The sequence below is a fragment of the Ciconia boyciana genome, chromosome 1 (genome assembly GCF_034638445.1).
Source record: "Ciconia boyciana chromosome 1, ASM3463844v1, whole genome shotgun sequence".
NCBI lineage: Eukaryota > Metazoa > Chordata > Aves > Ciconiiformes > Ciconiidae > Ciconia > Ciconia boyciana.
In genome coordinates, this window is record NC_132934.1 from 116593836 (window position 1) to 116696040 (window position 102205).

At 41.6% G+C, this 102205-nt stretch overlaps 2 protein-coding genes and 1 long non-coding RNA gene across 7 annotated transcripts; 2 read left to right on the forward strand and 1 right to left on the reverse strand.

Moving 5' to 3' along the window:
- The first annotated feature begins 20299 nt into the window (after positions 1-20299).
- On the forward strand, positions 20300-25913 carry SOD1 (superoxide dismutase 1). Its single transcript, XM_072845229.1, has 5 exons — positions 20300-20458; positions 21399-21492; positions 21997-22066; positions 24269-24383; positions 25325-25913. The coding sequence occupies exons 1-5, from the start codon at positions 20384-20386 to the stop codon at positions 25433-25435; spliced, it is 465 nt and encodes a 154-aa protein (XP_072701330.1). The 5' UTR covers positions 20300-20383; the 3' UTR covers positions 25436-25913.
- A 2438-nt stretch (positions 25914-28351) lies between these two features.
- On the reverse strand, positions 28352-76156 carry SCAF4 (SR-related CTD associated factor 4). 4 transcript variants are annotated; one of them, XM_072845198.1, is made up of 21 exons: positions 75901-76156; positions 64242-64325; positions 63581-63625; positions 62513-62674; positions 60057-60192; positions 57449-57588; positions 56722-56898; positions 56254-56351; positions 55676-55723; positions 54408-54516; positions 53888-54055; positions 52324-52409; positions 50681-50871; positions 48710-48810; positions 47538-47651; positions 46661-46817; positions 45010-45164; positions 38811-38973; positions 38593-38676; positions 38303-38491; positions 28352-30337 (listed from the first exon to the last, which is right to left on the reverse strand). In XM_072845198.1, exons 1-21 carry the CDS (start codon positions 75928-75930, stop codon positions 29496-29498), a joined length of 3279 nt encoding a protein of 1092 aa, XP_072701299.1. In that variant the 5' UTR covers positions 75931-76156; the 3' UTR covers positions 28352-29495. The 4 variants fall into 4 exon arrangements, with proteins under 4 accessions (XP_072701299.1, XP_072701288.1, XP_072701318.1 ...); XM_072845187.1 differs by having other exon boundaries at positions 56254-56354; positions 75901-76155; XM_072845217.1 differs by lacking the exon at positions 55676-55723 and having other exon boundaries at positions 75901-76155.
- Positions 76157-76314: 158 nt separating this feature from the next.
- LOC140643460 (uncharacterized) lies at positions 76315-83533 on the forward strand. 2 transcript variants are annotated; one of them, XR_012039584.1, is made up of 3 exons: positions 76315-76418; positions 76674-81648; positions 81680-82944. It is a non-coding gene; the product is annotated as an uncharacterized lncRNA (long non-coding RNA). The 2 variants fall into 2 exon arrangements; XR_012039585.1 differs by adding an exon at positions 83289-83533 and having other exon boundaries at positions 76319-81648; positions 81680-82076.
- Positions 83534-102205: the final 18672 nt, after the last annotated feature.

Here is a 102205-nt window from a genome sequence, read left to right on the forward strand (position 1 = left end):
TGGCATCAGTGGGACTGTAAATCACAGGAAAGTGAAGTTGGAAGGGACCTCTGGGAGCCTCTAGACCAATCTCCTGCTCAAAGTGAGGCTAGTTTCAGTCAGGGAGGTTGTGCCTGGACTTGCCTCATCAAGGTTTGAATGTCTTTGAGGTTTCACAGCTTCTGGGCAGCCTGTGCTCCTTGCACACCATGAGCTCCAGCCCCTAGCTCTGTGTTCTTCCACCGGACACACTCCAGTCTGCCAGTCTCCCTCTGGTGTGGGAGCAAAACTGCTCACGGTGCTCCAGACTTGGCTTTCATACGTGTCCTCAGCTGTCAACATGCTTTGAGACAAGCACAAGGCAATAAATCAGGCAATCGTTTGGCAGGTCCTGTTGCACCCTGTCTCCTCCATTTCTCAGCCTATGGCTCCTGCAGAGCACCACATAGCCCCCCAGGCTCCTCTCACACCCAGTATCTACTCTGTCCTACAGGTCCTCTGCCGTACATGGAGAAGAATGGTAGAGCTAAGGCTGAAGAAAGGCCGGGACATTTTCTAGCAGCTTGTAAAGCAAAACGGTAGCAAGACCCATCTGGCAGTGTCTGGCAATCTGAGGCCAGAGAGGTGCTGTCGCCTCCTGCCACCGCAGCTCACGGCACTGGCACGCTCCTGCTTAAACACCGCTGCAATTCTCAGCAGCTGCCCCAGAACAGGGGGAAACCGAAAGGGTCGAGGGTATGGACCTGTAGGTGACACCTACCATCAGACCCGACTGGGGAACATTGCTGTTGCTGCGGAAAGCTCCAGGTGTCTGAGGGAAAAAAGGGGTCGGAGGCTGCAAGCCCTGCAGGCACTGCTTTCCCCTGCCGCGGGGCAGGCTTGGGCGCACACCCAAGAGCAGGGCAGGAGAACCGTCCCCCCCTCCCCAGTGCTGCCGCCCCCTCCCCGGCTGCCTGTCGGGCAGAGCTGACTGCGCAACTGGGGCTTATGCCAGCTAATATAGGCATATTTTTAAGTAATCCCACTTCATTAGCTACTTTTCCAGGGCCTCAGCATACAGTGAGTGAAATCCATTAGTCACCTGACAGTTCTAGTCATCCTGCATGTCAAGTCCTATCTCTTCATTTATATATCCAGACTGTTATGGCAAGCTGGCGTGCTAGTTGTACCCCTCCACCCACTCAGTGCTAATTTAAGAGTTGTTATTTCTGGCTCACAGTGATTGTGTGCATAAAAACTTCAGTTTCCTCCAAAAAATTTTAAAAGGAAGCAGAACGCGGGACTGAGCAGAAAACTCCCCTTGCTAAACACCATTTGCCCAACATCAGCAAGCCTTGTTTTCAGGTAATTTAGCAGAAGTAAAGCATCTTCCTGTGAAGATTCTGTCTATGAATGACTGAGTTGCAAAAAAACATAGTCGTTTTGAGACAACTGGTAGATGGGGCATACAGGAGCAGCTCACTCAGAAAAAACAACTTGGCAATTCACAATGAACAGAGTATGACTTATTGCAAGGATGGTAATTCCGTGACTGAAAACAGGAAATAGCATTTGCTTATCGAAAAATTTGTGTGAATGAGGAAAACTCAAAAGCAAAGTTCTGTCTCTACTCCAGACGTTCCCTGTCCATTTGTAAAATTAATTATGTGTAAATAAAGCATTTTTCTCTTTGTAATTCATGTGACGATATTTCTCCTCCACACAAAAGAATGCTCTTATTCCTGAGCAGTGCACTCATGTACCTGAGACAGGAATGGCAGAAGACATTTCAAGTTGAAAAATTGAAAAAGGGGTTAAAAAAATATCAGCGAAATTGTTCTTTAAAAAATAGTTGTAGACTGTTACCAGTACATCCTTTCAAGGACGTGCTGTTGCATGCGTGTAGGCTGACATTTTACGTCCCACACACAGTTAGCAGAAGGATTGCTTACCATCAAAGTCCTAACCAGGCCATCAAAGTCAGACTGAATTTGGACCTGTTCTGTACCAGTGAACTTCATGCCTTCTACTTATTTTCCCACTTGTTTTGCCCATAGCTTAAAAAAGACATTCACCACAACCCAGAAGTTGTTGCCTTCTGTTTTCTTTGAAAACAGGAACAACAATATAATAATGGAGGTTTCTTTCTGGCTTTTAAGTAAAAGTAACTCAGGTTGGTTCCGAGACCCTGAACGCCATACATAGAAAGTAACTGCCCCTGCTTATTATCCCTTTTAGCAGGGACAGTCTGCTTCCCTGAGTGCAAAATATGTATTATACATTATAGTCCCTTGAAGAAGCTCTCCCAGGCCTTTGCATGCTTCAAAAATTACAATAATGCCTTCCCTGTTTTTTTCAGCCAGTATTTGTGTGAATAATTTTCAGGCTGCAGCAAGGCTAATAGTAGAATCGCATCCCCGCACATCTAGGATTATGTAAAAGAGGAAAGGCATTTGATGAATTATTGCCCACCTTAGCCTCTCTTTTGAAAAATGCTGTTATCTGTGTTCACTGCCAGTTGCGAGTGAAGTGATATGTAAAATCACAGAGTACTTTGGATAATGGCAAAGTCTGAGCTTTCCCGGGGTATGATTGCTCATGTCATAAGGACAGGTACAATAGCACTTGCAAGGCAATAGCCCTTGCTTCCAATCCCCGTTTTGTTGTCGGGTTATGGTATTAAAGGGTCTCTTTCAATGTCATTGCTAATTTATGGATAAAGAATGCATTACTGGAAAGCCTATATGAAGAGAAAAAAAAAAGACCATCATTGAAAATATTTGTCTCTTGTTGGATTAGCTTAACCCACGCATGTAAACCTAAGCAAAATCTGTGTTATTGCATTAGCCTTTTACCACTGGAAACCTGGCCTCAGCCCTGATGTAGGTCACAGACAGAAAATCATTCACTGCCCTTAACTAAATCCCAAAGGGGACATTTGCCCTTGCGACCACCTCACTAAAACCCCAGCAGGCTGTGATCCCAGCCCTGCGTGGCTGGCTTTTGCCTTTGTGAAAGGAACCGCAAGGAGCGAACGAAGGTCGGCAGAGGAGCGGACAAGGGTGGCACACTTTGTGGCAGCGTTTTCCTCTTCTACTCTTCTGTCTGCAAACACAGTAACACAGAGATGTGGGATAAACCAGCAAGAGACTTGTGTGTTGAGTGCATGAGTGGCAATTTCATAGGGAGCACCAGTGCTGTCTGAAACATCAGGGATGCACTTTAAGAGGATAGAAATAACCAAAATTCTGAAAGCTAGGTGCAAGGGGAGTGCCTACATGAAAGATATCCTTTATAAATGGCAAAGCAAGAAACAGCCTACCAGACAGACAGCGGCCTTTGCCGTCAGGAGACGTAGGCTGGGACCACGGATTTCTGGGGCACCTCTAGGCAGGTTAACCACTCTCACTTCTTCTCTTGGGATGCAGGTTGATACTACATCTAAGCCACCCTTACCAGCAAATGACAGTTCAAAGGGGCAGTGTTGCTCCCTCACTGCTTGCCCTGCACAATCTGACCCTGTGGTGAGCAAGCTCAGTCACCCAAAAACTGACTCTCCAAAACCAAGACATGAGCTTTCTTGGTATAGCCCCCTGAGCAGGTGGGCGGGCGCTGGTACTAGCATAAAGGAAAGGAGAACCTTCCCTTAGCAGATAATTATTATACTGGTTTAGCTAGAATATAAAGCGTACAGCAAGTAGTGCCATGAGCAGTGGTGTCGGTGCAGTAAAAGGGGATGGCGGAGGTAGGACTGGGTGGGGAAAGTAGAGAGGAGCCAGAAGACACTTGAGGTGCTATTGCCATTTAGAAAAGCATAGCCTAAGCCTGCAAATCAGGTGTTTGCAGGGACAGGCAGTTTGGTTTGGTGTTGGGTGGTTGTTGGTTTTTTTCACTAGATCCATGGACACTATCGAGAAACAGCGGCTTTCAGGCACACAATCCCTTCCTCATTTCTGCAGCAGAAGCAGCAATCTTCATGTTCAGAACAGATTGAGATGAGTTGTTCTGGGTTTAATTGAATTATGTTAATCAGCTGGACAATTTGAGAACAAGTTTAGTCAGTCCTTGTGAAGTGCTTACAAGGAGAGGTGGTAGGAGAGGTAGGTAATACTGTTTGTGGGATACTGAGGTGCTAGTAGGAGGGGAGCATCTATAATATATCTTAAAAGTTAGTATCTTCTTTATAGCTGAGATGTGTTTTTAGCCAGTAGGTTTGTTAATTCCAGATTCACCTTTTGAAGGTGTCTTGTATGTTCCTCTGAGTGTCTGTTTTATGCAAAATGCCCCCACACACGCCTTTTCAATTTGGGGCATCTTTCTCTGTGGGCTGTTTGTAGGAGTTAATTCTGGGGACTAGTGGTTACCTAGTCCCCCATGTCATTTCTTCAAGGGCAGCGGTGCACTGAGTGGTGCGGACATCCTTCTGGTGCATGCTGCACCCCTGACTGCTTTGGTGGTTGGAGAGGTGCGATGGCAAGTTTTGCAGCCGGTGCTGTGCAGTAATTCCCCTTACGGGAAGGCCTAGGGAAGAGCTCGGCTGAGTAATTCAGGAGAGGCACTGCCGTTCTGCAGCGATGATGTCTAAGAAATACCTGGATGAGCAATGAGAATGGATTTTAAGAAGTCATTTTTATCTCGAAAATGGCATTACTCAGCTTGTAAGTATGTGGGCCCCTACAGACGTAGCCTTCAGTGCTTCTGATGGCTTGCTCTGTAGCATCATCTAGTGGTAGCAGCATGGAAAAATTACCCCTCCAGCACCTCTCATTTCTGTATCCTCCATTACTGTAGTACCTCATAACCTCCCTGCCTCTTTTTCTTCTCCCCACCACTCCTTCTTCTCCTCTAGGTAAGTTAGTCCTCCTACAGTGACTGGAGTCAGAGGAAGAACTCGAGGAGTACTTGGTTCAGGTGACTCTGAAAGACTGCTGGTCCCACAACTGGGATTGTGTGAAACTTGCGCCTTGGTAGAGGGTCAGCAAGGGCCAACATATCGTTGAACCCCTTTGGAGAGTTGCGTAGGATTTATACAGCCCACAAGTTTCACGCAGTCCTCAGTGGAGGCCGTACACCGTGCTATCACTATCTGGAGAGCAGATACAGTGCATGTAAAACTTAAATGAACGTTGGCTCGTGTTACAGGGCTGACTTTCCCCTTTCAGCCTGAGCAGTGGATGAATCTCACCCTTGCTCCCCGGCACAAGGAGAGGGGCAGTTGCTGCAGGCCTGCTGCTCCCATGCCAGCTGAGCATGGTGAGGTGCAAGCAAGCAGCAACCAACCATGCAGAGCTGGGATGGTGCCCATCAGCGCCTTAGTTGGGCACAAACCCCTGTGGGAGAACGGGCACAGCTTTGCTCTCCCCTGGACCACGGAGGACGGGGACTGAGATGCAACCCAGGGGGCTGTGTTGCCATCAGATGGCTTTCTTGCAGTAGGTGAGCACCACCACATTTGTGTTCATCTGGTGAACCTGGACACTGATAACCGTGGGGACGTGGTGGTCCTGGCTTCGGCACAGGCCATTATAAGCTTGCCCTGTTACCTGCTCAGGTGGCTTGCTGTGCTGGCATCTGGGCTGCTGCACACCTGGCCTTGTTACCTTCCCTGGGTGGACTCGGGAGACGCTGGGCATGCCTCAGCCCCGGCTGCGTGGAGAGATGATTTCAACCTGTGTGTTCCCCAGCCCGTGTGCCGCACCAGCAGGGCACTCGCCTGCGGAGAGTGTTCGGCACAGCTCTTTGTTAACTTGTTTCCCTGATTTCTAAAGCTGACTCTGAGCAGCATGGAGATCTGCAGGAACAAACTCTCAGAGCAAGTCTTATGGACGTAGCTTTGTAGTCCATTGGCCTTGCCTGCCAGCCCTGGCTCCTGAAAGGGCTACCTGAGGAAACATGCTTGTAGCCAGCAGAATGGCAGGGGAAAGGGGCAGGCAGCCCCACTGCTCGAGGATGAGCAGGCTGCAGCAAGCTTCACCCAAACCTCCAAGCCTTCTGTCCCAGTGATGTCAAATCAACTTGCCTTTTTGAGGCAAACTTACAGCCCAAGCATATTTATGGAGAATTAATCATACTTTACCCCATAATGTGTCAGGACTGTGAGACGTAGAGAAGCACAAAGCTGCTTATGAAAGGACGCAGAGGAGAGTATCCCTGCCCCTCCTGTCTAAATCATTAGCCTGGAGCTTTTCTTCCTCAAATATTAATGTTTTCCTGATTACCTGCTCCTTATTAAAAGGTGATTGTGCCTGTGGACTCTGAATAATTCATTTAAAATATTAAAGCCAGAGAGAAGTGAACTTTTACTTAACAGTGGGTTAGAGCATGGCCTGCCCATGCCATCCCTGCCGCAGGGGAGGAAAGCAATGGGAAGCATTCCCTGCATCCTAGTCCTTTGGAGATGGCAGTACGGAGAGCAAAAACAGTGGTCAGAGTTGCTACAGACCATCTTCTCCCACATGCGTGTAGATGTGGAGTGGGGAAGGCAGGCAGGAATTGGGGGGGAAGGGGGGGGGGGGCAGCTCAATAAGCTTTCCTTCAATTTATCTGTATTTTTAAGCCACACTTAGCATCGTTGCTTCTGTAGGTAGCCACTGATGGGGTCACTGCCTTTCCTCAAAATAAACAAATTAAGCAGACAGTGCAAACCTGAGTCATTTTTACTCCTGCTATCTGTGATGCCACAAGCATCCCTGCTGTAATACCTCTTTTTTTTTCATGGCACTTCCCAAGGACAACCAAGAACATGGATTCACCTACTGCAATTTAAGACACAGCTTAACAAGTGGTTGGGCAGATCAGATACCACATGCTTTGAGCAGTTAGCCCAGCCATTCACACCTACAGTCCCTTTGGAAGGACGTGGTCTTGAAAGGGACGTGAGATATGGTTAAGATGCGCTGGAAGGTGAAGGATGAGGCGACAGAAGAGACAACTCCTTGCATATGTGTCTCACCTAAATTGGTGACTCTTGGCCATTGTGGAAAAGCACCAGCTTGGTTCTCTATTGCTAATTCAGCTTTGAACATGTGCTGGCAGGAGGAGAGAAGAGATTATGATTTATAGGGGCTTGGAAGAGGACTGCTGCTCTGACGCTGGGGCAGAGGCTTTGACTCGTGTCATGTCTCAGTGGCAGGAGAGCCCACCACAACTGCTGCATGGGTGGCTCTAGCCCTGGAAGGGAGGAACGTCCCAAAGTCTTCACTGTCACCTTGGGCTATGCTTGTACTGCTGGATGGAAGAAGAGCAAGGACCGATTCCTAGCTTAGCAGCTAGGCAGCACATCCCCTGTGCACGGCTATGGGCTAGCCTGCTCTGTTGTCAGATTTACCTTGGAGGGGCTGATTGAAATGATCTAAAACATTGCCCTAATAATTACTCGGTGCAGATAATCAGAAATCCAGTGCTTGAACTTACTCCCCAATCCTCCTGTACTCAGCAAGTGTAGACACACGTTCTATCTTCTTCAGGAGCTAGGGACAAAAGTGCTACCCTGCAAGGACTCTCACAAGCCAGAATATGTGCTGTAAGACGTGGGGGAAAAGGCAGAAAGCAGGTGAAACCAGAGTCTGAGTTAGCTTCTCTGGAGATGTGTCCTCCAGGATGATGTGAAGGGGAGGACAGTTTTAAACAACCCCTTGACTTTCATGAATTCTGGCTTTTTTTTGAGTTTTCTGCTTGGACTCTAAAGCTCTGAGATGCTTTGATGTAGGCAATTTGCCGGTGCAGTCTTGGCCAGCTCAGTAGTCCAGAACTGGCTGGGCTGAGAGCATACCCATCCACCCTGCCCTAGCCTGCCGTGATGGATGTTAGAGCCCACCTCAGAGGGGACCCGAGGGTGTTAGGTGTTGCTGAACGCTTGTGCCGATTAATTTGTGTTTATTAGTTACATTATTTCTATTTACACAAGTGCTTTTGCTGTCCTCCCACAACTCAGCCCTGCCAGGCTAATGCAGGTAGTAAGTCACTCTACCCTCTCATTCTAGCAAATGGTTTCTCCATGATGGGCGCTTGTTTTCCTCCTACACGGACAAACTACAGTCTGTGTCTGTGCTCAAAGTGGAGGGAGCAAAATGGCTCTCTGCCAAGCATACTACATATGGCCAGCCATAAGCACTGCTCTCGCAGGGTTTGGCTGAGCAAGGGGAGAAGGGGAGGCAAAAACCTTGGAGGCTCCTCGCAGAATTCAGCCCCTGCAATGTCAAGTGGGCACTGGCGCTGCCCCTGAGCCCTTTCGTTACTAAATCTCATTATGGGATTAGTTCGTCTGTGTCCTTGGCATTTTGCTCTCATTTTTGAAGCAGGGTGAATTGTTTAGTGGTCTGTGTAATCGGGAAACGGTATGTTGGAGGAGCCAGGTGTTGCCTACAGTGATATTCCCATCTCGTGCATGCAAGAGGGCTTTTGTTACGTGGGGCTCTTATGTTCCCCGGCTTCTCTCTATCATGGAGAAGTCCTACATCTTGCCAAAGGGCGAGAGATTGCATCCTGCCATTTTTACTGAAGCCGTTGACATGACATGATTATTGCAATATTAGAAAACTCACTAAGTATCTCTGTGGCATTCACTTTGAAATCCTTTTTCCCCAGACAGACCATGTGAACATGACAGACTGGTTCCATGTTCTGCAACAGACGGGTTTTTTTCCCCCACAAGCAAGTCCTTTATGCCCCTTGTTTTTATTACAGTCTGGTGTAAGATGCCATATAAAGATCTCCTCTGTGTCCCCAGAGGGATTAGAGCAATCATTTGTACGAACGTGAAGACTTTCTGATCTCTTTTCAGACTAGTTGTTTTCAACCCTTGTGAGACAGATTCTCTCTTCCAGAAAACTAACAGCTATCCTCCCTAGGCATTGTGGGATAAGGAAGGAGATTTTTTTTTTCCACAGTTTATATTGCCACACAGCCAAAGATTCATCAAGGTTTCCAAATTACAAACCTAATTTAAAAAGGGCAAATTTATTTTTGTTGAGCTGATAAGCCTACATCATCACTTCTTTCCTTTGCTTCCTCAGACCCCTCACCCACAAATCTTAACGTTATCAAGCATATCCAGCAGACAATTAGGTCTTAGCCAAGTCCTGCTTTTGCCGGATGGTATGAAGCTGGAATCTGTATAAAATGGGATTAGACATGAAGCATGTTGGCTGGGTAAAGGAATATACTGAGAGGAGGGCAATAAGGAGCCTACCACAACAGTTCTTGTTTAATGGAGCAAGGACCGTCTTCTCAAAATGTTCCTTTTAGGTCTTATTTTAATTGAAATGGACTGATCTATGCACCAACAGGGAATTAAGCACCACTTATAAAACCTTGCCTGGCTCAGCTGGGCTTCGGTTTCTCACGGTCCCTAGATCTGAATGCCTGGCAGATAGGTGCAGGGGTTCCCCGCAGAGGACTTTCTCTGAAGAGCTAAATACTTCCCAGGGCCTGACACCAGCAGCTTGCACAGTGCTGGTTCTACTGAGCAGGGCCCACCTGAACCCAACACTGCTAAAAATCAAGTGCCCAAAACTGGGGTGAGATGGGTTGCAGAAAGTCAGTGGCCATTTCAGAAAAGCTGGCGGTTGGTCTGCTGCTTTATGAGGCACAGCTGGAATTTCTTCTCTCGCCTCTGGATTTCTTAAAGAAGGATGAAGATGGCAATATTTACATGAGAGAGGGCAGGGGCAGTCGTGTGTATGTATAAAATAACCAACGTGCCTGGTTATCTATCTTCTTCTTCTAGCTACTACAAATTTTCCAGTATTTTAGCAAATGAAGAGTAGAAGTGCTGTGGGAGGTAGACTCTGTCAAACGAAACCTGGACCACTAATGCCATCCAGTGGCTGGCACACACTAACACACTTGCCATGGCTAATAAACCCTGAACTGACTGGAACAAACATTAACTCTAAACTCTTCCCCCCACGCTGTTTACAATCATTCACACAGCATTTTTTTACACTTGGTCCCATCAGAGCCCAGGTTTATACTGAAAAAATATAAGAAACCACACATATGTTGTATCTAGCTTGTTTTAAGCATATTTTTCCTTTCCCACCTCCATTTTCTTTAGAAAATATCATCTAGAGCTTAGTCTCTGTGAAGTAATCCCCATAAATGTTGTACATGCTGCTGAGTTTGTACCTGATCTTTCTTCATGCACCTGATGCGATAAGCTGTCCTGCCCTTTTACAGTGAGTACCTTCAGCCAAGAGCCACAGGGGAAATGTATTAAAGTGAATTTGGGGTACAGAACAAAATTGACTTCGTTTTATTTGTGTCTGCGACAGTGTATTATACAGTCACACACTGTTGCCCCTACGTAGTTCATGTAGCCCCTATAAAACAGCGAGGTGCAACACTAACGCTCAGTGTTGGCTGACAGGAGGCAAGGAGAAAGCCATAGTTGCAATGGCTTGTACTAGAGAGATTAGCGCAGCACCTACTGCTACATCCTCCAAAAACCCAATTAGCTAACCACCACCGCAGTCAAATCACAGTCACCTGCATCCTGCTCTGATCTGCTCCTCTCCCACATCTGCTGAGATAGAGCAGGCAGAGCCGCAGGATCGCAAAACCTGGCCAGGACGTGTTTGTGCATCCGCTCAAGCATTTGTGCGGGGGACTTGCAGCGGGCTCCTAGCAGAGCCCTAGAGGACACCATCCCCTGGATTTCAAAGCGAGGGAAGAGAGCAGAAGTGGTCCAGAGTAGGGAATTCTCCTTCTGCTTTCAGACAGAAAACATTTCATCTTTTTTTCATGCCCCACAGGGGTTAGGCGGAATTTGCTGTGCAGACATTGCTGAGATGACAGCAATGAGAAAACTCTTTAAAGAAGCAGGGTGATGGCTTAAAAGAGAGAGGAGCTGAGGGTCCCACAGTCAACCCAAAGCCGCGATGGTACCTGGGGAGATAAGGGGCATGACTCACTGACCAGCACAGAGGTGATCCTTCTGTGATGGGAGCTCTTGTGGGCTGAGGCCATGCTCTACACATGGACCTGAACAGGTAGGCTAAAGGCTCCCCTGCTAGCCCCAGGTGTACAGCAGGTCCTGGGCATCCAAATAATGTCTTCTGTGCTGGCAACAAGCCATGTCAGAGGTACCACCCGCAGACCCTGCGCTACTCAGAGCCAGGCACAACTGGGATATACGACCTGAAAACTCTGCATGGGTGCTGTCTCCACCACAGAGATCAGTCGTAACCAAGATCACGACAGGGATGTTGATCAGGAACATGAGGGCATTGTGCACATAGGTGATGCAGCTGACGTGGCTGTGCATGAACTGCCTCTGCTGCAAGTTGCCACAGCCTAGTGGCACAAACCCACCATGGTGGCAGTGATTGCTCCTCCCGCAGATGGCAGAGTGAAGACAAGTGTCCTTGCAGTGATCCAGGAATAGCTGCTGCGATTGCTGTTTCTCCAGAACACAGTCATGATGCTCAGGATGTCATGAAAAGCCAACAGCTCCAGGGGAAACTAGGCAGCAGATGGCTTTGCGCACCTCCTGATGGCAGTCACTTCAAGGTACTCGCCAGCTCTGAGCTGCAGTAACCCCGGTCAGTGGGTGCCAGGCACTGCCAGAAGGCAGGGCTGCCAGAGGGCAATGCCTATCCATTGCTGAAATGAGAGAGGGGCCCAGAAAGAATTAAATTTGCACATCCAGACCTAGTGCCGTCTAAGTGGCCTTCCACGTCCTGAAGTGAATGGGCTGCTGTTGATCATTACACCTCTGCAGGACAGCATGTTCCTACATGGAGCGCCTCTGGTGCATGCCCAGATCCCAACGCCATGGCCAGCACTTACCAGTGGCAGCTGAGACTCGCTGTAAAAAAGGCATGAGAATTACTTTGTGGAAGCTGGCTGGCCCGGTTCTTCACCAGAGGGGTGCCAACTGAGGCTGCAATGAATGTTCATGGTGAGGCTTTGGGTCTGGAGAGGTGCCTGGCACTCCATGGTGGGGGCTGCGTTGCACCCACCCATACCAAGTAGCTCCTTCAGTCTGCCCTGAGCAAAGGTTGCTGTTGTCCCTCAGACCTCCTGGCATAATTGCATGTGGAGCTGCTCCTTAACCATGTTAATGTCAGAGTGATCCCGCCTGGAAAATCCCTGCTATTAAAAGTGTGCAAATTAGCCTGGATCATAGTGACAGGACCGGATTGGGGAATAACTACACATGAAGTCAGGAAGCGGTGCTGCTTTCTGGCAGCTGGGTGCCGTAACCTCGTCTTCCTCCACAGTTGCAGACGGACCGGCATAGCCGAGCAGTTCACAGGCATGTGATGTGGTGGGCTGCCTGCCAGGGACTGTTAGGAGGTTTAAATTACTCTGTTTCTGGAAGGGTACAGGGACGGTCCTGCCGGGCCCATGTGCCCATTTGGAGTCCCCGGCGCTGACAAGCTGGGGAGCGTGCCAACAGGGCTGGACGTGGTTCAATGCAGACACAGGTTTTGGTGGATGCTGCAGCCTGTTCCAGAACAGCGACAAAGCTTGGCCCTGGCAGAGGCCTACAGGCAGGCTTTTAGAAGTCTCTCGACACTCACAAGTGAATGTGGAAGGGGACTTTTTCTTCTGTCCACCGAAACGAACAGTCACAGGACCCGAGTTCTGACTGCTAACTTGCATATCTGCTCTGGCCACATTTTATGAAGGCATTCCAGATCACACAAACCCAGAGGGATGATGGTTCCCGGCATGCACATTGGGTGCAAAGTCTGCAGGCTTTCTTCTGTTGTGCACTTCATCCTTTTGGCAAGGCTGGAGATGTCTGCTGACCTACAGAAAAAATTTCCTAACAGATGCCGAGTGGTCACATAAATATTAATTACGCAGTACTGTGGAAATTGTATTACAATACCTGGCTAATGCATTCCGACTTATTAATTGCTTATATTAAAACAGCACCCAGAAGCCTCATTTCACTGACAGCTGTACAAACCCAAGCTGAGTTCTGCTTCTTGCTCATGAAAGAACTCGGCCGCTCCCCAACCACCCAGTGTCCACAGAGAAGAAATCACGTGTTTAAAAATCCAAATAAAAACACATCTTTGTTATTCTGGAGACCTGCCTAGATGTATTCTGTTTGGCAGTCTTGATTTCCCACTGCAGAAATGGGATAGTTCACTCTGTTGTATCATTTAGGTATTTTCTAGTTGCATATTAATTAACATTTTCACTGTGGTTTTGTACTGAATCAAACATTGCATCTCCAGGATGACCCAGCAGAGCTGAGTTAAGTGAAAAAAAAAAAAAATACAAACCACCTCATCCTTTGGTGTACTGACACCTGCTGTACTACTAAAATGTAGTAAAATGTGGTAAATATTGAAGAGATACTGCAGAACAGTTTGTGTCAGGGAGTGCTGAAATGTATATCCAAATGAAACAGCATGGGAAGTTACCTCTGGCATATGCTTATGTGGGTTGGGATTTGCAAAGCAACTTATATATCAAGTGACATTAAGAGTTTAGTTACAACTATAAAGACTTTTACAAATAAAATCCTAGCTAAAAATCTAAGAATAAGTTTTTCTTTTTCTACACTGTGAATGAAATCCTTAGTAGGTCATTATATGTAACATATATGTAATGTATGAAAAGGTACAGGCTTTCTATTGGTTTTTATCCTAGTTGATAATTTAAATATATTTTCCTAATATCTATTTATACACACACAGAGGCACAATGTTTTAGTTACATCCATTTAGGTGCCTAGACCCTTTCAGTGGACAAACTAACGTTCCTGAATGCATAAGCATTTTGACAGTCTCTAATTTAAAAAAACTTCTTTTAGATGACCTTTCTGGACAATGTTCTGTCTGTGACCAGTTTCAAAGGTAATGTTTTCACTTTTTCATGACAAATACTTTAACCACTAGTAACCTGAAGCGTGCTTTGCTCTGTAGTCCTGGTTCTGCTCCCCCACAGAAGCAGCCTTGCCAGCCACCACCAAGTACCTGCAAATGCGTGCATGCCCGTTTTCCTCCTGACAGTGCAAATGCCCGATAAGCGCTGGCTGCGATGCCGCAGCTCAAGCACCTCCTGCTCTGCTGCTCCTGGGCTTGGCGTGGGGCCAGCCGAGAGCCTGGCATCACACCAGGGAGCTCTGCTGGCGCAGCCTCAAGAGATGCCTGTTTGCCAGAAACAGGGTGAAGGACTCTGCCAGAAACAGGACTTTGGTCTGCCCTACGTTGGCCACGCCAATGACCCTGTGCTCCCGTGACAGCAGAAACCCAAACCCTCTGGGCCCGATTTTTGCGCCGGTGAATCCAGCTGTAGCACACAACCGTGGGGTTTGCCCACAGCCTTCTGCCCCACTCCCCCAGAAGCGGCAGGAGGTGGGGGCTGTGGGGCCGGAGGAGAGGTGCCTGTCACCTCAGTGGGGTGCACACCGGGGCAGCCATTTCCTGTGGCTGCTGGTTGCTGTGCTGCTAGGGTTTCTCTCATAAGCTACCTCTGCTGTTTCAGGGAGACGGAGGCAAACAATATCATAGCCTTATTGATATCATTAAAAAATTGTCAGCTTTTTAGTGCAGAGTTGGCAGCTGCTAGGAACCCGGTCTGAAACCCCTGTGGCAGCGGGCACTGCCAGGAGCACCCCCTCCTGCAACTGCTGCTGCCCCGCGCAGGCACCTACCGCCCAGTTCCTTCAGAGGATGCCCGTATAGGGGTGCATGGGCAAGAGGGGACGCTGAGCATCAGTTTTGCACTGCTTTCACAGACCACCTGCTGCTGGCTTTCATACGTGGTTCAGCAGGGGATCTATACGATCCATTTAATTCACTAGAAATACACGCTGGAATAACATGCAGAGGCTTTGGTACTGCATGAAATATGTAAAGTCCAGCCCTTGGTGAATGTTAACAAGAAAAAAAAAAAAAAAAATCAGTGGACAGACCTTGAACAGCACCAGTGCCCTAGAAGGGTTGTAGTAACTTGCGGCTGCAAGCCCCATGCTGGGTACAAAGGTCTTCATCAACATTTACACAACCTCTCCTTTGAGTCTCATGTTTCAAGTTTACTCACCTTGTCAAGCAATGGAGGATGAGGGACTTGGAGCAGACAGATTAGCTCAGTTCAGCTGCTAAAAGTGAATAATGTATGTTCATTAAAAGCTACATAAATGTATGTTCCATGTAAAGGCTTTCCAGCTGACACTATGTTAATTACATGAACACTTCGGTTATCAGCACCACTACCCCTTAATTGGAACAGCAGGCTTTCCACTAGGGAGCCACCATCACAAAGTTTCTAGTGAAAGAATGCTTAGTAATTTCCACAGCACTTTTCATCTTCAAAATGCTATACAAACATAAACTTAGTTAATTACCTCTCCCAGCATCCCTAAAAGGTAGGGAAGTGTCGTTACCCATGTGTAATCAAATGACACACAATGTCTTGCCCAGGACAACACAAAGGGTCAGGGTTCAATGTGGTTCCTCAGCGTACGTACCTAGTGCTCTTTCAGATGCTGTAGAGTGCCTTCAGGGACGCACAGGGGGCTGTCAGGTAGGGAACAGCAGCTCCAGGACCCCTTCTGTAGCAGCTAGAGGCCAGAGGAGATAGCCTGGCGTATCTCAGATGGTGCTAGACACCGATGTGTAGACAGCTGAGTCCGGTGACAGAGCAAGCATTAGGCAGTAGGAGATTCCAGCATCTAGACTGTAGGATCCCAAAGGAAAAACACAAATCAACCCACGAGCCTCTCGCAGACCATTCATAATACAGAATAATAATCTACATGTGGTGCAGCACTCTCCTTACTGAGCAAGCCTGAACAAACACAGGTACATTGTGTTGTCTGTGCATTAGGTGACTCGCAGATGCAGCAAGTCTTCTACGGTGCTGCAGCACAAGGTCACACTAACATTGGAAATGCAGCTTCTGCCTTTCCACAGAGAAGATCTAGATGACAAGACCAGGCAATCCGTCCATTACAGCACTGGGAAGCCACTGCTAATCACCTTCATGTAACAGGGGTTATTCAGCCGCTGAGCTGGAAAAATGGGTTAAGAATAGCCAAAGATCTGCTCCGGGAGCAGGAGGGACTGCTCTGATCCAGCCCCGCTGGGATTCCCAGTCGCTAGAGCACAAGGTTGCAGAGAAGAGAGAGTTGTCCACTTTCCTGCATGCTGGGATGAGCACGTGCTGGGATGATGTGCTGGTTTTGGCTGGGGTAGAGTTCATTTTCTTCATAGTAGCTAGTACAGGGCTATGTTTTGGATTTGTGCTGAAAACAGTGTTGATAATACAGGGATGTTTTAGTTGTTGCTAAGCAGTGCTTATACTAAATCAATGACTTTTTAGCTTCCCATGCTCTGCCAGGTGCACAAGAAGTTGGGAGGGGACACAGCCGGGACAGCTGACCCCAGCTGCCCAAAGGGCTATTCCATACCATATGGCGTCATGCTCAGCATATAAAGCTGGGGAAGAAGAAGGAAGGGGGGATGTTCGGAGCGATGGTGTGTGTCTTCCCAAGTAACTGCTACGCATGATGGAGCCCTGCTTTCCTGGAGATGGCTGAACACCTGCCTGCCCATGGGAAGCAGTGAATGAATTCCTTGTTTTGCTTTGCTTGTGTGTGCGGCTTTTGCTTTCCCTATTAAACTGTTGTTATCTCAACCCACAGGTTTTGTCACTCTTACCCTTCCGATTCTCTCCCCCATCCCACAGGGGGAAGTGAGTGAGCGGCTGGGTGGGGCTCAGTTGCCGGCTGGGCTTAAACCACGATAGATGAGTGCACCTGTACTTATCTCACCAGCAGTGCCCACTCCAGAGACACACATCCAAGGACACAATCCAAGGCCCTTACGAACAACCATTACTCAAAATTCATGCTGTTCCTGTGTACTTTTCTTAATGTGAGAGAACAACATGAAAAATTACATTAATGCAGATTTGTGCACAGTGACCTTGATGAGCGAGCACCTATGCACACAAGCTCAGGTGATCTGGAGTGATATTTACCACTGCAAGTTTATTTTTACCCCGTGTTTTTCCAGAAGAGTCATCACAAGTAGAAAGTACTTTATAGATGCACAAGGTGCCAGAGGTATGGTTGCCATGGGAACCACAACTTTCAAAACTCCTTCTCATTTTTTAATCCCTATAAAATCTTGATCAGAAAGCATGTTAATGTGCTGCATGGGCTTTATGCTTGATATATGCCATGTTTTTACAGTACATAAGGGTTTGGGATTTTTTATTTTACTTTTGTATATTGTGCTTAGAAGTTGATTAGCTTCCGTCCATGTAGATTAGACTTCTGTTAATCTACATCACACCGTAATTATGTCATTTGCCCTTTAAGTTGGCAAATTAGGAAATAACCAAGACTATCTTGAATCCTCATTCTTCAGAGATCCCTGCATGTCTACCTTTACGTGGTGAGAGCAACCCTTTTGATCAACATGAAAAACTGCTTCACTCCCCTGCTACAACAAATACACTTTGCAGGTAACTGCAGAATGGGGCGAACAGACAAAGCTGTGTGTCCATCCAGCCCTAAGTCTGTCCCTCCCGTATTCGTTTCAACCCTCTGGGCTCCAGATCAGCCCACTTCATCACCAGTTTACCTAGAAAGACGCAGCCAGGCCCAAGCCCTAGGCTTCTTCCAAGCTGGGATGGCAGAATCAGGGTATGGGGCAAAGGGGGATGTCAAACAAGAGGTGCCAGAGTTGTAAGAGATGCCACTCTTTCTCATGCCTGCCAGATCCTGTCTTACTGTAGCTCCTACTACCAAAGTTTGTAATCCCATCTTGCACTTTTTCATCTTTCCTCTCTGCTTTAACTCTGATACTCCAAATAACAAAATAAGGTATTTTTACCAAACTCCCTGCTCACCTTCTTTGGGGTGGATTTTTTCACCTACTGGTGAGATTTAAGAAAATAAATGGGTTAAAAGGAAGTATGTGGGAGAAAACAAAACAAAAACCTTTCCCTGGCTTCTTGTATAAGACTTATGTGAAGGAGTAAACGAATATGTACCTGTAAACTAATACTTTCGTATTTCTATTGTATTTGTGAAAGAAAATAATAATAGAAAACACTCTAAAGGGTGAGGCCATGACCTATATAAGATTACTGATCTCTTTTTGCATGTGCCATACAAACTCTTGTATATGAGTCCTTGAAATTCACATGTCCTTTAGCCTCCTACTGCTGATCTCTTCGCCATGCTGTCTCTTAGCATGTCAGCTTTGTTAGCTGCATTCTGCCAAACTTGGGCATCGGGCACCTCAGGGTACCTTCACAGGTAACCTGACATTGATGCCTAATGCGATAAATGTCTGAAAACATTACTTCAAACTATTTGACTTGACCTGGCCTGAGGCCTGACACATCTGGCTCTTATACTCCCGTTTGTCCTACGTTCATGTAGAGGCATGAAGAAGGGCAGATCTTGAAAACTTACCTCCAGGAAGGAAGGAATAAACTTGTCTGATAAAAACATAGGCAGATTTGGAGATAGGCCTAAAAATAAGATAAAGCACTATAGCACAGCACTCAAGATGCCCCTCTCTATGAAAGGGCACTGACAAACAAGGATAGTGATAAAGGAAGCCAAAGATGACTGAAAGTAAAATGAGTCACTACTATCCCTCCAAGTTTACAAACCATTTTAGATCAAACAAGATTCGCCTCGAGGGCACTGGAATATTTCCTCTTGATCTAGCAAGCATTCAGGGTGCTGCAAGTTGTGCCATGAGCACAGACCTGTTTGCTCACAAGGAGTTTACAGAGTCGCTTCTCTCCAGGCACGTAAGGAACAAAACTCTAGGGAGTTTAACTCACAGTGCCAAGATACCTCCTAGATAGGAAGCTGCCCAGCTCTCTTGCTTTCTCAGCTTCTTTCCAGGATTAAACTACAAATCTTTAACTGTCTCAGACAAATACTCTCCATGTGTGTGTTTTTTTCCCCTGCTGCTTCTTTCTCAAGCAGAGAAATACACCATTCGATCAAACAAATCCCTGTTTGTTTCAGTCATGTCACCTAAGCCATGAGTCGGGTGTCATGGCTGAGTCTGATGTGTGAAACTAACCTTGTATGTCCTTGCCTGACCATATGGCATTCTCAACCAGGTGACTTAAAAACACCTGGGCTTTAAGGCATTTATAGCTCAGTCATATACAAGGATTACTTAGATTCCCAGGTATTGTAAAATCATTCTGTGCTTCTGATTTAACTTCTCCATCAATAATGCAGCAGAAAAAACAAGCAACGTGGGTTTGCCAAAATAATTCACTACATGCAATCTTTCATTCTTAAAATGCTCGAAGGTTGCAGATGTTTGAACAAAAGTGCAGAGCTGTATACTCCCCAAGTCTGGTGTTAAACCTCCCTTGGAGTCTACGGTTTGTCAGTGTTATCAGCATGGAGAGAATCCATTTTGTCATCTCTCCTCTACACACTCCTCAGACAAGGAGTGGTCTGTGGTCCATGGCTTCACCAAGACGCTCTCCATTTTAAGCAGAGCTCTGAGCTGCGTCCTACATACCCAGCCTGTTACTGTGGACAGCCTATGTGCAAAGGTGTCTGTAAGAGAGGTCAGCAGCTGAGCAACACCAGCTTCAGACTGGAACTTCGATGGTTTCTGTACAAAACACATTCTGGACAGGACAACTATTTTGAAATGCAAAGCTGTTCAGGGGCAACTTCAAAATGGCATTCCGTTTTAGACAGGAGTTCATGATGCAACACACCTTAGTCACAGTAATACTGGAAAATAGCCTCCAGGGGAGGAAAAAAGATGCAGAGATACTACAAGAAAAATGTTTGCAGAAAGGGAAAACAACACTGTTTGCCGTTTCTCCACATGTCGCTATTTCAGGGCATGCCTACAGAGAGAGATTTTCTATGTCTGGATGAAACCATAGCATTAGAAGACCGAAAAACTGAAGCCTGAAGCTTTAAAGCGAGACGGCTTAAAGCCCACGGCCTCCTCAGGGCCCGAGTACCACCACGATGTGAAACAACGCAGGAGCAAATTCCCTCGGGCTCTCGAGAGAAAACGCGGCGTCTGACCCCTTCTCCCCCGCTGCCTAGCTTGCCCAGGCCCGGGCACCACTTCACCACCGGCCGAGGAGGCCCCGGTCTCCCCCTGCCCTCACGGGGGCAATCCCGCCCGCAACGCCACCGCCACCGGCCCCTGCGGCGCCACCGCCACCGTTACACAACGCCCGCCCCCGCCGGGGGGCAGCTCACCCGCCCATTGGCTCAGAAACGCGTGCCGCTGATTGGCGCGCATCCCCGCGCTGCCGCGACCCTTCCCCCTCGATTGGCCGAACCCCGCATAATAATTGCGCGAGGAGACCGGCGAGCGCACCGCGATTGGCCGTGGCGCTGACGGACCGCCCTATATAAGGGCCGCGGGAGGGGCGGACCCCTAGTGCTGGCTGCCGGGGGCTGTGTGGCCTGCTGCTCTCCGGCTGCCGCGGGAACATGGCGACGCTGAAGGCCGTGTGCGTGATGAAGGGGGACGGCCCCGTCCAGGGCGTCATCCAGTTCCAGCAGCAGGCAAGGGCCGGCGGCGGGCGCGACCCCGTCGCCCTGCACCTCCCCCGGGGGCTCGCCCGGCCGCGGTGCTGAGTCATTGTGCGGGGCGGGCGGCGCGGCTCTCCCTTGCCCTGCTCCCCGGCGGGAGCTGCGCTGGGCGGCCTCGGGCCGGGCCGCGGCTCCGTCGGCTGCTGTGCGCCCGCGGCCCCGCGCCGCTGCGGCGGCGGGAGGGACCGGGGCTGTTGCTCTCGCCCCCCTGGGTGCCCCGGCTCCGGCGGCGAGCGGCTGCCGCGGGCCTGGGTCCGCCCGTGGCGGTGGGCGCCGTGTGGGGCCCCGCGTGCCCTGGGGCAGCGCGGAGAGGGGCCGGGAGAGCACTCGTGGGGCCGGCAGCGAGCGGCTGCCTTCCGCCTGCTCGGGGTGCGCGGCTGAGCTCGATGCTGGGGCTGGCCCTAGTCTTCTGCGCAGCTTGTTTACTGCTGTCGGAGCAGGGCCGAACGGAGCTGTAACTGCCGAATGGCCAGAGCCCTTTTAACATTATTTCTACTCGGTATACCAAGTAATACCAAGTAACTCGGTATTACCGAGTAGTTTATACTCGGTAAAGAAGTTGGGACTGCATATGGGCAATGCTCTGTCAGTAGAGGAGGAATGGCTGTGGGGTGACTTGTGCTTCCAGATGTGATCCGTCTCAAAAGCAAACAATCAGATAAAAGGCATTCCATTTGCTTGTTGATACATAATAGGAAGAGTACATTTTAGGTGGCTAAATAAATGCAGCTGTTCTGGGAAATGCTGTATTGCTGTATAGAATTGGTTAGTGTAGGAGGGTAATCATTCATGTCTTGGTAGCTGAACTCATAGTGGAGTCTCCAGTGCTTTCTGCTGACTAGGAAGCTTCTCATGACACAAGGCCATTTAATGCTGTAGTCATTTTGGTGACAATAAATTCTTTTCATTAAAGGGTAATGGACCAGTGAAAGTTACTGGAAGAATCAGTGGCTTGACTGATGGAGATCATGGCTTCCATGTCCATGAATTTGGAGACAATACAAATGGTAAGATGTCTATCCAAGCTTTTGAGTTACAGCTGTAATATGATTGCTCAGCTTTAAAGAGCTTCTTCTAGTATTGCAGCAGCAACTAATATAGGTGTACTTAGGTCTCATGACTGCAAATCTGTCTTAAGAAATGCTGACATTTCCTAAGGAATTGCTTCCCATTTAATACTTTGAATGTGTTTAGGCTTGTGTTCAAGATCTGATGTTTCAAGCATGAACCTAAATACTTTGATAACCTAGTGTTAAGAAATCAGAAAGCTTTGAAGTGAGTCTGGAGTGTTCTAGAATGAGTAATCTTATTTTATTGAACTTGTAAGTCTGTAGTAGGTTACTTACGTCCAAAGGATTAGTAGAACATCTTACAGGAGAGTAGCTATTTCATCATAATTGACTTCACTTTCTCTGGCTATAGGAGGACTACCTTGGTGTGTACTTTATAAGCAACTGAGTTAAACTGGCTACTGCAAAAAAATCTACTTTGATGGCTGCATTCTGTTTCAGGGTGTACCAGTGCAGGTTCTCACTTCAATCCTGAAGGCAAGCAGCATGGTGGACCAAATGATGCAGAAAGGTGAGTTTAATGTGCCTGCCCTCTTACTGGGTAGCTACTCCATGCAGTGGTCATCTAAGTGCTACCTTGTGCTTGAGAGGCCACTTAATGACCAATGCTAGGACAGTACCAGAAGAAAACTGGTAATTCCTGCAGGACTTCTAGGGTCAGTTAACAAAGGCTCTGATAACTGTACAGCATTTTTAGACACCTTGGCTCCAAGAGTATGGGTAGAATGTAGCCTTTGGGACATATTCTTGGATTTATCATAGCCTGGGGAGAAGAGGAAATAAAGGCTCTTACTGAGTGGAGGTTCCTCAGGGTATGAGTGAAGGGGAGTTTGTGTGTTAAAGCCTTATTTGGTAAGTGGTGATTTCCTTCTGGTTTGGGGCCAGCTCTTGACAACAGGGGCCCTAAACTGACAATTGTTGAACTGTATGCAGGCTTGTCATGTGGCAGGTCAGGATCATCAATGGAAGGTACTGAGGCTTCAAGGGAGACTGCAAGATGAATACAAAGCTGGGTGTGCCTGGGCATGGTGGCTTTTTACTGGGTTTGCTGGGCTGTTCTTATCCTGTTAGCTTAGGTACCATACTACCTAGAGTATGTAGTCCTTGGGGGTTGTGCGTGCTGTGTGTAAGTACAGGGTCTGATGCATATGCTGAAAATCTCTGTACCTCAGTGGGAGCTCAGACCTAATTCTTCCCCTGGAAGCAGTTTTCATAGTCCAGTTCCCTTCAGGGAATCCTTGCATGCTTGAGACCTGATGTCTGAGCCCATTGGGTTCAGAGACTGGGAGGGGGCTGCACAAGACCTGAAGCAAGTGTAAAAGAGGCTGGTCTTGCACAGGTAGGGTCTGGACCAGCATTGTGACCAACCTGGCATTGTGATTAGCTTTTGAATGTTCATGTCTTTAACTGCACCTTCTGTGACTGATAAATTCATACCTGAGTGATCAGTTGCATGCCAGACCAAGCAAGCTGGCTGCTAGCCAGCTGTCTGGATGACAGAGCAGCATGAAATGGTGTGCTCATGGGCTTCACAGGCAGCCTGCTGCTTCAGAGGTAAAGGTCAAAATTGTGTGAACACTGTGGCTTCTGCTGGTGCTGCTTTGTCAAATCCTGCTTCTAGTGGAACCTGCTCAGGCAGCTGTAGGCTGGGGAATTCCTTAGGAGGGTATAAGAACTTGATCATGCTTCTCTCAGTGTAGAGTTGAAACAATTGAACTGAAGCTTCCTGGAAGCTTCAATCAAGCAAATTCCTAAAGGGAGAACTGTCCTTGACCTGTTTTTATAGGACTTGGTTAAAAATATGAAATTGGTGCTATGCTGTCTAAGAAGCTGGTAGTCAGCATTCAGCTAGCTGAGCTGGTCACCCTGCATGGATGGAGAGTTTTAGAAACAAGTTGGTATTCAAGGTTCTGAATCTGGATAGAAGAGTCTTGTGGAACATCATCAACTTGTCTCTTGAGTGAATGTTTTGTTTGGGGCAGATGCGTAGGAAACAATACACTGGAATGTCCAAAAGTTCAGAGAACTGAACTGCTTGAGGCTTAATTCTTAAGGGAAGTCCTGGTAGAGATTAGTTCTGATAAAAACTGTGTGGCAGGTTATAATGTCAAGTGTATGGGAAAGTGCCAAGCAAACTTGAATAGCCATCCCTGATACTGATTAGAACTTAGCTAGCACTTAATGCATCTCCTTTGACCTGACACTTGACAAACTGCTTTTACTAATCCTATTTAAACCTAAAGCCTGCAGCTGCTTGTGGAATAGCTGATTTGTGATAGACATTAAAAGCTCTTAAGAATAGTGGCAGTGTTTACGCCAAACCTTGTATGTGCAGGAAATGTTTTCACCTGATTTGAGAGACTCTTTGAGCAGAGAGATGCCATCAGCATGGAGGAATTCTCGGCTATGAGCTGTGCACTGTTGGCTTGGCTTTTTAAGGAGTGATGGCACTTCTTCCCCAAAGTTGATTAACCTTCCAGTTTAAGTTCTACCTAGGACTGAATTTTAATCATCCCTTGAACTAAAGGAGTTAAAATAGTGGAAGTGTTCAAGATTGACTGGTGGTGGTAAATGAGGACATATGTGCTCTTTAAGATAAGATGGTGGGGTACTTGAGCGTAGTAACTATGGGTATTGTATTGTCCAGGCCATCACTTAGAAGAGCTTTCAGTTTAACCAAGTTTTCTGTGAGTCTCTCTGCATCTTTGCGTAGGCATGTGGGAGACCTTGGCAATGTGACTGCGAAAGGAGGAGTGGCAGAAGTGGAAATAGAAGATCCCATCATTTCTCTTAGTGGACCACATAGCATCATTGGACGTACCATGGTGGTAAGTGTCTTGGTGTCTACCTGGATGCTTTAAGGAACTCTAGAGCAATCTTGCCAGTGAGTGGAGACATTTTGATGCTGGAGGCCAGTCCCTGGTGTTTGTTATAGAACTTGCAGCACAAGATTTCCAACATGGGCAGTTCTTTGAAGCCTTGCCTGAAAGTCCTCTGTGTATTAGTATGGCACTCTACTGCCATGAGATTGTAATTTTCTGCCTGCCTTCTGAAGATGTTCCTCTCATTTAACTTTGCCTCTTCCAGCTGTGAGTGACTAAAGCAGCCTGATTTGAGGAAGGAACTGGCAGTCTGGCACAAATGCTGTCACTGAAGGCCTGGCAATGGGTGCTTCAGGGCAGTGTTCACTACTGCTGGTCTGGCAGCTGCTGTGTAACTTGTGCCATGGCCTCCTTGGGAAGGAGGGAGGCAGAGGCTGAGTGGACTTGGCCACCCATGGGCACTGTCAGTCTTGTTTCCCTTGGGACTCCGATGTGTGCTGAGACCACTGTAATCCTGCATGAAACAGGCTCAGACTGATGGCCAAGGAGCAGGGAGATGTGTAGTGCAGCACTTGGATGGCATGGCCAAGGCACTGCACCCACAGTGTGGCCGTCAGCCTTGTGTTGTAAGGGTGACCTTGAATGTCAAGTCCAACCTTGTTCTTGGACTAGTAATAACTTTTTGAAATGTGGTGGTTTGGTGACTTCCAGTTCAAACAGATTCAGCTGAAGGCAACTCAGCTTTTTAGACAAGTCTAGTCTTAAGTTTTTAGCATGAATATCAATTTGATGTTCAGCATTACGCAGCTGGAATAGGTTCTCTGTGTAACATGCCCTGCTGGTAGTTGGCAATACTGCTTGTCACTGCTGCTACTAATGTGAGTAGTGAAAAATTTTGATTAGTTATGCAATAACATGAATTAAGGTATCTTCAATTCTCTTTTTAGGTCCATGAAAAATGCGATGACCTGGGTAGAGGGGGAGATAATGAGAGCAAATTAACTGGAAATGCTGGCCCTCGTTTAGCTTGTGGTGTGATTGGAATAGCAAAGAGCTAAGTATTGTACCTGATATGCTTAAGATGACAGTGATAAATGGGCTGTATTTCATTGCAAATGCTGTACTTGCCCTTCCTTGTGCAAGCAAAAGATTTATCACTTAATCTCATTACTACTCTGCATTCTGAGTATCACTTACTGGTGAAGACTGACTTAATTTTGTATGATGTATATTGCAATTAAAGTGACCCTGATGGAATGTCTCTGTAGTCTTCTGCTAAAACATCTGCTGTAACCATTAAGTATAATCTTCACTAACTGGAACTTCTGTTCTGTGTAATGGAAGGTGTGTAGTAGTGATCACATCCTGAACACCAAAACTTCTAGCATACTGTGTGATGTGGAGGATTAGCCTTCTGAGCTCTAGCGAGACTACTCACCAAAGAGCAGTAGGCACTGTATGTATTGGGGCTTCCTCCTGGCAGAGTTGCAGCATTTGTAGGTTTCAAACTTGTGTAATAAACTTGCTGGGCAAATACACCTTGGTCTTGCTGTCTATAAAAAAAAAAACCTACAACAAACCCCTACCTCCTGATATGCAAACATGAAAAGGAGGCCTGGACTTCATAATATCACTAGTTAATTTGCTAGGCACCAACAGCATCCAAGTTGCTTCCGGCCAGTAACCCTGGAACAGCTAAGACCTGAGATCAGTCAGCATGCAAGTAACAAGAAACATTGTCATATGTTTTCCTGTGACAGAATCCCATGTTCTGGGGCAATAACCTGATGCCCTCTGCATGTTACAGCCAGGGGTTTTGGGTACCTAAGGACAACTGCTGCTTTGCAGAAAGACCTTGTAAAATGTAATGGTGTGTGACACTTGTGGCACTCACATGTGACTGCAGAGTGTGTGTGTGCATGTGGTGGGGAGGCTGTAAGCATGTAGATGGTCTTGCTCCAGCAAGTGTCCTTGTGCCTCATCTGGCCCTCTGGCTGTGTGGGTTGGGTTGTTGTGGGCAGGTGTGCAGTGAAAGCCTGGATGTGTTGGTGCAGACAACTCCTTTCTTCAAGCTATGCAGGAGTGTCTAGTGTGGAATAGGTCTTTCCTTAAAAAAGGATATATGTAGCCAGAAGTTCCATCTTTAATTTCATAAAGCTTTTCAGCAGTGTAATCACTGTATACTAGTGCCAGCTTTTGTTATTTTCATGTATGTACATCTTAAACACAGATTTCCAAGTCTTTTAATAGAGAAAATTATTAATTTTAATGAAGACTTGTATCAACATTCCTTTATCGTGTACATAAGAGATATTCATGGAAGTAGCTGGTTGTAGTTCTAGACACCCAGATGCCAGTGTAGCATGTTACAAACAGAATGGCTTTTGGTAGTATAGCAGGAATACTGTAAAAACACTTTAAACTTACATTTATTGCAGGTGGCAAACAATTGTGTGCCCCACCTGTACCTCTTCCTGTGGATTAGTCTATGCTCTGATTCAGCTGCTGTAGCAGAATTAAGACAGTGACTGCACCTTTCAGCTCCCTCCTTAAGCATCAGGGGACACACAACACTGAACACCCACAAATACCACCATGGCCTCTGTGTTTCAGGAGCTGGGAGGGTGATTATGTGGTCTCCCCTTTCCCTAAGGGGGAAAACCGGCGAGTACTTGCCAACTGTAGGTCGAGCTCTTGTGGAATGAGAGCTCTGGCAGCTCTCTTGCTTGTCTCCTCTCCCAGCCATGCTCAGTGCTGAACCTTGCTGCTCTGAAAGCCTTGTATACACACATCTTGACTTTCAAACCTGTTTTCTCTTGTAGGGTTAAATGTCTGATGGCATGCTAGGCTAGAGGTCGGTGCTGTATTGAAGGATTAGAAGTAATGCTCGGTTTAAGCCCAAATCATTGTTAGCTGGCAGGCATAGGTTCAATAACCAAGGTGTTAATTGCTAAGACTGTATTGTCCTTACCAGTCATGGATGCTTATGCTGAGCTAATTAATCTTCCATTACAAATTTATGGCTTGGCTTCTTTTAAAGCCAGGAATTTGGTAGTCCTACAAGGGTAGGATACAGTTACTCTGGTGATGCCGTAAAGATGGTGCATCTCCAGTAGGTTTATTATACACTTACTGCTTCAGAAGGCAGTAAGAAACTGTTCTGCAAAGGACGTCCAAAGTTCAAAGTTTTCGTAGGCTCTTCCCAATTTCCTAAAAAGGGAAATGGAGAGCATGCGAGGCAGCATTTGTGTGAACAGATAAGCCTTCCGCCTCTTTCATTCTTGTCTTCAAATCTTTTAATAAAGCATATTCATTAAAAAAAATCCTACCCCCTTACAGAATTATGGCAGTTTTTACTAAGAGAAGTCTTAAATGTAAGACATAAATGCCTGGCTTTGTATGAAAAAAGTTAGTTCTGCTGGCCCAGCATGAAACAAACATTAAGGACACAGGTTTTAACACATGGAAGCTGAATTCACTGCGAGTATGTAAACAGGTTTTTTCTCTCTTTATTCTGCTATTGCAAGAACAAAAATATATGTCCTCTCCCCAGTCCATAACTCCACATTTGCTTTCCCACCCCCCTCCCTCCCCCAGAAAAAAATCCCTCTGCCGCAGAGCAGCCATGAAAAAGTACTCATGTAAGAAAGCAGCTGCCCTTCGCTTAGGGAAAAAACCCCAACTTTAAAAGTAGAACACACCTATATCAAGGAGAGGAAAAAAAATGAAATATGCACAGGATTCATACAATTTTTCCACTACGCTTCTAGAGTTAAACAAGCTTCAACTGAAGGCCTGGTGCCATCCAAGCTGTCGATGAGCGAGCGTGTTTCAGGGCAGAACTGCCAGGGCTCTGACTCCGCTCAGTACAGCGCAGCCGTCTTTCAAAACTGTTTGCGCCTGAAGGGCTGACCACTGAGAACTAGTATTTGCCCTCTTAAAATTACTTAAGTGGTATGGAGAGAAGATGGGAAAACTTACACAAATGCAAGAAAATGCACTCTGTCCATCAGGCTGAAAGGTACGACACTAGGTGGGTAAAAATTTTAAACCTACCTCTTGCAGGATTACAGGAGGTAGACATCGTTAACACTGACAACAGTAGCAGCCCAGACTTGCGTGAATGAAGAGGCAGCATTTTAAAATCCTCGAGCACCCTCCCGCCTCCCTTCCTTCTCCCAGCCCCATTTAAAAAAAATAGGTTAGCATTTTATATTGTGTTTTGGTGTCTTTGATTTCTCTTTCACCCCACTTTCCAAAAAGCATCAATGAATAACAAGTACAAAAGATGCTGAACTGGTGTGCTTCCCAGCCCACCACACACAGTAATTTTATAACATCACAAGCAGAGCAGACTTAAGTATGTCTGAAGGTGTCCACTTTTTAAAAAGAGGCTAATTAGGGCAACATTTACCACAAAACCAGTTGGAGGAGGAAAAAAAAAAGAAAAAAAAAATGGATTGCATTGCAAACACTAAACAGTTAACTCTTCAATTAGCATTTTAAAACCACTAACTTTTACCTAGTATGGTCAAGTAATCATTAAAATGCAGCAATCTAAAAATCAAGATGACTATTACAAATAGAAATTCGCTTCTGTGAATAGCTACACAAACAGATGTATTTCTTTTAACAAATATAAACAAAACAGTCTAATTTAGACTCCAGTACAGCATTAACAGTTCAAACTTTAAGATGTTGAACACTCCTTTGCCACTTCAGTGCAGTGTAGGAAGAATAGCACACGTTAAAGTTTGTTACGAAAATAGAGTTTATTAAAAACACATCCCTATTGTTTTGAGGAGCTTTCACCGTTACCTTTTCTTAAATTAAAAAAAAAATAGAAAGCACTTCTACTTCTGATTTGTAAACTTTTTAAAGTCAAAACTTTAAAAAAGTTACAGCAAAAATGGGTAATATTTTAATTATATCTTCAGTATTTCATGTTATGTTGTGGCTATTTTAAATAGAAGGGAAGCAATCAAATTGCTTACAATTCCCCACCAACTACTGAGGGGCTGTGATATAAGCAAAGCAAATATAATACAGCAGACTGTACAACTCTAAAGCTCTACACTCCAACAAATGTCACTGTTGTCTTTCGACAACTTCCAGTCTCTAGCGAGGAGCCTCTGCCACTGAGCCCATATCCTTTTCCGCTTGTTCCACAGATGAGGTAGCCTCGGATGTTAACTCTTCAACAGGTTTTACACCTGTAGGTTCAGACTCTCCCGCAGCAAGTTCTGAAACAATGTCTGCGTCTTCCATTTTGCCGCTATGAGATTCATGGTTTTTGTCGCCATCTGCCCTGTCTGTCATCTCCGGTTTTTCCTTTCCTCGGTTTTCTTCCTTGTCTCTGCGAGACTCCCTGTCTCTCGAATCTCTCTCTCTGTCTCGATGGCCACTGGACCGCCTGTTTCTGTCCTCCAAGTCTCTGTGTCTATCACGCTCAGGGCTTCTTCGTCCCCAGTCTCGCCTGTCACGATTACCAAGTCGCTCGTGATCTCTGTCATCGTTGCGGTTACCGTAGCGCTCACGGTCATTTTCTACCCGATTTCCAAAAGACCTCCTTCCAAACCTTTCCTGGTCTCTGTTAGGTGTGAATGTCTGCCTGTCATTCCTAAACTGCCTCCCATCTCTGTTATCCTCGGGTCCGCCTGGCCCTCCGCTTCCCGGCATCCCCCCAGGTCTGACAAAGTGACCCGGTGGTGGGAAGGGGGTTTTCATTCCGTGGGGGGGAGGCATCCCAAAGCCCCCTGGCCCCGGCGGGGGCCCTCTGTGCATCATGTGGGGAGGCATGTGTCGCGGTGGCATCAAGGGAAACCGCTGCAGAGGCGGCGGTGGCATTCCTGGCGGTCGCTGGAGTGGTATCAAACCAGGCCGGGCACCTAAGAGGCCAGTGGATGGAGTCTGCAACCCAACAACAGGGGCTGGCGGGGGTGGTGCAACTCCTTGAGTGCCTGAAACAAACACACACACACACACAAAGTGAAATCAGAGGCTGGCAGGAGGGGGGGAAAAAGCATTTTCGTAGTTTCAAAAACATTCTGAAATTGTAATTCTTCAAAATTGTAATTGTAATTCTTCAAAAACAATCTCATGAAATGAGCAACACTGAAATTGGGGAGGGGGCGCGGGGATGAGAGCACCCTGCAGCCTGCGAAGCTTCCTGTGCTGGTTTACATACTGTAAAGAGAGCATCGTCTTTACACAAAAGTTTGTGTCGTGCTAGAAGTAATTAATACTGCAATGGTAGTAACTCATCACTTATCCTACAGGCTTCTTTATGTGAAGAAGCCATTGCCATTTTGCAGGTCAGAGCTCTTCCTGATCTCCAGCTCAATGTCTTGCTTTGTCAACTGACGGCTGACGAAACACCTTCCTAATAGGCTATGCTTCCCAGGCTTCTAATTAAAGACACCTCGCCTCCTTTAGTTAGCTTTAAAACATTTATCCTCTATTACAAACATCAGCGAAATTCTATCAGCTGGCTAAAATGCTTGAGATTTGAACTGGTCATCGACAAGACGGGCAAGGTGCAGAAGAGGCGGCAGATACAGTAAGCTATGAAGGGAGAGGTAAGGATAGAACAGGGCTGGAGTAGGAGCAGGAAATGACAGAGAGTTCCATTTACCGTTCCAGAGAAAAGGGATACAACAAAGTTTAATTTTAGTAGAATAAACCTTGCAATGTAAACTAAAAGGAAATGCAACAGATAATTTCTGTATTTTCTTTTTTTGAAATACGGTTTTCCATCCTTTATAGCACATAGCCAACACCAACTATTTTCCATTTTTATTCCTGGACTCTTGTTTTTAGCATGGTCTTCGTAAGAGGAAAAAACCTGAACTCTCAAAACATACCGTTTGAGAAAGCCCAGCCCAAAGCTTGCTGACATCAACACGAGCCAAAATGAGCGAGGATTATCGAGCTCCAGATGAGGACTTCATACCACTCAGCGTGTGCAGCTTATCTCATGTGCCTCCTTTTGTTTGAACCAGTAACACTATTCTCTCATGTTCTCCGGAGCCTTTACACTGGATCTATCTGCTCATTCTGCTCACAAGCAGTTATTTACCTGAAAATAAGCTCCGTATCTGAGAAAGCATGTGTTGTTTTTTATCATGTGCTGTTTTTTAAACTCCCAAACTGAAATTTAAAGGCATCAACAGTTGCTAGCAGAACAAGCACAAATCTCTCCTAATCCATCTTGTGTTCCTTTATAAATTTGTTGAGACTATAAATAATGGGTTTTTTCCACATATATTAAAAAAAACGGAAGTTAAGAATGCAGGTTACATAAAATTTTGTAGCTCCTGCCCTGGGTAAAACCAGAATGTGAAATAGCTATGTGAATTGATACTAGAATTAAAATACTTGGCAGTGTCATGAGTGAAAACTGCACTTTGATTTCAGCTTAATGAGTACAGTGGAGCAGACATCCCAAATAACCTTCCCTCTTCCTCCGATTTATGTCCCAAATATACCCGAGCCTTCTGAAGAACATACACGATGCCCTTTCACCACACCACTTCTTATGCTTAAGAACATCTCTAACAGAACCCTTTTTATCTGAGTGCTCTTTATAGTCATATTAGAAGGAAATCATACTTTGCCAATCAGGAGAACTCAGGTAATAAAGATGTGAATATTCTTTCAGTCCGTGGCATCATCTTACCTTCCCCTCCAAGCAGTCACTTTTAAGACATGGCTTGATAGGTCACACTCTTTGAAAGAAATGTTCCAGCAGCAACAGCGTATTTTTTCTGTTTCGTTGGTTTTTTTCCTTTTTAACTGTAAAATGCACAGCCCTCCCTCTCCTCCTGTTCATAACCAGGGCTGTAACTCACCTAGCTTCAACTCCTCCCATGACTTAGTACTACAGATCTGACGAGACAGACATATGTCTCAGCTAATGAGGTCTTCCAAGAATGTTATTTTGCTGAATTCTGAGGTTTGGGGATATTTTTGTTGATAAGTGAATTCTTCCACAGCAGATTAAAAATAAGGCAGAAAAGAATACTTGAGATTTAATGAGCTGAAGAGGATAAGCATATGCTTCTGCTCTATAGCAGCAGAGTAGGTGTGGGTTACAACAGTGTGAACATGAGGCAAGCATGAAAAGTTTTTTTAAATTTAACAAGTACAAGTAACTGAATTTCTCAACCTTATTTCTACACAAAATGCAGCACAGAAGCAGCATAATGGCATCTGAAACTCATTCTCTTTCAATCTGGGCTGCATCAGCAGGGTAGCTGAACGCTTTTTATTTTAAATCAGCCCACTCAAATTTTGAGGCTGAAGTACACTGTAGAAAGAACCATCAGAGTTTCCTCGCTGTGCTGACAAATCAGGCACCAACTAAAACTTTACCCTCAAAGAGCTGTCCAGAAACACATCCAAGTTTACTGAAAATGCTCAGTAAAGTCAGTGGTACAGATTGCACGTGCAACGTCTAGGAAAATTTAAAGCCCTTTGTTGTCTTAGATAGGGAAAGACAGCATGTAAAATTTAAAGTTTGTCAACCTTGAAAAGAAGTACCAGAGCTCCTAGAGAAACAATAAAGTGATTTAATGATCATCTCATACCTGTGCAGACGAGTGATGGAATTTATCTGCCCCAGCCTGTATTTTATTCCTTTGTTCATAACTGTAAGCCTTTTTGTAACAGCTAATCTTGTCTTCTTGCTTATGGGTATGAAATACAATCATCCCTTTCACCAGCTGCTGATTCTGCGTAACTTGGCTAAGACGTGGCTTTTATTACAAGACATAGCTTTTAATACTGGAGATACAGTCCTCAGACCTTACACCTACCACGTTATTCTGTTCAAATGTGTAAAAATATAGATTGCTTTCACACCTTATTTTTATTTGTAACTTTTACCAGTGATGCATAGTGAAAGGTCCTCAGAACTTGCGAAGAGTGTTTACTATGAAGAACACAGATGCAAGTGTACTAGGAAAACCCATCGCCAACCACGAGTGTTGTTTCAGCAGTGCAAGAACAATCACACACTGTCAAAAGTTTCACAATTTCACTTTACTCGTAAGACATAGCCCAAAACGCTATAGCTGTCCTGAAGAAGTGTCTTCTATCCAGAGAGGTCACAGGAGTCGTCCTTACTGTTTTGATACATTAGGTAAAAAGCCAGATTCCTGTGTGACTGTAATTCCATTTCTGATTATCTTCTCTTCTGGCCAGACAAATCCCATGTTCCCTTGTGATAATTATCAGCTAATTATCAGTGTTACAAATGCAAACTGAGAAGTATAGCATCTGATTTATTTTTTTTTTTAACTGAACTCTGCTCAACAGGTGATTATAGTGTCTCTTATAATTCGTTAAATTACTTCTCAGCTGTGCTGTTACAAGAAAGCAAGTGGAGGAATGGTATTTTCTGTATCTGACACAGCAATCCTGCTTCAAATACACCTCCTTTGCAAATCTCATGGAAATATATATAAGAACCAGAAGTCAAAAGCTTACGATTCCAGCAGAATGGACTAAAGGTTTACACTTTGATGTTGACATTCTGCAACATTTAGCATGTCACATTAATTCTCCTATCGTTCTCCAGTGGGGAATGTCGCATCTTAGAACTAGAACATTAAATACTGCCAGAAAATTATTGAAAGAGGGACAATGTTGTAAGTCTTGTGTCTTTTTCTGGAGTTTGATACAGCATCCTTTAGACCAGGCCAAGACTGTAAAGAAAGAAGCCTAAACTTAAGAGCCTAAATATTGATTCACAGCTTAAATAACTTGCCCTAAGTACCAACATTTTTCAGGGTAGTCAACGTCCATCACTGAAGTCAGTAGGAGCTTGCTCCTATTAATGCAAGATGCTTAAACAAGGATATGAGAGTCAAACTACACATTATGTGTACAGTGTTCATTACTGGTATTAAGACTTCTAATGGCTTTATAAAACATAAACACTAAACTGATCCAGGTCAAGGGAATCATCAAGGCAAAACTGAATTCCATGAATGGTGCTTGAGAGTTCATGTCCCCTTACCTCTGAATTCTCATTCAGTAGTATTATGAAAGCAACAGTCTCATATATAATTAGCAAATGTGCAGTGTTTGTTATGCTTTTAAAATGGGCTATCACAAGAAATTTGGAAATGTATTACGTTTATCACTGTTCATATCCTGTATTAATAAAAAGCTCATCCTTCCTGTGAAGGAAATATCCACTTTATAATACAGTAATACTCTGATGAGCTCAGAGAATATTGTAGTCTGTCTTTTATAATTTAATGCAGATTACAAAAAGACCATGTGGTTACTTAAGAACAAACCAGCAAGCGAGAAAAGAATAATAATTCAGCATGCATTAACAGGGAATGAATACTAAGTTCGGAGAACTACAGTATAACTAATCTTTGATAATATGTAATTATAATTGTAGGAATTTTGGTAAAAAGAGCACTAGACCAGAACCTACAAACTGCAATATGGTGTATTTAATCAAGATAATAGATCACAGAATCTGAATATTCAAAACATAGCATCTGCAACAGCAGTTTATTACTGGTCCAAATTACAGCATTTGCTCAACACTAAGAACAAGTTGGCAAATCAAAAATGATTTAAAAGCCTGTCACTTTCTGCAATATGCACACGTAAAAGGAGTCTAAAAATACCTGCTTTGCAGATCATTTAAAAAATGACATATGAGCACGCACTCACAAAACCAGTTACAGTCTGGATAATCTTGTTCAAATTAAGAACAAGAAGCTATAACAGCAGCGAATATGATCAAGGATACAACTAAAGCAAAACAACCTGAGGGTGGTTTTTAGAAATAAGCACAAAAAAATTCAGACACAATGTCCATGAGGGATCACTCCTCTAAAGCACAAACATGTCTTTGTTGGAAGTGATGAAAGAATTACATTGGAGGAACGAATGAAATTAGTGGAGATGAAACAGAACGTAACTTACATTACTAAGAAAGCATATGAAATCTTACAATAATCAATGTTGAATTAATTTGTAACATATCTTCCATATAAAAACTAAACAGATAGATAGATAAGCTTCATTCTGAAGTTACAAAAATTAGAAAAGAGCTCCTGCGTTTGTACAGATTACATAAGGTGTTCTCAAGCAAGGTTAAGTTTAGATTTCTATGACAGTCTCTTCAGAGCAATCTTCATTCCTTGAATTCAGCCTGCTGAAGTAAGTTCTTCTATCCTGCCCAAATATCCGAAGAACATTTCTTCATTCTTCATGTTACACTACTCAAGCCCCTTCATCCCTACTTCCCCAAGCAGAGTCCTCATGACATACTTCATGATGCTGTCAAACAATCTTTCTTCCACCTTCTTATCTCAGCTTGGAGAGCCACATCATGGGAATGTTTAATGAGCAGTTTGAGGACTTCATGAGAAACCAGTCACATGATCGGTCATCTATTCAAATTGCTAAACCATATACTTGTGAACATGAGGTCCTTTAGTCTGAAGCATTTGATTTCCCTTGTCTGCACTTTCCCGTGGCTAACTGAGGGTGATGCCGTACCTACTCATTTACTTTGTCCAGTTCATTTGCCTCTGACCTGTACAAGACTGTAGGTCAGACACTAAGGCTACATTTGTCAAGCCTGCAAGTACTTCTGGGCTCCGGGACTGGGATGCATATGTAGATTGCATCTCATGTCCGCACACGTGGTGAGACCCTGGCACGCTCCATTTCCCATGCTTTGATTTCCCTAGGAGTGAAACCTGACACACAGAATGAAAAGGAAGGAACGACGATGCAGGCCGGCCAGCTCTTGAACTCAAAGGACAGGGAGGGCAAGACTTCAAGGGACACTTCTTTGCTATCTAGATCAGCATGAGTGGTGGAAAATGTTAACCTCTTTCATGTTTTTCTTCCAGCCTGGAGAGACCAGATCTGGACTCTCACACACAGAGCTAAGCTCAATTGATAAGTGAATCAAAGTGGTTTTAAGAAGACAGTTTCATTTGTGTTAACTTACTGAAAAGTTTTAAAAGCAAAGACAACTGATATTAATCTTTTATCTTTCATAATGTAAAATATTATCATCTGCTTCTTCTAGTTTTCTTGTATCAGATACTGAACAGTCTCCCTCAACTCCGAAATGTCAGGATGGAAGGATTTTACATAACTCCTTGACTATAAATAACGTCTTCTTGAAATAAGACACTCATCAACATAAAATGCTATTACTTAAGTAAACACACAGATTTCTTAAGCTATTACTTCAGGACTACTCTGCAAGCTCACACATGCAATCTTATAAAAAGAAAAAACTCTCCTATCCCCTTGCTGATCAGACTGAATGTTGAGAGAAGTCACTCTGACCATATGGACAACTTTATCTGCCTCAACTATTCAGTAAACAAGTTAATAAAAACAAAGGCAAGTTCTTGATCTTCAGATTTATCAAATTCAGCTTCCTTGAATTTGTAAGAATAAAAAAAGCTACTGTCCAAGTAACTAATGTGGGTATATAATTTACTTCACTCCTATCTTAATTTTGTAAAACCTTTTTCTTACATGTATAGTGATACAGCAAACTGCAGAGTAACTTAATACATTCCAAAAGCTTGGAGTAAAAAGTTCAAGTTATGCCGTACAAAACATAGTACCATGAAACTTCAAAAATCTGGTAATACTGTATTACAATTACAAAAAGTGTAACTTCATCATTAAGATGTGTATGTCTTAAATGTATAGTCCGATAATCCTTATCACTACAAAATTCTCTCAACCCACGGTGTCACCACAGAATTTTTTTTAAGCTTTTCTCTCTTTGCCAAGTGTCCAAGATACTCTAAAACAAGTAGCTGCTGGTTTTGCATATCTGCTTTGATAGATTTTAAAAAGCAGACTGATTTGCAGAGAGAAGCAGCTCTTCACTTTTTGAAAAAAGCCTTTTAAAAAGGTCTAGAGTTTCCAACATGAAGGATCCAAAAATCACTAGTCATGGCTGGAAAATTTAGCCATCAAATCCAATAGAGCAGTGAGCTCTCAGGGAGACAAATCTTTGGGTTTTTTTTCAGTATACACTGTAAAGTTCTGGGCAGAAACACACTAAAACAAAATTATCTTTTTCATTCACTTGTTAGGCTCTCATTTAGAGGTCTGAAATCCCATAAATGTAATAATCTCATTAAAATTTGTAGGAAACAAGTCTCTTGAGTATATTCTTGACACTGACCCATAAAAGGCCATCGTAAAATAAATATTTTGCAGACCTCTGTAACATTAAACAGTATACACTCTCTTTAAAAATCTGACCAAGTTCATATCGTATCGTGAAAAGTAATTTATGTAAGACATCCAAAGTTAGCTTGGTTTTGCTAGTCAAAATACCATTTTGTAATATTTAAATAAGATAACATTGTTAAAAAGGTTTCAAAACCTGTAATACTGCAGGGCTGAATAAAAGCTTTTGATTTTTCATTTTATTAAAATAATTTATTCCATACATTAAAAGTATACCATATTTTCACAGATTTAAAAAATACACTAAAAAAAATATTGTTTCTCTGTAAGTTAATTTTATACATGTAATAGTTGAGTCTAAAACACAGTTCATATGTCATACAGATGTTTTGTTCTAAGTTAATTTTCTATATGGTATAAACCTCAATTTGTTAAAAGTAGACAGCATTTCGTTCTGTCCTGAATTTATAACTTAAACGTTACAGCTTTTTTGTTTCCTTCAGAAAACAGATCTTCAATAATAAAAAAAATTTACTACTCCTTCCGTGCAAAATCAAGCCTCTAAAATGATTAAAAAGCCAACAGAAGGGCAGAAATTTCAACAAGTTTTCAAAAATCTGCTTTACTTTCCCATGAACTGTAAGGCACTAGCAAAATCAAAATCATATTTTAAATTCAGGTAACAATAAACTGAATAATAGATACAAAAATGAACTTACCAAGAAGTGGAATAGCTTGGGTGACAGGAGCAGGTACGTTAGTAGGTGCTACAGGAGGTGGAACAGTCCCATATATTTTGGAACTATCAGTAGTTTCAGCATTCCCTCTGGATCCAGAAACCACTGTTGGGATGGGATTTCCTACAGATGAATCTTTTGTAGTGTCTTCATTCACACCAGTTGCTGTAGCTAAGAAACAATGCATTGACACATGAAAAAAAAAAAGTCAGCTTCTCTGCTTGCACGATACCTTCCTTCTACTGATGCTTGCCCAAGATTTAAACACTTACAGTTTGGGATGTTTACTGCTGGAGGAGTGTGAGGAACAGATACTGGAGGAGTTATAGGTGGTGGTGGTCCAGGAGGAAGAAAGCCTATAAAAAAAATATATATATTAACACTGGGTATCACTTTACCAAAACATACTTGTGCAGTTTATATGGCAGGTGCTTTTATTTGCTATACGGTTAAAAAAGGACTTAATATTCCTAAAAATATATAAATATACCTGGGGGTAAATGCATTGGGTTGAAACCAGGTCGCAAAAATGGAGGCGGCGGTGGCGGTGGCACTCCAGGAGCAAATCCAGGAGGTGGGATTCCTAAAGGTGCTGTGAAAGCAGGTGGTTGGAGTGCACCAACCACAGGAGGACCTGATGGATGTGGTGGAACCTAGGAAAAAAGGAAGGGGAAAAATGTGTTACCTCAAGACTGAATGGATTATTTGTTGTTCAGCTGCGGACTGCTTGTCTTCTGTGCTTTGTCCATCAAAACAAGACAATTTAAGCTACCTTAAATTCCTCTGCAACAAGGTGACTTACATAACTGATCTAATTAACAGTCAAAGAACTCCTACAACTTAAAATACCAATATTGATCTTGTTTGCCTTTGTTCTTAAAAAAAAAAATTATTCTCTGTGGTAAATCAACATTAATGCATGCTGGTAACTCATCTAAATATACCCTTTACACAGCAGCTGCAATTAATTTTAACATCCAGCATGATACACTATAATGCATACGACTTTGGAGCAATTAAAAACCTTTTCTTTTTTCTTTTTTGCTACCTGAGTCTGTATATTATATTAGGGTGACTATTGTTTCCTTATTCATTTTTTTTAAATTCTGATTTATATCAAGCTCTGAATGAAAACTGATTTAAATTAAGTTGGTCCTTAGACTCATATTTATGAGCTTACTATAAAAACTACATTAATGTGTGGGAATCAAAAGGAAAAGCTTAATCAAAATATGCTCTGCATTTAAAATTGATTTATTAAAGTAAAGGAGAGCTGCGTACTCAAGTGATCAGAACGGACTCACCTCCATGACCATCAAAATTTCAGAAATACTACATCAAGACCCTTCATAACTCACTTTTTATTTCTTCAGTAAAGAAGGAAAAGCCTCTACTGTTTTATTCTCAGAACTGAAAGAAGTGGCATTAAACCAAAGTAAGCAAAATATTCTCCTTAAACCTGGAGAAGATGCTAAAGCTGCCAAGCACCTGATACTACTTCAAACTTCTGTTCCAAGTTCTTTACCAATGGCTAGGTTAGTGAGCTGAGGCACATTAAAACTTGTAGTATTAGAATTTTAAAATCAGTTACTTTATTTAAAGCAACAGGCTTTAATTAATTAGGCTTTAGTGTAGACCACCACTTTTTATTTCTAGTTTTAAATTGGTTATTTATTGGTTTATAATAACCTGCTGATTAGGACCCTGGCCTGAAGTTAAGCTAACTGAGCAGGACGTGAGAAACTACTGGATGTGGCACGAGAAATTGCCAGACACGACAGATAACCATGTGAGAAGCTGACAAAAGTTACAGGTGGCACCGCGAGGGATGGCTGGATTCTGCAGGTGGTTAAGGGGGTGTTATATGAACAACAGCCAAACTTCAGAGAATTAGAAAGGAGCACTGGGGACCTTCTAGGGACTAGGACCTTGCAAGGCTAACAGTACACAGGTAAGCATATCCAGGAGTACCATATAAGGCCAAAACTACCTAGATGAGCATTAACTTTGAGTAACCCTAGAGGTGTTTCCATTAATCACAGTTAAAGTTTAGAAAAAGTGCTCCAAAACCACAGTAACCTAATAGCCTCGGTAAGTCTTTTTGTTTGTTTTACAGGGCACTGATACAAAGAACAACTTACAAAATGACCTAGACATAGCGACAGATCTGTTGATTGCAGTAATGTTCTGTGAAGCAAGTATTCACATACAGAGTGTGTACATAGCAGAAGGAATTGGGGAGGGGTATCAAGGTGGCAAAAAGGTTTAAAAAAAGAGGGGAAACTTGCTAAGTGCTGTCAGTCCTTAGGTAGTTAAAAGCTGAGAAAACTGTGGACAAAGCATGTGTATGCAATGGCTTGAGAAGGTATAATGAATAGTACAATATTATGATGGAACCAGAATAGAAGTAACATCAAAGGAAGATGATTTAGATACATATTAGAGGATATTCATACCTAATTATCCAAGCTTAATTGCTTTACTTCATTTTTTTCTAAAAAGTTAACCCTCTAATACACAATTTTAAGTCACATGTTCAAACCCTTTCTTTAAGCAGAAAGAAAAAAGGAAGGCAGTAAAAATCTGTGTATAAATGTCACAATGTCTAATTTAGAACACAATTTGAAGTATAAAGTTTCTCTGTTAAAGAGATTGAAACAATGGCTAATAAACATTGACAGATAACAAACACAGAGGACTGGTAAACAGTTTCAGAGTAATAGCTAATGAATTGCATAAAACAAAGTAACAAAATGCTACTGGGGAGACCCTTTATTAATGGGAAGGCAAATATTGGGAAAACCTGGTATTTTACTAGCAACACTGGAAACTGGAATTGGAGACTGCCAGGTGCATCTCAATGAACATGTCTTGGAGTTTGGCCTGTGTCCAGGTACAACTATTTCTTACTGCACACCTCTCAGATTGAGACTTGAAGAAGAATCATTAGCCCTGTGAACTAAAGGAGCACAGTCTACCTACTGTGCTCCAAGACAAGTAAATATATATTTAAGTGCACCTGGAGTCTCAGCAGGAAGACTGCAAAGGAGGAGTCTGCCACTTTCAATAGGAAGGGTACAGGATGAATATTGGACCAATACACGACTCCCACATCTAGTTATAGGGAGAAGGAGCACGTGGGATTGAGAAATACACCAGGAAATTTGGGGGGTACACACTCAACTTGGGATTCTGGTTTCTGGCTGAAAACCCATTAAGTGAAGAAAAAGGACTTTGGGTTGGATTGGGAAACTTACGGAAAGGGTGGCCACAGCAAACCCCCTGGACTTCAGTGTATAACCCTGGCAAAGCCTGAGCCATGGTTCACTGTAAAAGAATGTCAGTTTTGGTAGGATAACACCAAGCTTTGCCAGGAGAAGGGAACACCAATTGCCCAAAACCTTGTCAATGAATGCACAACACAAGTGATATCACAAGTGCTATTAACTGAAACTGACTCTCAATAACCGAGAAATAAACTTAAGTTGATCTTGGACACTGCAATACAACTTAAAAATAAACACAGACCTACCCTCAGAGCGGACCACTGAGGTGGATTACTCAGACCTGCAGGAGTGGGACCAGATTCAGCAACAGCTCAGAGATCTGAATCTATAGGCAAGAAAAGGGCTCACTCCAGCAGCACAACACAACAGAAGTATTCCACCTATCTTGCCAACAACCCAGGACCCTGTGGCTGAGAAGACGCTGTGTGCGCTATTGAGGCCAAAGAACCAGACTTACCTACGCAGGCTGTCGCTCTTAGAAGTACGTTATCGATTTTAAGTGCCTTACTACACAGAGGTTGCATGCACAGGTGAAGGTGATACTGGCAGTAACAGGAGGTCAGTCCGCAGTTAATTACACCACTCACAGGTGATGTCCAACAGGGCAGGGCTCCATCCCTAAGTGTCCAGCCCATGCCGGGGCTAGCACAGAAGGCCCATTCAGGCTCTACGAGAGAAAGGAGTGATGCAGCTCCTTCCCATCCTACCTTTAAGCATGGGATTGTTAGGGATGTGGGCAGATCACAAAGCTGCTGACTAGGCCCTGGTCTGAAGTTAAGCTTCATGAGAAAAGGCATTAAGGGCATTATGGGCATGAGAAGCTACTGGACACAACATGAGAAACTGCCAGACATGACAGATAACAATGTGAGAAGCTGACAAGTTACCGATAGTGGCATAAAGGATGGTTGGATTTTGCAGGTGGTTAACAGGGTGCTTCGTGAACAATTGCCAGACTTCACAGATAACCAGAAAGGAGCACTGAGGATCTTATGGGGAAAAAGACCTTCCTTGTGAGGCCAACAGTGCATAAGTAACCACATCCAGGAATACCATACAAGGACAATATTACTTAGGTAATCGTATAATAAATAGCAAATCTGGATAGGGATGCAGCAAAACTGGGACCAACATGGAAAAAAAATAAGCAGGGGAGACTTGTTTACTTGGAGGGAGATTGGAGTGGAGAAAGGGAGGAGAAAGCACAACAAAAAGGAAGGTCAAGAAGTGAGAAGAAAGAGTAAGTTATGGGAATCATGCAGTCAAAGCTGTTTGGGGTTATCTGTCAGGCAGCCCTATGCTTGATCACTGCAGCCTGAATCAGAACAATGCATAAAGCCTGTTCTGACATACCACATGCATCAAACCTGCTTCTCCAGTCAGAAAGACCAGGGTGGGCAGGGTGCTTTCCATGGCTAACAGGGGAGCAGCCAGATAGACGGATCGAGCAACCTGGTGTCACTGGACTGATGCCCATTCCAGGCTGGACAGCATCAGCAGCTACCCAGCACTCATAACAACCTCCCCACTCTTACAGTCCTGAACACTGAAGCCAAATACGAATGAAAGCAGTTCTGCTTGTATCAGAGGATAAAAATACATCAGCTAATTAAAATGCAATGGTACTCTAGAAAGTTATTTAAACAAAAGAAGTGGAATATAATGAGCTTTTTCCTTTAGGTATTAGGTCACATTTGCATATTACAAAACATGTTATTTTTACTACTAACACCACTAACATCACCACAGCTGAACTTAATTTGTAAGTTTTAAGAACTATTTACAAATTATTAAACTATTGTAATTTTATGGCCAGAGAAGACAACTGAATTGGTCAAGTATAAGACAGCATAGAAAGTTCATAGCGAAACCAAAGATGAAAACTAAATACAGGTCTCTGATCCTGGCCTGAATTTGTGAAGACACAAGTTTCTTTCCCATAGTAAAAAACTGAAGCTGATGAGGCTGAGACAAGCAATCAGCACGCTCAATATATTCTGAAACTGGTTGTTTTTTTCTTTACACTTTCTTTTTCAGCATGGATTTAAGGAAAGTAAACAAAATCACTACTATTTAATACAGTTAATGGCTATTAAAACCCTCTCAAATTAGAAATTTGACCTATGTGTTCGTTTACTAATAATACCTTACAGCATTTCAGGAACTCTGTGTCAAAACAACACAAAATTCAACATACTATGTTCTGAAATCACATAATTGTCTAAATTATATATGTCTTCAAATAATTTGAGTTCTTGATCTTTTCTGAGTGTCTGCCATATTGTAGTTCATAAATCACATCTTCTCAAGATGTAAAATAGTTTTTATTCACACTTCCATTTGGGAGAAGGTATACTACTATTTTAACAGTGACAAGAAAGAAACTATTACTATAAAAGTAGTAATGCACGTCTCAATAAGTAAAGCTAAAAGAAATACAGATTATAAAACACTGGAGGGAGTAATTATTACTATGCGCTACTTAAACTAACGGTAAAATTTCAGAGTGTTCTTTTAGCAAACGAACATACAACACCAGCTTTGACTGAAGAACCATTATAACAACAAAGGAAGAGTATGAAAATTTTTATGTTAAATTCCCAAAGGCTGTTCAAAGAGAGTATACATGATATGAACAAACATGAAAACAATGTGCATATTTTAGAAGGTCTATAGCTTATTTAAGCCAACAGTGAGGAAAATTAATTAGGAAAACAGAAAAAAAAATGCAATCATAGAACTGAGAGGATGCAATTCAGCCCATTAATAAAAAGAATCTACTGCAATAATTTAGCCGGGACTGAGAGAACAGGTATTACAAGTACAGTGCTACAATACTTCAAATAAAGATCTGGCAGACAGACATACACTCTGTCTACATTAGCATTAGAGCAGCAACAAGGTTTTTGGAGTAAATCCTCCATCTTTCTCACTAACCACGTGCTGACTCAGTTCCCAGGGCTGTTCTGGTACATGCAAGCTACATCCCTTTTCAGGGAAATCAAACCAGAGGCTCTGCTCCTGCTGGGCACAAAACATGCTCCAAACCCTAATGGGTTTGGTTTTTTTCAAGTCGTCTATTACCACGGTGACTTAGCAGAAAAGGAATGTTCTTCTATGAGATTGTATTGCTCTTTTACATTAAGAAGCTCAAATAACGGATTTCAGTTGCATACTCGATTTATGGCACAGGAAAGTTATCTTCATAAATTGACAGGATACCCAGTCTGCTAACAAGAGCATTTTTAAGCAAGGACAACAACACGACAAACACACACAAAATCAACTAGTTACTATTCACTGTATTTCCTCCCTCTCTTTAACCTACGTATTGCCATACTGAATTATTATTTAAATAAGTTTTTATTTAGATATCCAGAGCAAAAGAGAAGCAACTCTCACCTGTGGAGGAGGTACTGTTATTGGTGCAGGCATGGGAACGGGAATTGGAACAGGTAAAGCTTTAGGTATAGGTGACACTGGTTCATTATGTGTAGCTTCTGCACCTCCATTTTGAGCTACTTCATTTTCAGACTTCTTGGGAATCCCCTTCCACTCTATACAAAAAAATCCAAGCATACATGTATCAGCTCAGTAGAAGCAGACAAGTAGTCAAGTACTGCCATGTAAAACTACCATGCTTTGTGATGTTTACAAAAAATGACATAATTGAAAATATTCAGGAGATGAGAAGCACAGAGCTAAGAAGCATTTAAACATACTTCTGACAATAAAAATTCCAAATTACTTTAAACACAGTACAGCAAATCACTGAAACATAGCAAGTAAATTTATTCCTTTCGTTAGTCATTTAACAATTCTTTGCACTGACAGCATTTATACATTCCCAGGACTCTGAAACACATTATCTGGAACAAAAACAGTAAGGCTGTTTTGGGACAAGCTTTCAACAGATTCATTCCATTGCTCTCGAGCAAGAAGGCAGCAGCTTTTTCACTAATTTGAGAAGTCATTTCTGAAAAAACAACATTTTAAAGTCTTGAACAAGGAAAAGGAGAATACAACAATAAAGAATCGCAGCAAAATAAAAGAAACATCACATACAGCTTTAAACTAATTTTACAGAAGAAATATGGCTCCTATGGTTTGTCAGAACTTCCTGGGAAAAGACAGGTAAGCAGAAAAAAGGGATCAGTGAAGAGGCACTATGGGAAAGAAAAGCATTGAGAAGACTGGAACACGTTGAGGTTATAATTCGTTAGACTTTCATTTAAAATACACATTCAACTTTTTTTTGTGTATTTATCATTAAGAGATGCTACTATTTAGAATAACCACCACCTAATCAGGACAAATTGGACAGAATAACAAAACCCTGAAATAATGTTTCAATAACTAGACAGCACACCACACAATGGTTAAAACCAACACAGTAGTCTAGAGTACCAATTCAAAGAACTTAAGGCAATTTCAATTTTTAAGTACTGCATTCATTTAATATTACTTTTAAAATCACAACAGCCAGCACACTAGTGACTTTGATTTGAAGTCTGTAATTGATTTGAAGCTGCTGGTTATCGCACGTATCATTTTCTCAATACAACCATAGAAGCCTGTATTTTCACTGCTTACATACAAAGTGACAAGGATTCTATTAGGTCCCTATAAATACAAGACTGGCTAAAGGAACTGAAAATGTCACTCCAAAGGCAGGCTCCTTTGCTAGGGGTGCCTCACACAAACCGGGGGGGCGGGGAGCAGGTACCAAGCTGGTTCTGGGACTAACAAGTACAACACACTCGCATCGTGCATTACCATCAAGGGCAAACACCAGCACAGCTGACAGGTCACCTGGTATCCACATGCATTTTTAGCCCAGCCTCTCATAACACAGCTGCACAACTCCTGATGAGGGCCTGCCATTAACTGCTTACAAACCCTCTCCAATCTACAGGTTACACATGCTGCACTTCTTAGCCATTTCAAGGATTTTATATGTACCTCAGAGACATGAAAGTCATCCACACCAACTTCAGTACATCAGCACAGAGGACAATTTTTAATAGCATTTAAAGATGTAGCAATACTTTACCTGGACTAAGAGTTTCGTTGTCCAACATTCCTCCTTCACAGAAACTTTCAAGATCTTCAGGTTTCACTTTGTCCCATGGTATGTAAGTAACACCTAATTCTACATCCCAATACTGCTTGTAATCTGGCTTTATTCCTTTATTCAAAGCCCATGCAATCTTGGGGGGGGGGAAATACATGTAGTCAGTAAAATGTTTCCATTTTAATAGATTTAATATTTAGTTCTCACAAAGCAGCATTACCATTTCAGACTAAAAAGCAAAAAGAATACTCTAATTGAAACAGCAGGAAAAATAGGTTAGTTACAAAACTCTGAAGCAAGAGGATTTTTTAAAGCATACTTAGTTCTTATTTCTTGGCCTGACTCTTGCACACAATGTGTAAAAGTGTATAAAGGCAGTTTCTTCAAATGTTCCCCAGTCACTAAGATTAATTCTATTTCCCTTCAGAGGACAGTGTCACACTCTAATACGATGTTCTACAAAAGGAAGAACTTCACTAATCAACGCCTTCTTCCTTATTTATTAGTACTCTTTGTAGGATTATCATATATAATTAAACTCAGTTGTAACAGAAGTGACCAGCAACAAGAAAAACATAGTTACAGGCCACTGTAATGACTAAAAGGACACAATTTTTGTTGGTTAAATAAACAATTATTGGCAATCTTTCAAGGAAACTGATACAAGTTCCACCTGTCACATTACAGAACAAGAAGAATACTTATCAAGAAAAAAAGTGGTGCATTCACATAAATTTACAGAATACCATATCCAGAATACATAAAAGTCTAAAATACCCAAAAGTCTAGAAGAGATGAAAAAGGATTACAGTAATTACAGTAACTTTAGAACAGCTTGACATCTTCCAAGACATACCTTTATAGATTTCTGATTGACTTTGAAGTTTCCTCGGCTCAGTTTTTGTAGGGCACGGTAAGCATCTTGTCTGTGAACCATTACAATATAGGCACATCCTCTAGGCGGTATCATCTGTTTGTATTTTAAGAAAAAAACTTGGGTTTGCTAGCACATTAACAAAGTAATGAACAACATACAAGTGCTCAATTACAGTAAGCTGGAACATCAGCAGGTGTTTTAAAAAGGACTATGGAAGTATGAAAGAGGATGTTAGTTTAAGAGGCTAAGATAGCCAGTATCTTCTGGAAATACAAATTTCTAGCAAATTAAAAGCAACTTCTTATGTGGAAAATTTTAAACTCTATTCCGTTTGAGAATATGGAAGACTTGTATATTTAATCCTCTAAAACTGTTCAACAGTAATGTTCATATAAATGCTGTGGTCTGGCAATTAGTTATTTGTTGGAAGAAACAAGACACAGTAATACCCTGCTTCATTCCATATACCACAAGCTGCCAGCTGTACCTCCACATTCAGTTTTATCTGCAGTTTTGTAAGAATTTTTATTATTTGTAACACATTTGAGAAAAAACTTCTATGTTGTTTTACAAAATTTGGGAATAGGAAGAAAATTACAGTCACTTCTCTTTGGTTTTGTTTTAATGAAATTTTATAGCTACCAGAACAGCTATCATTTATATATAAAAATATCCTTAAATACAGCAAAGCATAACAATAGTTCCCCATGTTTATGACTAAAATGACAGAAGAGAAACAAGCAAAAGAAACAAGAACACCAGCTGAGAGTCCACATTTCTGTCATCAAACAAAATGGAGCAGACAAGGAACTCAGTAGCACAGTATGTAATTCTGTACCCACCTCCTCAATAGCCCTTTCTCATTCAATTCTCTCCAGAGAAAGCATGATTTTTATGAAAATGGGATAATCTCCTGTATTACCCCCAAGAGCATTTTTAAATTGCAAGAAACTAAAGCAACTGCCTTCTTGTTTTTCTACAAAGCAGCCAAATGGATTTAGTTTACACGTTAGAAAACACAACCATATAGGAAATGAGAGCTCTTGATTCATTTGAATGTATCAAAAATAAAGCTGTCTTAAAAGAGACTGAAGAGACTTTTTGTAACCAAGGCATATCAAAGTAGCTTACACTGCACCATTTATACTTACATTTATTGATTCAATTGGGCCAAACTCCTCCAAAAGACTTCCAACATCCTGTTGAGTTGTCCTTTTGTCAAGTTGTCCTACCCAAAGCGTAGTACTACAAACTACAATCAAAGAGTTAACACAGATTGTAAGAGCACTTGGAAATACACATTTCACAAGCCAGAATGTCAAAATAGTAATTTTAAAATAGTCAGTTATCCAAATGAAAAAGCCAGCCAATATTAAAACACATATTTTAATCTTCAGGAGTGTTTGACAAAAACCTCTTTTTCTCACCTGCCTGGAGCTGCATTAACAGTTAACCACAGCAACTACACCAGAATCACTGCTAAAATGGACTCACTAGGAAGCTCTCTAGTTAACTAATATTGAAGTGACCTGCAAGTTCTGATGATTATGAACTCTGCAAATCATCATAAAAAGGAAAAATATGCTTTGCTGCTAACAATGCTCCATGAAATATCCCAACACATACAGTTGATATTTCACAACAAGGTAACTCACTCTGCTTAGTATGAAATCCAAGCTACAGACCACCATCACAAGTTATGGATGGTACTTACTGGCAAGATGATAATTAGATTGTTTATGGAGATACACCCACTACTAGCAGGATTTTCCTCCACAATGTGGTGACAATTCAACTACAATGAGCAACCATACTTTTGACCTCTTTAGTGACCTATTCAATGCCATTTTTTTCTACAGTTAAGTGAAAAATTATTGACACAAGCTTTTTATTTCAGGAAAGAGTAAGCAATACACTTATCTCACCTCATGCTTCAAGGTAATAAAACAGCAAATGAGCTCAAAGAATCACATTCACTGAAGACTACTATAGCAACATTTAATATTCATCTATGTTTTCCCCACTAAGTGATACAAAACTGCAAACCTAAAAAGCATTATGTGACAGAATCTGGGAGAGATGTTGGCAAAAGCATATCTTACACCGCTGCCAGTAAGCTTTTAATGAACAGCTACTAAGTCTTTGCAGTCCTTTTACACTAATGGTATTGTCATTCACAAGGTATTGGCTAGTTAAAACTCTTTAGTTTTTGTCCCTCTTATATAAAAATGAATGTTCTCATTTTACTTGACTCCAGAGAATATTCCACACTCCCCAGGAATATTCAGGAGACAACTACTACATTTTGTCTATAAACACAGGCAAAGCCAGCATTATTTCAGAAATCCGAACATTAGCCTATGTGTTCTCCAGGTCAAAGCTCCCCTCCAGGTTCAAGAGACACACAACATAGAATCATTAGAAAAACTGTAATAATGTGCTCAACTTCTTGTTGCTCAATTTGCTTTACCTTACATGTCTCGAAGGAAGGAAAAGAAAAACATGGTGTTTCAGCTTTTTCTTTCCTCATTTTACAGCCAAAATATTTCTGACTTAGAGATATTCCAAAAATGCCAAATTGTCTACCATGAGTAAAGGAAGTACAGGGATGTGTGGTGAATTTAATTCTTACCAACTTTACAACAGTTCAGAAAATAAATCACAGTACAGTTTACTTTTATTCTGTTTGGATGAGTCTTGGAACCCACATCAAATAGCATTAAACCCAAGAAAAAGGAACAAAAAAAATTTAAAAAAAACCCCACACATCAGATTAAGAGTTGTCTTCTGAGATATTCTGAGCAGATATCATATACTGAAGGTAAGTGGACTTGTCAACATTAAATTTAAAGAAAAAGTCTAATAGATACAGGAAGTGTATTTCTTCAACATTTACAGTTTTTCTAAAATATGTTTTTGTCTTCTTAGTATTCCATTTTACATAGGCATAGCATCTACTGTAATATCTTCAACTTCACAGAACTCTAAAATTCCATAAAGAAAGTACTGGGCACAGACAAAAAAATTCTATGTATGAACCAGGAAGATGTTGAGCATCTGAAAAATGTTATTACAAGAATTTGCAGAGTTCCATCAACAATAAAGAGAGAGAATAAACTTACCACTAACAGTTTCTGACTTGATCTGAGGAAGGCCTTTTGACCTGCGTTCTCTCTCCCTCTCACGTTCACGTCTTTCTTGTGACCGAGACTTAGGAGAGTGTCGGCGTCTATCCCTGGACCGAGATCGAGATCGACGATGACGTGACCGTCGAGAGCGGGAGCCAGATCTTGAACGTCTCCTTTTAGGTGACCTAGTTTAAACCAACAACAATTTATGTTCAATCTTTCTGACCCAGACATTAACAGATAGATAACTATTTCAGATATCTATTTAAATAATCAGGCAAGAATTCAGTCAAGAAAAAAAAACATAAATAAAGCCAAGTTCATTCACATGCATTTAGAACTAGAATAAATTATTACAGTAGCTTATCAATGCACTCCAGCTGAACAGTTGATTATTTTTCAATTTCTTATCTTCTATTAATTTTGTATTGAAGTTGACTATCAAAACTATGTCCACTTTAACATCGAAAAAAATTACATCTGCTTAAATGAGGAACACGTTTATTGCTTTTACAAGAGAATGGCTAAAAAAGAGATTAAAAATAAATTCTGCCAGTAAAATTGCATTTTATGTCATGTTCAAGTTCTAAATCACTCGAGGTCTGGAAGACAGAGTAAACCTTCAAAGAAGTCATATGAAACTTCGCAAAGGAGAAGACTCATAACTAAGTAGACAGCTTTGCTTTAATACTGGAGCCAGATTTGTTAGGTCAGCTGAGACATGTGAAATACTGCCTCTGTGACAGGCAAGGTTCCATAGTATACTGGATCACAGATTTCTTCATAAGAAAAGTGTCTTTAGACCACAGACAAAATTAAACTATGATATTCTGCGTCCCTAAAATTTACTCAGTATTAACGGGCATGGAAGTTACTCTCTACCAATAAAACGGAAGTGTATAGATACCCAGTCTTCCTGAGAAGGTAGATGACTTCCAGAGGTTCACAAGTCTTAAGAGTCACTAATCTGCTTCTCATTACCACTGCACTGAAATACATACAACATTTAGCTGTATTTATACACAACTCCCCTCAGAGGTAAGGGATTGAAAGGGTCTCTTTTCTTCTCTCTTCCAGAACAGGAATTCAAATAAAGCCCTTGACAGTTTTGACTTTACCAAGAAATTTCACTAGTGTTGTCCATACAGAGAATAATACACAGACAGTAATTTCTTGTAATTAATCCTTAGATTAAATTGAAATGGACTCTTTTGCTGTATGTGTCTTTTGGCATTTAGTCATAGAATCCAACTTGTACAGCACAACTGGACACTTATAAGAAACAACCACAAAGGAAGTATTCTGAGCAGGGCACCCAAGAAGCCAACTTGAAATACAGGTTACAGGACTATGTCCTAAGACATTGAAAACGGGCTCCACCAATAGTTCAAGGAGTTAGCTCACCTCTCAGCTATTTACTGTCATCTCAGTTAGAAGTTACCACCCCCACAGCAGATTTGGCAGCACAGCACCAGATTCTTTGAGCTCCAGATAATCAGCATAACTCTCCTCAGTACTCGTACAGAATTAGTAAAGCGTTCTCAAGTCTTTGGACATGACACACTTAAGTCCCTTATGTTACAATCCAATACTCGATATAATATATACCCTCACTAAAAGAACTTTCACTAATTTACCTTGATGCAGATCTAGATCTTGACTTTCTGTTGTCAGAAACATGCCGTTTTCCCTCTTGAATAGGTGGCTGTTCCACTTCCATGTCCTAAAATATTAAGTTGACTGGTGTTACGGGTGAGCAGAGCAAGCATTTGATTTCATTTTATGCCTAGACTAAATTACGTAACAGCACTAAAATTATACTGAATATTTACATATGTGAAATTAAAATGTAATGCAATGCTCCTCAGAAGCTTTGTAGCCGCTTTGTAGTCACTAATAGGGAGACAGCCCAGTATTAAATGAACTTAATACAACCACTGCAAAAATGTAATAAAAATACTTTATAAAAAATTCTCATTTTCAATTTGCCAATTATTGTTTTTCCAGATTTTAGTCAATTTCAGCACCGCATAGATCTCCACAGGATATGGTTATATTCCTTAATGTCAGTCAGTGGATCTTGCTCTGTCATCAAAATCACAGGGAAAGTAAGGTCTACTAGGAAACTTTTCTCCAAGATGTTATACGAAACTACTTTAAGTCATATATATAAGCAAATTACAATACAATACATTCGAAGAATGAAGCAGTAAGTGATCAAAACAATACATAAAATGCAGGAACCTGCTTTAAAAAAAACAACAACAGTAAGTTCAACACAGCTCTTCCTTCCTACCCCAAATCCTGTACAGCTTCCCACTCCAGAACATACTGTGTCCTGACTAAACTTTAAATAGTCTTCATGATGCGATCCTGGCAGGGAACGTCCAAACAAGCAATCTCTCAGAATGTACTGATTCAACAGAATTCAAGACTAAAAAACTAATTACAGAGATACTCTTGAGAATTGTCCCTTTATTCCAAGTGGAAAGCAAGAACTTATTTCTAGAATCTGTGACATCACAGGTCACCACATAAAGACAGCTTGGTACCATCTCTATTTCTCGTTTTAAGATTTCCTTTTCTTGGAACAAAAGACGCAAATATATTCAACTTTTTTCTTCTTTTTTTTTTTTTAAATACATGCTCATAAATAGACTTGCTCTTTGATTTCTTCTTAATAGCAGCCAGCTACCGAACCAACAATATCCTCCAAAATCTTAGGAACAAGAGAGAGGTGTTTACATACACGTGGACTTTTTAAAACTTTTACACATTTCTGAGTCCATTTCCACTATGTGAGCAATCTACCAGGCCCTTAAAAATTAACTTTTCCAGATAGTTTCTCTCCAGAATGAGATTGCATTGTTAGAATTCCATAGAACAAAATATTCCTGGAGCATGATGGGGACAGGAAAGGGAGGATGAGGGAAAGTGAGAAGTGGAAGGACAAAATGCAATCAAAAGTCTTTCACAAAAGGAAGCATAAAGCATACATATGCTGGTTTTGCTAGACTTCTGAAATACCAGACTTGCCATGCAGCACTGCAGCTATCCAACTTTCTCTCAGATGAGCTACCCTCACAGCCATCTCTGTCCACGGTTATCATGAAATTTCCTCTCCTGAACAAACTATACACATTTGAGAAACACGTGTATTAGAGCATTTAAGTTAGTTTGTTTACTGCAAGGGGTCCTCACCTGCTGATGTGGTTTTTGCATGTGTGATTCACTCTGTACTGGAAAAGGAGACTGAAAAGTTTGCTGCACAGGTGCTGTTGGTGGAATCACAGGCTGAGCCATGGGTGGAAACTGCGGGGTAGGCAGGAGACCAAAACCTGGCATTTGCCCATTAGGAGGAAGCGGAACCTTTGGAGAAGAAAAAACACGAAAAATTCCAGTTAGGAAAAAAACACCTCACATTAGCTTTCCCAGTTTGCTAAAGTAAAATTGTATCTCTGCTCCAAAGTCACAGTAAAAGACCAGAAGCCCGAGAAAGATGAAGTAGGTCAAGCGATTAGGTGTATAAAATAAAAATCTTGTTCTTCAAAGCTTGACTAGAGCAGAGAACAAAAAATATGTTTCTTGGGAAAGGTGGAGGGCTAAGCCATATTCACTCTTCACTAATAGGAACACTACTTCCTTACTTCTGCACCAAAGAAAACAACAAAAGATAGAAACCATAACACAACAGAAGGACAAGGGAAAACCCTGAAGTTACCTGGTGACGCATTGGATCCTGTTGTATTCCCATCATTCGCTGCTGAAAAGGATCCATATTTGGGAGTTGAGGAAATACTGGCTGTTGTATACCTTCTCCTGGAAATCCACTAAAACCAGTAATATTTTGGTGAGACAAGTCAGTAGATACACAGACTTTCTGCATTTATTTTACTTATTTCTATGTACATTTACACATTCTTGCTTCAAATTTAGACAGAAAAATTATCTTTATTATGATCCCATTTCCTCTCTAAAAAGTGAAAACAAAAAAAGGAGAAAGAGTGGCTTCCCTATCTTTTCTCCACTGTAAGAGTAGTCCTTTAACATTTGAAGAAATGCTACATAAAGGTTTAAGCCTCTCTTCCCCCTGTACTTATATGATCTTGCTAAAAATCTCAGTCTATGGAAATTTTTCATGAAAGTTGTCTGCCTTAGGCTAACTTTCTTCCTTTCCAGTTCCTCTTTTGGGAACAAAAGAAGTAAGCCTTTTCCTCAAGGAAAATAAATTGGCCATACTTTTGCTGGAAAATAAAAACCACTTTAGTTTGGGAGGAATCTAGGGCAGAGGAGAAAGGGGTATGTATATCACACAAGGATTACAGTAATGCCATTCACTTCCTGATTCAACACACAGAATGGACAGTGCTCAGGGAATTAATGAGGTCTGTGCAGTTAATAGGACCTGTTTACAGGATACAGTTTGTGTAAGAAACTGAACAGGATTTCAGGAAGATAAAGGAATTTCATGGTGATGTGAAATGGAACTTTGCAGTATTTTAAGACACAGGTGCCATACAATTCTCAGATAATTCTGGACAGATCACTTTTTAAGATAGAGTACTCCTGATTTTGTGTGCCCAAAATGAGACTACTGGAATCCAATCTTCAGAGGCATTTTACACAACTATAAGGTAATAAGGACAGAGGCTTTGAAGCGCTACTAACAGAACATAAACATGCCGAAAAGTCTAGTCCAATGATCTCTAGTTGGGCATACACAAGCAGTGCTTATGTTTGACCTACCTCATCTTTCTGTACTCCAGAGTTCCATCTGGATTATAGGGAAAATACTGCCAATTTACGTAAAAGGCATTTTAATTAACTAATACTTGTGGAACATTAAAGTGCTAAAGGTGATAAACACAGTAAGAAAGCTAATGACAAAGTTAGTGATTCTGTTTTTGAGAGCAGGGTTTGGATGGCATATACAGAAAGTACGACATGGGGCCACATACTGAAGCAGGGAAAAAAGAAATATTGACTAACCCAGGTATTGAGCACCATCCAGCCTGTGCACTGAATGAGAGAGAGGTCCTGTGGAAAAAACTAGTATGTGATCATGTAATTTAAGACTTTATCATAATGCATATCAAAAGGGAAACAGGAGTCTGAGTTAGTTTGCATGGGTATTTAACGTTTGAGAACGTAAAGCTGCAAAGCCAATTTTAATTTTTTAAATAGTTAAAACTACCACAATGTTTGGAATAGCATCCTTTCCCCAGCCAGCGAAGCAATCCAGCTGATTACTAACAATGCCCTGGCACACTCAGTTGTGCAATAAAAACACGGAACTCATCTTGAAAAGCCAAAACTGAGCTTTTCTCTACAGAACACATTCCTCAATCAATGATGCAACATGCCAAACCTATACTGGATCACCAAAGTAAAAAGACAAAAAAACAAAAACAAAAACACCACACACCACCACCAGAAGTTGTTAACAATGTTTTAACTTCGGACTATAACAGTTAAGCACTGAAGTAACTTGGAATTTTAATCAGCTTTCTAACCTAAAGATTTTTTAGAACAAAGATTTGTTAATTTTATTACGACACAAAACTTACAAAGCTGGCTGAGAAACTGAAGGAGAAGGAGCTGAATCTTCTTTCTTTGAATCTTCCACTGCTTCTGGTTCATCATCATAGTCAAACCGATCTAGCAGCTTCTGAAAGAAATTACATTGAGCCAACTATTTTTTCTGTATCTTATACAATTGGCAGCCAAAATATCCTTATTATCGAAGTCTTACTACGTATCTAATAGTGCTGGAATTAAAGACAAGGTTAGAATCACAAACAAACAAACAAACAAATCTACATTCTAATATAGAATCAGAAACAGTCCAAAACCAGTTTTAGTCAGCTTCAGAAAATGCAAAGGCTATAAAAACACGAAGCTGACCTCCAAACAGAAAGAGAAGGAACAAAATTTGCATCATTTTTCTCCTAACAAATGGAGGACATTGAGGCATCCATCAAACAGTCTTCTGCTGAACTGAAAAAGTTAAACACAAAGAACAAATGAAGACTTACTTTGTCAAATGATGTTTTTTGCTCAGGTGGTGGGAAAGCAGCTTTCTGTTCTGGTGGTTGTGCTGCTGTAGTTTTCAACTGAGCAGTAATAGCTTGAACCTGAGCCATCACAGTGTTATCTATGACCGGTGACTGGGGTTTTTGAGGCTGTTGAAAAGTCTGAAGAATTTGCTGAAGCTACAAAAACATAGATAGTATTAAGTATATATTCTTATATAAACACATACTACCGAAAGAGTTGTAGGATATAAATTTTAAATCAAACCAGACTATGGCACAGGATGAACACCAACAACAATCTGACTGAACTATGGAGAACTTTCAGCAAGACCAAAAGTCACTTTTTAAATACTTCAGTGGCAAAATTCAGCAGATCCCAAGATTTCCGTATTCAAGCCTTTCAACACTGCAAACATTTAAGTGGACTGAACAATAAAACAACATTTTGTTTGATATATTTCGCCTCTTCTTGAAACTTTGTAACTGCATCAATTCAGAACTAATTATTTAGGAATATAGAACTGAATTTTCCTCAAACACCATAACTACTGGATAGAAGGGTCATAGATCATTCAAATACTGACTTTAACTCTTACAAATTTTCCACTGAAGACCTTAGGGAGGCTTTTTGTTTTGCTTCAAATCAAGGATATTACTTTCCATCATTTCCCCCCCTCATTTAACATAAAAACTGAAGTTAGAAGGGAACCGAATATAAACAGGTTACCTGTTGTCCTTGTGTTGTTTGAAACAACTGAGCTACAGCTGCAAAGGCATCAGAACTGGGCAACTGTGGCACAGTAGGTACTGAGTTAGCAGTAACTTGAGGGGGCTCCGAAGGAACCTTTGCTGGAGGGGGCGGCGAACCTGAGAGTTTCATAGGAATTGAGAAAGCGCCGTATTACTCCAAAACATTCATCTTACTCTTCAGTGCATACATCTACCTCCTCAAAACAAGTGTCTATCTGCAATACACTATTTAACTCAAAAAGTCCTATCTAAACTACTCCAATTGCGTATTCTATTCATTTCGCCTTTAACTGCTCCATTCGTTGCTCACATCTGCGCATTATATACACAAAGAAAGAAAACAAACAAAAATGGCCCATCTGAAAGCTATTCCAGCATGGTATTTTAGATCACAACTCCATGTTTGTGATTATACAATTTTAGAAAAGCTAAAAGAAAAACTATTAGTCAAACAGTGTTAAGCAATGCATATCAATACACTTAAAATGTTAGTTCTGGTTACAAAGTTCTGGGCTCATTCTTTTGGATTAATATTTCAAATCAATCATCTAATGGTTCATTTTAAGAGCAACTGAGTTTCTCTTACTATTTTCTATTTTCTAGCAGTAACTCAACTTTTGCTTAAATGTCTGGTTTTTAAAAATTCTTTCACAGGCAACTCTTTTTCTTTGATAAGGTTTGTTCACATGCCACTTTTGCATAGGCATAAGCCAAACCTGCATCTGATACATAAATCCTCCTACCATAAAAATAGTTTTTACTAATTCTTCCAGGAAAAGACTCCCATTTCCTCTGAGCTTTACTAAAACTGAGATCACATTTTAAGACATGCTATTAGCTTTGTCTACACATGCAGCTTTCCTATTCTCTTTGCTTTAGATTATAATGCCTTTTTTAAAAATAAACATTTTGCCAGTACAAAGTAAATTAGCAGCAATACCATCAATCCCCACCTGCTGTGAGCAAGTAACTATTCTTCAGCAAATATATTTTAATGGACTACTATAAAACTGTACAAGGAGAGACAGTTAAAAAAAGCCCACAGATAGAAATATTTTTAGTCTGAGACACTAAGCAAATACGTTTGCTTCACAATACCAACTTCTTTAAAGCCATTCATCTGTTTGCAGTTTAAATAACTGCACCGTTGACATGCAGCAAGCAGAGACAAACATGTTGAATAACATTCTCCCAGAAGTCAGATGCTACATAAAGATACCACAAAAAGATACGTGATTGTTTTTAAATACAAATTAACTCCCAAATTATTTCCTGTATATATTCAGAAGGATATTTGCTTGCTCAAGGGAGAAAATTTGCATTTCTCTCTCTCTCTTTTTTTTTGGCTAAACAGACTTTGTAGCATTATGAGCTAAACAGATTCTATTTCACATAATGCATTAATATATTTATTATTATTCATTAGCATATTTATTTCAGGGCCAAATTATCCCCTCTGGTGGAATAATCTCACTGAAATCAGTAATTCTGTACATGAAAGTCTATGCAGAAGGCACCCAACCTGCTACCTGCTAGTGATGAGACAAAGATGGAAAAATAGTGCCACTCACCTGTCATATCAGAATGAAACTGTATAGCCACCAGTCTGCACCCAAGCTCAGATGCTAAGACATTCACTCCCCCTGCCTTGCCATGTTTATAAAACACGTCAATACGATATGCTTTCCTAAACATCACTGGAGACAATTTAACTTACACTATTGTGCATCATTATTTTGTTGTCTGTCACCACACCTCACTCACTCCATTACATTTTTTGCCAGTCCTACATGAGTGCAATAAATAAGGAGGTTACCAAAGCTAAGTCTGAAATATAGAGTGCAAACTCAAAAAGAAGGCCGTCCAGAGAAAGAGAGAATTGTCATATGCGTATTCTCATCCAGAATTCGGTAACCTCACTACCAGCTTTTTATGCAGCATAAAATAGGTCAGTGAAAATACTGTGGGCAGGTCGTCATTACTTTACTCTCTAGGTCAGTGGTTTTCAACTAGTGGCCCATGTAAAAAGCCTACTGCCAGGCATAAATTTACTGTTCAAGAATTTGGATTTGAAACACCATTTCAAATGTTTCAGGGCTGCATACTGAAAGAGACTGACAGCTGTTGCTTTCAGATACTAAGTTGATTCAAAGAAAGATGAAGCTCTTAACATGTAAGATCATGCTTTACTTATCCAGTTTCTAACATTTAAAAAATGACATCAGAATTATAAAACTGAGAAACAACGGAAAAATATTTCAGACCAAAAGAAAAAAAATTAAAGATTTTTTTTTTTAAGAGGGCACACTGAAGTAATCTGTAAGTAAAGTGTGCACATATGTATGTATATATGCATACACATGATAGAAATTTCAGATATTTTCCAAGTGTTCACATTCTGATAATTTCTGAAGTATAGTATCAGCGTTTATTTAGAATGAGTTCGGCTGCTCCACATAATTGTGACAACAAAGTTGAATTTATTAGTATGCTACTGTTGAAACTAATAGTAGGCGCTTTAATGTGAAAGCAAACAAGCTATTATTCGCCCTTTTAGAAAGAAGAAGTTAAAATATCATTCATACCTTCATTATTAGTAGCATTTTCTGTCATTGGTGCAGTGGCACTAGTTCCTGCTGCCATATCCAGAAGAGGTTGAATTATTTCAATTTTAAATACTCCGTTTTTCTGCCAAAGGTTCAGGACACGCACTATTTTACTCTGTTGAAACAAAAGCAAGCACCAACGCTAAATACAACTTTCCTAATTCACAAACTCCAAATTTATCCTCTGTATGCTGAGACGAAAGGTTTGAACAGTATAGGAGTTCAACATAATCAGGCACACCTATTTAACAACCCCTACGTTGTCACATAGGTCAGCGAGACCTTTTACATGGCAAAGATAAAAACTGCCAACTTGTTTTACTATCTGCTTTAATAAAAATCAACTTGTGCCATTTTTCTAAAACTGTTCTAGCCAGTCAGAAAATACAGGTATGATATACAACAGAGGAAGTCACATCAATCCCACCATCCCATCATTTCTTCACAGATGGTCATAAAGGAGTGAAACAGACAACAAATGCGACAAAAAAACCCATAGAAAATGCAGATGAGCTGGAAAACCCTAATGAAGAGAGGGGCAATTAGACCATAAAACACTAGAACAAAGCTTTAAAGTTAGATAGAAGATTGTTTGCTTGAATTTTTTTCTACTAACCCAATCAATTCTATGTTGACACCCGACAACCATTTCCATCATTATTCGAAAGATCAGGAAAGCAAGTGGAAAACATTCTAACTGATCACTGCAGAAAGATTAAATTAGAACCTCTGATTGCCAACTGTTATTTTAAGCTCATTTCTTTTTTTAACATTAAGAACAATGAAGCTTTCAGGAACAAGCTGGAAATTAGTCTTTCCTTCTTTAGCTCAGTATTAAACAACAATACCTGACTACATGTGCTGCTTCAGTTGGAACATGCAAGCAGGTAAAAGTCAGAATACAGGTTATATTGACATACCTGTCCTTTTTGTATACTTCTGACTTGCACACATATATGTTTTAAGTACTTTTTACTTCTACTGTAGCTGCTAAGAATGAATCCATTCTGTTCCTTCTTGTTTCAACAATAAAATGCCTTCCTGTGACTCAGTTACATACACCCATGCAAATCCACCTATACTTTCATAAGCTAAACGATTAAAGAATTTCACAAACTGTTTCCTATGATAAGATCAGTTAGAGAGAAACCTGAAATGGCTATTTTTAAATAAGATTTTGGTCTTAATAAAAACAGTTAAAACAGCAGCATTTTTTTTGGCTTTGGGTATTCTATCTCTCCAGAAGATCTGAAAGTAATATGAAGGCCAAAAAACAAATAAATTTAATACGCTTGTTTTCAGTCACATATTAATCTTACAGAAAGACTGTTTAAAAAAAAAAAAAAAGTAGTATCATCCTCTTTGGGTATCAACCATAGTTGTTGTGTATCTGCAGATCAGGTTTTTTGTTTAGGTACTGGAAATTCATTAAAGCAAGCATGTTATAAATAGTATTATTCCCCTAGTGGAAAGCATCTTAATTATTTTAGCAGTGAGATATTAGGTAGTTCCATGAAGGAGACGGATAGTCTAATTCATTTAGATGCACAAAATGGTAACCACAAAGACAAAAAGAAGGGACTGCTCTATTTCACCACGGTATTAACCCAGAAGCTCCAGAATACCAGATTCAAGGCCTAAAGGTCTAAATGTTCTACATTAGAAAACTATAAAGCATCAAAGCCTTTCAAAAGCTTAGTTAGAAAGTTAGGGGAAAAGTCAGTTAGAAAAAGAGTATTTTGCTCTTACAGTACTACAGTTAAGAAAAAGAGCGAGTAGGTGATTTTCTGGAAACCAGTTGGCAACTTCTAAAACACACTTATCTTGGCAGTCTTTTGAAATTGTTCTGACAGGGGGTATAAAAGCCATCTTCTGTTGGTAGCAACCCAGACCATCATGAATTCAGGATACTTTCTGAGCCTCTGTTCTACCAGCAAGTACAGCAAAACTAAGAAAACCAAGGACTTAAACCAGTTCTGACAATGGAGAACAGCAATGAAATTCTCAAGTATGGGATTTGTAAACACTGAAGAAATCAACATGATGATTTCCTTAGAAAATATTTGGGAACACGGCCATCACTGCCTACAATACCAGGGCTTCTCCTATAACACTTTGTTTTTGTCGGAGACACTACCTTCCTCAGTGCTCCTGAAGGAGCCTCAAGAAGAAAAGTTTTGGCATAGTCACACACACTGTTGAAGTGTCTGCATACGCAAAACAAAACTGATTAAGTTAGGCAAAATAAATATTTTAACTAGAACTTTCATTTAACTATCACCTTTGATAATCATTCTCAGCATGTTTTACCTTTCATATAACAACATTTACTACCATGGACATAGAGAATCACCAAATTAGCTTTCACATAAGTGGAAACACTGAAGTAGCACTGTTATCAATTCACAACAACACTTGGGGAATTACAGTTGTACCTTGTCTTCAGACGGACAGAGATACAAATACTGGAATGTGGCAGTAATATTTTTAGAGAATCTTGGCCCAAAAACATCTTTGTCCGTTCCAAACTGGTGACGAGACTGACGAACAATAGAGTCAATAACATACAATCCAGGGACTTTGTACTCCGGTTTGCACTGAAAACATAAAAATAATTTTCCATTATGCAGTGATACTAACAAGGTAACATGCATTCACCTTAGATCCTTACACGAAATCTATACTTAGTATACTTGGGTAGAAAAAAAAATGTTAATTTGTTTTATGTATAATTCTCTTAGTGCTTTACTTTTGTTTGTTTATAGAAATGGAAAAGAAAGGAGAAAAATATGCTTTCACATTTGGGACAGAGTAAGTATACCTGGATAGCTTGAAGCAGCCTTTTTCTTCTCAATCACTGCTTTTAAAGTACCTTTAGCTTGACAACATGTGACAGCAACAACAGGTCTACTACATTACAATACAGATTGTCACAACTCCTCTATCAAGCTACCTCACACTCAATGCACTGAACTACTTCTACCAACTCTATTCTCCAGGATTTAATGCAAAGTCTTTCTCTTTGGAGGTCTCTGAAGGACTTTGAATGAAAGAGTATTTTTCCTGTTCACTCAGAGGAACTTCTTTAGGCAGCATGATAGTTTGGTTTTAGTGAGTATTACATTCTAGCCTGTTGTTCTACATGCCTACTGTATGTACAAGCATGCAAACTGTACTTTCTGAAAATATGTATTATCTTAGCCAGTGAAAATTAATTTGAAGTTCAGTACCTCCAGTTTCCTCCCCAGTTGCTGGGTAGAGCAGGAAGGGGGAATTTAACAATTTTTTCTTTTCTCCCCTTCTTAATGTAGTACAGAAAACTAAAATAAGGAGATTATACAGACAAAGAGATACCAAAATGTACAAAATCCTAACAAAACAGAATTTCCTCCCTCAATCCCTGAGCAACAGAAGCCTTTTTGGTTATTTACTAGCATTATTAATAATATCTAGTAATGGATGCAGACAACATCTTTATCAGTAGATTATTTTTTATTTTTTACCTTTTTGATAAACTTCTCTACAATCTGGACAACATGCTTGTAGAGCTGGAAAATAAATATATAAATTAATTTATCATCTACTCAACAGTGGCACATAATTTTAGAAGTATTTTAACTCTTTGTGCTTACTACCATCTAGGAAAGACTACAAAATATCGTAGTCACATTCTAAAAACAAGTATGTTATCAAGCTAAGTTAATCAAGCACAGAGAAAAAGATTTCATGGGGGGAACAGACAGAAACAAGCCATCCTTTCTGTCAGAAGTGTGTCAGTGTGTACACAAAAGACATATTGCTTCTAGAGTATTAGTGACAGCCTTCTGGATTTACTTTCTAAGCAAGTCTGCTATGTTGTCATATGCTAAGGTGCAGTTGCATCCTGCAACATTTAAAATTTTGTGACATAGAAATCACAACACCCTAGAGGGCGTAGCATTAAAAAGCAATGATTCAAAAAAATCAAGCTGGCATTATGCTACTAGTCTAAAACCAAGAGATGATATTCACCACCCACTTGTTTCTAGATAACATTCTTAACGCCAACTAGAATAAAACATCCATGAAGCGAAGACTGGGAAATCCAGACATGCATTTACTTAAAAGTAAAATAATAAAACATTGCTACTGTTACAGTTGCATGTTTGTTCTATTGTACTTTACCTTAATAGCTTTAATGGCAGCTTTTGTGATGAGAATCATTTTTGCTCGAGAAATAGGAGGTTTCATCTCCATCAGCGAAAAGAGCTAAACAGAGAAAACAAATATTAAAAATGTATTCTGAAGTTTAAGCAGTTAACAAAAAGACAACATTTCAGAGAACTGATTGATTACTGACATTCCACACTATGTATCACCACAATGCTGGCTGGCCCTTGAAACAAAGGGACTAACAGGCAGATCTTTCTAGGCAATGTTCAAAGCTATCTTCCTTGTGAACTAACCCATATTCACTAATTTACCAGATTTTGATAATGCTGCTGTCATAGTTCCATTTGTGTCTAAAAATTAGTATCTGCTAACTTATGGTACAGGTACTGCTAACTCATGGTATGGGAACTTGCTATTTTACAAAAACAATATAAAACAGAAATAACTGTGGCTTGATTTAAATTAGCCTGAGTATTTGCTTACCAAATAGAAATATTAGGACAGCTCTACAGATAGCTAGACTGACATAATCCTATAATCTTAAAATAATGTGCATAGAAGTATGACAACTTTCATCCATCAAGGCAATCAAATCAATACTAAATTTTCAAATTATCCCGCTATATACAGGCATTGCAAATGTCTTTAAACGGAGATGTTTACCATGTTGTTTGCTATGACCATACCATATTATTATTATTAAAATTAACTGCACCAACTGTTTTGGAGAATACTCTGCACTATTCTCCATACCAATGTCACCCAGTGGAAAAGTTCAACGACAGAGTTTTCAGAAGTCACTAGTCTTTATGGATGACAGTTTGAGGTATTCTGTGAACCCGACTTACAGAATAATTCTGATCTCCTTTCTATAAACACAGCCCAGGCACACTATTTCAAAGAGTTTTAATCATATAAGAAGTTAAGAAGAGTGCTATTCTGTTAAGACCATTAAGGACAAAAAGGGATTCTGCAGTGCTAGATTTAAATAGTCTTTTTAAAAAAAAAAAAACCCACTCTGAATTCACAGAAAGCATAGTCTATATTCAAAACATATAGGATACAGGTAGGATGTTCAGCTCTTCAAATCAGGAAGTGTGACTCTAAGCATTCTTCCCCAAACTTCATTTTCACAAATAGCATCACCATGACTTATACCTCATGTGTGAGGAAATATATTGCAAAACACTTTCAAAAAGTCTTGAACCTAGGCATTCAGAAAAGACACTGCTCTGTCTTCCAGTATTGACCATAACTCTGAAAACAAGTATTAGCTTCACATTTCAGAAACCACGAGAAACTAAAACTTGCACACAGAACTATCAGAGCTGATGAAACGTCCGTGAAGGGCTGAACACAAGAAGCTGAGGGAAGAGGAATACATTTTCCTCAGGACCCCAGCACCACCTGAATAGCATGACATTCTGATTGTACTTTGCTTCCTGTGGAGCATTTTAAGAGAATAGGGAAATAAGGGATTTGGGGAGGTTTGCTTTTAAATAACAGTCCCACAGTCTGTCACTCATAAGCATGCATGCACACACACCAGAAGACACCAAAATCTAATGCACATTTCACCACTTTCCAGACCACTCTGCCTACTTTGGATCTACAGTGAATTCTATATACTCCATAAGCTGCTGTTGTAATTTCACATCATAAAATAACCAGTTGCAAAAACTACACCGTATGCAACGCTATGTTTTTACAGCATACCGTGCACACTTCCGTTCTATAGTCATTAGACCTGGAAGCATAATCCACACTGGCTTGTCAGGACCATTCTCTCTTCTCCAATCTTCCTTCCCATCTTCCAAGCAGAACATCCCAGTACTACTTTTTAATTCTTCCTTCTACATCACAGCTCATGGTTAGGTGCTCTGCTTCATTAAGTATTATTTTCTATTCTTCCCATAAACTTAACTTCCTATTTAAGCTGTGGCTTACTAAAGGTAGAATCATTATATTGTCATGATCTGTGTAGTGCAAAAAACCATGGAGATCTTCAACATTTCCTACACACACATAATCATTTTTACCTTGAAATAGTCCCCACAAATCATAGAAAAAATGGTTTTGCATTACATAATTTGATTTTGCTTTTCACAATAAAGAAAAAATAGACCTCTTGAATACTAGCCAAAAATGTAATTAATTATTTGCCACAAAGCAAAATAAGAGAATAAAAGTATCTTCATTTGAGAGTATAATGGAAATTAAGATGTCATTTAAAAATTTATCTCTTATTTTTCTATTAATTTAAAGTTCCAAGATACTTGTGAAGTGACCAACTTACACAGATTTATCCACTGTATCAGTTAAGGAAAAAAACAATGCAGAAGATAAAAAAATTTGGCCAAGTATTTAAAGGCAAGTAAAGTGACAACCAGACTTTCAGCAACACAAAATGAAAGCCTTACACCAATAAAATACAAAGAGTAAGCAAGAAGGTATTTACTTTCTGAATTCAATCCCTATTCCAGGAGATATGAAAGAAGAAAAATTGTCCTTCAAGACAGTGGTAGCCAGATACCTTTTCCAACACCAACATCAAGTCAAGACCATGACTTTTCATTACTAATCTCCATAAAAGGCAAGTTCTAGTGCCAGAATGTTTAATTTTTAAAGCCATTCAAGCTGTAAGACATACAGCTAACATCCCTGCTTCCTGAGAAATGACAGTACGGACAAAAAAAACCTGTCAGATAAAAGACAGAAGGAGAGAGGTGTCTGTGAGTTGACTTGTTTTTTAAAAAAAGCTTGATTTTGATTTCAAATAATATTTCTTTAGAATAAGTGCAAAGATTCTTGATTAATAAAGTCAGTGCTATTATTGAAAATCTGTTTTAAGAGGTAATCAAAGACAAAAAAAATATAAATTTTCGAAAACCCAACACCCACAAACCACCAGAAGGCTAGACAAATGAGATGGAGGAGGAAAAAAGGAGCCAACATTAAGACAGGCACTCCATATCTTCTCCTTTACACACCAAGAAGCAACTGGTCCTCCAGAAAAAGGAGCCAGTCCCATACAACAAGAACAAAGAAGCCAGTGTGAAAGCAGCACTTCAGCGTTCGTAGTTCAGGAACACAACCGAAGAGAACCAGGAAACTGGGAGAACTCATAGCAGGACAGAAGGTGACAATAAACAAGTGGCAGCAAAAAATAGAAAGAAGTGTCTCAAAAAGTATCCCAAGAATAACCGGGGGAAAAAGAAAAAAAAAATCCAAGGAGAAAGAAACTGCCAGAGGGCAGGAAAAAGGGAAATCGGCGAGATGCACTGACATAGCCAGGGAGGATGCAATAAAGAATACGGTAGCTTGTAGAAGTCATTAATTAAAGAACATGAGAGGCTGAAATTTAGGCTAATAAGGCAGGAATAAACAACAGCTTTGGAAGAACAGGATTGAGCAGATCACTGTAAATTGTTCCTTTGCTGTCACAGACAGCACTCTGGGCAACAGCAACAAAAACATAGTAAAAGCAATGAGGTCAGTACACACAGATATTACCAGCTCAGGATGAACTACAGCTTAAACATGCATCAAATTGAGATGCAAATATTTTTATATATAAATATACATACAGATATATACACACATATATGTATATGCATATATATGTGTGTGCGTATAGAGATATATATGTATTCTGCCCTCTCTTCACACACACCCCCATCACTATCTCTTAGAATAGCGCATCAAAACTTTGTTGCCTTTTTAAATTTTCATAAGATTTTAGAATACCAAATAACTATTTTAAAGCTGATTTTTATTTAATTTTCAGTATCATAGTTACATGTGTCAAAACCATGTTTTAAAGACAGGTAAACCTAACAACGTTACTAGTTCCTCATGGATTTTCACTGTTAGAAGGGGAAACTGTTCAGTAAGATGCCCGTGTACTTTACATTTGCATATGTTCAATTAGACTTGGATCTTTTTTCCCAAACCAAAAAAACTTTTTCCCAAAAAACTGTTTTGAGAGGACCGTCCTTTCAATAATACATCTAATTCCTCAAAGGGCACCATGATCAGCTCCAGAAACAACCTAGACAAAAAAACCTTACACTTTATTTAAAAACTAAAAGAAATATGATTAATGTAACAACAGCAACAATAATTTGCAGCTTGAGAGTGCTTCCAGTGTACTTCCTCACAACAGGAGCCTGTCCCCAGAATGCTCTGCCCTCTAAAGCTTGACCTGCTAGAAATGACTTGCTGCTTTTACCAATCATAACTGGATGTCTGGAGAAAAAAACCAGCTCCTAGTTGTTCCCTACCTTCCTTCCCCATATAGTGACACCACTGGCTAAAGAAAAAAGCAGGAGTTTAGCTCTGCCTCTATTTCTACTGCCCACTGCCCCCAATCCATTCATTTGGCAATTAAAACTACCCAGGGTATCCCATTCACTAGGACGGGGAAGTACCGTAAAGCGAGAGACAGCAGGGGAAAAGAAATGAAGTGAAACTTTATTTTTACGTAAGAACTAATTAATCCAAGGACTATTCAAGACTTGTATCTTTATTCAGTTTTTATAATTTCAGTAGTTGAAGTCACTCCTGCTGTCTGCATGGATTCTTTCACACACAAGGAAAAACTAAAGTAGAAAAACTAGTAGAAAGCTTAGCCACAAAATGTTATCAAAATCATTAAGGCAAGATCATAAGAAAAACTTCCCTATTTCAGTTATAATAGTCGCACCTGTTGAAAGTAGTATGAAAAAACCCACACTTTTGTTTTACACAAGCTCTAGCTTAGGATACAATTTCAATTTAAGAATTTCCAAACATTTCTGGAACCTCCCTCCTTATATTTCAAAGTCTGTGCACTGTAGCTGCACACACAATGTTTTTAAAAGGAATCATTTCTTTGTTGCTCCGTATCAACCCATGTACTACAAAAAAGTGGAGGTATTACAGAGCCTATTAAACTCAAGCCACAATACAAAAGATTGATTCAAGAGTATTTCCGCATACTTTTCACAACAGTACAGAAGTACAGGAAAAAATATCCATAAAGCCAAGAACCTCAAAGGCATAAAAATCACCTGCTCATTCTCAGGCTAATAAATGCAATTAAATAACAAAGATGAGCCACTCATTAAACCATAGCAGATAGCAAATGGGACACTAACCATATTCCCTGTTATTTAAAGAGCAAGCTAGTAACCACCACCAAATTAAAATTCAATGTAAAGTACAGAAGTACCACAGTAAACACGTGGCAGGAGTGAACTAAGGCGGCCTTCCAACTCAAACTGTAGAACCTGCTCCAGTTTATAAGCCCTGGGTGAGGTGTACTAGGAGGGGTGGGCAACGGGAGAAGGAATAGGATGATGGCCTTTAGTTTTCAGTCTTTCAAGCAGCAAATTAGTAATTTTTGCCATTCTACAACTAATGCCCTTTGAGGGCCTATTTTACAAAGAAACCTGAGAACTATGGGGTTTTGAAGCAAAGGGGAGAATCACTATTTTTAAATTTCCCCACAGCCTTACCTTAGAATCCTAAAAAGACAGCATGTCTGGGCACAGCATGTCTTCAGAACCGAGCAAGTTGAAATGTAGGAATACCATCAGCCTCACTTTGTTACTGAATTCATTACAAGAAAAGCAAAACCAGACAGTGATGTGTGCATGCCAGGAGAGAAGGAACAGGGGTGCCAAGGGAAAAACATAAGACACACGGTCAGAGAAAAAAGGCAGCTCATACGCTTTCCAAACCCGAAACTACTAGGGAAGAAGTGAGGCAGTGTCATCCAGTGAGACTTACCCTACCCATTGGCACAGAAGGGAAAAGATCAGGCTTATATCCTTTGGGGTGTCTCAAGCATGATGTATGATCTTAAGTCTATCTATCTGTTTTAAGCATGAGCTAACATAGTAGGAAGGTAAAAATACCTTTTAAGACTTGAACTGACTTCCCTGGCTTTGCTCTCTTGCTGAAGTTTCTTTGCCATAAAAAGGTCTCTTTATTTACAAGTAAAGAGGTACAGCTCCCTTTTATATACTTACTAAATAAAACCCATAGAAAAGAAGCAGCACAGATAGAAGCCTGAAACAAACAGTGTTTAGTGATTAGTGGGTATCGAGCACTCAGGCCATTGTTACAATACTCTCATTCAATCTTCCCTTCTCCAATTTTCACAGAGCAGTCTAACATGCCCTCAACAATTTCATCAAGTCTTATGTGTCCAAGAACATTCCTCTAAGCAGGCTTCATACACACATATGACACAGTCAGTACTCTGTACATTCATTCATTATTTTTTGGAATGTATTTTATTAATGCATTTAGAAACCACTCGATACAGCCTAACTACAAGTCACTTATAGACATATAATTGTAGTTATTTGTTCATGTGCCTACAGAAAAAAAAGGATGATGGAAGACACGACTAACAAGCACAGACACCATACTATTCTGTTAACAAAACACCATTACTATTAATGCATGATCAGATCTTTAAAAGGTCAGATGTTTTAAAAAATACACACAGGTCCAAGGAAAACCTGTTAGCCACATACATTTTCCTTCCCCTGTAAAACTCATTGCTTCCTTTCCTCTTCAGGTCCCCATTCTTCCTTGAGCTACTAAGAAAAGGAGAAAGATAATGATGTCTATTAAACTTCTGTCGCTAAGCTATGTCTGAGAGGATCAATGTAAGTTTTAAATTCTTTGCCATCAGCTGTGAAGCATACCAAGTATTAGGTGCTGCTGAAGGCAAGAGCTCAGCGTAAAATTTATGGCTGTCAGGCTACATTCTTTGGAAAATAAAGTGAGATTTAAATTTGACCAGATATGAACCCCAGGCAATGAAGCTAAACAGTACTTGATGAACTAAGCTATTTCTGTGGCCCAGGAAGACCATTCACAAATTCTGAATCACTGGGGAGAAACATCTTTACAAAAGACCCTCATATGAAAATGACATCATAAAAGTCCAGAGAATAGAATTTTGTTTTCTACACAAATGTTTTTGAAACTTATCTGCCTCTTAGGATCAGTGCTGTGCTCTTAAGTCCAGCATGTCTCCTGAAAAGCTGTTCATCTCATTTCTTCTCTTACCAAGAATCTCTACTAGAATGCCACAGCTTTCAATATTCCTGGAAACAGTTCAGTCCAGAAGCAACAGACACAGCTCTTTCAGGATCACAGCGATGATGACCCTTCAACTACTATGATCCAGTCATAAAAGCAACAAAGCAATTTCCATCCCAAAAGAGCTGCACATTACTTTTGCAATAATTTCAGTCTGGGTCTGACAGTTTAAAAAAATTCACTCTAAAACTCTAGTAGCACTCTCCTATCTTTCTCTCCTTCTACCCCATCCAAATAGCATTTGAACTGCTGCTTAAGCACTCTCCCAGGACATGTGGGAGGCAGCACTGACTTAAAAATACAGCCTATTGCACCTACTGGAATATGGGAATCATTTTAGGCAGCTACAACAGGTAGCAGCTTTCACTGTATTCTTAAAGAGACAAAAGGTGCCAAAACGCACAAAAGACTATGTTAATCTTTCCTCCAACCACAGATACTGGTAGTTGTCTCCTTGCTGCTTTGCCATACAACAGAGGGAATCTAACTGGGGTTCATGAGTTCCAGTAACTGCTGAAGAACCACTGTGAAGGATATCCTGCTAACCTCTATTTATAGGACCTGGGGAGGGGAAGAACAGGGAGCAAAAGACTGTAATAGAACATGGAAAATGAAGTCTTACCATTAGCATAAGATAGCTATACTAGATCAAAAATACAACTGTTCACTGAATATGGATAAATACTAAAGAAGAAAGCTGCAGCTCTAACTTTAAAGAAACAGCCCACAAAATATCTATTCTGTTTGTGATCTAGGCACGCTTAAGTGGGATATCAATTGTTTCAGTGGTACAGATTAACTATTACCAACCTGAGACACACGATTAAGTGCACGTATTGCATTACTCAATACAAATATAAGATTACAAAATAGGAAACTTGACTTTATTCTACTTCCAGCAGCAAGACTGTGAAGAAATCTCTTTTTCTAACTTTTATTAACCAGTAAACTATCCCTCAAGTTTTTAAAGAAAAGGAAATGCATATCCCCCAAATTAAAACATGACAAGGATCAAAACCTTTATAAACCACGGTGGATGTGTGGTTTTGGTTTGTTTTTTGGTTTGGTTTGTTTTTTTGAAAAATGTTTACTTGTTTTCTTAAAAACATAACAAAGTTTTGCACCATTATCAAGTTACCTTTTGTGATTTACTTACACTGTACTATTAATTTAACACAACATATACACCTAACAGTACATGAATTCTAAGTAATTCTTCCAGGATACAGCTTGAACTGATTTCCTCAGGGAAAATCTACTATACTACATAACTGTCAAATCCCACCTATTCAGTTGGTAATATCTGCTCAGAGTACAGCTGGATAAAAATAAAGCAGCAAACATGTTTGGTCAATACAAAAAATGTACTTGCTCCTGTAGAAAAATGAGAATTTTTAAGAGGCACATTTACTGGTAAACTTGCGTTCAAAATATAGGTACAAAGAACAGGACTAAGGGAATGGGCAACACAATCAAACGCTATCAAATTACGCAACCCGTCTAAGTTACCACCCATTGCCAGAGCCAAACTAAGTGACTCTTAAGTGTTCTTTCCTAGCTTGCCACAATTGCTAAGTGCAACGTGCTAGCTCAAACCTCTATATTTAAGTTTTACCTCACGATACAGATGGGCAGTTAAGATCACACACTTATCACAATTAGCTGACAGGCAGAAACTTGTTACTTCACTGCAACATCATTGTACATACCGTCAGAAGCCTATAACCCAAAGGGCAGAAACTGAACTTCCGAGTAGAACTGGAACCTAAGTCAGCCAAAATTACTAATGGTTTCTACTGGACTGGGTGAACAGCCAAAACAAAACAGTTTGAATTGCATAAATAAAAGTGTTGCTCGTGCTTTCCTCTTCCTCCCTAAGCTCTTTTGTCTGAGAAGAGAGTATCAACCTAATAGCTTAGAGGATGCCTCATTTACAGCCATGATTTGAACTTGGACCTCCCACCATTCAATAAATTGCTGTAATCACCAAACCCACCCCAAAAAATCCCAAATGATCATATCACCTAAAGCAATAAGTGGCATCTCCTCCTTCATGTAGACTGGCAAAAAGCTGACAGCTGCCACCTCCACAGAAGAAGAGACAGTAAAGCCGGAAGCACATGACCCCTAGCATACATGGGAAGTCCCGCACAAAAGTCATGGCTGCTGTAGTTGCCATTATAAAACCGCAATTCTCTGTCTACAATGGTATTGTACAGCCAGCAAGTTCAGGAATTCTTGACCTCCAGGGTATTCTGTAGATACCCCAATCTTCGCTGTTGAAACTATTCCACTCTCAATAAAATAATTAACTGTTCAGTGAACAGAGACTGGTACCTCTGTAGTCCTCACGTCTATGCATAAGACAGTCTTACAGACAAAATGAGTGCTCACACACTCACTAGCCTGCGCTATTCCCACCATTCTGTGAATGACGTTGAGACCTTTTGTTAAACAGTTCTTTCACTTTCTCCGCTTTCACTGAGAAAGCCCAGAAATGGAACAATATCTGACTGTAAATCTTACCCTCCTCAAAAAAGTTTGAGATGTTTCACAGTTTATTTTAGTATGTATTGTTTTGCACATACAGCTTCAGGCAACACATGCTGCAAAGTTAAGAGAACAGTTTAAGAACTGGACTTTATGTTCTTAGCTAATATCATAAATGCACCTTCTGAGAACAGGACAGTAATTACACAAACCCTGAATTTATTAACATGCCAGCTTCACACATAAGTAGTCCTATGGAACTAGTCATACGTACAAATGATTGCAGAACAGGGATTTTAGCAAGTATAGCTTTCTTGCTAAACATCCCATAACTGATGTTCAAATGAAATCCAGTGGTACCTTTCAGCAGCCAGCCATCAGAATTTCACTCAGTATTTCTGATTGTATCAAAGAAAAGCATCACGCTTTTACTACATCTGAGAGGAAGAGGTATGAAATAAAACATGCCCATCTCTAAAACGGAGATTAGTCACAGAATACCAAGAAACACTGCTTTCACTCTAAAGGCACGCATACTTTCACCACCAGATCAGCAAAAGAAGTGGGTTTTATTATTTGAGAAACACTAAGCGCTGTCAGTACAATTAGGTTTTATCAGGTAGCAACATGTTGAAATGAATGAAGTGAAAGCAATCATCTGCTAGAACTTCTGTTTATATTTAGGCAAGTAAGAATATTTCTGTTCTCTGTTTACACAAAAACAGAAAATGCCACATGTGTGCCATTCTATTTTAACGTATTTGGGAAGGCTGCTTTGTACCCTTCCATGCCACTGGTTCTAAACAGCAAAATACACCCCTACCATGGGCAAATAAATGAAAATAATGCCGTTAACAGGAGGCATATGCTATCTAATTTTCACTTTGTACTTCTACAATTTTGTTAAGGATGAGCAGATCTTCAGTTGTGTGTGTGTGTATGACAAGCAGTTGCAGAGAGTGAACTTTACACAGCATGACTTCATCACATGAGAGTAGTCTGCCATTTTTCCTGTTTCTGTTCAGCAAACACACACAGCAACCTAACCTTCAAAATGTATTAAGCATTCTGGAATAGGTTGTGGCTTAGCTTTAACTGATTATCTGCAACAGGAATATGCATGTCCATACAGGATCTGCAAAAGTCAAATTGTCAAACTGAGGCAGGAGCATCATCTAATCTAAGAATCATTTTAAGTCATGTGTCAAAAACTTTATAAAAAGTAGAGGCTAAAGTATTTTGTTACATATTATGCAAAAAACAACCGCAGTCCATTTTGTTTCCAATTCCAACTGGCTAACTATGGAATAAAAAAAAAAAATCATAATCAGAAGACAGTGACCTGTGTACCACGAAAGGAGACGGAACGCCTTACGCGTTCCAACCTACCTCCCACGTCCCTACTGTTGGGGTCGATCCCTTATTCCCATCCCCAGGCATCGTTTCTACACAGAGATAAGCCCCCTCGCAGTTTTCCCTCTCTCTATTCAACCTCCAGCCTATCCTATTTGCCGCCTGTTCACATGGCAAGTCTCTCGCCAAACCACTGCGAGGAAATAAAAGTGCCTCGCGCCCTAAAACGCGGCTTCCCCCTCCTTAACAACACGCACGCAGCGGGAACGCCTTGTAACAGAGATCCCGGCTCGGCCGTTCTCCAGCGGGGCGAGGAGGAAACTGGTGGGGGGCAGAGAGGGGGCCCCGAAGATCCCCTCAGCGACCTGCCCCCCCGCCCCGGCCCGTGCGGGAACCTGGGCTGCGGCGTCGCTCGGGGAACGCTCCAGGCCGTTGCAACGGCCGCGGAGGCGGCGGGCCTGACCCCGCTCGCCTCCATTTTACTCAGGAGACCTGATCTCCTCCCCCCGCCCCTCGGGCCGGCGGGAGGCCCCGGGCCGAGCCAGGCCGAGCGCTGCCCGGGCCCTCCCCAGCGCAGGCCTCTGGCGGCGCCGCACCGGGGCCGCGCGGCCCAGAGCCGGAAGCCGAGCGCGGGCTGGGGGGGGGCGATGGCGGCCACCGTGACCCCCCCTGCCCCGCCGCGGCCCCCCGCCCCGCGCTCCCCTCCCCCCCGCTCCCCGGCTCCCACCTCCTGGTTGAAGGCGTTCACGGCCTCCATGTTGGCGGCGGCTGCTGCGGGCGGGCGCCCGCGCGGGGGAGGGAAGGAGGGGAGGGGGAGGAGGGGCAGCTCGGTCCCGCTCAGGGGCTGCGCGCGGACATGGCCGTTTGGCGGCGGCGGGGCTCGCGCTCTCCCCTCTCCTCCCTCGCTCGCTCCGTCGGTGCGGCGTCTCGCTGGCAGGGCCCCGGCACAGACCGTCTCTCCCAGCGGGATGGCGGAGCCCACGCCGCGCGCAGCACCCTGGGATCGTGCAGGCCTCCCGGCCCCGCGCCACCCACAGGAGGGGGGGGGGAGGGGGGAGGAGAGGGAGGGGGGAGCGCGCGCGCGGCGCGGCGAGGGCACCACGTGACCCGGGGCCGGGTTACTCCCCGGGCCCCGCCATGTCAGCGCCGGCCCCGCCCCCGGGGAGGGGAAATGGCGGGCATAAAGCCGCCCCCGCCGCCACTGCCCGGCTCGCTGCTGGCCCCGGCTGCCTTTTCCCCCAGCCGGTGCGTGGGCTGTGGAGAGAGCCAGGAGGCTCCGCGGCTCGTCCTACCCCGGGGAGGCCGCCACTCCTGTGGCGTTGTCGGGGTCGGATGAGTTAGGCCTGCCCTGGCTCGGCTCGGCTGGGTTCCCTGGGCGGGGCAGCGCAGCGTGCGCATTTGGGCCGAGCAGCCGCGGGGTCTGGGGGGAAAGCGGCAGCTGCTTCCGTGTTCACACTTAAAAATTGCTGTTTTTTTAACCCCTGTGATCGTGTTTCGTAGGTGGCACGGAGCACGCGAAACCCCGCTCTGAATAGAAGGACCGGCACTGGAGTGTGTTTGATACCTAGCGTGGCCAGTACCGTCACGGTGGAAGAAGCCGCGTTGCTTGCTTAAATATAAAACAGCAAAACTGAAAGGCTGTTCCTAAAGTCCAGTGTTTTGCACGAGTAAAGATGATAGTTAATCAATGACTACATTCACGCTAACAATGGCAGCTAATGTTAATGAGAAAGCTGCAGGTATACTTCAAAGTGTAGTTTCAAGGACATTAGCGGGCTATTGGCTTCTATTAAAGAGCACGTTAGTCAAGTGCTGTAGTAATGTGTTGGTATCGGTGTCAAATCATAGTGATTTGAGGTTTACAGAGTGCAGTATGATATGGTACGTTCAAAATGTTAGTGTTGAACTTAAAATTTTATTATTTAACGCTAGTCCAGTACATCAGCAAGGGAGTAAATTGGAAAGAGGAAACTCAGAGTGTTACAGAAATCTCGCAGAAAGTGTATTTGACTTTATTTTGCATTCTGTTATTAAACTGTGTGTTGTGTTCGAGTTGTTAATCAATTGCAGATTACTTTCAGGAATCTCTTCTCTCTGTCATGGCTGTCCAGCAATTAGCCCTCTTTAAAAGCAAGTATTTTGAAATTCAGAGTTGACAGAATAACGGGAACTCTTGTTCTACACAGATTATGAAACGCATAAGGAGGATTTTGTGTACAGTTATATGGCTGATGTTCAGAGGAATTTTTAAAATAGGGTCTAGTGGCAAATGGAAAGCTCTTCCAGATGTCATGAATTTCTATAGGCTGATCTTTTGTCAGGAAAAAAATGTAGATTTCACAGTTCTTTAAAAAAGAAAGCTGCCAAGCTAGAGAAGAGTGGAGTGAAAAAAAGATAATATTGCCCATCTAGTGTCAGTGTGGTTGCTTTTTGTGGTTTTTGGCAGTTTCAACATGGTAAGTTACTTCTATGTAGCTTTTACTACTGTTCATGTCACTGTCCAAAAATTCACAAAAGGTTGTTTGTTCTGCCACCTGAAAAATATGAACGGCAAAGGTAGAACTGGAGTATATGGTGAGAGGCTGAAAAAATGCAAATTATCTTTGTCCAGTTCTTGCAGCAGCTAAAAAGCTTTCTGAGAAGTAAGAATTGATTTATTTGAGGGCTTGTGGTTTAGGGAGAGAAAGTGAGAGTAGACTTCCTGCATTGGTAATTAATTTTCAGGCTTGAAACCTAGGTGTTAAATGGTGACAGCTGTTTCTATAATGTTGAATACCTGATATTATATTCCTTTCAGTACATACTTGATAATACAAATGCAGCTCTCAACACACCATTGGTAGCTTATACAGAGTATAGAAAAACAAAACCTTCCCAGGACAGTAAAGGCTGCTAGTGGTTCTGGAAATTTGCATTAAATTTGGGAGTTCTTTTGCCTATTAAACCTTTTAAGTTTTTATAATATATATTTGCCTTCCAGAGGGTGTCACTACAGGTTCTAGAGGTGACTTCTCTAAAAACTCAGTGTTAAATACTTTGTTTTCCTCATTGCTATTTATGTATTAGGTATTGTTTTATTATTAATCTTATTTTTTAAAAAATCTGCTTTTGTAGCATGTTTGTAATCGGACTTTGTGCATAATTGGATTTTATGTAACCTGCAGGGGGGGAAAATAATGTAGGTGTACCTGGGTGTGTTTCACAATTGTCTAGTACAAGTGCTGGTAGCTGCAGTGCCTTGATGCTTGATGGGCTAGCTGTGTTAGTGCTTACTTTGCTGTGCTAAGCTCTGTCCCCATTCTCCTACCAAGCTAAAATCTGGTGTGGTTGTGTCTGTGCTGTAATATGGTCCTGGTTCTGCCTGCATTATAGACACATCCTTACGGTCTGTAGAATTGTCCCTGGCAACTTTTGTTCATTGAGAATTGAATTCTGATTACTCAGGGGCTGAATGTGTTAGGATTTTGGGGTTGGATTAGGGTGAAATAGGTTAATTACTGCACCTTTAGACTTTAGTAAAATGCAAGTCTGGGTTTTACTAGGCTATAGCTTTGCTGTTCAAAGCAGATCTGCTTCATCAAGGTAATATGCTTAGTAATTTTGAAGTAAAATTTGCCATTGCTTATATTCTATTATGACTACCTATAGACAGAGGAGACAATCATATAATTTCTTAATGAAAAGCATGTTCTTTTCATTATGCTTTTGTCAATTTTACATTTGCAGGTACTTGAGCTCACAGCAGGTTTATTAAAGTTGCTTCTATAACAACATTAGGCATTGTATAAATAATGGTGTACAATGCCCAGCGTTGTCTTATATATTTGTACTATATAAAGGATGGTCCCTGCCTCAAAGACCGTGCAATCCAGTGTGGCTCAGAGCATTTAATATCATTGTTATTGTTCATATAATATATATTTTAAAATATATTTGTTCCATATTATTCCATATGTCTTATGTTTAACAGTTGTAACTTGTGTTGGTGCATGGGTTTATTTTGTTCAGCTTGCTTACTTTTGTTCCTGACAGATGGGCAATAAATGGGCACACCAATGTATGGAAATTGTTGTTGAGAACAAATTATGGTTACTTGATGTAATGATTCTTTTTGTCTTTGTACCAGCTGATGAAATACATGTGCAAGTCTTATTCAAGCTTGTTGAAATCTGAAATGTTTTTGAATTCAGTATAGTCCTTGTCATTTTGTACATAATGAAAAACAACTTTAACTGAAATTCAGTTAGTTTAAACATTTAAAGTTTTACATAATGATATGTCTGTCATTTTTTCTTGCAGTAACATTGTCTTGATCTTTGAAGATGTTAAGAATCCTAAACTTTGCTCAGTCTCCTAAATTATTATTAGCATTGTGCATCATTATTGACAAAGAAAATGATTGACAACAATCATCCATAAAAATGTCATATTCCCTGTTCTTTGATTATTTGTGTCTGCCTATCAGTGTTTCTCTGACTCACTCGATAAGGATTAGTTATCACTTGCACATTATCACTCTAATTTACTGGTGTAATTTAACTTATGGAGCAACTTTGGTTTTTGACTTGAATTTCCTGGAATCCTGTGTTCTGTAGAAAGACAAAACTGGTTTTCCTGCAGTGTTGAATATATTGCTGTGGCTTTGTTATTTATTAAAATAATACTGTATATGTTTATCATGATTTATAAGTATTTGCAATGTGATTGGCACTCTGGATAGATCTACCTCACACCATGGAGAGGGATTTAATTATTGTTCTCTAAATGTTGGCATCAAATACAGGCCCCACTAAAATCAGATCCCTGAAGTTAATAGGCCTTTGAGGGAAGTTTCTTTCCCTCACTGTACTCTGGCAGGATTAAACTTGTAGGCCTGGCACCGTGATTCTGTACTTGAGAGTTAAAGTGATGCTTATGGATGCTGATATGTTCTTCTACTGTTTGTAAAGTATTAACTGACAAGCAGACTGTAGTGGAACTGTGCTTTGAAAGCCTTTTGGAAACTTCATAGGACAGGGAGTGTTATGCCTGCCTGCTTGCTTAGTGGAGTGAATCAGTGTGCAGAAGCTTTGGACAGAGCTGTCTTTCAATTTGATTAAGTTCCACCATAAGTACACAGGTATAGTTTAAGGTCCTGGATTCTAACCTAGAAAACCTTGTAAAGTTTAACAGCTCGTCACCTCAGAGGTTGACTCTTCCTTTGCACTGTTAGTGTGATACAAGTGACCAAAGTAAAATAAGGTCATTCTGCAGGCATCCTTCTGATGCAGACAGCTGGATCTGATGCTTGCACTTAAGATATTCTAGCTGTGGACACTTAAGATATTCTAGCTGTGGGGCTTGCTCTTGTATTCTCAATGAATGCCAAGATTTGAACACAGTGTAAAATAATTCTTTCTGGCCAGGGAGTTACTTTTGAACTACATATTGAGGCAAGTTGGAGCAGTGGGAATTAATGGATTTTGTCTGTTGTGAGCATTTAGATCTTTATGCTTTGCCATAATTTTACTACCATAGACTTGGCTGTAGTGTTAAAAAAATACTTTTTTTTCTACTGCTGATGAGACAATATCTAAAGCTGCTGTTGATGGATCTCACCACTGAGGGGTGTGGCTTGTCTATATCTGATGCTTAGTGTAACTATTTTAATATTTTGCAGACAGGAGGAAACCTCTGCCTTTAACAAAATATCTTGGATAACTGTATGGTAATGGGACTGCCCACTAATCCCCTGCCTCCAGTGGATCTGGAATATTACCCCAGTACTTACAGATATTCCAAATCATACAGCAAGATAATAATAATGAGCTCACTTTGCAGATCCTTGTTAGTGAATGGAGGTTTTACACTTGAAAGCCTGTGGGGTAGAATATTAACTTGGTAGAAGACAAACTGCCGTTTAGGTTCTCTGTGCAATCTAGACTTGCTTTTGCTGGTAGACACATGAGAACAGACTTCCCACTTTGCTCCTCCATAGTTATCTCACTGGCCTCTTCTGGTCTGATGTGGAGGCTGGCAAGATTATGAGACTAGACAAGGTTTTATTGTAGGTGCAAGACTAAGATCAAAGTGTGTCAGAAATTACTTCCTTCTCTGGTAATACTGCTGTTTCTGCTGTCCATCAGAGGCACAGAGACTGCTGAGAGCTAACAGCCATTAAACAAAGACTAATTCTTTTGAAAAACTCAGTGTTTAACTGGGCCTTAAGAGATGATGTGAACATATGGAATTTAGGACACAGAGCAAGGAAGCAGATACAGAAATGCATATTATATGTGATGTTTAATAGTCTGTTCAGCATAATATGGGGTTCATAAGAACACAAATGTGTTCACATTGTCACATTAAAATTAATTATTCAGTGCTTTAGAAAACCTGCACAACAGGAAGCAAGTTTTTTTAATTAGCAATCACAAATGACATTTTTAGTGAATCATTTATTTGAAAAAAAAAAAAAGCCTGTAACTCTAAGGCAGCCACCATTCTGAGTTTGAGTTAACTTCTAGGCCACCATTCTGAGTTTGAGTTAACTTCTAGGCATGTGTGTAAGCCAATAGCAATAAAAATTTTAGAAATGTGAAACTGTTCACCACTTGCAAAACGTCTGCCTCTTTCTGGTAACTTTGTGGTCCTAATTCTTTATCCCCTTTCTTGTTAGGTATTTTAAAACAAAGTATTTAATTTTGGATTAAGTGAAATTTGACTTCAAAGGGGTTTTGCCATGCTTTCCATAAGTGAGGTGAGAAGAAGCAAAAAACTGTTTGTGTCCAACTGGATAGGAATTATGTTTCTTCTTTTTTGGGTTTGCTTGTTTATTTAGGAGAAGAAAAATCAGATTACATAGTCAACAGAAGCAGAAAACACTGTCTTTATGAAACCAGCTTTCAGCTTACTGTGTTTCTTGTGAGTAAAACCTGGGAACGTTTACCTCTTATAGCACTGATACCTATTTAGCAAAATCAGTTCTAAATAGGATCAAACCTTGATGTCCTTATTTAAGTTCTGTGCTTCTGAATTTCACTGAGAAATCTTCCGCAGATTTCAGTGGGTTTCGGTGGTATGTTATTGCAGGCCTCAGTTCCGTTACTCTGTACTTTGTACTCAGTTCCTTTACTCTGTACTTAACCTCCTGCTGGCATCAGTAGGTCAGAAGCACTGGGGGCTTTGTCCTTCATGATTATCACAAAACCCATCAAGCTCCCTTTAGGTCTCAAAAGAGTTTGTGCCAAACATCTTGCACAGAAACAGTAAATAGCTCCCTATTGTTCCTTTTACCCTCTCTCCTTCCCTCCTCATATTATCTAGGGAAAAGGGGTTCTGGATTTTAAAGTGATTTCTATTTGTGTATAATCTGTGTTTACAGGAACCCATTCTGTTGAACCTCTGTTAAAGTGCCTTATTTTATATTGTCTATAAAAACATGTTCAGTCCTTTTTTCCTCCCCTGTAATGAGTGAGACTTAAAAATCACCAAAAACAGTAGATGTGTTTTGTAATTATTTGTTTTCTAGCTTTTGGAAGTTAGCTTTTTTGGTGTTTCTTCCTCATGTGGATGAGAAGTTTGGTTTTTTTTAACATGAAGATGTTCATGTAGTCATCATGTAGTCACTACTTCAGAAGATGGGATTTTAAGGTAGCTCGGTGTCATGGGGTGCAATAAAATTCTGGGTACTAACAGTGATACTTGATTTACTATGGGATGTAACTACCAAGTATTTAAGACTAAGAAGGAATATGTAACTAACTTTTTTAAGCATTTTTGGTTTTGCAATGTACTGGTAAAAATTTCTAGTCAGATTATACTTGAGGAAGGAGAAATCCTGTGCAAGAGACAACAATTCTTAGGCCTAAGTTTACGAAATATGGCAATAGGTAGGCATCTCAGTCTTCATGGGAGATGAGTGGACAGGTTGCTGAGATTCACTTGATTCAGGTGCATATTTTCAGTAGGGTTCTGTGTTGCTGCTGCAGCCCAACAACACAGTACAGGGGCAACGAATGTCAGGCTCTCTGAAATTCTACTGAAGTGCCCTAAGAGGGATTTGAATACTTTTCCTTGGTACTATTAAGTACCAGTGGCACAATCCTCATTTTTGGCATCTGTTTAACTTTTCAGGTTTCAGCATGTTGATCTTGGGAGCACAGGATAAGAAGGACTTTCTGGGCCACTGGCTGCAGTTGCTTCCAACTCAGACGAATGACGTTACCTGATTAAGATGTACCTAAAAGCAGAGCTTTGTGTTTATCCTTCCCTACTCTACCAACATTAGAAGGATGTTTGCCAATGTGACGGCTCTGCGCTTTAGGAAGAAGCTTTCACCTTCCAAATGAAATTTCTCACATTAAATCTGTTGGCACTTGTTCTTTGTCCAGTACCATCTCTAGAGCAAATAGTTTTTCACAGGCTTTATCCTTAAGTTTAAAACTGTTTATTTATTTTACCACTTCTCTTACAGTCCTTGTTGTGGCCAGAAGATGGCACTTATGTACGCACTAAGAAGGGGTAAATGAGGCTAATATAATTTATCTTTGCTGAAACTGTGTTTGTGGAATGGCAGTAAATATCTTGGGCAAACGATAAGTCGCAGGATAAAAGATCACTTTGATCTCGTAGTACATGAGGGGCACAGATTCAAGAACAAAGTGCAGGAACTTGTTACTCCACAAACTCTTTATTTCCTTATTCAGTAATAAGGATCTGATATGCCCCTGCATTCAGAAGGCAACCATTGAACAGGCATCCTGTGTGTTTTTCTTTAAGGAGAATAACCTAAAAGCAGTTTCTAGAACTTTTTTCTATTCCAGCTGAGATTTTGTGCTACATGTTAAGGCCTGGTCTAAAGATGATTTCCCACTGAAATAGCTTTATCACCTATGTTTTTTGTACTTCTGCTTGCCCTTCCTCCCCAAATGATGGTATTTATATCCTTCATGGAGACCGAGTTGTACTATTCTCCAGCATAATTAACTTCCCATACTCATTTGTGGTAAGCCATCCCAACATGAACCTTTTTATCCCAGTATAACTTTATCATCAGGGATATTGCTCTAAACTAGTCATGTTAAAACAATACAGCTCTTCCATGTAGCCAAGTTTGAAGGGATGGCACACTGACTTTACATGTAGGAGATTGCAGGAGGAAGATATACAGTGGCTGCAATTCATCCAGGCAGTTTCCCAAGGCTGTCAGCATATTTTTGTGCAAATCATGGGGCCCATCTAAATTGGAGCAGAAACTAGAGTGGTTTGTCTGGCCTGCTGTGCATGGAGTAGTGCTGCCTAAAATCCCTGGACTTGTGCCTGTGGTGCTCTCACAGGGTTGGGATCCAGCCTCCCTATAGCCCTGCTCTTTGAATAAACTTTTTATCAGGGTCAGCCAGGGGTTTGATGACATCAGTTCGTCACACCAACAGCCAGTCACTGACCCTTCATGACCTTCTGTCCCTTTCACCTGCTGTTGCCCACAGCTGCCTTCCCACTACCTTTTTTTTATCACTGATTTATTTTTGGGATTTACTTCCAGACCTTTTGCTTTGCTCTCTCTAAAAGCAGTAAGCATTGTAGTGGAGAGCACCAGCTTGCATCCAAACTTCCCCAGCCCATGAGTCCAGTTTCAGTCAGAAAACTAAGTGTGAGAACAACTTGAAAATATACTTCATTTGCTTTTCTATCAGATATTTCTTGGTAGGAAGATCATTACATATATATATATACACACACACATACACATACATGCATACTGCACCATGGCCCCTAACAACCAGATTATTTTCTATGTTGCATGCAGAAGGATTGTTGCAGAGGACGGTTCATCCCCTGGCTCTGGTGATAGTTTTTGTGAGTCAAGACCCCATTAAGCCATATGAAACCCCAGCCCAGTCTTTGAAGATCCATGTCAGAGTGCGAAGCCCCTAGGCAACTGAAAGGGCTCCTGGGCCTCACGAAGCCTTAAGACTGCAATCAACAGTCTGGGAAGGGAAAGCAGTTGGAAAATATGTCTGGTGTCAACTGTATGCCAATGTCAAATACTTGACCGCTGGCAGGAGATGAAAGACTATGAGCTGTGAAAGGAGGAAAGACTGCAAGGAGCACTAGGGGTGGGCTGGCTGCCTGTGTCCAAACTGGCCTCGGGGAGGCTGCAGTGTAAGTGCTGGAGTCCTGGCTTACTGATGATCCAGAACAGGGTCTTAGCTGGAACGAAGCACAACTGTTATCCAGACTGCATGCTTCTTTTTTTGTGTGTGTGGAAACCAGGTCTCCGTAGCTCTTTGACTGGATGGCTGCAGGTGCCTGGCAGTGAGATGTAAGCTTTCTGCTGCTGTTTTGCGCTGTCTGACTGCACAGGTCATAGGCTTCAAGCAGCTCTTGGCAGTGTGAGTATCCCTGCTACTAAATGCATGTGTAATACCATGCCTTCTTTGACCATGAACTGTTACCTGAACTGTTACACGGTTCATTTGCAGAACTCACTGGGTTTTTTCGGCAAAGTAGAAATGTAGTCATTTCAAATATAAATAATTAGCAAAGCAGACCCTGCCAAAATAAATGTTACTCTGCATGTGTGAATCTTCCCCTGCTTAAAGAGAGAAAACAAGTTATGTGATGGGTATGTTGTTTCATGTGCTACTCAAAAAAAGTCGAGTACTATGAAGAGAGGGGTGTTGTAAGAGCCTGAGTTGCACATAACTGAGATTTGGACATAAGGTACTGTGGGAGTTGGGAGACCTGGCTGCTTTTTGTAGCCATCCTACGGCACCCTTGTGTTGCTGCTCAGCCACTTGGCCATGGCACCCCTTCTGTCACATGTGGGTGATGGTGCCTCTCAGAAGAAGTCACTGCTCACTTTGAGGTCCCAGGTGGATTAGCATTTATGAAACAAGTAAAGGACTTCAAGCAGTCCCTAACAAAACAAGAGGACATGAAACATCAATACCTATCAGTTTATATTTGACTCTGCCTAATATCTCATTAGCTATGTTTACATTTCGTTGGGTAGAGAAAAACAGCTTCTGAACCCATTAACTGAAATTAAGTCTATCAAAATAGCAATATACTGTTGAGGTGAAATTTTCAGCCAATTACATAGCCTCCCACAAAATGTACGTAGGTTGTTTTAACTTATACACAAAAAATCCCATTGTGTGCATGTGAAGTTAGTGCTCACTCATGCAGGGTGCTCGTTGATCAGGTCTGCAGATGGAAGCCCTGTATTTTTCTGCAGAAAAGCAGTAAGCTGTTTGGTGTCAGTGTTAATTCCTGCCTGTGTGTCACATAGCAGACCTAGGTGTCCTGTCACTGTGGCTGAGGTGGAAATTCAGCCTATGTACTTTGAATTGTCTGGGACACCCGGAAGGTTTTGGTTAGGAAGGTGGTTTGTTGGTTGCTGTAGTACCTAAATAGTTGAAGAGCACTCTTGAAATCCTACTGTGAACATAGAGTGATCCTGTGGAGGTACTACAGGCAGCCATCCCAGGCCTCAGCAGTAGCACATTCAGCTCTCAAGCATCATGACACCTGCAAGGTGCTAGAAACTCTGGAGAATGCCCTTCAGCTGCACTTGCTGTTCACAGGGATGGCAAACTTTTGAGGGCAGTCTCAAAGCTCTCTTCAAAAAGCAGCACAGACTTACAAATGCAAAAACGTTTCCCAAAGCAATGAAAGCACTTGGAAGACTGCATCCCACAGAAATTCACAGGAACTAGATGGCCACTTGATGTGCTGTGTCCGTGTCCAGGTCTGTGTATGGGGGAGGCAAGATGGGCATCTGGGGGAGGGACCCTTGTCAGACGTCCCAGTGCCACCCACCTGGTAATACCACCCACAGCTCCACGTGCAGCATGGAAGTGGGAGAGTGGCTGCAGAGTCCCTCCATCGCCCTCCTGGCCGGGTGCAGCCCAGCTCGTACACAGTTGCAGGTGCATGTGGTGTTTAGCCCTAAACCTTCCCTCATCTCATGGAAGCAGAGAAGGCATTTGGGTTTTTCCAGACTGTCATTTTTAATTTCCTGTTAAAAAGAGCAGTGTTCCTCTATTTTGCCCTGTTCCTCCGCAGACTAATTATGTATTTGTACTATCTTGCCTTCTGAGAGCTTGCTGTGGCTCTCTAGCCTGGCAATATTTCGGTTTCTGCGCTTGCTCTGCTGTTGCTATGCGACCAACCACCAACAGCAATTTGCATGACCCTTTCTTCAGATGATATTAATATGCAGGAATTAGTGCCAGCTGTAGTTGGTGATGTGACCGTTTGCAACCAGCCTTCTCTTCCTTGCCTACCTCTTGCCTCTGGTATTGCTTCAAGTGGGTTACTGTATGTTGTTTGGTATTGGGTAGCATGTAAGAATTGAATATTGACAGAAACGGGATGTAAGGGCCATGAGGTCATCCTCACTGGCTGAAAACATAACGCTCAAGGACAGAAAATAAAAGCGTGGACAAAGATTTGTGTGACAAGCCCTTATAAGCAACTGGAAGTTAGAAGACCACATTAAAAAATCTTTGGGACACTAGATGGGCAATTCAAACACTTGTGAAATCTAAGTGGGTTTTTGTGGCATGTAAGGAAACCCTTCTGGGTAAAGGTTAAACTCTCTGGCCATCCTTTGGTGGTAGCACAGGCCTCAGGGTAGATTTTCAGAGGCAGAAGTAGCACTTCAGCAGTTGATTCCTGTTCACCGTCAATGGCAATTTAGTACCTGATGGCTGTACCTGCCTTTGAAAAGTCTACTTCATAGAGGGATTTTTTGTTTGTTTTTCTGTTTGTTTTTTTTTCCAAACCCAAACAGTGTTGTTGGAAAGCAATGGTTGGCATTGTAGTGACAGGCACTGCGGAGTGCCCTGTGGACCAGCTACCTTCCCTCCACAGCACTGCCGCACATCTCCTTGAGCAAAGCGTTTTGGCTGGCATTTCCAAGAGGGCTCTGACTTGTGGCATCTTTTTTCAGGCCATTCTCGATATCCTTTGTACTTCTAGAGGTGCCATTTGTACTCTGGAGTATGACTGAGGGGGTTTCTGGAAGGAGCATTCTTAATGTACGAGCTGAAGTGAATTATTTATTTGAGACCAGGGCATTGTTTTCTGTTACATACCATGTAAGTGGGTATATAAATAGAAGTATAATATGTAAAACATGTTATCCTAAAGTTAAACCAGAATAAATTGATAACTCTGTCTTTTAATATATTTGCAAAGTCTCTAGTGATAAATTAGCTGCAACCACTGTGCCTTCGTTAGTGTGATCCTTGTCCTGCACGTGTCTATGCATGTATTTAATTTTCCTAATGTTTACATGCCTGGGGATTTTTGTATGATGAGAAACATACATTGCAAAGATATTTTCCCATATATTCATTACTCTATTCTGTTTTCCTGTAATTAATCTATATCCACAAATATGAGATATTATTAAAATATAGGTAAGTTTATAGTGGATTCTAGGAAAAATATCTTGTTGTAAGCATACAGGTATAGTTGGAAACATATTAATGTTGAATACATGTAGTTCTAAACAAGATTTTTATTTAGATATTTTACTCAAATGAAGGGATTGAGACATACTTCAGAAGTAATTATTTCTGACATTTTGGAAAGATTTAGAACTGTCCTGTATTTTTGATATTACACTATTTGGAAATCAGCCAACTGGAAATGAGATATATTGGGCATGGACTGTGAAGATGTGTATTATGCTTTTAATGACCCTGAAGTTTGTTAACATTTTATTTAGAATACTAAGAAAATGAAGTTCATGTAATTATGCTTTTTGTACACATTTTTGTGTTTTGGGGAAACGAGGCTTTAATCTAGTCACAGGATGACGTATACATATGTCGTCATTGATTAATTGATTGGATAAAATCTTGGCTATTGAGAGTCCAAACCTTTAACTCCCTCAAGTAGTAATGCTTATATATAAAAATCATCCTGATATATCACTAAGGTTACTTCTAAAAATAAACTTGTGTAAGAATGGACTAATTTTGAATATTATGCTTTAAATATATTTATGTATGGCTTTGCTCCACTTAAAACTACTTATTCTATTTGTTTCAAGATAAAGATCTATTTTTCCATCTGTCTTATTTCTTATCCTATATTATTGTATTTTAGGGGACAGACTAAAGGAGTACTTATATCATAACTGTAAGTGATTCAGAATGCTGCAGTGCACTTAATAACAAGGTATTTCATTAGAATCTTCTTGCTACATAATCTTCACTGTCTGTCAGTCAGCTGATTGGTTTTTCATACCCACTTTGACTGTCTGGCATAGTAAAACACTTTGCTATGTAAGTGAGGGGCTTGCAGGATTATGGGCATCAGAAGCAAGCTGATGATGAGAAGTATGACTGGACACTCGTCACTCTCACTTTTCCTGCTCCATCTCTGGTCCTTCAGGGACCAGCAAGCACCTGGAAGCGCCCTGCATCCTGCAATTGAACATTCCTGCAAAATCAAGCTTGTTACTGGTGGCTGGTACCACAGCAGCAATTTTAAGTCGTGATGGTCTCCATTACAAAGGGTTAGGAATTTCACACAATATAATACAGGTACAAGAAAGGTCTGCCTCAGAAAAATAGGATGTGCCTTATGTTGTACAGAGCTATCCATAGTTTTCTCTTTGTAAATCATTTATCTCTTTGCTGCCCTCTCAGCTAACACTTTTCCATGCTCTGGTGGTTTGTTTTACAGAAGTCACTGCATCTAAGCATTTGTGAAATTTCAATTACTTGACCGAAAGAGTGAGCAGCCAATTTGCCAGGCCTCTCTCGATGCCATACAAAATATATGTAAGTAAAGAGAAGAAGGGCACAAGGTCATCAGAGGTTAGATCTCTTATTTTCCAGAAATGAGATGGGTATCCCTAATTGAAAGGTAGATGAAGCAATTGAGCTGTGGTCACTTTTCTAATATTTTGTGCCAAATTCCACACACACTCAGGAGCTCAGCACCTTTGTAATGAGTAAACCAAGAATTTCTGCATTTTGACTGTGTACCTAATCACTAGGTATTTAAATATATCCCTGGATTCATCACCTAAACACAACTTTGTCCCATTTGTCCTTCACCCTTCTAAGTCTTGCAGCTTCTCATCTTCATTGTAAGTCTGCTTCTCTCTCCCTTTGCATTTCATAATGACAAGCTTGTGACTAGTCCTTCAATCATCTTCCATGATAAGTGAAGCTGGGTTTGTCAGGAGATGAAATATTTTTAGATGAACGGATGTATCTGGAAAAAACTCCAGACAAGCTAGTGAAAACTGATCAAACTGTATCAGTTGATTGACTAAAAGGTAATGTCTCTCCCTTATAAATGATGCTTTGCTTCACCTTTCCACTCTCCCTGTTCCAACAATGTAACTTCCAATTCCAATGGCAAAACTTTCTCTTGATTCTCCCTGGAGAATCTGGTTCATTACAAAAGAATAATTCTAGTTTATGGTTTGTAATGCCAGATGGGCTACTGTGATGCTCTAGGCCGTCTTCCTGTTTGACACACAGCATCAGGCTTCTTCCTGTTTGAAATACAATGTCTTTTAGAAAGACATCTGATTTTGATTTAAAGAATTCTAAAGAAGGAGACTTTGCCATAATGCCTCGCTGGGTTGCTGTGGTAGTTAATTACCCTCACTGTTAAAAATATGTGTCTTATTTTATAGCTTGAATTTGTCTAGATTCAGCTGCCAACCACTGGATCTCATTATAGCTTTGTCTGTGAGCCTGTGTTCATACTTAGACATACAGACTATAAGCAATCACCCCCTCCCTTTGCTGGACTTAAAAGGACCAAGTTCTTCCACGGTAAAGCATATTATTTAGGTCTTTCTTCACTCTCATAGCTCTTTTCTGAATTTTCTTCAGTTTACCAACTTACTCCTTGAATTGTGGAGAGCAGAACCAGATGCAGTTTTCCAGATGGGGTTACAGGAATGCAGAATACTCTGGTGATTTAGCAGCTTTTTTCTTTACTCCGTCTTGTTTTTCCTTTGTGTATGTATTGATGGGCCATGTTTTAAATGGACTAAGATGTTATTTTTGATAGGCAGAAATACCCACCCGGTGCCTCAGTCACACTATCTCTTTTGGCCATTTAAGTTAAGAGCAGACAGGGAGTAGTAGGGTCTGAAAGAGATACCAAAGCCAAAGGTTTCATGAGTAATTCCCCTTCCCTGCCAAATATTTCATGATACTTAGCATTCATCAGCTAGGTGGATAAATCAGTGCTGATTCAAGGGAGAAAGTATGTGTTTGCTATAGAAACAGGTGCAGAAATGAATAACCTACTGGGTTTTGTAATAATCAGTCTGATATCCTGACATATTCAACCACATCTTTGAGTGATGCTGTAATTATGTAAATATACAAACCCAGAACTGGTTTTTTATCTAATTTTTTTTCTCTGTTTCTCTAGAAAGTCTACCAGTAAAAAATGGAAAAGCTTTATTTGGACCCAGCAGGAATTGGCTTCCAGTTTTCCATTGGAGGACTTACAAGGATGTGTTGACTGGAACCTCTCTGCAGAAAATTTGTAAATAGCACTTTCTACACCCAAAATGGATTTGGTCATTCCATACATATTCAGGGTCTAATTTGTAAAAATTCCTCAATAGGACTAGTCTGACTTTGTTAAACAGGAGTGTTCATTTGAGCATGGGTTACCTATGTAAACAAATATTTGAGAGATCACATATGCTTAGGGCTAGACTAAATGACCTGTACAACACTAACCTAAAAAGCCAGAAACCAGCAGGGAAAGACAAAAAGAGCTAAGACTTATTTGCAAGCCAGCTTCATGATTTTTGGAGGCATGAGTAATGATTTTTAGGTGCTCGGGTTAGTGTTACTGAATGAGGGCCTCCTTAGTGCTGGCTCTGCAGGTGAGCTGGCTGAGGAATCAGACGGGAGTGCAAAAGCCAGCCCTTCTGGTGGTGTCGGGAGGCTGGTTTTAGTCTGCAGCTTCAGGATCTTGATGTGGAGACGAGGCTGGAGGCAAACAAAACCCTCTCCAAAACTGTTGTCTCGGTACACTTGAGGTTCAGCTTTATCTCTGTGCACTTGAAGTTCAGGACTGCAGCAGGGGCGCCCAGGATTATGAAGATGGTTTGGACATCCCCTGTCTGGTGGTGGAGCCAGCTGCCTGTTGTTGAGGGGTTTGAAAAGATGCATCTGGTGGTGGTGCCAGATCTAGGGCGTCTCAGATACTTCATCCAGATCCCAGAGGTGCAGCAGGGGAGTGTTGCGCAGTGCCAGCTGCTGAGCAGCGTGTCCTGCTGAACCAGCTGCAGTTAGAGCTGCCAGGCAGGCCACTGTTGAAGAAACTGCTGTCTTCTGCCTAGCTTGGTAGTCTGCCAGCCACTTTAACAGTCTGGGCAACTTTCCTTCTGCTAACACTGGCCAATTCCTATCCTCTCTCTCCCTAAGTGTTTCAAGCAAATCCTCCCCTGGTATCACTGGGACCAGAGCCTGAGTGGCCGCGGCAGCAGCCAAAGTGGGAGCTGAGGGCAAGAAACCCATCTCTGTACTGAGGACACAGGCAAGAGAAAGGGCAACAAAATCTTGTGGAAAAGATTTTCACCAACATACCTTTTTTTTTTTTTCTTTTGAGGGTGAAGTTGGAGACATGGGCAAACTATGATCTAAACCATCAGTAGTCTCAGAGCTCCTACTGTTTTGTGTTCTTTGTCTGAACCAGCATGATAGGGGACTTGAGTTTGTTGCTAATACTTCTGAGACTGAAAAATAAGCAAAAAAAAAAATAACCTGGAGAGAAACAGAAAATAAATGGGAGCAAACATCCCTTTGAGTATGCAGCGAGTATCGTTCACAGAGGATGATTTTGGCCAAATTCCCCGTGAGGGAGTTGGGGACGGCTTCTGGCAGAGCTGCTGCTTGCTGCCACGGCGTGGCAGCCTCAGACGCCCTAGCCAGAAGCTGGGATTTGAGGGCGATGTGTAGCTGTGCGGAAAGGGAACTGTGCAATGTTGAGAGACTCCGTTGTGCACTGGAACGGGTGGGATGCAAACGAGCTTTGGAAGGAAGGCTTTGCACAGTGCACCCCCAAGCTTTTGGAAGGAAAATCAAAACAGTATGGTTGACCAAAAAAAAAAATTCATACTGCAGGAAATTTTCAGATAATTTACACAATAGTTTCCACAAGAATACTGTGTATGAGCTATGCTATAGAGAGAGAGGTTCCTTGTGAAATCCACAGTCCCTGCATACCATGTTTGTTTCCAGGCATTGGTTCCTGTGTCGATTCTGATGCTGTGAATCCAAGACCACCAGTTTGGACCAGTGAAGCAGCGTAGCTTGGACTGAGGCTGCCCAAGGAATTTCCTCTTTTCCTCCCCTAAGCACTATCTTGACAGCTGAGACCAGCCAGAGAGCTTTTGCTGACACACCCTGAATTTGAACATCTGGAGAGTGTAAGCTCTGCTTTCTTTGTGAAACATCCTCAGCTCAGGAATTTACTTCTCCCAGTGGCCTAGCAGAGCCGACATCCACTGACCTTCAGGGCACAATGTAAGGCCCATCTGTTTTCTCAAATTTTTGCCTGAGGGTCTGGCAGGGAGGCTCATGGTTAACTTGCCCTGTGGGAGTCTGTGCGAGATGAACGGTGGCCAGCCTGGTATGTATCTGGTTTTTTAAACAATGTATATGTGTCCAGACTTTTACAGGGAAATTAAACAAAATCATTTCACCTTACAGGGATTTTACAACAAATAAACTTATTGAAATAAACAAACCCCTCAGATTTTGGTAACTGTGCTATGAGGGTTCTTCATGCTTGAGTGAGAAAGTGATCTCTCTCAGGCCGTCTGTTCTTGATCCTGCAAAGAAAGCATATCACAGCTACCTCCATGACAACAGCCTGGCACATATATGCTCAGAATTAAACCAACACTGAATCATTAAATAGAAGAAGCCCATGTGACAGAAAGCCCTTATTAACACTAAAAGAATTTCAAGGTAACAAAGAAACACATTTCTTTTCTCTTTTTTTTTTTTTGAGTTCAGTCCAGTTAGTCCTCCTTTTAAGCATGCAAAGGAAAAAAACTGCAAGCCTGGCATCAAGCTGAAATACCTGTTGATTGAAGTATCTATGGACTAAATGGAGGGTGGGAAACAGGTACTAATTAACTCACCCAGGCTTTTGCCATAGATACAAAGTCTGGTCAGAATCAGATGATGTCAAAAACTTGTTAGAAAGTACCCTAGATCACAAAGGGATCGTACTATGTTCCAACCAAAAAGCTCTGACTCTGCATAATCATCTGTTTCCAGTTGAAATTGGATGCGTTCCTCCAAGTTATCCCTCCGTTCACCTATGCTCGGCATGGCTGCCTGCTTCCTTTGCAGCAGCATCACATCCTTCCTTACGTTGTTTCTGCTTCCACCACTCGCCCTATATACCTGCTTCAGCCTTTCAGTGTTTGCGAAGCTCTGGAAGCAAGGCTCAAAAGCCAGATCTTTGCCTTTTTACTTGCATGAGCTGTCCTATTAAAACATGTATCTCATAAATAAGGAAACTGGGAATTGGTCCCATACTTATTTTCATGTTTGCAGAATGCTGTGCAGCCTTTTCTTTTGCGAGTTAAGAATAGTCCCATATAGATTTTTATGCTGATTGTGAATTGTTAGAGATTTCAGATACCAAGTCCTACTTAGGTAAAATCACACAAACAGGATTCATAATTTAAAATTTAATTCATTTTTTATCAAGCTAATATCACTTTGGAAGTGTTTCAGGGCTATGCCAGGTCCCGAATGTGCGCCAAAGTATTCACCTGTAAAATATTGTGCACTTCATAATTGGGTCTCCCAGCTCTGAATTTCTGATGTGGTTTCAATAGTTAGGGAAGTTGCACACAGAGAGACGTGACTGCAGCAAGTTAACCATGATTTGCAAATGAGATTTGCAATAATCACGCAGCAAGTCTATCCATATACAAAGGAAGACGCTTGAAAAATTAATGTTTTTAGTTGCAGAGCACCAAGATGAATTTTCATCGCTTAGTACAAGACTGCATTCATTTCAAGGATTTTAGTCTGATTAAATGTAAAAGATTTCCCAAATTCTAATTAACGCTAACTATACTAGCAAGATCTGTATTTATAGTAGGTTTATGATGGGATTTGTGTGCAACAGTCAGAATGATGGTTGGCTGAACTTTGTTGTTTTTCCTTGCCACGCTATGCAATCGGGAAGATGTATCACTTCTTATATTTTTCATAGGGGAAGTGTTGCCCGGTTAACAGGCTACATACCCAGTATATTATGAGCCTATGGGAACCTGTTTATTGACAGTATGGATAACAGTAGTTACTCTGCATCTATTAACCACGGAAGCCTGGGCCAGAGCCAAGATGTGCAGAGCTGCTCTACGTAACACCCAGGTAACTCAGCCTGAGCTGAATCGTAAGCGGGTGTTTGACACAGTGCCGCCAACTGCACCCTGCGCGTCTGCTCCTGCTGTACACCTCTGTGCAGCAATCTTTGCGTCCCTTAAAGGAAGGTCGTTGGGTAGGAGCTGGAAGGAACACGACTAAGTTAGTCCCTGTGTGCATCTGGCTCTATCTGACACTTTGCTGTCGTCGTCCACGGAGGAAAAGCCTGCAGCAGGGGCTAAGGCAGTGCTAGCAAAGAGAGTGAGTGAGCGGTTTGACCTGAGCACTTCAGATCCTGTCCCTAAGTAGTCGCCCTCCCATAGTCCGTATGTATAGAGTATGTATCTCTGACAGTTTTGTGATAGCATGATGTGTACTTTTACCACTGTAAAACTGCTTTCCAACAATTCATTCTTGTCATTAAAAAAAATATTTCAGGCTTAAACAAAACATAGAAATCTTAGTTCAGGAGTGAAATCACTGGTTTGTTCCCATTTTAGCATGGATGTAAACAAGGTGCCTGGAACATTTCTTGCAAGAAAGCCTTTAAATAGCTGACTTTCTCTGACTGAAAAAATGGCAATTACTATAGGTGCAAGCGCACTGCAGACATGGGCTGATGCTGCTCAGTGGGCAGCAGCAATGGGAGAACCACCAGTCCTACATTAGACTCTGTGGTACTGGGATATTTTCTGACTTATTGCCAAGAAAAGGGAGAAGAGTAAGGAGATACAATCTTACGGCTTGAAGGCATCTTGATTCTGAATTTCCATCGTGGCAGGTTACTTGCTTGAATGTTGTCTGGCACGACATTTACAGGATCATTTGGACTAGCATCAGTCCATACTCAAATGTAAAGCTTTATTTCAAATACACGCTCATCTTTGTTCTCATTATGCATTTCAGTCACTCTTAGAGCACAATAACAGTGTGCCAACGTGACACCATGGAGTGACCCAAGAACTCCACCAAAGGGGTTTTGTCAGCATTCGTAATACCTCACACCTTTTTCTGCATGATATGCTAATTCCAGCGATTCACAATAGTCTGATTTCCTTTTTTTTACGTGTCATCCATCACTGATATCTAACAGCTTTTGAAAATATGAAGTATTTCACATAGGCATAATTATACAATACTCGTGTTCTCTCATGTAAATGAAAATTAAATTCAAGGTCCTAAATTTTATGACACCATGCACTGCAAGGAGGGTTTCACAGCAGTTTAATTTAAATTCAAAAATTGATCTTCTTAAGTAACGAAATGTGAAAAAGAATAACAACATCAATACAGCAAAACCCTACTATTTGCTTTGATATTAAATTCAATTTGGTTTATGATACCTCCAAGTCATCACATGCTCTTGATTTTTATATTGGTTGGGGAGAACTGTGTTACAGAAGCTGCAGGGCAGAGAGCAAACTGGAGACTTTGGTGGGAGCACAGGAATAGCAGAGCTTTTGGTGCTTGAAGACACAGTGACGGATAACACCATTGCCAACGTATTTCTGTAAAAATCCTCAAGTAGTTTCAGTCTTACTTAGGTACTTTTGCCACATATGTATATATTCTGAATATTTTTGAGGGCAAAATTTGTTCAGTATTTTTCAAATACAAGTTTTAAGCTTATGAAAGCTAAACTGTAGAAGTCCTTTTCCTGCAACAATTGAAAGGTGAAGTACATTCATCCTCTATGATTACAAGACTACATGGATTTAGAAATGCTACTGTTCCTGTCAGCTGAATGGTATCTGCAGTACCGATACGTAGGCACATAAGTCATAACATTATCAGATGATACTGGACACCACCGTCATACTGAAAGGGTTGTCTTCTTCACTGCTATCCATGTTGCAGTAAAGGGGAGAAAGGGCACCCGTGCTGAACCAGGTACATCATCTGTTATTGTGGAAGTGCCAGTAAACTTAGGTTCTTGTCAGGCTGAACTCAGACAGGGATTTAAACACTGTAAAAAAAAACCAAAAAACATGTCTTATAAATTCTTTAAGAACAAATACAAATACACTCTCACTTCAAAAAATATAATAAACCGAACCCAAATATTACAAAATTAGACAGCTAAAAAAACCCCCAACAAACAAAGAAAAAAACCGCAAAAAACCCAGTTATTTTAAAGCAGAACAAAATACCAAAGACAGCATAAGCATAACAGGATGACTTTTTAAACTGAAGATATCAGTCCTAAGTTAGGGTTTCTCCTACAACCTGACTGAAGTCAGCAGTTAACCACTGACTTCAAAAGGCCTGGTGATATGGCAGGTACATGGTAAATTACCCACTTTTAATTTGACCAGAACAGAACTTACTCATTGCTCTTGTGCAGCATACTTAAGAGTTTACTTTGCTTCTTCATTTACCATCGTACCTTTGAAAAGAGCTGAGATTTCATCGTTCCTTCACTCAAGGACCTTGGCTCTCTTCAGGAGGACGAGTGAGAGCAATAAACTTGAATTGCACATGCAGGTGAGGCGCAAGGAGAATTCGAGCATCCCAGGCGACAGCCCCGTGCTTCCGCAAGAAGTGCTTGGAAAGCTGCCACCACCAGCTGCACCAGAAGAGGCAACAGCATGGTAAGGCGAAGCATTGTGCTGATGGGCTCTCAGGCTCACAAATGTTTCCTTTGCAGTGCCATGTTCTGCCACTGGACCAGCGTTTTTCCAGTTCTGTCCCCAGCCACATCCTCCTTGAACATGGTACTGTAGCCTGGGAACTCTGCTGTAGCATTTAACCCCTTGAAGGATTCAGCCCAGGTAGACCTTGACATTGGGGATTGGGCCCAGGGGCCTCAGTCTTCCTCGTAGCTGCAAAACTCCCAGTTTGCAAGCCGATAATACATCTTACTACAATATTTTAAAATGCCGAAGATGGCAAAGGACAATAGTGTCAGGGTAACTCTGAATTTCCTCGCTTTCATGGGTTTAAATCAAGCTCTAAATTATTTTTAGTAGCTTGTTATTACAGCTTTTGCAACCTGAAGACAGACTACTGCCTTTAATTCATTAGTAATTTCAACAGTTAATCAGAAAATGTCATTACCTAGAAAGACTGCAGCTCAAAATAAAGCACACTGGAGTTAAATTTAAATTAAAGCATGGACAGAAATGAATGCAGCCTTTGATCCCCCTTCCATCCAGACTGCACCCTGATGGGCACAGCTGGACAGGATAGAAATCGTGAGAAGGCAGCAGTCTCGCCTGTTTAGAAGGATACTGTCAACTCATTAAGTCCTCAAGTTGAGTCAATTAAAAAAAAATATTCACTGGGTTTTTTCAGAGCTCTCCTAACGTTTGCTGCAATGGCCATTTCTTGTCAGTTTTATTTTTAAAAAGAGGTTGATTTTCAGGTGTTTGACTGAAAAACATACCATTAACATCTGTTTAATCAACAGTGGCCAAAGCCATGTTTCTGTTAGCCGAGTGGGAGCTGTGAGCCTAAACAAAGGCACATAGCTCTCTCTGTCTGAAAGCATATTGCTTTGGGCAAGGGAAGCGTCCGGTTTGTTTTGCAGTGTGTGAGGTTCCCCCCTTCCCCAGGTGGCACCAGCAGGGAAGCAGACGGTGAAGGCACATGGTCTCAGCTCAGCTCTCCTATGCCAGTAAGGACTTACTGACGCTGATGTGCATCCCTTTTTGGGCATCCATAGTTAAAGATGCGGAGGCCGGCGTGGGGTGGCTGAGAGGAGCTCTACAGCCAGGGAGCGGAGGATGCAGGCCTGTGCATGCTAAGCATCTCTTGCTGCGTAGCACATATTGCCATTTAAACGATGAGCTGGTCTCCTGCTGCTAACTAATGCGTTCTTTACCTTACAGCTCTTCCTGCCCAAGGGCACGCTGGTGCTGTTGAAACGGGGCTACGCCTTTCCTCTGTGCTCCATCGCTGCGTATAAGGATTAGCCAGAAGCTGCATCCAGGCGTGTCTTCCAGCATTTTCTTGGGCAGCCATGTTTCCTATTTCCTTGTTCCAGTTCTCTGCATAGGAGACACTTGGGAATTCTTGCATTGTCTGTCTGAAACATGTATTTGGTCCATTACAAGAACAGCTATATCGCAAATATAATTGCAAACCCTTTTAGCGTAGTCATATCTTTAAATAATATGGAATATAGCCTCTCCACAACTGGAAAACAATATGTATTTTTTATTCTTTCAGTGTAACTGTCTGCAGTACAGCTTTTTCTTTGGTTTGTTTTTTTTTTTCCCCATACAACAATATTGTTAAAAACCTCACATATATCATGCTGACTGGAGAAGTCTGTGACACAGACCCAGGCTCACCACTGAAAAATCTCACCTTGCCACTGTCCTGACCTGTGCAAGGATTGGGTTGCCATCCCTGCAAACACAGGGATGCTCCTTGGCACCTTCCTACTTCCAGCTTTGATTTAGGAAACATCAATAAAGCCCTCTCCTGGACCATTCAGATTTGTTGGTAGCCAGATTTATCAATCCCAGTTGATTCAGGAGGGCCAAGAAGGTCTGATATTGGGGGAAATTTGAGGATGACATTGGCATGGCACAGTGTGGTGCACGAGTACCTGTGCTGCCTCACCGTGCACTTCCACTTACATTTCTCTGGTGGCCACATCAGTAGAGGAGTTGTCTTAAACTTCTTGGCACTTTTAAAAAGACTGGATCAGCTCACCAACCCTGTTTATAGCACAGCAGCACAAACACGCTGGCACAGCGTTGCACCGTTGGGGAGAGCAGGGGCAGGACTAGTTTTGCTGTTAGGGATGTGTCATGTCAAAGTGCACCCCAGCTGCAAGGAGCACAACTTCAGCACAGCAGCCATCAGTTCAGGCAGCGAGTTGTGGTCCTGTGTCCCTGTGCCTTCCCACAGGGGACTAAACTGCTCCCGGGATAGTGGTAGGTCAGAGAATGGGCAGACTTTTATTTTAGGTGGCTGTGTACTGTAATATTTGTAAATTTATCCAGAGCTTAGGATGAGTGTGTGTTTTAAAACCAAAATATTATTTAGTGGCTTTGGAGCTTTCCCTTCTCCAGTTTCTGCCTACTGGGACAATGCTGGATTTCTGTTTGAAATGTCATGTGAAAACATATTTCATTGAGTGTGGTGGTGCAGAGCCAGTTCCAGGGTTCTCAGCAATGGAACGGCTCTGTATTTAGCCACAGGAAATAGATTTTGGACGGGTCAATAAAAGTTTCAGGGAGCTGAAGTCGGATGGTGGAAGGTGGCCAGCTGAGCTCCAGAAATTTGTGGTGCGAGTTTGCTTCCCCAGTTCTCCTTCCCTGCACTCTGCCTTGCAGTAAGGGCCTTCATCCCACACAGCGAGCAGCCACCACCTCCACACAGCATGGGCACCCGCTCCCTCCATCTCCTCTTCTCCTCTTCCCAGCAGACTAGACGCTTTCTTACCCCTCCTGAGCTGCAAGGAAAGAGATGGGGTCTGGATAAGGACATCTCTTAAGTGTGGGGGGGAGACCAGCATGACTCCCGACACGGCTGGGCCAAGAGGGCTGACAAGGTGAGTGGAGAGGGCTCCTACCAGTTGCACCCTGACCAGCCCCAGCCGTGGGGTCATCAGGAGGTGGCAGGGCTCAGAGCCTCCAGCAGCAATACCTCTTCCAGTGCAGGCAGCCCGGAGCTCTTCTCCACCAGCCCCCCGGGCAGCTGCCCACCCTTTGCCTAAAGCCAGACCTGGATATGTTTTAATCTGATGATCAGTTGCCTGGGAAGCCTGGACTGACGGGGGGAGACTACAAATTCTTATCCATTACGACTGGCATGGTAAAATCATGACGTTGCTCAGCTCTGGCTTAAATTAGGAAGTTTTACCAAAGCAGTGGTGTCAAGGAAGGGTGGTGTGGAAGGAGCACATGGCTCATCACCACCTGTGCCAGCCACAATCCGATTAGTGATGCAGTTAGACTACTCCAGCAAAGGGACCGGAGGGGTATAGTTCTCCCAGGGAAGTGATAGGAGCGTGGTCGAGACAGAAGCAGCAAAGACTAATGGACAGCAGCGTGGTGTAAAACTGGTATGGCATTTTTGAGGAGCAAAAGAAGAGCTTCAAAAGAGGCGGCAGAGCGTGCGTGGGGCGAGTTGTGCTAGCCGGCCTGCTAGTGGGAAAACCGGCTTCACGTGGGGTGGGAGTGTGATTGCAGCAAGGCTCTCAGCCGGTTTTTATCAGGTACTACAACAGCATCTTTACGGGAGGTTTTGCTGACATAGCTCGCATCTGTTAGGGTGCGCGTGATGTCTTTTTTTCAAACTATGAACTAATGCAACTACACGGACAAAACTTGAAAACGTAGATTAAGCTTAAAGGTAAATAGGGGTCCTTGATTACTTTCTTGCTGATCCCATGCTAAAGATAGGCTCTGTTAAAAATCCTCCATGCCGTGAGGCATTTCAGTGCATTCACTGTTTTATTAGATCGTCCACAGCATGAGCTGAAGGTTGCTAGCATCGCTGGCCGTCGGAAACTCAAAGCAGGGTAGCCCTGCCGGCTCTTTCCCGTCTCCCATTCCTGCTCTCCCTCTCCGTGCGCCTCCTGCTCGCCAGCGCAGCCTCCAGCTAGGTGGAAGGGGGCTGGGCGGCGAAAATGGCAATATACCCGTTTCTGCTCCCTCTCCACGAGCTGGGGAAGATCGGTAGGGAAATGAC

What these genes read in the sequence shown, in the direction of transcription:
- SOD1 (XM_072845229.1), top strand. Translation starts at nt 20,384, where the DNA reads ATGGCGACGCTGAAGGCCGTGTGCGTGATGAAGGGGGACGGCCCCGTC. An exon ending in TCATCCAGTTCCAGCAGCAG is followed by an intron (nt 20,459 to 21,398) that starts GCAAGGGCCGGC and finishes TTTTCATTAAAG; the next exon opens with GGTAATGGACCAGTGAAAGT. An exon ending in ATTTGGAGACAATACAAATG is followed by an intron (nt 21,493 to 21,996) that starts GTAAGATGTCTA and finishes ATTCTGTTTCAG; the next exon opens with GGTGTACCAGTGCAGGTTCT.
- SCAF4 (XM_072845187.1), bottom strand. Translation starts at nt 75,930, where the DNA reads ATGGAGGCCGTGAACGCCTTCAACCAGGAG. An exon ending in AAATGCTACTAATAATGAAG is followed by an intron (nt 57,589 to 60,056) that starts GTATGAATGATA and finishes TGAAACTCTCAG; the next exon opens with GTTCGCCGCCCCCTCCAGCA. An exon ending in AGCAGTAAACATCCCAAACT is followed by an intron (nt 38,492 to 38,592) that starts GTAAGTGTTTAA and finishes ATTGTTTCTTAG; the next exon opens with CTACAGCAACTGGTGTGAAT.